The sequence below is a fragment of the Crassostrea angulata genome, chromosome 10, assembly GCF_025612915.1.
Source record: "Crassostrea angulata isolate pt1a10 chromosome 10, ASM2561291v2, whole genome shotgun sequence".
In the NCBI taxonomy this organism is placed as follows: Eukaryota; Metazoa; Mollusca; class Bivalvia; order Ostreida; family Ostreidae; genus Magallana; species Magallana angulata.
Window position 1 is genome coordinate 46,420,792 of NC_069120.1, and position 111,242 is coordinate 46,532,033.

The 111,242-nt window shown below is 34.5% G+C and overlaps 9 protein-coding genes across 10 annotated transcripts; 5 read left to right on the forward strand and 4 right to left on the reverse strand.

Moving 5' to 3' along the window:
- The first annotated feature begins 8,915 nt into the window (after positions 1-8,915).
- On the forward strand, positions 8,916-15,787 carry LOC128165400 (transmembrane prolyl 4-hydroxylase-like). The gene is made up of 10 exons (XM_052829908.1): positions 8,916-9,291; positions 10,487-10,571; positions 10,725-10,882; positions 11,184-11,245; positions 11,451-11,485; positions 11,687-11,852; positions 11,975-12,029; positions 14,027-14,139; positions 14,289-14,379; positions 15,186-15,787. The coding sequence occupies exons 1-10, from the start codon at positions 9,139-9,141 to the stop codon at positions 15,489-15,491; spliced, it is 1,224 nt and encodes a 407-aa protein (XP_052685868.1). The 5' UTR covers positions 8,916-9,138; the 3' UTR covers positions 15,492-15,787.
- Positions 15,788-16,371: 584 nt separating this feature from the next.
- Positions 16,372-27,375, reverse strand: LOC128167716 (prolyl 3-hydroxylase OGFOD1-like). Its single transcript, XM_052833592.1, has 16 exons — positions 27,151-27,375; positions 26,568-26,722; positions 26,168-26,217; positions 25,960-26,060; positions 25,571-25,690; positions 25,366-25,457; positions 25,139-25,267; positions 24,517-24,630; positions 24,139-24,221; positions 23,658-23,833; positions 23,105-23,230; positions 22,848-22,906; positions 22,269-22,402; positions 19,839-20,221; positions 17,387-17,559; positions 16,372-16,957 (listed from the first exon to the last, which is right to left on the reverse strand). The coding sequence occupies exons 1-16, from the start codon at positions 27,314-27,316 to the stop codon at positions 16,439-16,441; spliced, it is 2,580 nt and encodes an 859-aa protein (XP_052689552.1). The 5' UTR covers positions 27,317-27,375; the 3' UTR covers positions 16,372-16,438.
- A 1,931-nt stretch (positions 27,376-29,306) lies between these two features.
- On the forward strand, positions 29,307-45,850 carry LOC128166205 (neurogenic locus notch homolog protein 1-like). 2 transcript variants are annotated; one of them, XM_052831211.1, is made up of 18 exons: positions 29,307-29,577; positions 30,237-30,411; positions 30,618-30,734; positions 35,550-35,627; positions 38,845-38,949; positions 39,278-39,494; positions 39,726-39,910; positions 40,389-40,571; positions 40,739-40,800; positions 41,135-41,670; positions 41,975-42,135; positions 42,359-42,622; positions 43,025-43,162; positions 43,983-44,117; positions 44,204-44,350; positions 44,554-44,662; positions 44,752-44,858; positions 44,979-45,850. In XM_052831211.1, the coding sequence occupies exons 1-18, from the start codon at positions 29,323-29,325 to the stop codon at positions 45,422-45,424; spliced, it is 3,420 nt and encodes a 1,139-aa protein (XP_052687171.1). In that variant the 5' UTR covers positions 29,307-29,322; the 3' UTR covers positions 45,425-45,850. The 2 variants fall into 2 exon arrangements, with proteins under 2 accessions (XP_052687171.1, XP_052687170.1); XM_052831210.1 differs by lacking the exons at positions 29,307-29,577; positions 30,237-30,411; positions 30,618-30,734 and adding an exon at positions 32,907-33,181 and having other exon boundaries at positions 44,979-45,847.
- Position 45,851: 1 nt separating this feature from the next.
- LOC128166207 (uncharacterized) lies at positions 45,852-55,464 on the reverse strand. The gene is made up of 15 exons (XM_052831212.1): positions 55,308-55,464; positions 54,233-54,320; positions 54,049-54,143; positions 53,754-53,887; positions 53,169-53,267; positions 52,913-53,065; positions 52,560-52,718; positions 52,099-52,212; positions 48,525-48,653; positions 48,122-48,226; positions 47,750-47,908; positions 47,225-47,320; positions 46,591-47,128; positions 46,138-46,214; positions 45,852-46,012 (listed from the first exon to the last, which is right to left on the reverse strand). Exons 1-15 carry the CDS (start codon positions 55,375-55,377, stop codon positions 45,926-45,928), a joined length of 2,103 nt encoding a protein of 700 aa, XP_052687172.1. The 5' UTR covers positions 55,378-55,464; the 3' UTR covers positions 45,852-45,925.
- Positions 55,465-57,594: 2,130 nt separating this feature from the next.
- On the reverse strand, positions 57,595-62,116 carry LOC128167311 (calumenin-B-like). Its single transcript, XM_052832953.1, has 6 exons — positions 61,914-62,116; positions 60,926-61,108; positions 60,421-60,568; positions 60,138-60,297; positions 59,350-59,545; positions 57,595-58,734 (listed from the first exon to the last, which is right to left on the reverse strand). Exons 2-6 carry the CDS (start codon positions 61,101-61,103, stop codon positions 58,457-58,459), a joined length of 960 nt encoding a protein of 319 aa, XP_052688913.1. The 5' UTR covers positions 61,104-61,108; positions 61,914-62,116; the 3' UTR covers positions 57,595-58,456.
- LOC128167312 (latrophilin Cirl-like) lies at positions 62,062-65,193 on the forward strand. The gene is made up of 4 exons (XM_052832954.1): positions 62,062-62,145; positions 63,445-63,525; positions 63,628-63,930; positions 64,551-65,193. The coding sequence occupies exons 2-4, from the start codon at positions 63,453-63,455 to the stop codon at positions 64,940-64,942; spliced, it is 768 nt and encodes a 255-aa protein (XP_052688914.1). The 5' UTR covers positions 62,062-62,145; positions 63,445-63,452; the 3' UTR covers positions 64,943-65,193.
- Positions 65,194-71,712: 6,519 nt separating this feature from the next.
- Positions 71,713-74,573, reverse strand: LOC128167748 (uncharacterized). Its single transcript, XM_052833639.1, has 7 exons — positions 74,377-74,573; positions 74,216-74,300; positions 74,030-74,128; positions 73,749-73,907; positions 73,211-73,309; positions 72,508-72,773; positions 71,713-72,071 (listed from the first exon to the last, which is right to left on the reverse strand). The coding sequence occupies exons 1-7, from the start codon at positions 74,449-74,451 to the stop codon at positions 71,943-71,945; spliced, it is 912 nt and encodes a 303-aa protein (XP_052689599.1). The 5' UTR covers positions 74,452-74,573; the 3' UTR covers positions 71,713-71,942.
- Positions 74,574-84,106: 9,533 nt separating this feature from the next.
- Positions 84,107-85,604, forward strand: LOC128166003 (uncharacterized). The gene is made up of 2 exons (XM_052830923.1): positions 84,107-85,276; positions 85,590-85,604. Exons 1-2 carry the CDS (start codon positions 84,107-84,109, stop codon positions 85,602-85,604), a joined length of 1,185 nt encoding a protein of 394 aa, XP_052686883.1.
- On the forward strand, positions 85,596-87,817 carry LOC128167747 (uncharacterized). Its single transcript, XM_052833638.1, has 2 exons — positions 85,596-87,242; positions 87,727-87,817. Exon 1 carries the CDS (start codon positions 85,604-85,606, stop codon positions 86,648-86,650), a length of 1,047 nt encoding a protein of 348 aa, XP_052689598.1. The 5' UTR covers positions 85,596-85,603; the 3' UTR covers positions 86,651-87,242; positions 87,727-87,817.
- The last annotated feature ends 23,425 nt before the right edge of the window (positions 87,818-111,242 follow it).

Consider the following 111,242-nt stretch of genomic DNA (forward strand, 5'->3'; position numbering starts at 1 on the left):
AATTGATAGCATGTATAAGTAGCTAGTTGTGGGTTTTTTGTCACATAGGATAGGAAAGATGCAAGCGATTTTTTCAACAAGTACGTGTTCCTGAATACCGCGGGAGAAAGACAGTCGACATCACGTGTAAACATGTAATCCTACATATATGAAAAACTTAACTTATTCCATCAAAATACTTGATTATTTAATTCCTAAGTACAGCTGTAATTGAATATTAAGCCATCGTACCTTGCATAACAACATTTTGCCAATGCATACGTCTTTTCTTTATCAGCCACCTGTTGATCAGTGTTGATTAAATTCGTTGCGTGGTCAATGTATTTCCGGTGATCCGTTACATGCAGTTACACTCCTTTCTTAAAAGATCGATTGTGTCCGTTTCGATGAAGACGGCTTTTGGTATACACAGCTTAGAATCTATTAGAATAGAAGTCTAATCCTAATTCCGATGTCTTTGTTGATCATTTGTCCAATAAAATAAAAAAAACACCCTAAATGTGTGTACATCGGTGACTTATTTTGCCTATAAAATTCTCGATTAAAATTATCTTTGATTATTTTATGCGTATTAAATCTAATTAAAGTTTTTTTTGTATGGCATATAAAAAAAATTCAGATTGCCGGGCCCTTTCTTTAAAAAAAAAAACGATGAGTACAGAGAGATTAAAATCAGTATTTGTTTCCATTCAACCCCCCCCCCTTCCCTACCCTCTGAAAAAAATGGATTTACGGCCGGGTTCATTACAAATCTATCAACCTATCTTCCCTTCAAAATAGTAAACCCACATTCTCTCTCTCTCTCTCTCTCTCTCTCTCTCTCTCTCTCTCTCTCTCTCTCTCTCTCTCTCTCTCTCTCTCTGAAATATGATCTTAATTCTCAAGACATTTACGGATAGCTTATCACTTGGAACAATTCTCAAAAGACACGAATATCACTAGAAAAAATGAAATGTAAATGAATAGACGTTATGGCATTTATAAGGAATAATTAACTCATAAGAATATTTTTAAAGAAATCGATATTCTTTTTTCATTTAATTAATGAACATTAAAACACTGCTGCAATGTCATTCCCTTGTTCCAGCAGTCAAAATTTTTACTTGTGACAGTCCGATATATTAAAGAGCTTCTTAATAAGACTGTTATTCTTTAAAATCGGACTGTCTCAGGAATCAACAATGATATTCAATGGAGTGATTTAAGTACGATATATGCCTCAAACAATTATGTATCAAAAAATATCACAGTTCTTGGCCCTATAACGGGCCTCGAAACTGTTTTATATTATTTCATACAGAACTGCTTTCGGCATACTAGTATATCCATTACATATACACAGTCGCTAAAAGGTTTTATTTTTCACTTGAACAGTTCGTGAACGGTGAGCGCAAAGTGAGTGCACTCTAAACGAACGCAGTGAGTGCACAATGGGCCGAATTTGGATAGCGCTTATGAACGGTGAACTGTGAGCGAACGCATAGCGCAAACGCAAGCGCAAAGTGAACGTTGAACGATATATGTACTCTATGTGAACGCAAGATAAACGATTTATTCGGAGTGCCCCGGGAGGTATTGTTTCGTTGGTAATCAGGAAATAATAACAATAAACTACATTGTTTGTATTGTTATAAGCCTAAATATAATATTTCTGACTAAACAATAAGTGAACACAAAACGAATGCATTGAGCGCAAGGCGCAATCTTTGTGAACGCACGGTGGGCGTTTTGTGAACGATGAGCGGGAACGGAGCGGAGAGCGCAAGTGAACGCACGGTGAGCGCACATGAACGCACGTCGAGCCCACGGGAAAATGGGAAACAAAACATTTCAAAGGACTGAACCCTGGCATCTAACTGCTGTAAAGCACCAGGATTGGGTGAAAATATTGAAGCCTTGAAACAAGTAAAATAATCATGAAATTAATGTACACAGACTGTTACAGTAATGCATCAAAATTCGAGATTACATATATCTCTATTAAATTCAATTACCGTATCTCTGTCATATTTATATATTTAATTTTAATAATTTGTTATTACATTGGTAGAATTCAATGATTAATCCTCAGTTATACACTGCGCATCATCAGCATTACTTCAGGCAGTTTCAAATTGCTGCAGAAAAAAAACCTTTTAACACACCGACATATTTAAATGTACCGCTGTTATATTGACCTTCAGCACTGGTCCCTGTAATATTTTTTAAACTTTATTGTAAATAAGCTTTTCATGGTATTTTCATCAATAAATTTATTTTCATAAATTGATTATAATGTCTACATGATAATTTTATTTGTTTTTTGTTTATTTTATTAGATTCAAGTCATACGTAGTTTTATCATTTCGTGACGTTACTTAACAAAAATGACGTCTGTTCTACATTTTTCATCACAACAATGCCATATCATAAACTCCGTTTACAATAAAGTATGATAGATATCGAAAAAAGAAAAACAGTTATGAAAAGCTAAGATTCTACCCTATATTTTACCAAAATATGGTAATTTTTAATGATAGGGCAATTTTTGATGCTTTGTGGCTCTAGCTCTTTTGGTTCAGTTTCTATCCGATGTAATGAAGAATAATGACCCCCGTAGAATAACGACCGGGGGTCATTTTTCTACGTAGAAAAATGACCCCCGGTCATTATTCTACGCAGAAAAATGACCCCCCGGTCATTATTCTACGCAGAAAAATGACCCCATTGCCTGAAGAATAAGTGTCATTTACATAAAAATGAGCACATTCCACATGAAGAAAAGTGACCCCTGTAGAATAATGACCCCCTTGTAGATTAAAGTTTTTCAGTATATTTTTTTATTATTTGTGAAATAGTCTTTACACTATTGTAATTTTTACTGCTGAAGTTTACAGAAAGTAACAGAAATTATAATTCATATTCAAATAAACTTAAAGTGAAAGAAGGGTATATCTTAGAAAATAAAAATCCTTCCGTTATAACAAGATATTGACGTATTGCATCGGGGTATGGTTGTCATCTTAACAATGACATTTACATATATCTATGGTGTTCCGATAGGGCCACTTCGACCTTAGGGCGAAGATGCAAGGTTGCAAAGGCGATAGTGCGAAGGCGAAAGAGCAAAAGTGCGTAGATGCGACGACGAAGCGCGAAGATGTGATGCATAAAGTGCGAAGGTGCGAAGGCGAAGGAGCGATACTTCTAACACTCCTTCCCAACTTTGCACTCTGGCCTTCGCATCTTCGCACTTTCGCCTTCGCCTTTTTTGATTGCATTCAGCAAGTCTCGGTCGATTACATAGAATTTAATACGGGCACCGTACTCGCTAAGGTTTTCCGATTAATCCATGCTATTATTGGTACGCATGCGCTAGGCCATCGCGCTTACTATGAATGTTTATAAATATTTTAATGTGTACATGTAACATATATGTTTACCAGTGCTGGCTATGCCTAATCATTATCTACTCCACACAAAATTTAATGTCCGCCATAATGTGTACATATGCACTTCCAGAATCCTGTCACATACCAGCCGTCTCTTTACCGTGGACCAAACACAGTAACAATGTAATTTCATTATGCGACACTCCTTGCTCATGCATGGATCTAAAGGGGGATAGGGGTCCGCCCCCCCCCCCCCCCGGAAAATTCAATATTAATAATTTCACGCAGTAAAAGGGGAGAGGGAGTCCGGACCCCATCCCCCTGGATAATTTTATTTTATTAATTTTATAAAAATAAAATTTCCAAAATATGCCTCGGAACCCTTTAAACGATGGAGAGCTCCGCAATTATTAAACATAGGTAATAGGACATATAATAGGACATAGGACATATTACAAAGCTCACCGAGACGAGGCATCACCTTTATGAGGCATCGCCTTTATGAGACCACCTTTATCATATTATATGAAAACCATCCTTTATGATCTTGGATATTCATGGATTCTGTTATGAAACAATATCGTATATCATGATCATCTGTTAAAAATTGTATGTTAATCATATGTTCATATGTTAATCAATACAATAATATAAAATTAAAATTGCATCCTATCATAATTACAATATATATAATATAATACCATAAAATACCGTAAACTATTGTGAGATATGATATTGTAACGTATGATATGACATTGTATTGTGTTATACATTATTGTATTTGATCAAACAATACAATATCATAAAACATAATACAATATAGTATTATATGAAACAATATCAAACTGCAATAATACATCATAACATTGAAACATATGATATCATATTGTATAATTAAGCATTGAATCATTAGTGTTTGAAAGATGTGGTCTCATAACTGCAACGGTGTGTGCATACAACTTGTATAACGCGCGCTAGCGCGTTATGAAAATTTGTTTGCACTCATTGTTGCAGTTATGAGACCACATCTTTCAAAAAATAATGATTCAATGCTTATATTTACGTTTTTTAAACATGTATTTCCTTCCCGCAGATATGATTTTTTTTACAAAGGCTCTGTCTTATTCAACAAGTAATGCGAAATTAACAGAATGGCCACTGGAACAGCCACAATATGCTGACAAAAATAGTACGCAGCGTTTTAAATTCTAATAACACAATTTTATTTTTCTTTCTGTAATTAAATGAATTTACTCTTGGTATACTAAGAAATAAATCAATTGAATTCATTTAACTGTCAAAATATATTTACATCAATGATATATTCATCAGCTAAGTATAATATCAGGTCGTTATCCGGTTTGAAGTCGCGAGAAGAGTCAGTTCTTGTTCTTCGAGAAATACTGAAGAAATACTGAATGTATTCATACGCACCAGATTTGGTGATTAAGTCTTCTGTGTTGTGTGTAAATATCACTAATATTAACCAATGCAATTTAATAGAGGGAAAGAAAGTGAATGTAAACATTATAGTTTGATAATTGTATTGTATGATACTGTATCATATTTGATACATAATATGATATTGTATTGTATGATACACTATAATTTGATAAACATTGTATCATATCAAATGAAACAATATCATGGGATAAAGTAAAATATTAAATAATACAATCATACTGTACACATTGTATCATATGATACAATAATATATATTAAAATCTTATAAAATACAATTTCATGTGGTATGATAATATATCATATAAACCAATATCATATTATACAATATCGTATGATACGATATTTTATAATATTACAATATCATAGGGATCATGTTACATCATTTAAAAACAACTACATCTATCTATCAAGCAGGTTTGAGTGAGGTAGGAGATTTCTTTAGCATCCTTGATAATGGAGATCAGGCTCTGCAGCTGAAGCAACCTCTACGTTTCATTTATAATATAGTTAAATCAACTATGCAAGCTATCTATCTAGCTATAAAACATGTGACCTGTTCCAAAAAACTAAACCTCATCAAGAATCATAAACCTATGGCTCTGATTCAGCATTCAAGCCTGTCAGGTGCATCAGTATCATAAGAATATATCAATGCAAGATTGGTGAAGTTAGGACCAGTAATAAATAAGATATCGTCATCAGAGGGCACCTGTGTCAAAAACTGTAACCAGCTCTTAAAATCTTAACCTCCTCCAGCATCCGAAACCTGTGGCTCAGATTCAGCATTTAAGCCTGTCAGGTGTATCACTATAATAAGACGCACCAGTATATTATCATTAGAGGGCACCGCAACAAAAACCTTTAGCTCCTCCTGCATCCGAAACCTATAGCTCAGATTCAGCACTCAAGCCTGTCTGGTGTATCATTATCATAAGACACACCATCCATGCAAGTTTGGTGAAGTACGGACCAGCAGTAACTTAGATATTGTTATTTAAGGCACCTGCAACAAAAACTTTAACCTGCTCCAAAAACCTTAACTTCCTCCAGCATCTGAAAGTTAGGAAGTAAATTCAGTAGGTCCAGATGCATCCTCCATGTAACTTTGGTGAAGAGAGGACAAGTAATAGCTTAGATACAGGAGCTGCAACTAAAACTTTAACCAGCTCCGGACGCCGACGCCGGGGGTATAGCATATGCTCCCATTGACTTCGTCTCGGTGAGCTAAAAGGCGAAAGCGCGAAGATTCGAAGGCGAGAGTGCGAAGTTGCAAAGGCGAAGAAGCGGTAGTAGTATCACTTCTTCGCCTTCGCAACTTAGCACTTTCGTCTTCGCGCTTCGCCGTCGCATCTTCTATATGCTTCATATTGTTCATGAATATTATACTTGCATTGATGATTTCCGCAACACAAACTGCTGGGTATACAAGTGCATCACTCAGAATTAATGATGAAGCCAAAATTATGAAAAGTTTACTCCACTGTTAGGCATTATAACCAAGCTGAAGTTACAGCCATTACGCCAGTAGAGGTTAACGGCTAATAAGGAAAATCGTCAAAGTACTGAGAGTACTTGTACAGAAAATATATTTTACTTTATCCTCGGCATACTTTAGTAAGTTTAGTTAATATCAAGATGATTAATGCATCAATAGTTTGTATGAGCATTAGTAACGTTGGATACAATAAAGATCGTGTGATCAAAATCAAGCGGGATATAAACCCCTAACATGGGTCCTAACCTCTTATCAACGCTTTTAGAAACAATCTTTTCTTATTATAATCGATCAGTGTTTATTATCTATTAAGATTTATTATAATCAGGTACTCTTAACAGATTTGCTCTAAAAGAATAAAGTCTATCCATGATCACAAATACAACATTACAACAAATGATGTTCATGTATTACGTAGAAGAAAACAAAACTAACGCAGACTGCTTTAAAAAAAAAAACTTTCCCCAAGAAATGTAAATAAGAAGTATTCATATTTCTACGTTACCTGCCCCCATAGTCTTTTTCCATAAAGATACACACATGTATCATTCTTCTATTGACAATTCATTCACCAATGAAATGAATATTGCTTATATTATTACAACAATTATTCTTTCATAATTATTGTTCGTTAATTATCACACAATATCCTCATTGTGTATGAATTTTTCTTTATATGCGTCATTTCCCGCCGTTTGTCGACAAGAGAAGTAACGTAACTGTTAACAATCAATTTGTGACAATGTAAGAGTGTTTACGTGTGTTTGCTACGGATAGGAAAAACTAAATACAGCAATTTATTTACAAGATCGGTGTTTATAACTTCAAAATCAGTTGAACAGAGTGAAAAATAAAGTAACTTCAAAGTCATATCTTGGATACGGAGTAACCAATTTCTATTCATGTTTACGGGGGGGGGGGGGGTCATTTTTTTATGGGGGTCATTTTTCTTCATGTTTCACATGAAGAAAAATAACCCCTTGGTCTTTTTTCTTCAGAAAAATCCAATTATTCTTCAGCTAGGGGGGTCATTATTCTACGTAGAAAAATGACCCCCGGTCATTATTCTATGGGGGTCATTATACTTCATTACACCGGCTATATTTTGGTTAAAAATAACATGTAACATTCTTTTATTCATTTAGAAATGTAAATGTAAGTTGACTGTTCACAAAGTAAAATTATCAAAGAAGACATCGGACCCCCCCCCCTCAAACTCCGGGCAAACCACTTGCGTTGGAAGCAAATTGAAAGTGGGGGGGGGGGGGGGCTAGACTAATCCTCAGAAATATTGGGGGAAAAAAATCTTATCTACCAAAATTTTTTTCCCCGAATCATGAAATTCCTAATCCGTGGAGGGGGGGGGGGGGGTATACCTATGGCTCCAACTTCTCAATCTTTCAAGGTAAATTTAGGAACAATTATCTTTCCTGCGAAAAAAGTGTGTGGGGGGGGGGGGGGGTCTGAACCTTCTATCATGCTATGTCCATAATGGTTAGATCTAACTTTTCACAAAAAGAGGCTAAGCCCCCCCCCCCCCCCCCCCCAGCCCCCCAGTTCCGACGCCTATGCAAACATAATAATGATCACTCGTCGGACACCTTTGAAGTGTGATATTGGTGGGTACGTGAATGATGTTTTTAGCAGAGACATAAATAACATCTGAATGTTATTTATAAATAACATAATGTTATTTATGTCTTTGCTTTTAGGAACTATAAAGGCGAACGGCGAGAATGCGAATGAATTCTAATTAAGGCGAATGAACTTACATACGGTGGAAATAGCCGGGGTCGTATCTTAGACAACGGAAAGGAATACTTAGAAAAACTAAAAGCACTTAATAGATAAAAGGTCGTTGTTTGAAATGCGTGCACGAGTTAGTGACCTTTATTTTTTAATTAACCAGCAAGTCTGCGGTAATTTGCTAAGTATTCCCCCAATAATTACAATAAATGCACTGATTTTTTATGATCCTTCTTACATGTCATATGTACATTACTACATTATTCAGTACGTCTTTAAAATTGTTCATAATATAGTACAACATAAAATGGATAATTTTCAGAAATTATGCCTTTTTATACACGTATTAAGTCAAGATATTAGTTTATTTTTATTTAAATTGTTCATTGAAAATATTTATGTCAAATGTTTACCTATAGCCGTCACTATTTTCCATTAAATGATAATATTTACTGATTTGAAAATTTTAAACCATTAATTTTTACCTTTTTTCTGTACAATGTACGTAAATTAATCATAGCAAAATGTAAAGTTTACTCAAATATCTCCTTAAAAATTTGTATAGGATAGAAGCTTATTTTGATTTATTCTCGGGATAAGAGGATGTAGGTAGTCGGAAAAATAAGGATCGATCGAGAAGGTAAAAAAATATTGTCTTAATTTTTTCTACGGTACCACATAAAACTCTACATACATGTATTTCAAATGTCCGCTGAGAAAAAGAACAATGAATTATAAAATCGTTCTAATGATTGAGCCATCCCTTCTGCGGACCCAGAGATCGACCGCGTGTGCATGTGAAAGCATATTCCGATATGAAGTATGTATACATACTTGAAATCACATACATCAGCATTGTATGTCACAACGGCTTCGTTACATGCAACGATGTTTAGTACAGGAATTTATAAAATGTATTGTGTACAATAGTGAAATGCTTTATGCGATTATTTTTACCGACTTTTTAAATCGAATCGGCTTATATATAGTGAAGAATTGATTTTAGAGTGCCCTGTAGTGTTCGGTAGCTGTGCGGGATTTCTATCTCGTGCTATCGACAGCATGAGGACACGGGACAGGTGCTTGTTTACCTTACACATCGCTGCCGTGTTGATTTTCTCTGCGTACTCGTTAGACATCTGTGTCACAGATAATTCCGGCGTACGCTGCGGTGATGGGAATCACGTACGCCTCACCCGAATTCAGGGCAACGAGGTAGGTGCACTTTCAACGTATGTGCTTTAACATATGTTTACATCTTGAAGTGACATGAATAACTATACTGGACTTATTGGTAATTTGATAGAAAACTGTACAATGACAGATAAGTAGCTGTCGATTCCCAGCGTATACCGTAATACCGTAATGTATGCATATAGAGCTAGAGTGACATGATCATTGAAGTGCCTTAAACTGGACATCTACTACATGTATATAGGCTAATCCTCATAAGCTTTGATATATATTTAAACTACTCGTAGTTTTAAACGTGTAAAGAACAAGATTCTAGATTAGAAGTATATCGCAGACAAATTAAGTTTATTGGATAATTATGATTCAGAGCTCTTAATAATTTATAAATCAGGGTAGTTCATGTAAAAATTATAAAATATCGTGGGATGTTATGATCTGATTGATTAACTAAGCAACGAAATACTGCTACATATATCACAACTATTCGTGGATAATACTAGGGGGAGTTGTCCATGTAAATATGATGAACTTCTCGCCAGATTGGTTCCTCTTATCACCAAACAAGACACAAATTATCGAACGCTCTTTTATAATTTATAAACCAGGGTATTTCAAGTAAAAATTATAGAATATCGTGGGATGTAATTGACTAAATACTGCTCTCTCTCTCTCTCTCTCTCTCTCTCTCTCTCTCTCTCTCTCTCTCTCAACTATTCGTGGATAATACTAGGGAGAGTTGTCCATGTGAATATACCCTTAAGCTTATCAGAATCCACATGCAAGCAATTTCCTCTATTCATCCCTAGGACACAGAAAGCGTTGACACAAGACCTTAAACACTTGATTTTAAAATATTTATAAAGATTTGAAATACATTGGGCTGATTTGTTATTATTGAAGGACGGCATTCATATTGAGATGACACTGTGAACCCAGACCAATATCGATAAAAGATTGTTTTGAGTTTTACCTTCAAATCTCCATCTAGCTTTTAATATTCATGATAATTAAGAAAAATTTTATGGTTTCTTCGCCTGTTAGTAAAATTTTATTTTATATACAATCATGTTCATGTACCATACCATTATTTCAATATTGCTATATTTATATGTAATAACCTATGCCATAAGATGTATGTCTTGTGCAAATAAAGAATATATAGTGTAAATCACAAACACGCTTTGATATAATTGCAACTGCTTATATCTTTATCAAGGTGGGGCATGTTCAAAAAATTGATACCAACGACACCCAAGGAAGCGTTACATTGACAACGCTCAACACAAAGCCACTTGTGATTGGTTCGTTCATTGGAATCTTAAATACTAGTAATACTCTGAGAAAAGATTACTTCAAATTAACGCACCGACACTTATGTATAAAATGTGACAATATGCATTGAAACCACAATGTGTCAAATATAGATTATTTAAAACTGTATCTTGAAATTACAGAAGCAGAAAGCTTTCTATCCCCAGAGGAATGTGACTACTTCGTACAAATGGCGAAAGATGAGGGTCTGAAGGAGAGCGAGACTGTGCTCAATCAACCGGAGAACCAGCGCTTCGTGCTCAGAGACCATGACGGAAACAAGAAGCTGAGCGTGCGTGAGGTACTGACGTCATCAATCGCTTACCTTACATACACAGAGTCTAACTGATGCTAACGATCGCTAATACCTTACATAAACAAAGTCTGTCATGCTGATTGTTTCTAAAGTGCGAGCTATTTGATGAAACCGGAAAAAAGCCGAGATTATTGGAGCCCATCGGAACACCGTTTAGCATTTTAAAAGATATATCGGCATTACCCATCGGGAAACATTCGATCGACTGCTTTAGCTTTCTGAGCATCATTAAAATTTATCCCTTTTCGAAGAATATATATATATTCCTATGATTTCTTATTTTTAGATGAGACATACCATTCAGGGAAGCTTTGATGTTTTCTTGGAGGATGAAGATATATTAAAATTGCAAGTATAGATATCGACGCATTTGTAGAAAAAAATCAAAAGTATTTGGAGGAAAATTTTATTAGAACATTTAATTGTTGTAATCATTTAATTTAGTTACTAAAATGTTCAATGTAAAACGGTAACTATAAAATTCACGGTCGTTTATAAATGCATTATACTTTTTAAAACCAACATTTATTACTTTTTGTTTTCTAAAATATAGGTACAAAGAAACTGGGTGGGACAAAAACGGAGACGGTTAGTAAATTGAAAGTAATTTTGAAGAATAATATGACGAGTTATCAAAGATGTAATTGATGCATGCTTTATTTCAAATTCCTGAAAAATATTAAGTTCTGATAAAATATACCTCATATCACACTGCAATATTTGTAAAAGAGAGTTGAATAGTCTCGATGGGATGTAAAATTTGTAATATATACAGAATCTCTCTTACAGAGTTGATAACGAATGGTGAACTGAAGTCTTTTACCCCGATGATGTTACAAGCCGAGATACAGAAAATAGTGAAGGCCAACCCAGAGAAACATTCCCGGATGAGTAAACAGGTGTGGCTCTACCCAGACCGGTCCAAGGACAAGGTGTTTGCCGAGGTCCAAAAACGGTGAGCGACTGACACGTCTCGAGTGCTGTTCTGTGTATTTCTCTTGAATCCAACGTTTTATTTGTTTCCTAATATATATGTTGACCATATATTTCTTATGATGTTATTTTCAAAATTTTCAGTGTTGCAAAAGTAGTTGGACTTCCATTAGAGTTAATCAAACTCAGTGACTTTCAGGTAAGAAATACAGATAAACCTAAACGCTAAAATTGTGCTATTTCATTCTGTCAGTTTGATGGTTCATTTTTTATGGCTTACGGCCATCTAGTTGCCGGATAATCTTTACGGCAAAGAGTTCAGTTATCTGAACATGCGCGACAAAAAATAGTTCTATTCGAATGTTGCAAAGTTAACTGTTTGTTGTTCATAATAAATATCTTTAAGCAAGATTATACTTTCCATATGTTATTATCACTTATTTTATTGTAACCAATATTGACTTTATTTAAATAAACTCGAAATCTAACGCGAATGAATATTAACTGCAGTGTTTTCCTTAAGCCGTTTTTGCATAGAAGTATAGGCCCCCGCCATGCATCACACAGTGTCACCATGCTTTCCGCTATGCATACTTACATGTATTATAAGCAAACAATCTTTTCCCAGTTATTTCAGATCCTAACAGTGATAAGTAAATGTAAAGTTGTCGTTATTTCGTTCAATCTTCATAAAAACGTTTGCACCCGCAGAGAGCGTCGCTAACTTCGATCGACATCGATCTCGGCAAGGGGGAAAGTGTTTAACGGTTAAAGAACTGAACTTATGATTGAGGTATATTGAAACTGGGAGTATAAATCGGTAATAAATGCATAAATAGAGGGGCAATTACTACTTGTTTTAATATAATGTGCCTTCTTCGACACCTCCGCCATTATCGAATGTTGGGGATTTTCCAAGATCTAAAAATAGCACAATGTTCCCTCAATGGTGTTACCTTGGTTGTGCTATGATTGAAGTGTTTATTTGTCGTAAAAATATTGGAAACTTGAGACCAAATGTACTCAAATAAGAAAACAATATACAGTTAAGCTTGATTGCAAGTCATATACGGAAGCGATGTCACATTACTATAACATAGAGACATCGTATAGTGTATGCCTCTGAAAATGACTGTGTATACATGTCATGTGAAGAGAGACTGACTGCAAATTTTAGTTTTAGTGCAGTAATTAATTTTAATTAAATTTGGTGTCAAAACAAGTTTGCTGTAATTGCATAGTTCTGCCTGTTTCTCCCCCCCCCCTCCAAAGAGTTTATCTCTGTACAAAGGGAAAAAAAATAAAACAGAAGGTGTTAGAACTGCCTTGTGAATCTATATTTCTTATAAAAGCTTGTGAAGGTCAGCCTCTTAAAAAAGTAGAGAAAAATCTAGAAAAATATGAACAATTATACATTTATGAAATACAAATAAAATGGAATAATACTTGTTGGTGTAGACTTCATGAGAATTCATTAATTATAGTATATAACATGCAGTACATTTCATCATTTGGTTATATTATTTTTACGCGCAGTGATTTCGCGCTGGCTGTGGCGCTGTTACGTTGCACCGTGCACCAACTCTCGCGCAAGTTCATGGTGCGTAGGAATACAAGGTATACTGATATTTGAGAGCATGTTGGTTTTAAGTGTTTTTGTGTCCTATATAAAGTTGAATGAATTTACAGTTAATGTACTTCAGTCGTTGGATAAAAGAAAGAAACAAATTGTCTCAAAGTGGAGTTTGAGTCTGACATCATCATTATTATTCTAAGCAGTCTATGATTTTCCTAAAAGCAATGGTGGTTTCAACCAATTGATAAAAGAGGCATCTAGATTTCAATCCTGTCTGTTTCGGTCACTAAGGTTCGACCAATCAACAAATGGGGCATGTTGATATCGGTCCTGTTAGTTTCTATAGATCTATGAATTACATGTAGCTAGTTACTTTCTATAGAGCTATAAATAAACTAAAGTTTCCGTAAGAAATAGAGGGAATCATACTCGATCCACGTAAATATAGTCATATCAAACCCGTAAGCCATTATGGCCCTTCAGGCCTTTGATTTTGGTTTAATTTTTGTGATATATTAATATCAATCATGTATAACATGCCATTTTGCAAATTGATCAAGAATTCCGTTATTGGCCGTGCATGCGATGAAAAATACATAATTTTTGGCCTCACTTCATAGGTTGTGTCTTACGGCATAAAGGGTCATTATAATGCACACTGGGATTCAGCGCGTGTGGAACCAAAAGTACCTTGCTGCACTAGAGAGCGCACCAAGCAATGTCGGATATGTAGGTATGATAAATTACATGTATTTCATTTTGTGAATTGTGAACTAGTAATACAGAAATATTGAATCGATAAACGGCTTTTCCCCCCTCATTTTTATAGTTGTTTTATGTGAGTAGCGTACAAACCTTCAGCATCTTTTGTCTTTTTTTAAGGTACATGACCATTTTATTTTACCTGAATGACGTAGAGGAGGGAGGCGAGACAGCATTTCCGGTGGCAAATAACAGCACTCTGGATTACCAGGTCCACTAGTTAAAAAATACCAGTGATTTCTTAAGAATTTGTAAAGTCAGTGAAAATCAAAAGTAGATTATCCAGGTAACGAGTTTACAAAGAACAGTTACTGTAAATCTGTTCTAAAGTACATGCTATACTCTGTCCCGAGACAGTTTTGCTTCCATCACCTTTTGATTGATATTTCGATAATCATAAGTACCTTTGTGCTCAAACTATGTTTATCCACTAATATGAAAAATGTCCAGATTACCTGTTTTGAAACGCCCCCTCTACCGCATCGGGTTTCAATACACATCCAAAAATAGAAAGTCTATGGGGATTTTGCATTGCATCAGCCATTAATAAGCCCGGATGATAACGTTAAAAAATTGCGCGAGGTATACCGAGTACTTCCAAATGGAGAAAAGATGTAAACATTTGCCATTATAAATCTCCGTAAGAAATTTGTTTTCGTTCCTGTGAACTTTCATGAGTGAAAAATGATCATTGTTCAATGAAGTTATTTTGGATATATTCCCTTTTATCGATTTCAACTGTATTTCTTTCACAGGTATGAGTATTTTGAGTAAAAATCAACAAAAAGTGATGGAAGCAATAACTTGGGACAGACTACATGTATATAGTGTATAGTACCTATTCACTATCTGCACATATTTGGTACAGAATGTCGCATTGCTGGATTTTTCCATAATTACTCGTACATTGTATCCATAGACAAGTTTACATTGAATCACAAATCATCATGTTCTCTGCATCAATTCCAACGTCAACTGTACAGTGTTTTGACATCTATGTGTGATATTTTGTTGCAGACGATGATGGAGAAAGATTTGGTAGACCTCTACCGGAAGTGTGAGGAATCCCCGCTAAAGGTGTCCCCGGCAAAGGGGAAAGCCGTCATCTGGTACAATCATTTTGTAGACGACGCCAATGGTTGGCTAGGGCCGCTAGATGAGTTTACGTTCCACGGAGGTTGTCCCGTCAAAAACGGGGTCAAGTGGATAGCCAATTTCTGGGTCAAAACAACGGACCATAAAATTAAAGACTTGAAGAAAATGCAAAAGTTTTACAAAGCATCAACAGAAAAACAGCCAAAGATGTCGAAAGAGGAGCTATAAAAAGGACAGCACCTACTGTTATTTGCTCAAAATCTCATTCCTTTACTACATACGTTTGTATAAATGGTTTATTTCCTTAATTTATTTTTTCATAATGTTGTCATGCTGTAAATTATATATTTACCGGGTGGCAGTTGATACATACTTTAATTACTCCTTATGTTGTACATTTTGTATTTACTGCCACCAGGCAAATTTTTTCAAAATTTACAACATGACTATTTCGTGCATCATCAATTTGTATTTTTCATTAATGGGGAAAAGGTGAACGAAACATGCAATAAACAGGAATTTTTAATTAATTCAGCATTTTGAGTTATTTTTTCTGGGATAGTTACAAACTGAAGGACGTGAGAAAATGACTGATATGTTTAAGCACTTAGCAATTGGCGAAGTGCATTATTTTATTTGACTGGTTTGGCTTTGAACCACAGACGCCTGACGATAAGAATAGACCCCTTAAAAAAAAAGATTTCTTCACATATCATAATAACAATTATCGATTATTTTCATTGTACATGCAGTTAGGCAATGATTTTACTATAAAAAAGAAATATTTTAACGTCAAACATAAGTTAAACATCATGCCAGTAAAGTTAGTGACTCCTGCATTATTCATACAAAACTGGGCTAATTTTTTTTCAGAGAATTATTAGAACTGGTTCTGTAATATAATAGGCTGAGCAGTTTTTAAATGAAACAAACTAATTACCCTTTTTTATCAATTATGTAAATTTCTGAAGGATGCTAGGAAACCATCTCAAATTTGTTATTTACCACAACAATCGTATATATTGATTTGAGAAGAATAATTTTTATGTGTATGGCGTGCCGCCTCTTGTTTATTGAACAAATTTCGTAAGATGCATGACGATAAATGTATGGAACAACATGAAAATTTAATGATTAATTGTACAATAACGAAAACACACTAATGTATAATAATTTTAACGGAATTGATGCTGTGGTTGCGCAATTGTTGCAAAATGAGACGTTGCACCGGAAGTTGATCCCGGGTGATTAGATTGTTGCTGCCTATGTACCTGCTGCTGTTCTTTGTAGCGCATGACAAGTTCAAATGACTCCCTTTGGAACTTCCGCCAAAGCTCCTCGGGTAATTCCATCACCTCAGCAGTCAGCCAGTTGGCCCACGCTGTCCGCGGGCTGTTGCTACTACTCCTCCCCGGGTCAAGGACTTCGCTGGTCGGCGGCTGAAGGTGATGGTTTCTTGGCAATGTTTCCGTCGTCTGCTCTGTGGAATCGTCTGGAGTTTCTTGCTTTATAAAGGCGGTCCTGAGATCAGCCCTTACTGGTGTTCCGGACATGTTGACTAACTCCTGCTCGGAAGCGATGGACTCGGGCAGGCGCAGTGGACCGGGGTGAAGGTCGTACTGAGAAATATCCAGCTGGGCCACATCCTCATCCCAGGAGTCATCATCCACCCGCATCTCCGGCGCATGGTTGTGCTGTTAATTGAAAAAGAACACAGAACGAAAAATAAAGCAATTCCTGCCAATGCATTGTTGTACGCCATTTTTCGTATGTAGTATGTGTTGATGACATGCATGACGTTGCGGGCCAGCATACAGGTTATATTTTTGTCGATCATTGTAGCATATATGCAAAACGCGCATTAAATGCAATCAATGGTAAAACTATTTCAAGAGTGGAAACCCCTAACCTTTCAAATCTCAATGATAATTACTTATTAATATTGTATATACGTAAATAACTGATATTTTTTTTTTACATGTTTGACCAATTTACGAATATTATGAACGGATTTTCAATGGTATACGTAGATTGTTATCGGTTTTCCATCGGAGAACAAGCGGTGTTCCATCTTGATCTTTATTACAGCCACCCTTTCTATCTTATCTATATTACACCCTTACTTTTGCTAGGTTCCTGGAGTTCCTAGCGATGAGGTAGGGGGACAGGAAGCTGAAGGTCCTCATCACCCATCGCTGTCTGGCGGTCAGACTTTGGGGGGCGAGGCCACTCTTCTTCTTCTTCAGGCGGCCATAGATTGTTCGCTGGGACTTGAACCACAGCATGATGTCCTTACCTGGAGTTTTTAAAAAAGTTAATTAGAATTAAAATGAATTGCTACAGTATACCGATTACGTTAAAAACGTACACTATATAAACATATCTATAAAAAGTTCCTTTGAGAATAAATCGACGTAAATATTTTTTATCGAATCAAAAAATCTCTTGAGGATAGGAGCACAAGTACATATATATTTTACCGACACATAAGAGGACTAATCGGAAATTATTGAGACTTTAACTCTTATTTCCTTGGGAGAAAAGATAAACCCTTTAAATTTCGCCAAAACGTACATCAGGATATAGCTTATCATTGCCGCCAAAACGTACATCAGGATATAGCTTATCATTGTCGCCAAAACGTACATCAGGATATAGCTTATCATTGTCGCCAAAACGTACACCAGGATATAGCTTATCATTGTCGCCAAAACGTACACCAGGATATAGCTTATCATTGTCGCCAAAACGTACATCAGGATATAGCTTATCATTGTCGCCAAAACGTACATCAGGATATAGCTTATCATTGTCGCCAAAACGTACATCAGGATATAGCTTATCATTGTCGCCAAAACGTACATCAGGATATAGCTTATCATTGTCGCCAAAACGTACACCAGGATATAGCTTATCATTGTAAAAAGTTTCTTGCCCATGGCATGATTAGATTATTTCTTAACTTGATACAATGTATTCAAATACCTCGTATATCTGCAAAGTCGTCTATCAAGATAATTAGATCCCCTGTTTTATTTTATGATTATCGTGCTCAAATTGTTTATATTCAAATTAGTGATATTTAATGCATCTTTTAAAAGTTCATTATATATATCAAATGATACGAGTCCATCAACATAATCTACGTATAATATACCATAAAGTATTGTTTTCATAGTTTTAAGTTAACACTTTCAATAAACAAAAATACTGATGGGTTCAGAGTTCACCAGATTGTTACCAACGGCAAGTTCAGTCACCAATGTCCACAAATGGTTCCCAATGGTAGCAATTGGTTACCAATGTTGACCATTGGTGTACTTTCAATTTCAAATGAGGTCACCAAATCTACCGGCAGCCTAGAGCTTAGGCAAGTTTGGTAGGTGACGCCATTATGCTAATTCAACATGGCGGGTTATAAGATGCCTCTAGATACTGATGTAAATAAAGACTTTAGAATAAAATATATGCATATCTTATTGAATGAATACCACTGAGGGGCTTTTAAAACCAGCTTCTATACCCAGAAACATGTCATTATTATAGAGAATGTGTGCTAGAGAACCATTTTGATATTCTAGCTTGGACTTTCGGTAGGACGTTACTTTTTCTTGCATCAAATCAACTTAAAATGATGCTAATATCGAGCGAAATATGCAAAGATTGCGTAGAAATGGCTTTATATATAAGGCGGACAAATCTTGTTGATTTCAAAGATCCATGGCTGAGTGGTCAGCAAAGAAATAATTGATAGGCCTATGTCACATTGCTGTTTGACCCAACTACCCAAAGTCCAAGCTCCTGTTAAAATTGATTCTAATTAATATACTTTTTGCTGGCGTTAAATATTTATTATCAATTTTGCAATTAATCTTTACTTTCTTTGTATTAATGATAGCTATTGGTAACATTAGTCATTTTGTAGACCTTTTTATATAATTGGAAATAAGTATAATAAATCGCTCAATGAAGCTGTTTTAAAGGGAAACAGTCACACTACACAGAGGAAAGGTATTTTGTTTTGTTTTTAACTGTTTTATATGTTTAGATGATTAAAATTGGTAACCAAGTGTAACCAAAGGCTACCATTTGGTCGGATTTGACAAAAAATCGTTCATGGTACTACCTATACAAATTGCTACAAATGGCAGCATTTGGTGACCACTGGCTACCATAGTTCACCAATGGCAACCAAATGCTGCCAGCGGTAAATCTTAATTTCACCAACGGTACAACTCTGAACGCACCTATTAATACACCATTTTACAATTCGAGATGATGATGATGATGATGGCGTGGATCTAGACGGGCGGGGAGGAGGGGTCCCAATCCCCCAATGGAAAGTTCCAATACTATGTTCCAAGATATTTCATTCGAGGCACAATTACTTGATATTCAAATACCTCATGCTTCAAATAATTTATATTTTAAGAAAATCTTATGATTTTTTTAATTCATATTATTGAATACTAAACATCGTTTGCCAATATCGTGTATACTTTACACGTTACTTTTGCAGTAATAAAGGAAAACGTGCTGCATGAGTATATCTCGAGGCAAAGTGTTTATAGTCACCTTGTAGTCCGAAGTCCTGGGCCTTCTCCTCTAGAAGCCTCTCCCTCTTGTCCTTGTTCTTGAAGTCTCTGACAGACTGGTCAAAGAACAAGGGCTGGCTCTGGAACCACTCGGCGAGGGCATCTTCCTGCTCGTCCGTCAGGCTGTCGGGCACCTTACATCGCCTGGCCCTCAGTCCAAGCTCCTCGTCCTGGAGTGCGCTGTCTTCTTCCTCGTTCAGAATAGAGTCACTCATGGGCTGTACTACAGGATTATCGCTATCTTGTGGATTTGATGGGGTCGGCAGACGACCATTGCTCTCCTGTTTCTCCTCGTCTGGACACGATTTTAATGACTTGATACTCTCCTCGTCACTGAAATCACTTTCCCTCTCCTCTCGCTTCCTTTTTAACAGAAGATAAGTCAACATTCAAACATTTACAAAATCGCGAACTGATCGTCAAAGATTACCGACTGTGCTATTTTTACATTGTTTAGTCACGTGATCTACGACCGGTTGTCAGCCTATCGTGACTAAATAGCAAGTCGATAGTAACGAGGTTATTCCGCGGATGTCAGCTCTTCAGATTTAGTCACGTGGCTTTGTAATCATGCGACCTGTGTTATTGTAACGGCAGGCACGTGAAATCCGTGAGTGAATAGGATTCAGGACAGTTTGGACAACATAAGATTTTTATCGGTCGATGTTATCTGCTTATCGTAAGCTCTGTGTTTGGAATGTTTTTAAATCGGCTCGCATGAAGTCCTAAATCATCTTGAACATGTTGTCTATTTTTAAACAATCTCGCACAAAGGGCTTAGGCGGATCTAGTAAAATGAGTGATCGGATTATTCAATGAAAAAAAATCGATTCATTACATAAATCACTGTAGATAGAACTGTCATTGTTGTACTAATGCCACAAGGTTAACCAGGGATGGTAAATGTCATATTCCCCCTACGGTAATAAAACATATTAATTTAAACATGGATATGTCAGAAAGTTTGCAGCACAGATATAGAATTGAAAACAAAATCCTCATACAACAGTTCTTAATTAAAAATGTATATCAAATAGTGCAAACATAATCTGCTTTAATCAACATAAATTTCTTCAAAATCTGACATCAGGAAACATTGTTTTTCAATGACATGTACAATGAAAAGAAGAAAACTGATACTATTGGCTTTAGATGGTATGTTTTAAATTGGGAGTCTTGACAAATTCAATTAGTCTTTCCAATTTTTTTTTCATCATATTTTCTGTTAATGTAACCCAATGAGGCCATCATTGAAATATGGTTTGTCTGAAATTGCCGCCTTGGGGTTTTCAGACCCAGAAGGAAGTGTTTTTTTTCAGTCAAATTAAAAATGTGCTTACCCTAATTTTAAAATTTAAAAAAAAAAATGATTTTAAAAATCCCAATAAAAAGAGGATATGTTTATTTCTTTTCTTCGATGGAACCCAATTTTTTAAAAAAATTTACAAACGAACTAAAATTCAAAAGTTGTACCATGAAAACAAAAATAGAGTTCTTATTTTTTTTGCTTTATTTTTTCCTAAAAAAAATAACAGCGGTGGTATTTCATGAGACGGTAGGCAATTTCAGACAAAAAATAATTTTATTTTGGTCTGACTCGGATAATTGATCCCGAGGACTATTATTTTCTTTGAAGTTCTCAATATAAGAATCCGCAGGCTTCCATCATATAAATGACAAACGGGGAATTTGATATTACAAACAACTTTTAAAAATTGTCAAAATAAATGTACTAGAATCATGATAATTTTAATTTCATTTCCACAGGGTCACTTTGTCTAATTCTTTGGCAACTGAGTTTTAAACAGATTTTAAATATTACTTTGCAAATTATTTCATTTCTGCATAATAATAAATAAAAATTGGTTAATATAAATCAGTATAACCCGCAAACCATTTTACAGATTATCAGTTTTTCTTACATATGCTCGATCTAATCCAATATGGCTCAGATAATGTCCGATTGGGAGAAATGAATTCAGTGGCTGTTCAGTTTAAATTTCTCAGTGTTTTTTTTTTTTTTTTTAAATATAAATGTTACATTTGTGAGTTGAAACAATACTTATAAAATATTTATTTGGTTGTAAAATAAGGATAAACATTCATCTGCGTGTTCATGGACCTAGTTATATTTTTGGATTTTAAACCATTAATGCATTAATAAAATTTGTAACAATTTCTTTCCGTACTTCATTATTTTTTATATTTGCGTACAATATGAAGACTAAGGAAAAGGAAAGTTATTCACCATTCATTTAAGAGATCTTGTCTGATGGAGTTCCACCTCATGCACCATCAGCTCTCTGCACGGTGTTTAGGGGTGATGTACCTTAAAATTGTTATAGTAAATCATCCTGTCAAATAATCAGAGTAAGAACACAGAAACTGCCGTTTATTTTATTCATAGTACACACAGGAGATGTCCATAAAGCCCTTGTTGGGCGTGTCATTCACCCTGGCGTTGATGTGTTTCACAAACTTGAGTGTCTCTGTGTCCCTGTAGACCAGGGCCAGGCTGTTGGGGGTGGGGCACACTGACAGCAGCTGTAATCACACATCATGAAAAACAAGGTGTCAATTCTTAACAGTATTGAACAAAAAATAGCAAATTTCAAACATTTTGAATAAAACCATCAAACGACATAAGTGGAATTGAGATTTTAAGAAAGTTATTAAAGAATATGAATAATGGTACTCATCAATTAATCAATTTATGTACATGTATTATCAATTTAAACATTTTACAAGATAAATATATACCTAAAATCTATCTGAAAACAGGCTTATAATTCTTTTATTAATGCAGTTATAACAGTTTTGTAATGTATGTTCTGTACAGGTTTTAAATCCTTACTTTGATATCGTATATCAAAATAAATTTTTGTTCAACATGTTTGCTTGATTACAAGAGCACAAACTAGAAGTCGGGGGACATACACTAATTACAGAGATTCTTGTACTGCGGTCCTCAGACATCTGTAGGTCTTACCTCCTCATCCTCTCCTTTAGCTATGTATGATGTTATTCCTCCATATTCTGTCTGCCAATCTACAACACAAACACAAAGTGTAATCAAATAAATTGGCAGTACATATAATACAGAGAATATGGCAGTAGGTGTATCTTCAAGTTGGGTTAGCCCCCCTGACACTGACACAAGTCACACAAAAAATACAAACTAATGATTCTAACTAATCTACACCCTCAATTAGCAGATGGAGCCCATTCTGTGCAGTATGTGCCTACCTCCGCATCCAATGTAAAGCACAGCATCCAGAGCACAGTGCTTGGTCTCGGCGTCCGTGTCATGAACCAGCGTATAACTTCCATGCTGCCATTTCCTGACTTCGCAATGACATCGCGGGGAATCCCCTACAGATATCACAATCATTCATTACTGTATGTTCTTTGAGACACCTCAATATTGTGATGCTAATTTTTTTTTAAATAAAAAAAAAATGAACTATAACTACATTTTTTTGGTGACCAACTTATGTCTGTGTACGGTAAGTGCAAATATTAAAATGTAAGGAACTGATCTGCAATTTCAAAACCTCTTGGAACTAAATTTTACATTTTTATACTTTTGAACAATCATGAAAATGCATTTTATTGTGAAACATTGTACAATTTTAAAATAATTATAATTTATATTAATTATGATGTGCTCTCATACACATTGATATCTAGCCTTGTTCGATAGTTGATACCACCCTAAAAATATAACACTATTCACTGGATACTGAAATATCATGCAATAGCTATATCTACAATGATGGTTTTAACCTGAGCAGCCTACCCTTCTGATTTGTTTGTTCTTCCTCCTCCTCCTCCTCATCTGACACTTCTGCTAACTCATGGAGTTTCAAACCAGTTAAAGATGACAAGATCAAAAAGAAGGCATCTGATTGGAGGAATTTCAAACACTTTGTCACATGATCTGGCAGCTCATTCACATCAATACTCATGTAATTTCTATAAATACATGTATTCTCATTTTCATTTCAATTTTCACTTGGAAATCACATTTAATGTTTGCAGTGCTACCATAGTTCATGATTAAAGGCCTATCTAAGTAAACCTTGCTAAGCAGATCTGTCTATGGTAAATTTTCCAGCATGCATGAAATATCAGTATCAATTTAGTAAAATCTGTGTTTGTAAAGTCTACTATAAACCTGTTATTCACGTCAACTGTAGCACAGCTAATCAAGTTTCTCCTTAGAAGTTGATCTACATCAATGTTTGCGAGAAATGCCACTGTTTTATCTAAGTCCCTACCTTTTGTTGGGGGGACCCTTGTTAGACCATTTACTTCTATCGATTCCTGACAGGAGTGAGGCCAACTCCTCATACATGTTCTCCTGGAAATCAGATTACAGCAACAATACTCAAACATACATATAATGGAAATTTAACCCAATATGAAAAAATGCAGGCAATGTGAAGTATAACAATTAATATATCATCAAAAATCTACTCATAATGAGTCAAAATCTGTCAATTTGTGTATCAAAACTCTGTACATGTATTTAAAGCTAATATTATCTACAACAAAGTACTAGTAATCAATTTTCATGATTCAACAAATGCCCTACTTGATAGGATTTAAATAAAATGTTATGTTACATATAAACAATGAGTATATAATACATATACCTGTAGGAAATTACTGAGTTCTATCTGTGATTCCTCTACAAAGGTCTCTTTGATGGAGGCTTGGGTTGCAGAGTCCAGATATTGGGGGTTCAGCCAGGAATAGAAGTCATCTTCCTGTATCACACCAATCAATGAACATTATTCAGTTTGAACTTAAAACTGTATTGGAAAAACTTAGACTACATAATTATATGCAACATTTTATGAATAATTTTCAAAATGATATGTATTCAGTGAAAATCCTGATACCTGGTAATCTCATGGAAAACTTAACTGACTTTTTGTTACTTCTACAGATTACCCTGTATGTTGAACATGAGTCACATACTTGCTTCCAAGGATAATGATGAACTTGTTTAATGTACTGTTTACTTACTTCAATATTGATAATGATGGACTTGTGACATGTGTCATTTACTTTACTTTAATAAGTGACATGTACGTGACATAGAAAACGATGGATTTGTACCATATACTTGAACCATGTACTTAGTACTTCTATAGATACTGACAGACTTGTACCATAAGAACTGGTAAATACTTCTAACACTACTGATGTACCATATACTTACTTCTAAAGACACTGCTTTATTTGTACCATATATTTGAACCATTTACTTACTTCTATAGATACTGAAAGACTTGCAGTAGGAGGGGCCTCCACATACGGAGATGGTCTGTCTATCCTTGGTCCGTGGAACCACCCACTAATGGATAACCTAGTCTTATCCTCAGTCAGAACCTCCTCCACCTTATAAACAAAACAACACAAAATTACAGTAAAACACTGCCAGTTTGCGTTTGATACTTTAACAAACCAGTAGATGTAATAGTCGTTTTAATCTTCACCTGATGAAATGAAGCAGGTGTTACTTCAAAGAAAACAAAACTGTTCTGCACAGGAATGAGGTTTTTGATGATTTCTTTCGGTTCACCATTATCTGAAAAATGGACAGTTTTGTTTTTGTTTTGTCTACAAGCTATATCAGTGATATCATCATTAACATAGAGAAGCTCTCCACTATTTTAAAATAATCTAATATAGTTCCAATACCATCCAGAGAAAACAGCTGCAGGCGCCCTCCATCCCCTTCATTCCATGACTCAGGCACCAGGTAATATATAAAGGCCACCCGCCTGTCATCTAACTCATCATCATGGCAAGACAGCACATCTGAGGAGCACAAAATTTTTAAAGAATTTTATAGACATTGTGATAAAACCTCTCCCTAGCAGTTGCTTTGAGGAAGGGGTATAATGTAAGGTGTATCTTAATACCACAAAAAAAGGTAAGAGGATATAAGACAATGACATAACATAAACCTGCATAGGTCTAGTAAAATCACTGAAGGCGCATATATAAGTACATATACAGGAATACTCTTATGTGTGTTTGACAATACATGTAATTACAAATCCAATTTATTAGTTCATCATCCTCACCTGTGTATCTATACATGGCACAGGACATGTCTACCTGGGTGCTTAGTTTGATCCCAGTCATCTTTATAATCCACTCACGAACACTGGTGTAAATCACATCCCTGACAGATAAACAGGTTAACTATTATACCATATACAATGTAACAACAGAGTGCATATATCAATGAAGTTCACTGTCTCAGCAAATATTATCAGATTTTTTTTTTACCTAATTGCACTTAAATTGGGCAACTTTGTCACTTTCAAATCTTCAGTGCTCTAAAAAAAAAAGGATGTCTACACTCTCAGTTTTCATATTGTTACCAGTATGTTTGGATGATGATAAACTTTATAGTAAGCGCGAGTCTCTGGTGGTGTTAGACAAGGCACGGCAGTGGGATGGATAGACAGATGGATGAACAGATGGATGCAGACAAACAAAGATAGGGTGGAATAAAATGAGACATATGGTAATAAACCTCCTAGCTACATTCTGTCTCGGTTTGAAATCTTGAAATCTTTATCTACCGTATTTGAATTTGGTTTGAATATCAAAGATTCAAATACAACAAGTCTTTTCAACAATGCAGGTTGAAATTGATGAAGGATAATAGTACCATGATATTTACCTGATGAAACTTGTACAAGTCGTTATTCTTCTCTACAAAATTAAGATCTAATATTTCATCCTGTAAATTGGCAATGAAGTCTTCATTCTGTACAAGGTTCGACAGCATACAGTGAAAGAATGGCCTCCTGTATGCCTTGATGTCACCACACTCACCTGGAAGAGAGCAGATTAATTAAGTTCCATATGTAAGAACAAGGTGAAAGCTATAGACACCTGGCTAATCAGGCATACATGTATCTGTAAATATGCTCACTTTTTAGCCATGGAAATCATTGTCTATGAGAAACATATATTATGTAAACATTATATTTATTATTTGTCTGAAAAGGCAATTTCAGGAAACCGCAAAAAGCTTTTATATATTTTTTTTTAAAATTGACATCATATAGCTGTAGCTAGTCCACTTGTATATTACATGTACATGCATGTACTATATAAACCATTAAAGTCGGCATGCAGTTTTATATTTTTAATAGTCTTCACTTGTAAATACTATCCAAAACAATAAATCTGTATTAGACTGACAATCACTTATATCTGCATAACTGTTTTTTTTTTTAATTAGAAAATCTTGCACATACAACTGTCCTCATTTTCTAACTCTTCCTCTACAAAATGTGTGAGCTTCTTCAGTACTGCTTCGTCCTCAAATACACTGTTCACAGAAATTTCACACTGGCCTTTGATTCTAGTTTTCTTTGATGTCGTATTAGCATTAGATTTAGACGATTTCCTTTTTCCAGACATCTTTTGAGAAGCACACGTGTGTTTGTTTATTAAGATTTGCTTTCACTTTCACTTTCTATGAGACATGCACTCGTTCCGAAAAGTTTCGAGTAAAGAAATGTGTTTCACAGGTCGGGTACACTACCTTATATGGATAGCATTATTTAACACGTGCCAGTATTTTCGTCAAACAGATTCTCCAATCCAAGTGAATGAGTTGCAATGCATGACGGTCTACAACGTGTTTACGAATCAACAGACGCACGTGGTTTTTGTCTGTTTTATTCACAATATTTAATTGCTTGCCGGAATGTTTGTACATCTTGATTTTTACTTTAGAAGGTAAAAAAGGAAAGATTACGTACCATTAACTTTGTTCCATGCTCACATTGAAGAAATTCGAATTCTTGATATCAGAAAATTCGATCCCTTTTTTTTATATCAAAAAATCATTTTCTGATATAAGAAATTCGATTTTTTGATATCAGAAATTCAAACTGATCTTTTTTATATCAAAAATTATATTTTCTGATATCAGATATTCAAATAAAATGGTGAATTAATTTTACATATTTAATGAATACTGCCTTGACCCAAAGTTAAATTGCTGAACTGCAGAGCCCGATTTGCATTTTAATATTTGTTGTTTTTTATTTGAATCATTGAATGTATATTCAATGTAAATTTTTTTTAAGTGTTCTTGATAATTCTGGTCTTATGTATTGACGGCACTAACAGTACGCCAGTATAATTCCTTTATATTTTGCAACGCCATCATTTTTTAAGGAATTCCATTCAATATTCACAGTGAATCGCAAAGAAAGCAGTGCTAATCATTGTATATGTGGACAGACTTGCCAAAATGAAATCAGGTTTAAAGTTGGGCAAACATTTTTATTCTTAACAGTCATCTACAGGTTTGAAACACAATTTCTTACAAATTACAAAAGTTTCACCACAGGGAGCTTTCATTAAGTTGATAGTAATTTTATATAGGTCTTATTTTCTGATATAAGAAAATGCAAATTATTTTTTTGGATATCAAAAACTGATTTTAATATATCAAAAATTCAATTTTTTATATAAAAAAAATCAACTTTAATTATTGATATCAGACAATCATTTTTTGATATCAAGAATTCGAATTTGTGATACCAAAGAATCATTTTTTGATATCACAAAATAAATTTTTTGACATCAAGATTTTTTTTATATCAATAATTATTTTTTGATATCAATTATTCGAATTATTGATATCAAATATTTTAATTTTTATATCAGAAGATACCTCAGAAATATTAAAACGGCACCTCATAAGGGATTGTGTAGTATATTGAATTCCTTACTTTTACTTCCTACATGATTCTATAACGTTTCGGGGGGGGGGGGGGGCTATATGATATTTCAATTTTTTATATGTTAATCAAAGACAAATGTTTTTTTTTTCCGTTGAAAGGAAAGCAAGTTATTTAAAGTTTACCTCAGAGGAGGTCACTTTATGTGGGTCACATTGACATATAAAGATAAGTTATGTATAAAATCCATACAGAGACTATAGTTCACCTTACGTGTACTATACTGATACTGCTTAGATTTTTTCCTTGAAATTTTTCGGAGCTGATATCCCAAACACAATTCAACCGATATCGTCAATATTTCATACATTACTAAATATCAACTCGAAATCGGCATGTGCGGATCACCTGGACTATTCAATCTTACAAAATTTACTTAGTAAAATTACCAAAATATAGACTCTTCCCCCTTCTGGAAACAAAATTATCCCTCAGACTCACCCAGCCCTGCCCTTTGAAAATTTTTCTTGATCCGATTAACATCGATGTACATTTTTATTTCAATTAAACTTATATTTTCTAGTTTATCATCAAGATGTCGATATCGTTTTTTCGTTTATCTTCTGACGGGAAATGTTGACTATTGCTCTGTTATCTCCAGTATTAAACTAACTTTACATCAACCCCTTTCAATCATTTTTTTTCATAAATCGTATTGTCAGAGTATCCAGCATGCAATCGAGACATTTCTTGCTTTGTATAGCGACTAGTGTGCTTGGGATATGTACCCTAACAGCCAGTTCCTCCCCATTTGACAGAGATTCACCATCGTCTTTGACTGAATCTGACCACAAAGGATCCGCGCCTGCTTCTCCGTTTGTGTTCAGCGACCTGGTCATTTCTCCGTCGATGCTACAGGTCGACCAACTCGTGAATGTCAACGTGTCTTTCAAGATCACCAATACTGGAAACAGAGATGGGGACGCGGTGAGAGTTGTAAATAATTGTAAACTATTGCTGTCTGAATCGATCGATCGATCGATTGATTGAATAATGATCGATTTTTCGCATCAAACACTTCTTTCAAAATTTACATAAAAAAAATTAAATTGATATGGAGTTGGTCCCACTCTTTTGGTTTTGGGAGCATGTAAGATCGGATTGAAAGGGAGGAAATTAACAGTGATGTTATATGAAGTTAAATAGGTATGCTATGCTCTGCCCCCCCCCCCCCCCCCCCCCGAATTTTGAGAAGTTCCTTTGTTTTGCCTGTCAAGATTTTTTGGATGAGTCCCCCCCCCCCCCCCCCCCCCCCCCCCCGATGCTACGTGCCTGAGTATCCATGCTCATTTAATGTCTAGACGACTAGAGGGTACTGCGCATGAAGTGAACTATATGTCTGATATCTATCGAGCAAAACCTTCCTAGGGTATTTGGTCGCCTAACCGACAGGTTAGATCAGGATTTGGCTTCGTCGGTGGCTACATGAACACGGCCTTAAAAATAAGGGGAAACTACTTGCGATAGTATTAAGCTTACATCGAATGTATATAAGAAACGGAATGTTTACAAATCACACCCAAATCAAAAATTGAAGGAGAGATAAAATCTTATTGATGAAAACAGTTTAAATTTATTTGATAAAGATTGCAGAGATGTACACATCCTGGATGAACGCTACAGACTCTACGCCTATCAACAAACTGGACGGATTTGAGAGGTACTCAGTGAAGAAAGGGACTTCCGTTTCCGGCAGCATGACGATTTCTTCTAAACAGCTGCAGTTGAATGATGCTGTGAAGGGGTGGACGGTGGAACCAGGTTTGTACAAGACAACAAACGTAGCTAGCCAATTACGACTTTTGTTGTGGTTTTGTTTCTTTTTTCCAGTCGTACCGAATCCGATGGAAAGTCATCATATCTTTCTTATTTTTACTTTTATAAAAGGCATTTCTTTAAACCTGTTTTACACATGTATATATTTTAATGTTTATTTTGGATATTTCTGTGATTGACTCTCATTTCAGGGACTATTACCATATTTGTTGGTGGCCAGCAACCGAACCAACACAACCTGGGCGGATCCAACATTATAAACGGAACACTTTTGTTATATGACGGGCACAGGAACTCAGCAGGGACCAGTGATTGCTTAACCTTTCATCTTATTTTTTGCATAGTGACCTTTTACATATGTTCTTACATGGCAAAATAAATTTTGCAGCAAGCCGTTCCTTCCCACCTACATGTAATTCTGGATCAGAAAAGATTGTTCATTGTGATTAGATAATTCCACTAGTAAACCCATCCTGCGGTTTTGGAAATTAAAGCGTTTTTATCCATTAAAGCTATATTTTTTTGATTATCAATTACTGTAGTATATTTACATATATTTAAATTGAAAACTGCAAATAAATGAACTAAAAGAAATATAATAGAGGATATTTATTTCGTTTTCCTTTGACCAGAAAAATCAATTTTAAATAAGAATTAAGCAATAAGCAAGCCTGTATGAAATTTGAAATAAATAAATATCCTGATATTACTATTAGTTCACTCATTTACAGTTGATATATAAGTTGCATATTCATTACGAATACATTTGCTCGTTACTTGTGCCAAAATGTGACGGTGTTTAGTTGAGGAATGTGCCTCTTGGTCGTTTGTTCTCACTTCAATTCACGCTATAGAGGGTTTTAGCTCACCTGAACTATATGCCAGACATCTGAAGTCGACAAATATTCTCATTCTAATCTTTTTGATCATTCAAATTTTCACTGATCCTAATTCCAACAAGCATGGCACACAACATAACTGAGTGAATGGCTTTTTAGTTTATTCAAACGAACAACCATGATAGGACGCTTAACTAAAGTATGTACGCATTTAAAATTACTAAGATATGAAGCAGTCTTACCGAGAAAAGGGAAGAAAAGGTTACCTCTCATTGCTAAAAAAGAAGCAGCATAGAATGCAAAATGTTCATCTACTGCATAACCCATTTTGACGTTATATAGAGTCCGCCATATACATGTACATACCCAGTATATTATATTGTAACATCTTCGCTAGCCAAGGGTGTACGGTCGCGAAGGGACAGAAAACCATTGGCTAGCAAAGATGCTATATAAGGCTGATTAATTTTTAACTTATTCTGAAAAATGGAGGTTTTATAATTTGTGAGAATAATATCACACTTAAAAATATTTGGGATGGGTCAAATTTTACATGATTTTAAAGAATTTTGATTAAATGTAGGCTTTTATTATAAACAAAAAGACGAATTACAGATATCTATCGTGTAGGACCAGAGGAGGGGCGCAAACTAACTCCAGCATAATATAAATCATCCGGTGGGGATAAATCAACATGGACGCAAGGATATACTTAAAAATTTCAATTATTTCAAAAATGAGACATCCAGCCCATCCGGCATGCACCCTTTTGGTATAAATATACTTCAGATAGTCTGTTACTTAGACTAAAGTTGGACATTGTTGTTCAGATAAGCAATTTTGGCCATGGGCCTCTTGAAGTCCAGTAAATGTTATCAAACATTGACTTGTACACACGGGAGCATCTCAGTTACTTGAATATAATATATGTACGTATTTCTTTGTTTTATCTCTTTCTTATCACATATGTGATAATTATTCCCTAGAAACGATGCCTTTATCTTTTGACATTAATTGATAATTCGATGTATATATATATTCGATGGATATAATATATCGAGAAATTACCTAGCTGCCTATCGATCTATCGGTACGCTGCCATATTGAAGAACATGATATTCGATCTAAAACAGCATGTACACGGATTAAAAACCTCGTCATTCATTTTGTATGATGAGTTATAAAACTTAAGTAAGGATTAATTTTTTAAAAATGGTTGTGGATACCTTCTCCCTCGACCCTACCCCACCCTGTAAAAGATCCGTCCTTGAAAATATAAATTAGAAAACTAAAACGCTTATCGCAAGCGGTCAACGAAGTGGCGTAGATCAGAACATCATTCGGTAGCTCCAGTAGATAACCAAGAGCTATGAAACGTTCTATTATCACTCTCGAAGATATGAATGAAAGTCTGTTCAGAAATTTTAGAATTTTAGAATCCCTTGCCTATGAATCTGTCATGTTCGCGACAAGTTTGAAACTCTTCAGAACTGTCTGTTTAGCTGCTGAACGTGTTGTTGATTTGTAATCCATCACTGCGTTCTCATGGCTATCATCGTATCTTGACTTTAATTATGTGCAAGTCAGGCTCAAGATAACAACCTTCGGAAATATGATCGGAAGTGACCATGACTCGGTAGGAAGTCCCTTGAAAGGGAAGTGGCCTTCACAGCGGGGGACACACGGTAACAAAGGGGCTTTCTGGATCTGATCGGGGAAAACCCCCGCCCGTGGCGCAATTCTGCATCTTTTTTGTTTTACAGTGGGTTATTTTTACATTTTTTTTATAAGCGCGCGCAATTTTCTTTAATTTCTGAAGCCCCGGAAGATACATTGTCGGATGCCCAGTTTTTGCTTTCAAAGTAAGATGGACACGTGGTGTTTGCTCTTGCTGGGAATATTATGCTGTTTGAACGGTAAGGCTAAAACTAATTAAGCGTATGTAAATGATTATTAATGCAAGAATACCAGTTATCATTATTAATAAAAAAAACAGGTTTGGTGATTACAGCCATGTCATTTGTCATTCGTTACTAGTACTGTGTAAAAGCATAAAGAAATGCCGGTAGAAACGTAGACTAGCGTAAGAAATAAGTAAAATTGAATTGTTTTGTTACAACTTCGGAAACAATAATAAAGAAGTCAAAAGTAACGAGATAATGTTACGACATATCATACGCATTGTTAAATAGACATATGTTTTGTCTGTTTTCTGTCAGTTCAGTATGTATGTACATGTACATATATGTACATGTAGCATACATGTATGTATATATTCTGTCTTCCGGATACAATAAAAAATTGGCATGAATATAATGAATATAAAGATTGTCGCCGGAAAATGAGCAATATGTTTTCTTGTAGATAACGCAAAGTCATACCAAAATAAAAATTCTTTCAAATGGTGGCATTTTATTATTTTAACTTGCATAAAACCAAGTTTTATAGTTTTTTAAATGTTGCTACATGTATATGTATCTTCCCGGGTCATCTGCTCTATTTGCGGACCTGTTTGCGGAACAAAAACGTCTGGTGCAGTATTTTAGTAACAGATTAAGGGGGCACATTTGCTAAATTGAAATTAAAATGCTGGGTTTTCCTTATTTTCGGTGACTGTTCATATCTCTTTTGACTAACAATATGATGCATCATTGTATTGGCTGTTTGAAGGGTGTATCTATGTTGCTCCCTTTCCTCTTTTTGAATAGTCACATAATCTATAGGTGTCTGCTCTGTACACTTATAATAAGTTACTTATGAGTAATTATACTTTACGCACTCTAACTATTGTCGCGACCGGAAACGTGTATTTGTCTTAATTACTGTACCCCATCCTTGTTAGAAGTGGCGTGCATATGCTAATTTTAGGAAAATACTGTGTGAGTTCTTTTGTTTAATTTTTTTTACACAAACATTAATTTTGACATCATTTCTTGTAAGCTCTTCCACCAGTCTCTATGAAAAACAAGAGACCCATGGCCCACAATGCTCACATGAGTAACAAGTGTGATTGAAAATAATGCTTTTTTCTGAATGTCCTCCATGTACACATATGAAGAATATTTTCTTTAATTTTCTTTTGACCCCCATTCAACCAGGGGGTCACGGTCGAGCAGAATTAAATTTTAACTAAAACTAATTATGTGTTCGTCAGGATGCCTACATTGTAATAACAAATTGTAGCAGTTTTTTTTAAGAAATATTTTCCTCTTTATAGCTCTCTTTAGAGATTCGGGCACTTCTGGGCATTCATTATTTTTTTTGATAAGTCAGGATCTCTTTAAACTCAAACACTTTACTATTATCATCTTTCTTGAAAAAGTAACCACATTTATCACTGCTGCTCTGTGGTTTCTCAAAATATGTTCTGGAGACGTTGAAGTTTGTACCCCTTTCGTGACCCAATTATTACATGCTGTTATGGTTGGCTGTTTATTAAATAAAATGTATAAAATATCAGAACACGCGTTTACATATCGGAGAAGAGGTCACAAACTTTCCCCATTATACACTCCAATAGAGAATTTATATCCCTTCTGTGGCCCATTTTTGGTCTGATAGTATAAGAGAATTTTAAAATAGATTTTTATTTTAATAATGCTATAGAATTTTTAACAAATCAAAATCTACCACTACCACGAGAGTGAAGTAAAGTGAATGGTGGTTAAATGAATGTTTTGTTTAAAAAGTGAGGACGTTTGTAAAAAAAAACGTCAATCACGATGGGTTAATCAAAATAATGAAATGATATGGCAAAAAACCCATAATCTGCGTTACATCTTTCATTTAACAAAACATTGAATTGATCGTAAAGAGTAGGTAAATGTAACTATGTTATTGTAAATGTACATCATTACGTTAGTTAATTAAAAGAAATTTCCAAATCGTCTCTTATGGAAACTGAAGTCTGACATCATTATGAGTACTTCGATCGTGATTTTTCATAGGTTGCTGAAGGTTTAGACCGATCAATAAACAGTTAGAACTGGATTGTGTAGAGTTCAGTCCTGTCAGTTTCTATATACCGGTATCTATAAATTACAATCAATTTCCGTAACAAATGGAGGGAACCATTCTTAGTGGATGTAAAGATAAACGAATAAATACCGTATACATGTAAGATATTCTGAAAAGAAACTACGCATACATACAAATTCATTGCTTCAAATTAAATAATCTTTTTAGATTCGATTACTGACGCATACAATTCATAAAATGTAAATGGTTATATTTGTTTAATCGTCTATTTGATTGTCTAAGTGTTAATCCCTTTTCTTTTCACAGGTGTTCAGACATTGACCTGTCCCTCAGGATTCCAGTCCACTATTCTGGGAACGTGTGCAGACACAAACGAATGTCAAGGTAAACAGTCACTTTGATGTAGTCAATCTGAGACTATCATAGTCTACACTTATAGTCACTCAAACTCAGGTCAAACATAGTCATCTATTGTCACTCAAACTCAGGTAACACGTAGTCATCTATAGTCACCTATAGTCACTCAAACTCAGGTTAGACGTAGTCATCTATAGTCATTAAACTCAGGTTAGACTTAGTCATCTATAGTCACTCAAACTCAGGTTAGACGTAGTCATCTATAGTCACTCAAACTCAGGTTAGACGTAGTCATCTATAGTCACTCAAACTTAGGTTAGACTTAGTCATCTATAGTCACTCAAACTCAGGTAAGAGTTAGGCATCTATAGTCACTCAAACTCAGGTTAGACATAGTCATCTATAGTCAATCGAACTAAGGTTAGACATAGTCATCTTTAGTCATTCAAACTCAGGTTAGACGTAGGCATCCATAGTCACTCAAACTCAGGTTTGACATAGTCATCTATAGTCACTCAAACTCAGGTTAGACATAGTCATCTATAGTCATTTAAATTCAGGTTAGATGTAGTCATCTATAGTCACTCAAACTCAGGTTAGACTAAGGCATCTATAGTCACTCAAACTCAGGTTAGACATAGTCATCTATAGGCACTCAAACTCAGGTTAGACATAGTCATCTATAGTCACTCAAACTTATGTTAGACATAGTCATCTATAGTCACTCAAACTCAGGTTAGACATAGTCATCTATAGTCACTCAAACTTATGTAAGACATAGTCATCTATAGTCACTCAAACTTATGTTAGACTTAGTCATCTATAGTCACTCAAACTCAGGTTAGACTTAGTCATCTATAGTCACTCAAACTTATGTAAGACATAGTCATCTATAGTCATTCAAACTCAGGTTAGACGTAGGCATCTGTAGTCACTCAAACTCAGGTTAAACGTAGTCATCTACAGTCAATCAAACTAAGGTTAATAATCAATAACACAATATACGGTATTTGGTAAGTAGACTTAATTCAAAATAGCCATTTGCAACCAAAGAGTCTAAAAGGCAGTTTGAGCTATTGGTAATTTGTATGTATACCATTCTATGATTGAGTGGCATCAATGGTACTATGACAATTGTGTATGAATATTTGTAAGAGAATCCGGTAAGTTTCCCTTGGTTTGCGGTGGAGATGATTACTTAGTGATGTTACATCGTGATGATGTCACAATAAGTTTTGATAGAAAAAAATGAATGATATATGTACAGAAAACCATACCTTGAGACTAAATTATGAATAATTACAATGGTTTTATCAAGGATTATGATTTTATTAATGTGCCTTCCATAACCTAACTGACCTATGCTCGAAAAGAAATTAAAAGCTCAAAAGGACAAATCGCACGAGAAAATTCAACTTACATTTAACATATAATTTAATATGAAAGATGAATTTGATAATACTATAACTTTCATGACTATAGTTTTAACATTATAGAATGCGTTGATTTTAAAACGGTTCTATTCTATTTTTAATCCTCACTTAACAGTTACACGTAATCGGATATCAGTCGTTCGGCGTTCTTCAGTATTAAGTAATACTCAAAAGTATCATACTTGATGGAAAAACAATTTTAAATAGATCTATTACCGTATTGCGTCTTTAAAAGTAATGAAAGAGTGATTTAGATAATCCTGAAGTCAGGGGTGTATAATATTTGTGTTAATTAAGGAAGTTCAAAATTTTAGTTTTCCATGTAGTCTTTAAAACGGAAATCCTGATCTTTGCCTGTGGGACATGGTCATCAAAGATCCACAATTAGATTGGGATGTAATCCTTTGTAAGAATAAATTTAAAGTGTTTTCCTAAGGGTTTTTTGGGGTACCTTTTAAAGCTATACTGGCACTGTACCAGTTATCGGCTAAAATTTAACGTTTTCTTTTCGTAATTCCTCATTTCTTGATATTTTTGGATAAAACTTGACATACTTTTAAAAGTGAACTCCTTATTTATCAATCTGTTAGTTTATATCATTATTTAGAACCCAAAACATCTTTTTTTGTGCTTTTTAGCGCGCCCCGATTTTGCCGAGTTTTTACGATTTACTGTACCAGTTATCGGCTTCGTGATAATAACATAGTAAAGTCCGTGTTCATGTCGATTTTATACTCTGCTAAATATAGTTTGAATTATGCCCCTTGTGGGGTCAGACTAAAGTAGTCGGGGTCATGATACATTATAAACAAAACTCATAAAATTATTCGTTTATTATCAGACGGTAATACACCAAATCGTAGACTATTCAAAGTATAATTATGCAATCAGGCGTTGAATTGCGCTACGAATCTGTCGGAAATTTGTGAATTCCTTTTGTTTATACATGTTAAATGTATTGATTTTATATTTGAAATCATAGAAGACATATAATAACGTATCACAAAGGAGTAATATTCTATTTTTAACTTATTACGTCACTTCCCCCACTGCTGAAAGTGCAAAGATGTAAACTCAGCGGTAAACAATGATCGTTTAAGCTTATGTATAAAACATATTCAAGAAAGTTTTCAAGCAAATATACTTTTCTTTATTCGAAACAGACGACTGAATTAAAAAATCTTGGATTGATACGTGCTTTAAACCCGAACTCTCAGTTTAGCCGATAACTGGTCTTGGCCGATAACTGGTACAGTACCAGTACCAAATGTCGACATTGCAATTATTATTCTGCCAACACCAGGCACTTGAAAATACCCAATGCAGGATCCTCTTGTCTTAAACCAATACTGGTGTTTGCTGCCGTTGTTATGTCGGAAATATTTGAGGGGAATTTGAACTTAACTACTTGAGAGACAAAAAAAAGTTGTCCATAGATTAGAATCTTCTGTTATATGTTTTGTAGGTAAAATGAGAGGTTTCTGAAGCAAACATCATTTTTCTCCAGTACAAAATTTAGTATTTTAATATACATAATTTGCAATTCTTCCGTAGTTCAAAATCTCCCTTCTTATTAGATTCGACGGTTTATATTATCAAAACAGCACGTTTCTGAAACAACAAAAATCCTGAATAAATAACCTGCATTTATTGCTTTAAGAATATCAAAATCCTATACTTGTTTGATTGATGGTGAAATGAAAATAAAAACGTAAATCGCATTCTTTCAACTTTTGGTTGAATGCAAAGTTCTTATATCTCATTACGTCAATTAAAAATAATGACTTGGCGATTTGGTGTATTTTGATTAGGTTCTGCGCCATGTACCAAGGGCACCTGCATGAACACCAATGGTAACCACTACTGTGACGACAGTCAGTCCATCGACAAGAACAACCAAACCGTCTGTGGCTCCGGTAAGTACCCCACAAGCACAACCCACGGCCATCTTTTCACTTTATAACAATGGGGGCAAGGTTGTCTTTTCACAATATTATGATACAAGTTTCTCGACTTGATGTTCAAAAACAACCAGAACTGTATTGTTGTCATGTTGAAAACTTTGATTTTTCAAGTGGCTGATAAAAAAATACAAAATGCCATGACGAATTCTGTAATTATTGCCAGGCGGTAAATTCAAAATTTACAAGATTACAGAGAGTACAATAGAATTTGTATTCAACTTTAATAATATTAAAAGCCAAACATTAACATTTCATTGATTTTTTTTTTAATTCTTAAAAGTAACGTGCAACAATTTTGCCAACTGTGTAAACAACACCAACACGTGCATCTGCCAGCCAGGATATACGGGCCCAACATGCAGCGTTCAGCTTTCGTGCGATAAAATGTGTAGGAACAATGGCACTTGTGATTTCCAAGGGATAGAGGAAGTATGTATCTGCAGTGAAGGCTTCACCGGAAGTGAGTGTCAGTACAGCCTCAACATTTGCAATCAGTCGTAAGTTATGATTACTAATTAGATCTCCTACACCCTTATAGGTTATAATGACGTCACAAACAACAATGTTTGCCAGAAGCTTTTAAAACTGAAGCAGTTATATCCTGTGAATCAATTTATTATACATTATTTTCACGATATTTTTGATAATCAACTGAAAAAACTGTATTGTCACCAACTGCATCGCCGTTATTGAATTTTCTTTTAAAATAACCATTTTTGAACTTCCAGACAATCAGTTTGTTTGAACAATGGTACCTGCGCGTTTGGACAGTTTGACAGCTTTCCGAGTTGTAGCTGCTCGGGGTCCTATGAGGGACTGTTTTGTGAGGCCTCAAACTGCAGCACTCTCTGTTACCCCAGTAATAAAGATGCGTCTTGTGGAGGAAGCTGCCCTTGTAACAGTACTTACTATGGTAATTCAAATTATAATGTAAAATCATGGGGGAAAATCGATATGTAGAGGTTCATCTACTGTCAGGAAATAAGTAATTCAAAGAAAATTATATTTTACCTTCCTGTGAGGAATAGACACAAAAATGAAAGGGAAAAATTAGGACAAACATTTACGATTTTAAAATATTTTATAGAACTCAAGGTTTCAATTATCATCGATTAAGATACAATATTAATCTTCTCAAAAGAGCGCTAAGATGACAAAAAACAGTATGTTTCATGGTCCCAGTTTTAAAACTGGCTTGGCATTTTCATAAAACACGATCCATGTTTCTGTTAAATTGGTCAAATCACATAGAATGAAAATTAATAATACTATTGGGTGGGTGTTATTTGATAAAATAAAATAGTAATCTTGAGGACCCATACTAAGTTTAGATTTTACGTTGAAAATCTTGAAAAGTTCTGGATAAAAAGTTTTATAACTTTTTAAACCAGGGGACTCCTGCCAGTACACGACCTGCAGTTGTGAAAATGGCGGAGTGTCGGTTCCAGATGACGTGGCTTCCTGTCGCTGTGTTTGTCCGGAAGGAACTAGTGGCGCCAACTGTTCAGTGAGCACAGTCAACGAGTGCAGATCCTCTCCGTGTCAAAATGGCGGAACATGTATGGATGAAATAGGTAATAATAGATACCGCACAAGGAAATTAAGTCTTTGTATAGCGAGGAAAATAACAATCTAATTAAATTTGCATTTTGTATATCAGCTTTATTCATTCTTTTCAAGTAACATAAGTATTTTGATATTACAATTTTTTTTATCTTGATCTCCTTTGGTATTGCTGTAGGTTATTACACCTGTAAGTGTCCGCCTGAATATAGTGGTTATAACTGTGACAAAAGATGCGAGGTAAACTGATTTTTTTAATTGCTGCATTCTATAGACGAATACTGTAATGCATTTGCATATGTTAAGCTATTCTCGACGGTTTACTATACATTTCTCCATGCCAGGTTGAGGAATAATCCGTCTCCATTGTGTAACATACTACTTCTTATATCTATAAAATTATCTTTAATTAAAAAATTTAGATTCGGACTATATATCAAATCATAATAATTCATGTATGAATCATCCTAATCAACAAAAAATTATAATTGTACACTATTAAGCATTGGTCGATTCGATTTGAGTTTTAAGGCTTTCAAAACTTTAATCAAATATCATCTATTTTTATTGACAGTTGGATCGAAATTGTCTTTGGAAAGACTGCATGCAATGTAAGAACAAGTTTGGTGACGGAGTGTGTGACAGCGAGTGTAACATTGAGTTGTGTCTGTTTGATGGCTTCGACTGTTACAATGGCAGTGCCGGCGTCTGTAACGGGACCTACCCAAACGGAACGAAAGTCATGGACCTTCCCGATAAATGCATGGGCCTATACGACGACAACATCTGTGTGTCCAATGAAACAACTGCGGAGGTCCTTTGTCGGAACCAGGCGTGCGGAAGTGATGGACTGGATTGCCTTGACAACAAGAGAAGCTCTTCCAACATCATTGGAGTGTTGGTGGTGGATTTCATCCTGAAAAATAACGGGATTACCGACGAGGCTGTGCTAAACGACTCCACGCCGACACTGTTTGGCAAGTTGCTGCCCTATTCTCTCAGTTCTTACCAGGGATTTCCCGCCTTCTTTGTTCGGCGGCAGACGACCGATTCTTTCAGTCCTGGAACCGGTTCTATGATGGTCAACCCGTATCCTGACTTCTTTACATCGTAAGAATATCACTGAACCAAAATTAACAACATTTTCAATTACAGACGTTCACTTAAGAAATAACTCTTATTTATTTAAATTATTTTGCAATTAGCTAGTTGACAATTTAATTTCAAATCGATAAGATGTTCAGCAGAGCTGGCGCTCGTGGCGTCAAAATTTCCTATCATATGTTCGCGAGAGCCCGCTCTGCTAAATAGGCCTCGAGTGTTATAGAATGTGCTTCTCGTGTATAACACGTAATAACACAATGAAAACTTTATAATTTTTTTTTATAAAACTATATAAATTGAAAACTTTTAGGCTCAAATACCGAGTTTACTACAACGTGGCGAACCAGCCCAACTGTAGCAGTTCCTCGTCCTTTCCATGTTGGACCGACATCACCAGTGTGTCTCGATATGTCGCACTGACCGCCACTAGTCTCCTCTCGACCTATATAGACAGTTTCACAGAGCTTTTCAGTGAGTAATTATATTTAAAATGTTCATTCACCTCATTCTGCCTAAAAGAGCCGGAACTTTCTGATTGTAACTCCGCAGTTAGTCTAACAGCTATGATTAAAACATTTTCACACAGACGTGTTATGATTTGGTATTATGATAGTAGTTATCTTTATTTGTGGACTAAAATTATTGTGAAAAAAAAACTGCCATATAAAGATGAAAGCGTTATTTTTCTCTTCAGCTTGCACGGAGGGTTATTATGGAAGTAGATGCGCCATGAACTGTAGTTCCATGTGTCAAAGCAACAGTGCAGGTCGCACGTGTGAGATGGATACGGGAAAGTGCATATCTGGTTGTAGTAGCAATTCATATACGGGAGATAACTGCGATATAATGTGTGCCAGCAACTGTCTGGGGTCGTGTTCAAACACTGATGGAGTCTGCGCATTGACGTCAAATAACACGAGGTGTAAAGCGGGCTACCAGGGCTTCTATTGTAACGAAAGTAGGTATCAGCGAACCAAATAAAAAAAAACTGTTGAGTAATCAAATTTTTTTAATATTGAAATAACTGGGTAAACCACGAAAAAGGGGACGTATAAGAATTTAGATATCCCGAACTTTTAGTGATCGTTGAAGATTGTTTTAATCTAGAAGAGGCCATGGTATGTCACTGGTTGTCTTTTCAAAATCTAGCATGGTATTTTTATATATGAAATGTTATTAGTTATGGCATTGGCGCACATACAGGTCCGAGTCAATGTTGAACACTCTCTCTTCTCTCTCTCTCTAATTGTCTTTATGTGTTTCCCCCTGTTTGTCTTTATTAAATTAACGTTTAAAGGGTATGAGAAATAAAATCAATAGTTTCAAAATAATTCTTTAGAAACAAAACATTTATTTTCAGCATGCAGTTCGATTACGTACGGTATTGACTGCGCATTCAACTGCTCCACAAATTGTAAAACAGGAACATGCGACCCAATGACGGGGTACTGCACGTGTAAGCCAGGCTACAGTCAAACTGACCCTATGTGTAGAACTGGTGAGAAACAGAGTGTACATCATCATCTATTATAACACTGAGACACAACACAACTCTTTGCATTCAAAAATTAAAAAAATATATATTAACGATTCACGATCTAGAAAATTCAATGCAGTGAAATCCCTAATCCGTAGGGAGGGGTGGGTGGGTAGCGTAGTTTACCTATAACTTCAATCTTTATTATCACTTTTAATTTCCTTAAATACTCCCAAAACAGCGATACTTCAATTTTTTATGTAAATTCAAAACATGTTGTTTGCTGCAAGAAAAAGTGGGGAGGGGGGTGCTGGTCCCTCCGTGACGCTACGTGCCTGATAGTTATGTCTTACTTTCCGACGCCTTAGCAACATTGAGTATAAAAATCCTGGGAGTTTGCTTTAGAAAATGTTTATCATGTCTCTGACAATAAATAAGAATTCTATAATTGTCTTCATACGATCGACGTAAACTCTCTACATAGCCGAGTCCTGCTGATACACTCTACATATCCAAAAAAATAAAAATAAAGTAGGGAAACCGGGTGGGGGGGGGGGGGGGGGGAGCGTAAAATTGTTTTAAGTACTGACTTTAAAAAAAAAAGATAGTTTTGGGACCACATTCCCCTTAGAAATCTATGCTACATGCGTTTGTCTGTTAGAAATTAGACCAACGGTAGTAAGAACAGTCTAAACAGTTCTGGAAAACCAGTCCAAGCCAGCAGTTTGATGGCAAGTTTATCGATTTTCGCAAACCAAGTGGGTTCCCAAAATCTTTGGCTAGCGAAGATGAGTAATGATAACACTTCAGAAATCATAGATATGTTTCATTGTTATTACAGCCTGCTCCTCTGGGACTTATGGCGACAACTGTACGGGTGTATGCAATCCGTGCGGTACGGGGTCTCCGTGTAACACTGTAGACGGGAGTTGTTCCTCATGCCCAGCGGGCAAACAAGGGTCCTTGTGTAACCAAGGTAAAATCTCTCTCTCTCTCTCTCTCTCTCTCTCTGAGACAGAATTTCAGGAATATATATGATGCAAGTCACTTGTATTTCCCCAGACTGCTCCGATTATACCTATGGCACGGGATGCAACGAGAAATGTAGCACCAATTGTGCCTCGGTGTGTGACAAAACCAACGGAACGTGCACTCCTTGTAAAGCAGGCTACGAAGGGATGTACTGTACCGTCAAGTCCAAGTCCGACGGTTAGTCTATTAAGGAGTGTTGATAAGTATAATACATAAATCAAGCTTGTGTTTTCATCAAAGCAAACTATGTTTATGCATGCAAATTTCATCATTATCGCATTGCAAACAAAATATAAGTTTGCAGTCTGCTAAGTGTAATGATGTGAATATTTCTAAAGTATGCTACTGCAGCTGACCATATCTTATATTCTACACAACAGCCGCTACCCTCGCGGATCCAACCAGCGACATGCAGTCCACCATCATCGCTGCTATCATCATCATCGTCTGTCTACTGGCCCTCGCTGTCATCATCGCCGTCATCTTGTGGTATGTCTTTCAGTGAAGAGAAATCACCTTCCTTCAGTTCTACGGTGTATTTTAAGCATTATTTTGTAAAATGTTCCAAAAAATTGCAGGAGAAGAAATCAAGGATCGGAATATGAATTAAATGAAGTCGAGCCGTTGTCAACTAAGAAACTGAATGGCGAGAATGGAAACGCGTTTGAAATGCAAGAAAAGATTGGTAAAATTCATTGATTTTAAATTTGTAATTGATGGATTCTCTCTAATAATGCCCTTTTTATTGTGAAATCATCTGCTAGTGTCTCTTAAGATTGACTTTCTTTTTACTTTTACATGTCAGATACAACAGTTACACTAGAAAATGAGAAAAGGCCAGACGCAGAGGACACGCCCCTGTTGGAACAAACTGACAAAGTGTATACTGGTGATGCTGCTCAAACGAACCCAACAGAGAGCTCAAAAAGCGATAGGTCATCGTCATCGTCCAGTACCGAGAGCACAAAAAATAATGACGCAGGAGATAGTGATGCAATCAATAACGGGGGCATCCTTAAACTTGACTTCAAATACATTGATGTAGAGAGTAAAGAAAATTCTCAAGAAGATGTACGAGACACTGAAAAAGACGAGAGTACAACAGAAACTGGGGGTGAGGGCAACGTAACAGGTGATGTCAACACCGGAACAAGGATCGAGGGCGAGACAGCGGGAAAAACCATGGAAACGGGGAGAAGTAACTCTTACTTAGAAACGGACATAGACACAGCCCATAAAAACGGGGAATAGATTTTTAAATTATTTTTAAGTTTATAGAATCGAATGTGTATAAACATGTACAGAAATGGAGAATGATCTCACTCAGAGTTTTATATTTTTATACCTATTGATTTCAATGTATCTTCATGATCAATTTATCTCATAACATTGTCTAGTTTTTAACAAAGGCACTTGGATTCAAAACCTTCAAATTACCGATCTCCTGCAATGAAAACATTAAGAGAAATACATTTGTGTTTTTGTCATCAAGTGCCTATGTTACTCAATTGCCATATATGAATATGTCATAATACATTTGATTATTACTAGTCATTGTCAAATTTTGCTAACACAGCTGTAGTTGCTTTTCCTTTTTTGTATATAGTTTTTTTTTATTATTATTAAAACAGAAACCAGCATCTTATAATTTCTAAAATAAAATCAATGCTACAAAAAGTTGTCTAAATATTTGATATATTTAATGGATTCTTGAAATAATCGATCAACAATAACAAATTAGAGGTGACTTCATTATCTTCGCTTATTCTTCACATTTGTGGTGGTATAAAAGTGGGTTCCGATTTTCTTTGTGCGTGCATCTCTTTCTAATCTCCGTTTCTGAAATGGTAAAATAAAAACGAATATGCTAAACATCAACAATATTGCAGCCCAAATGAAGTATACACCAATAAACAGAGAAATACATTTTCTTGTTGAGGTTTTAAGATTTTGAAAAAAGTCACCTGTTTGCTTGAAAGTTTTGGTTGAGGAGAATCATTTTCTTCAGAATCATCATTCTGTTTCTGGGGTTTCTTATTCACTGTAAAAACAAAAATAATTTGTCAGCGTTGTTACTTTAAATTGATGAGATTATGTCTAACTGTATAGTTCAATGTGTAAGGCATCAGACTATTGACCTGCAGATCAAAAGTTGGAAATTTATTTACATTTATAATTGAAAATTATGCTATTTAAATACAGATAAATTACCTTTTTTCTTTTAAAATTTTAATTACATACCAGAAAAATATATTTTGATAGATTTTTTCTATCGATATTTCAAACTGGTAATCAAATTTTTGAATTGAACTCTTTTATGTATAGTAAGAAATCACAAGATTGTCCTTCATATCACATAAAATTAAAAAAAAAATTCAACCACATTTTCAAAAGATATCTAACACAGATATAAATACCTGTCTTCTTTTTCTTCTGTTGACCACTGTCTTCCACTACAGTAAATTTTCCACTGGTGGAGCGAGTAACTTGTGTCCTCTCCACGTCTGCCACTTTCCGCTTCCTTCCTTTCCTCTCCTTCACATCCTCAGTTCCTTCCTCACTCGGCTTCAGTCGCTCCGACACACTCTCAATGCCCTCTTGTCCTGTTGTCAAGGTTACCTCATCACCACAGCTCTCCATCTCCTTCACCCTCCCCTTCTTTACTTTCTTTGTCCTTGACCTGACCTTTTCCTCTCCCTCCTTTTCCTCCTCACCCTCACTGTCTTTGGCCTCGGCCTCTAGGTCAGAATCATCTTTACCTTCTAGTTCCTCCACTTTCTTGATATCTTCCTCCAAGAATTCAGGTTCCACATTGATTTTGGTAAGATTCTGTTGAACCTTGGGTAAGGTCTTTTTCTCTGAGTCTTCAGTGTTTTCTTCCTCTTCTGTTATTAATTTGGCTGCTTCATCTTTGTTTTCAGGCTTCTCATCTTCCTTTGACTTTGAACCTTCATTCTAAATAAATAAATTGATAATGATGGGAAAATGCATACTTCAAGTATCATACGCTGTCTTTAAGAAATGAAATAGACATTTCATCAACCTACTAACCTCACACCCGGGTGGTTTTACAAAGTATGGAATCTTCCCTCTCTGCCAATCATTTAGCACCATTTTAGCCACTGTCCCTAGATCTGGCTCACCACCCTACAATCATTTACACTATGTACCGGTACAATAAAACAACTACAGGTGCATTAAAGTCACTTGGCAGTCTGATGAAAATCAAACTTTCAAAAACTCCTTATTCTGATGGTAACTTTGTTTATTTTGATTGTTGCGACAATAAAAATAAAAGGAGCTTGTGAGGGTTTATTGTATCAGACAAGTGACACTTTAATATCAGTAAAAAAGTTCTCTCTGTTTCAATATTGTATATTATATACATAGATACAAACATATCTGGATACATATACATATCTTTGTAACTTATTTAAGTGGACAGCAGTATGTCTCAAAAGTTTTTATCCATGTAAAAATGATTTGATTCATGTACCAGGGTATAATTTAACAGCATTGCAATCTAAAGTTCTTACAAAAATTTAAGTAGCTTTACCATATATATTTTTTACATACCTTGAGAAGCTTTCCTGATTTTCTAGCAATCTGCTCTAAGAAGTTTTCAGCGTTGGGCCAGTCCTGCACTTTGTATGTGCTCTTTATGTAGTCGGGTTTCACTCTCTCTAGCAGGGCTGGTATGTAGTCCTCTGGACTTTTCACTTGCTCTACCCTTACCTGAAAATAAAATAAAATGAAATTATCTTAATACATCCATGAGTATAAACAACATTACGGTATAGAAAACTGTCCTCCAAGGCCTCTGAATTAAACAGATAAATGTACAATATGAAGTAACAACTGATGTATATTTTGTGAAGAACAGTTTCAGCCAGTGTAATTCACAATGCCCTAATTAAGCAGTTTTTAGATGATATATATAAGACCTACCACTCCTTTGAGGACGGACTCTGTGGGGGTAGCAGCAAGGGGGTACACCACACCTGGGCAGTCCACCAGGTAAATCCTCCTCATCAGGGTCACATACTGCCACACCTTTAGTTACAGAGGACAAAGCAGGTGAGCAGGATTAAGCTGTACATTTAACTTCTATCCTTCAAAACTCTCAGACATGACGTTTTTCACAAAACAAACAAATACTGGTAGATCAATGTAAAACCATAGAGTAAAAATTATTTCATATTTTCTCAAACTAATAGGGAATGATAGAAAATGTTTTAAATACCTGAGCTACAGATGTAAACTTATTCTTATCTGTCAATCAATTGTAAAATGGACAAATAAAATATTGATAGTAGCTGACCATTATTAGTTTGGTACATGCTAAACATACCTTTGTTTCCCCTGCAATTGGCGCTACTTTACAGACTTTTTTAGCTCGTAAGCTGTTGATGATGGAACTTTTTCCAACATTGGGATATCCAATAAACCCAACACTAATCTGCTTCTTATCTGTATGTAGCTGTAATCAAAGCATAAACACTTGTCATTATCATGAATTCAAGTTCCAACTGAAGATTTAACAAGAGGCCCATGGGCCACATCGCTCACCTGAGGAACAATAGGTATGATAAAATCAGCTCAATGGAGTCATAATACAAACTATCTGGACAATATACAATAATTCATGTAAATCCTGTATAAATAAAATCCATTTTCCCCTGGATATTCTTATGTTTATAATCATTAATCCCTTTCTAACAGGATGATTTTATAGTCATATCATGTGTTGAGTATTGCAGTTCTCAAAAAGATCCCTATCTATAGTTTATATATGGGATATTAACGTACAGTAAACTCTCAACCTTCTCATGAGGCCAAAGAATTGTCCTGGGGCCAAAGTCTTAACAATTATAAAGAATCATCTGGCTGATTAGTTTCTGAGAAGATTTTTAAAGATTTACCCTATAAATTCCTTTGTTAAACTTTGACCCCCCCCCCCCATTGTGGCCCCACCCTACCCCTGGGGATCATTATTTTCACAACTTTGAATCTACACTACCTGAGGATGCTTTCACACAAGTTCCAGCTTTCCTGGCTGATTAGTTTCTGAGAAGAAGATTTTTAAAGATGACTCTGTTTCTTCCTATGTAAAACATCGACCTCCCATTGTGGCCCAAACCTACCCCCAGGGGTCATGCTTTTCACAAATTTGAATCTACACTAACTGAAGATGCTTCCACACAAGTTTTAGCTTTCCTGGCTAATTAGTTTCTGAGAAGAAGATTTTTAAAGATTTACTGTATATAATCATATGTTTAACTTCTATCCCCCATTGTGGCCCAAACCTACCCCCAGGGGTCATGATTTTCACAACTTTGAATCTTCACTACCTGAGGATGCTTCCACACAAGTTCCAGCTTTGCCTTCGAATTAGTTACTGAGAAGAAGATTTTTAAAGATTTACTGTATATATTCCTATGTTAAACTTCGATCCCCCATTGTGGCCCAACCCTACCCCCGGGGGTCATGATTTTCACTACTTTGAATCTACACTACCTGAGGATGCTGTCACACAAGTGTCAGCTTTCCTGGCTGATTAGTTTCTGAGAAGAAGATTTTTAAAGATTAACTGTGTATATTCCTATGTAAAACGTCGATCTCCCATTGTGGCCCAAACCTACCCCCGGGGGTCATGATTTTCACAAATTTGAATCTTCACTACATAAGGATGCATCCACACAAGTGTCAGCTTTCCTGGCCAATTTGTTTCTGAGAAGAAGATTTTTAAAGATTTACTTTTTATATTCATATGTTAAACTTCGACCCTCCATTGTGGCCCGACCCTATCCCCAGGGGTCATGATTTTCACATCTTTGAATCTACACTACCTGAGGATGCTTCCACACAAGTTTCAGCTTTCCTGGCCGATTAGTTTCTGAGAAGAAGATTTCTAAAGATTTACTCTATATATTCATTTGTTAAACTTCGACCCCCCCATTGTGGCCCCATTCTCAGGTGAGCTAAAAAGGTTAAGTTTACAATTCAATAAGTTGGTTTCTGGAAGAACAGATTTTGAAAATTTTCGTAATAAATATTGACAATTTTTTTACTTTTTAAAGCGCTAAGCATAGCTCAGCCCTTTATTGTCTTTAGACTCCAACTTCCGGTGCATCGAATAACCGCCCCCTATAAGCAAAAGTATACATCATTTAAACTGGTTAGGGAACCAGTTTCAGGGGTTTATGCACATAACTGCACGGGCTATTGTGAATCTAATTTACGGGTTATTGTGAAATTAATGTACGGGGCTTACATACATCATTGCAGGGACTGTCATGCAGTGATGAGGAAATATAGTGCGTATACAGAAGCTGAAATGCTATATACATATATCTGTTATATACATACAGAAGCTGGGTTAGCGCTTTTCAGTACTATCAGTACTTTGATTTAATTTTTAGCTTTTAAGATCTGTGTACAAACATAAAATTGTTAGCAAATCTCTGTATCTTGCTTATAATTCGAACCAAACACTCAAAAATGGTTAGTAAATAGAAATTGTTAACAATTAAACACAAGAAACATGCACTACATGTATAACAAATAAAGAACACAATTTATTTTTTTCGAAATGAATCATATATATACATGTATATACCTACATATTTCCGTAAGCGATATCAAACTCTATTTAAACTGAATAAACTAGAGAAATGCCGAGCATCTCAACAAAAACCTATTGCATTAATCTACCATTACGCAAAAAATAATGCCGAATTACCGATAGAATGAATTGTATTTCAGTACTCCTACATCAGATTTTGCTTAATTTGCGCAGATAAACAGTTAACGTAACTGTTTGATTTACCGAAGTCTCTGTTTGATTTGATACGTAAAAATCATGAAATACAGACGACAGTTTCCAGGTTACAAAGCATAAATAATGAAAACGAAACGAAAATCAGAACAAGCTAACATCAACGTCATGTGTGAAAACTGTCAACGCATTGAAATATTTAGCCTCAATTTACTTCACAAAATCGGCACCAATATATTTTTCATGTTTCAAAAATTTCCCTTCATACGCGAACTGTTGCACAACAAGCAAATTCATCATAGTCAGATCGATCCTTTTTCGTATAATGTCATGGCTGCTTTAAACAAAGAACCTCGTTTTAGAAGTATGGAATACGAGTCTTGGTAAAATGGGTAAGCAAAACCGGGCCGTGGCAAAATAAAAGCCGGGGCAGATCGGCAATCGTCAATTCCAAATACGCATTATTTTGCAGCAATATTTACAGCAAATACAAATATACTGGTCCATCAAATATCCTGAAATTTTAATGAGATTGGCAGATTAATAACTGCTTATCTTTTGTTTTGCCCAGGCCAAGTCTTGTCTACCCATTTTACCGGATGCCGAATCCGAGGCTATTAAACTGATTGAAACACGCCTTTCCTTTATTATTATTTTCGTAATAACTCAGATTTGAAACAGAATTAGACCTTAATTTTTGCAATTTATATTTTCCTTCCCATAAGGATAATTTATGCTAAACTACGTTGAATTGGAATCAGTAGTTCTTGAGAAGAAGATTTTTAAAAATGCACCCCCCTTTTTCTACAGTTTCAAGGTTTTCTCCGCTTTGAATACAGATCGGACTTTTATTTCTGCAATTTATATTCGCCCTCCCATAAGGATGCTTTGTGCCAAATTTGGTTGAAATTGGATAAGCGGTTTTAGAGAAGAAGTTCAAAATGTAAAAAGTTTACAGACGGACAGACAGACGGACAGACGGACAGACGGACGGACGGACAGACGGACGACGGACAAAAAGTGATCAGAATAGCTCACTTGAGCTTTCAGCTCAGGTGAGCTAAAAACATCTAAGGATCCAGTAAAACTAATTGATAATCAAATGTTTATTTATGGCAAATAGATTTTTGATCTGTAGAAACCCTACCTGACTAAATTGCCTCAGTAAATTGATGAGAGCTCCCTTTCCAAATGGATTTGTGATGCTAGCATGGAAGGCCATTGTTGGATACTCAGGGGACAAAATGGCCACCCATTTTTGCTAAAAATAAATAATACATGGTTTTACATGTTCATGTATATATGTGTATCAATTGTCATGATTTCTAACATTCATATGAATTATAGGTTGCAAATGTACAAGGTATGCAAATTCAGAATAATAACAAAACAATCCATTACAAAGAGACCAGTCTTAACCATTTTCAGCATTCTTTTATATATTATAGACTTAGTCATTACACAATGGCACAATTACAGGTAGTGAAATCACAGATTGTTATCACAATGGTACAATATTCAAAGTATCAACTCGTCCATGATTCTCTGGACAATAATAAGCTCATAGATGACCTACTTATACCAAACAGAGGTTGGTGACTGACTCACCGTGACCCAGACAGGGATCAGGTCCACTTTATTCAGCACAAAGATCAGGTGTTTGTGAGGTTTCTCCTTCTTCATGTATCTCTCTATCTGGTAACAGCGGGTGCCTAAAGGATCCCTAGCGTCAAGGACCTGAATCACGACGTCCGAGGAATCAATCACCTGTTTCAATCAACAAAAGGTGTCATAGTAAACACATGTACCGTATACACAAACAAAAGACCTTGCCAGAAAGTAAACATACTTGTCCATATAAATAATCTCTCTAAATATCAATTGATTTAAATTTATCTACAAAACAATTACTAGTACATATGCATGTTTAAAGAAAACCCACAAGATGTATGACAACATACCTTATATAGTTCTCCCCAAACTCTTTTTGACTGACCGGCCTTGAATATGACCTCTGGCTGTTCGTCCTTGAACTCTGGTGCTTCAGTGACAAGGTCATGATCTTTTTCAGCTGAATATCCGTCACTTGCTGACATGGCATGATCAACAAGTGCCTGTCAGAAAGATTATCAATTTATCATTATCTGAAAGACTGACACTTCATTTCTAATTTTCTATTCATAAACTTAGATTTGCGTCTTTGCAATGCATACTAACCTGCATATCTGCAGTCTTTAATTTGGGTTTCTTTCTTTGGGCTTTTTTACCAAATGTTGTTCCAAATCCCTCAGTGTCAAGAAGATGTACTTTTGCATACTGAGAATATAAAAATAAACATTCATAAAAACCAAATAGTCAAAAACTAACAGCCTAAATATGAAAAAAAATATCCATTGAAATCCATGTAAAAGCTTAGGCTTAGCTTGGCTGCGTTTTACAAAAGAACCTTCAACAAAGTCGTAAATATTTTCAGTCTCATAGATTGACCTTTGACAAACAAAATTCATATAAAATCATTGATATACTCTCATTATCTATAAAAATATTTTGTGAATAATAATTATTCAGTAATTTGGTCACAAGTTCTTTTGTAAAATGCATCGCCATGCAGAAACCCATGGTTGATAATGCGTTATTCCTATCTGGGAATGACGCGTACTAAACCGTAGGTTACCAACGAAGGTAAAATGCAACCCTACAGGTGTTTCTAATTAATTATTGAATACTTTCCATGAGAACAGGCTTAGCCTTGTTGTTTAAATATGGTTTACTGTGATTATGAACTGCTTTATCCTATCATACCTTGGCTGTCTCATTCAGCAGAGTGATTGGAAGCTTTGTCTGTCTCATGATCACTTTGTAGGGATCTTTCTTGACTTTAGCCATCTCCTCTTGAAATGTTTGCAGAGCATTTTGGGTTATAACTCTAGTATTGCCTGAAATATTCATTAATGTAAATTGTATTTGTAGAAATTGGCATGCCAGCAATTCACAGATTATCAAAATATACAGGTACCGGTATATTTCTTTGATCTGCTTCTTGATAAGAGTACAAAGGATTTTTTCTATTAATTAAGATACATTTACTTTATCTTACCAAACCATCTCCTATTTGGTTCAACCCTGGCCATACTCCCTGGAGTCAATTTTGATTGAAATGGAGCTGCTTTAATTATCTTCCCATTCTTGTCCCTGAAAAAAATCCACCAAATCCATTATTCAAAATACAACACAAAATGCAACAAAGATGTTTTTCAAATTTATTGGTTAAATTTCATTACCTCTTTGCCTTAAAATTTCTGTACATCTGGAGTCGTTTAATTGTAGTTTTATCTCGCATGTTGTTTCCTCCAGCACCTTTGGGGCGATCTTTCAATAGAAAAAAATAGTAAAGAAAAATGGTAGCAAACTTTATTTGATAAATAAACATTTTTTTATATAACTTTAATAGACTCTTCAGGACATTAAATATCAAATATAAAACAACATTAAACAAATATGACTTATCACACTTTTAAAGTCACTAACAGTAAGTACTATGAGCTCTAACAGCAATGCATAGACGAAGAGAAAATTTGAACTATTGCTCCATTTGACATACTGAATTTTTGGTCGTCAGAACTGTACACACAATTCCCTGTAAATTGCGTATGGCTTAAAATGTCATGTTCTTGTAATAAAAGGTACATGTAATTAAAATGTATTTTACAAATGTCATGCATTATAAAGATAACTTAAACATTATGCTGATTCTAAAAGATGGTATGCAACTGGTGGTTTTATGGAACAATGTTACGATTGTCGAATGATGTCTGCTCTACTAACATGACGCAACAATGTATAGACTGAGTACACGACCTTTAGCATAATGAATAAATAAATAGGCAGATCAAACTGTGCATGTTTCTAATGAATCTGATAGGGATGATTGTGTTATTGGGTTTACTTCCCAAATGGCCACAGAGCAAAAGAGATACTCAGAGAGAGAGAGAGAGAGAGAGAGAGAGAGAGAGAGAGAGAGAGAGAGAGAGATTTAGTGGAACTCGGAATGCCCTTCATGTAAATAACTTTCATAATAGCCTTTATTAAGATACCCAAAAACATTCTCAGGTTCTCACCAAAAAAAAACCCCACAGCATCCAGTGATTACTTACTGAGAAGGGGGGGGGGGGTAAATGTCTAACAATAAATTCAAACCCGAATTGAGAGAGAAATTTCAAACAAATTTTACACAAGTTTATCATAGAATGTTGTGCTTTTCCTGCACTTTTGAAAGGTATAACTATTAACAGTTTATAACTCCCTATATAAAATCTAAAACTGGCATGAATTTGTGATAGTGTAATGAATAAATACCTGGATTCATACTGTGGGAACTTCTGTTGATATTGTCCTTCTGTTTATCTTTCTTTTTTGTTTTCGCCATGGTTTATTTGTGAGATTTGACAGCTTTCTTTACGTATCACAAGTGAAAACCACGTTGTTGATTTTTTCTTTAATAACAGGAAGTAGAAAATAACTTGTTCATGTTTGTCTCGTGGCCAATCTCATTGTATTAAGACCAGCATATCAAATCAATAGAAGATTAATAGAGGATTATCAAAATATTGTAAATGACTTCTTGATTCAAATGAATGTAAATGATACCCTATATATACATTGAACAAATAAAAAAAAATTAAGATCGAATATATTTCAACCGGTTTATTTAAAAATATATTCCCGGTAATATTCAAAAACAAAATATGTTGCCAAAGTGTCCGAAGCAAAAGCTGAAAGCATCTCTAAAGAAGAAAACTCATCGGACACATATTAAACCAACTAAAGTTGATGTTTTGGTAGGATATGATTAATAAATAATTAGTAGTGAAAGTGCATTTGCAAGTCAACAATGTGGGCATATAACAGTATAATGGGGAAGGGGTTTTAAATTGGTAAATAATTAATATATACTGTATTATACTACATTCTCTACCCCCTTATTCTGCTCAGCTTGTGTCAACCCCGTGTGGTTAAAACGTGTATATTTGGCACTTCTATACATGTATAAATGACCACCGTTCTACAAAAAGTCCTGTTTGAAGAACACCTGCAAAATGACAGAATTCTGAGTATGAATAACATACTGGTATTAATCAGTTAATCATTAGCGTAAGAATTTGCTGGACTCTGATCAGCTCAACATCGTTACTTGCTCCTTGCATATAAGAAATTGTAACTTTCATAGAATAATTCGGAGGGTTCTGTTAGTTGCATTTTTGCACACTATTAACATGATTAGAAAGAATAATCTTACTGTGACCAGGCTATGCTCAGGTCACAGTGTCATTGAATGGGGTCCTTAGAACATCTGTCATTTTAGCGATGTAACATTCTTTTTCACACACTATAAGATTAAAAGGTTTAAACACACTGTTAAGACCAATGCATTTGAGGCAAGTTAATTATTATTGTCCATATTCATTATTCTGTGCAGAAGGGCATCTGTGAATTGATGCATGTAAATTTTTGTAAACATTTAAAAAAAAATACATTTCTTATTTTGTACAGATATGGCTGGGATATATAACTATGATGCAAAAACTTGCCAAAGCAGCTCAGCTACAGGCCAGAGAGGAGAAGCAGAATTCTGTTAATAGCTACCACCTCAGAAAAGTGGCAGATGTAAGCCTTTTTAAAAATCTGCCTCATTTATCTCACAATGTAATATTGAATAGACTCCCTTTCAAAGTCCATATATTGTTGGGGCCATATTTTTATAAGCTTATTTTAATGATTTTGATCTATTTGTCATTCTGGTAGGCTGCAGTATGCATATTGTGTGAAATGTTACGATCATAGAACTACCGGTACCCATCATTTTACATAATTGAGAAATTAAGCACATAAAAGACATTAACAAGAATCCTGAGTCACAGACATATATCAGGATATTCTATTGATTTTATGTACTGAGAATGCCAATTATACATTTTGGATTTAGTTTAATTTCATGCAAGAAACCACAGCATTACATGGGAGGAGGAATTTTTAAGAATTTCAAAACAAAATATATACAGTAGTGGTGACATATGTGCAAGTCATTTGCATTTTCCCTGGTTGCTAGACCAAAACTAATTTGAGGAGGAGTTGATGTTATTGTTACATTTGTAACACATTGTACCTGAATTGGCTGAAACCAACTACATGTATTACAAGTATAAGCATGCATTGTAAAAAAATATTTACTGCACAACACACAAAGAGTTACATGGAAGTAAAGTCTTGCTAAAGCACCAATATTAGAAATTTAGAATCCATATTTCTCTCAAGAGCACAGGTAGATTTAAAAAATTTCTGATACATTTAGTATCAAATGCATGCACATGTTACGAGTTTTTCTGATGAGCTTTAATTTCATTTTATAGCAGGTCCTCAAGTCATGCAAGGCCTAACCACAATTTTGAAATGGAACAAAGAAGATTGGAGGTGTCCTAAGATACATGCAGTTTATGAATGACGCTAGAGATCTGCCTTGAGATATTGAATATATTGTGATCCTCAGTATCTTAACACTATGTTCAACTCTTATTTGTCAAAATGTCATCTATCTGAATGTTCTTCAGACTTTGTCCTTTGAGGTTGTAATGAAATCACAAGAACACATTGTAAAGACATTTAATACAATTGCACCGATTTGCTGTAGCAGCACAGTTTCATATCATTCTGTTATCTACAAACATGTCACAACAACTCTGAACAACATCAATCAATTTTCATTCATGAACACATTTATTTCACTTTCTTCCTTACACTGTATCTATCTAGACAATAATTCTAAACTATGAAACACTTTAATGGATTAGAATTAAGGCATGCAAATATAAAAAGAGAATATTTCTTCAAAAAGCTCACAAGTATTCTTGAGTATTTCAACATGGATGTTTTAAATAATGTTCTAGCACTGAAAACTTATTTCTTTCATGTAATTTGTGTCTGGCATTTTATCAGAATGAGGCTTCGACCCATTCACACCATCATACAACTTTCAGATATTTTTTCTGCTCTTCATTGTACATGTATTAAAAAAATCTTAACATTCACACATACTGGAATGATTTTAACAACAATAAACATCTGTTCAATGATCATGCATGTATTTGTTTTTAATCAAATTGATACAGGTAAACATTATGACTAGCCTGTTACACATATTAATTCATGTTCATATACATGTATTTAGTACATGTAGGTGTTTTTGATTTACTATTATTTCCTGTGGAAAAAATAAATGAGAATGAGAATAAAAAAAGCAAATAGAACCTTAATCTAAAGATATTGGAAGATTGTTAAAATGACATGATTACGGGTAATATGAACTAATCATAAGCTCATGACAAAAGTAAAATAAAGCTTCTACCGTTGTATAAGATTGATGTATAATTTACTAGTCTAGGTAATAACATTGTTAAAAAATATATAGTACTCTTAAGCACAAAAATTACTAAATATGTCAATATTAATCATCAGAGCTCATCTTTGGGAAGAAATTCTCCGTAATTAGTGGCCTGGCTCCCGACAAAGTCTTCGTGATTGTTGACGATCTCTTCGATGGACAGTTTGCCATCTTTGTCTGAATCTGATCGCTCGATTAAATGTTCCGCTTCTTCAACAGCAGCCTCGTTGTTATCGGGTAGCACCCAGTCCTTGATTTCTTTTTTGTCGAGTATGCCGTCCCTGTTTTTGTCGAAGTCCGTGAACCTTTCCTCCTCCAGTAATAGAAGCTGTTTGTCATTTTTATCCGCTGTAAGAGTAAGACCATGTAATAATTATAAATATTTACATTTACAAATTTGTTTCCTTTTATGAAGCTATATACCGGTATAAGCTAAAACATTCAGTTCTGTGGGAACTTTTTCATGACATAACAATGATAACCACACACGAATATCATTTGACGGTTGCTTTTTTGTAAAGGTTAAAACACCCTTATATTAATGATTCTAAATGATTTGCCTTTCTCAGACATAAATATAATAAACAGTTAAAAAGTTGACATGAACTTGGTACATGATTAAATCTTCTGAAAAGCCCTTTGGGCTTCACACGATTTGATCAGGTGACCAACCAAGTTCATATCCTGGTGAACTTTTTAACATGCTGTTTATTTCTTAATTGAATATTGATATCGCAAACTATAAATGAATGTACATATGTACTTGATTGTAAATCAAATGCTGCCTACAATATATTTTAAAGTTACTTTACACAAAGTTTAAATTACAGAATGACGAATATAGTTTTGGACATGAATTCAATGAGATTGGTCATTTTTACACTCATTTCTGTAATTATAGGTATAGAAGCGAGTGTGTGTTTTTGTTGAGCATTAAGGTACATATGTACATGTACTACATACTGTCTGCGAGGAACTCCTCCTTGGTGATGATTCCGTCCTTATTTTTGTCGTGGTCCTGGAGAGTTCGCTCCATTTCCACGTCATGCATGTGAGGAAAATCTGCTGGATACAAGTAAGCAACAAACTCGTCCTTCTTCAGGGCACCATCCTTATCCAAGTCTGCTGCATCAAACCTCTTCTTGTCCTCTTCTAGAACCTATGTCATTTACAGGACAATTCTTAAAATAAAACTCATGGAAAATGAAAAGCTATTTCTAATCAGAATAAGGACTAAGGAGACTATAGTATTTATTTTGAATTACTGGAATTTAAAATTGTGATTAATGATATTCAATTTACATGTAATTTAATACTGCAGTCAAAGCAGTTTCGAAAAAATTGCACATGGTAAAATAATAACCCAAGGAAAGATATTTAAGCAAATATATGTACTAGAAGGTACATGCTTTAGTAACAATTGATCATGTTTCCTCATCCAAAACAATTTACCAAGTCCATTCTAATTGAAAATAGAAAAATTTTGATCAATGAAAATTTTTAAATACACTGTACTTAAAAAATTAAGATACCGGGTACCAAGAAAATGATTTTTAAAAACCCTTCACCATCATAATAAATTTACCTTCAATTTCTGTGAAGTGAAGAATGTATTCAAATACATGTATTCAAACAATGCTTTTCTAGTGATTGTATGCATCTCAATAACAGTAGTTTTCAATACTTTAATGTAAAAAAATTATCTTATTCCATTGCCAACATTCTGTTGCTTCTTATCTCCCTTCACTGACCTTTGTGAACTCGCTCACTGCATCCTCCTCAGTGTAATCCTTGAAATCGTTGATGTTGAAACCATGGTTACGAGACAGGTATTCTTTCCAGGTAACTTTGTTGTCGGCATTCTCGTCACTCTCCTCAAACTGTTCTAAGGAGTCCTCCATATCAAGCTTTCTACAACACAATTTAACATTGTTTGGTATAAATACATGGTATTTACTTCAATGAACTTGTTAAAAACACCATGTATATCTATTGAAGACTTTCTAGGTAGTTAGAAATGTTTTGATATCATACCGGAAAGAGTTCATGATCCACTGGACTAGTTCATCCCGAGATACGAATCCATCTTTATTGGCATCCATTTCACCAGCTAGGACGCCTAATCTACGCTTGGCTTCCTCTGGTTCCAGTTCATCGAATTCCTTCTCCAGCTGTCTGTCTCCTGTAAGGGTATGACAGTTGTATGAGAAATACTTGAAGTAGGCCTATGGACTATACAGTGCATTACTGTAAACCAGCTCTAACCATTGTCAGTGTTTGAGATGTAGTTGTGAGTTTGTGAATAACTGTTAATGTGAACAAGGTTATTACCTGCATGGTTCAAGTTTTTCATCAAACTTTCATCTTTTAAGAAACACATACATATTTAGTTACCATTATCGTGAATGTTAACCATTGCTACATGTAACTATATTAGTACTGCTTATTAAGCATCAATGACTTGTGAATTGAAATGAACGGTGTTTACAGTGTGTTGAGGTAAACTACACACTAGTGATGCTACTATTTGTTGACATACCCAGAATGGCCTCGTGGTCATAGTGCGGGTCGTGAGCGCCGTCATGGTAGTGTTCTTTGTGGATCGGGTTGTGCTCCTTGCCGTGACCACCGCCATGTGTGGGGTCCTCCTGTACACACCACACACTCTGTAGACTCAAAAGAACCGCGACTCCAATCAAAACCAAGGTAGGTTTCATGACTTCTGTTAAAACAAAAATCAAATACAAGTAATCAAACCAATGAATCAGTGAATTCATGAAATGTAAATGTATTCAAGTGTTGACTCATAAGATAAAATAACAATTCATTCCTTGGTTATCGTACTTTCATTTTGAAAAATAATTTAACCAACGAAGCATTAAGTTTATTGAGTTTCAAGTACATGCATCATAAATTACCCGCATTGTAACTAAATATATTTCTTTACTTTGCCAGGAGTTGCTGTGTTCTCTTTTATACACAATGACTGTTGACAATACACCTGCTGTTACCTTGCACAGGCCACAGGTACATGCATGTACAATGTACCTATTAACTATGATCAAAAGGGTTTTACTTAAATATTGATTTGAAGGACTGATGTCAGTGATGTGTAATGTAATAATTGCCATGTTTGGATTGTGAACTGTGCGAGAATAAAATATATTGAATTTTACACTACAAAGGAAATTAAATTTTTAGCCATTAATGTATTTTATCATAGCTAAGGTCTGCTTAATAAACTTGGCGAATTGTGTAGAATTAATGATTAATATTCAATGTCCTTTTGCTTTAATATTCTGTCACAGTAACTGCATTTTTTAAAAATAAATTAAATCAAGGGAACATTTCGGTTTAAAAAGGGGGCGTGTCACAACCTCTGAGAGGGGAAATTGAAAGTACATGTAGATATTATGAACATTCATTGAAAAAGACGAGCCACTGTAACAAAAAATAAGAAAACCTTTAAAAAACATAACAAGAAGTTTATTCCAATTAATAAATTTGAAGTAAAACTAAATACGTACATATTTTGCAGGAGAGAATGGTGTAGTTCGACGTTCCTCTGCACCAACCAGTTTTTCGAACAACGGAAAGAGTGGTAACAAAGTAGCTTAGTTTGAATTCCTAACGTCCAGTGGATTGTTCAAACTATAAAGACTTCAGCGGATTTCAATTACACGTGGCCAAGGCTGATTTGAGAGACTGGGTACAAAGATCATGTTTTTTGTTGTGCTCAGCTGTGACCAGAATCGACAGGTGAAGTTTCTGTCGTACCACGGCGTATTCGCTCCTCATTGATTTCTTTTAATCTCTCTTATTTCACAACATGCTCACTGATCCAAACGAGCAATGTTATTTTAACATACTTTGTGATATGTATATACATATTTCAACACAAGAGACTCGAGCGAACTGGGGCCTTCTTCAAACCGTGACAGCACCTATCGTATACTGTAAACAAGAGCAATTCACGTAATTAGGCCGCTTATCGACTGTAAACTATTTTATAGAATTTAATTAATAATGTTCAAATAACACATTTGAATTATAAATGTCCATCAATTACTATTCAAGAAATCAAAAATTATCTAGCAAATTTATGAATATAATTACCAGTGGCGTCGGAAGCCAATTTAAAAGGGGGAGGGCTAGACTCATCAGAAATCTCGAGAAGCAAAAATAAATAAATAAATTTATGGTCATGTTCCTCGGAGGCTTCAGCCAATCTGCCAGTTAATAAACAACAAGCACTCCCCGTAAAAGAATGAACCATTGCCCCATTAGCAAAACAATGACAAAGATGCTTGTTCCTGTCATAATTTAAGTCTATTCGAACACTGCTACATGTTGGAGTTATCACACGCACCCATACGTCAATATGACATAAGCGATAAAACGTCCTCAAATACTGAATCATTATTATTTTGAATTAAACTTTGCAAATCCTTAAATTTCGTTTCCATGATATTGTCATGTCGTAAATTTTAAATTTACTGGGTTGTCATGTTGTACATTTTGGATATAGATGAAAAGGAGATGGTCAATTCTAAAGCAATGCATTAAATAAAGACACTGTCTTTGTGAGTTTTGTTATCGTCAACAATGTCTTGGCACCAAGAAACTTTATTTATTGATAATCTTACTGGTCATAATGGTTGTATTCTCAAAAAGTTTGTGTGTGTATGTGTGGGTTTTTTGGAAGGGGGGGGGGGGTGGTGGGGGAAGAGTTGGAAATGCAGTCTTGTTCATAATTCAAAATGCATATATTGAATTTCAAAACTATTTCTGAAAGCTGTTGACTGAAAAAGAATATGATTACGTGTTTATGATCCACAATAAAGTCATTACCGGTAATACGATACAGTACTGACTACTGGGGAAAAGTATATATACACATGCACATATACTTCTAGTGAAGCAAAGCACCCACGTTTACGTTGTTGTAAACAAAACACAACTCTCTCTCTCTCTCTCTCCTCTCTCTCTCTCTCTCTCTCTCTCTCTCCTTACTTTTAGAGGTTTTCAAATTTTTATCTATATATTCTGTTCTTGCAGATATCGAGATGTTCTTCCATCATTGCTTGGGGATATTCATTTTCATCACAGCATCGTCTCTTCCATGGATCAATGCATCTGGTAAGTTGACATTTTCTAAGCAAAATATCGTTACTGATAATTAATAGCCTTGCCAGCAAGTCATCATGCTAATACTAAAATGCATTTTGATCGACTTTTTAGACCAAACATTCGCTCTTTGTGACGGCCAAAGGGGTTTCATACGCTGTGAGAATGGAACCAAAATCAGAATAGTGTCGGCCAACTACGGACGGACAGATGACCAGGTGTGTCCAGGTGGTGACACTAGTACCCGCACATGTCTCTCAAAGTCATCAGAAATCAAGGTCAGATGGAACTGTAATGGTTACTCGTCCTGTCATCTTCGGGCGTCAAATCAACTCTTTGGAAACCCGTGTACCAACTTTTCGAAATATTTAGAGGTCAAATACTCCTGTATTAACATTTTAGAAAAAAATATGAGAGGTATTATGATATATATTTCATAGTTTACAAAATGCCAAAATTTACCCTCAATATATTGTTGATTTACATAGATTCTATCAAATTACGAGGTCTTTAGCATTAAAATTGAAAAATTCTTTAAAACTTACGACTGTTATAATAAGATATGAATTTGAAATTACAAAATAGCAAAATAAGTGATATATACGAGAATTAGAAACATGCACATAAACTGTATTAAACGAATCTACCAGTTTCATTGATATACAAATGAACTAATGAGAATAATTGCTTGCTAATATCAACGGATAATGAATCATCGCCCCATAATAAAAGATGAGTATTAATTATATGAAAAGGGTCTAGCTGTAGCAAGAAAAAGGTATTTCTAGCGATAGTGTAATATTTGCATTTGAAGAAAAAATGGTAAGCATCTTCGGGTGATCCACACCGACAATGTCTTTCTATGATATTTATTTTGTGCAAATCATAACTGATTATGCAGTGGTGTCAATTCGTTAAAGTCTATTTAGAATATAAAATTCAATTAATCTAAAGTTCTTTTTATGAATTTTGTCGAATGTTGCAAGTATTAAAATCTTTGTATAATTAAAACAAAGTCACTTATTCTTATTTTTCAGAGAAGCCAATTATTGCTTTCAATGCGTACCTCACGAAAACACTGACTATGCACATCAGTACCCCCGTCAATATTGTGTATGATGGTTTGATCCTTAACTATGGAAACGCGTACAATCCCCATCACGGGATCTTCACAGCGCCATCTGCTGGGCTATACATTTTTACCTGGACGAGTTTTGTTGATTCTGGAAAATCATTTAACACAGAACTTCTTGTAAATGGACAAGGAAAAGGCGTAGCAAATTGTCATAATAGTTATAATAAAGGGTATGAAAACTGCGCGAACGCTGTACCTGTAGTTCTAAAAAAAGGAGATAAAGTCAACATTCGAACTACCTACGCCAATTCTTTGATCAGGGACTGGTCAAGTTTCAAAGGATGGAAAGTATAAGAAAGTACTCCAACAATTTCAAATCCTATCAATTTTACTCATTTGATGTTAATGAATCATCAAAAAACTTACCAACTTATTCGACACAATTGTTTATTATCTAGTTTGAAATAAATGAACATTCTTGAAGACCATTAAGTTGTCATCATCTTTGGCAAGCTTTGCAAGCTAGAATTAACCAACAAAAGTAGCAACCACTTTCAAAACTCGACTAACATTCTAAACAATTAGGAAAATATTACTGAACCATTATACATTAAAGATATGATATTCTTTTCTTATTCTAATTTTATTCTAATTTATTCTGTTTAATCTAACGTCAATTTGGCGAGTGGGTACATGTATTTGTTTATCAATGTTTTTACGCCCCCCTTTTACAGTTTCAATAAAACGGATTGTTGTGCTAGCACTTTCTAATTGGTATTATCAATGGTCTTATACTAAATATTTTTAAATATTAAAGCTATGTGAAATGATTGGGGTTTAGATCTCTGTGATGAAGTTGAATTCAGTTTATTTCAGTTTTGTATTTGTTTGTGTAAATAGTTGTAATATTGAACTAAGTTGTGTTCCATATTTCCAATCGAGAGTGTTCGGTATTAAGGCTATTTTTAGTACACACATGTAATCAGTTTGGTGAGTTAGAGCCGTGGCTGCTTGTGAAGTGTGCGGCCAAGTTGTTGAATTCGTCCTCCAGTTTGTTAATTTTGGCGAATTCCAGAAGTTAGTCTGGTAGACTGGTAGCCAGAAGTACTGTAAATCTGTTTTGGTATTTGATTTTCTCCAGCCGTGCAGGGAGAGTTATATCGTTAAACCAGTTGTGTCAATGGTGAAATGTCAGTTGAAGGCTTACCGTAGCAGGGGCAGGACTGGGACTGAGAACCATTAACGGAACAGAGCGTGACGCATGTGGGACGCACGGGAGCTCGTGTTTGATGAACGTTTATGGTCAGGAGGCCCTGGGTGGATAGTCTTAATTCCAGTGAGAGACCTTTGTGTCCGGGACTGGAGACGGGACATTTTGTTTACGTGTTTCGTGTGCTATGGAGACCCAGTGGTGACCATTTTGGGGTGGCTGTTGCAATTATTCGAAGCCAAACTTTCAATTCTATTTAATTATTAAATGATATATCAGATAACCTAGTGATAAAAGTTGATTGTTCAATTACAGATAACATTTCAGTTTACTTTTCCTGTGAAATTACATATAACAGTATTGGTAATTTTGATTTGTTGGTTTAATCCTTTACATAGTGTAAAAGCTATAATATTTAGCCAGTGTTTGAAGCATTTATTTGTTTCATATAGATACTGACAATTGAATGTGTTAAAATTTAATTCACTGTTGTTTCGTTGTCAGTGTTAATTGATTTACAATTTAAAGTTATATTTTCTTTCTTATTGAGAGTGAGGGTGTGTGTTTGTCAATGTAAGTATCTTCATATTTTTTTTATTTTAATTTTTTTGTTGATAAATAAAATCATTTTGTTTTGTTATTTTTACTGTTTGTCGTTTTCACTATCACCCCCACAAAATCCAAAAAAACTTCATTACAATCTCCCTACCGCGACATATATAGGGCATGTAAAAGTATTGTTTCATCGACAAATGCCTAGCTTTGGACGCGATATTTCTTGGGCTTTCAATCAGTTTTATTTTAGATAAAAGGTTCCTTGTTATAAAAATGATGGCAAAATAAAAAAAACCTTATCAATATGATTGTCATGCAGTTCTTTCAATTAATAATCTGTTGTTCTGTATTAATTTTGCTTACAAATAATTATAGAGAAATACTGTATATTTAGGTCAAACTTTTAACATAAGTTTAATATGCATATAGCTATGTGCAATTCTTTGGAGTATGCCAACAAGCACCACTTCTAGCACAAATCTTCAATAAATGGGAAAACACCAATAATAGCTATATGACTTTTTAAAGACTGTTGAGTACCAAGGGATAATCAGTCACTGTATGGATGCAAATAATATTCTCCCCTGAAGAGTTTCACAGCCACAGGACCCTCCTTGCTTCCCCTTCGCATTCCTCTGATTACAGCCTACTTTTTTCGAATGTGTATGAAATCCAAAATACTAGCAAAACATGAAAACTGCGAATTTTTTACATTCATATTAATTAAACCCATTCTTAGATCAGATATCTACGGAAACATATGGAAACGTTTAGCCGCCTTGCAATGTTGCACTGATATATAATGCGTTTTAACTATGCCACCAAAATCAAATGTCGCAGAATTTATTGCAACATATTGTGTATGGCGAATTCACCTAGGCGACTTATCTAAGTCAGAGAGGATTTTTGAACGACTAGAATAATTAGTTTACTTAAAGAATGCTATGATATGGAGAAGAGATGGTAATCTTCCCAGATGCTTTGGGGGTTTAAGCAATGTGTGTGTGTGTGTGTGTGTGTGTTTGTGTGTGTGTGTAAAGCACTAAATAAAATCAGCAACACTAGGCATCTTAAAGGTGTCGAACCTAATATATAGACAGGCACGTAGCATGGCGGGGGGGGGGGGGGGGGTAATCAATCGACAAGAGCGTTCGGCCACACGGCCTACACTATCTCAAACACTAAAAACAAAACTGTAAAAAATGTAGTTGCAATTTCTTTTATAATTCCTATAGTTTGCATTGTTAGTTGTAGTGCTGGATTTTGTTTCCCTTGTTGTTTTTCTATCAAATTAATATTTTATTTTTGTGTCCTGAATAAGGGGCTGGCTGTCCCGAAAATATGACAATTTCAGTTGTTCGTGTCGTTAGCCATATACATACACACACACACATATATATATATATATATATATATATATATATATATATATATATATATATATATATATATATATATGAATTTTGACAAAATTCCTTATCGCATATAAATTTCCTATTTTATTTTTTCTACAAAGGTATATGGTTCAGTCGAACAAAATTAATTTACATGTGAAAAGAAACTGTTTGAAATGTTTGAAAGTTTTCCCAATGACATTTTGTGATTCAAAATGACCGATCATTAAATTATTGCCCATATCTACCAACTTACAACAAAGTTACATATTTTTTCTATGCCTCGTAAAAATGGTAAGTAAAATTTTAATTATGCTCGTCATTTCTTTTTCAGAGTGATGACAATAAAATCAAGCTGTACTGCTGTGATATATTCAAATGTAATAGGTACATGTATACTACAGTTTTCATATACATATGAACAAATATTAACAAAATTTGACATTTCAGGGAAAAAAATTAAAAGAACAAACAATGTATGGTTAAATAAGTTTGTAATCATTTAAACAAAGCAAGATTAAAACAGCACACAATCATTCAAAGAAGTACAACTTATGATCAAACTATAAAGAGAAATTCAAAGAAGGGCTAAAAGAATTTACCGATTAAGAAAACTTAGCATAAAAGAATGAATAATAAAATATTATTTTGTGTCCGTGTTGCGACAATAAAAATCCTTCGTTGTCCGATCTTATAATTATATATTGACCACGTTGATGGTCTTCCTTACATTAAGTTCATTTGACGGTCAGTTCGAAGCAATATGGGACAGAGGATCCATCGTTGCCATCGACAAAAGCGACAGACACAGGTATCAAATCAAAACATAATTTGTGTCAACATCTTTACTTGCAACACGCTTTCAATTGAAAAAAAATTGCAATTTTGTGAATAAGTATAATTATGGCAATATTCCAATTCATTCATTCATTTAGAAAGAATATTGTTAACAAGTCAAATTGAATCCTCGGGGTTACATGATGCACAAAGCTGCATGATAAAAGAAAAATATCGACAATCCATATTCATTGTGATATATTAAATACTAGTATATACACTTCTCTGCATAATTTTCTAAGTTATGCTGAACTGATGAAGAGTCTCATGACAAAAGACTGTCGATATTTACTTGAAACGCACGAATATGACGAAACCAAAATTGAAGGTATCCAAGTAAAAAGGTGCTCGTTTAAATCTCTATTATCTCTTAATTTTAGCATTTCCAATAAAGTTAAAACCACCGAAAATCTAATGATTTTTCAGGCCCGCCTTTCTTTGTATCAGAGCAGAATAACAAAGAACTGTTTGGTTAGTGTGTGTATGTTCCGTTAGAGTGATGCTGCTTTGTCTGTAAAGATAAACAAAGAATACTAATAGATAAACGTTAAGGTTAATATTTCATATGAACAGTGGTATATAAGGATATGTCAATAAATCGAGGATCAGTCTTTCCACAATAAAACTATTGTGTTTTTCAGTTTTAACTTTTTATGCCTATATTTTGATTATATGAACTTTATTACAAATAGTGTAAGGACTTTAGGTTAGAATGAAAACTGCTACAATTGTATTTTATTTTTTGAAAATGCGTTGTTTCAGATCCAGCCGGATAGCGAGCGTATGATAAAATTGCAATTATTAAAACAAAAATAATTATTGGCTTTTCTATAACACAAATGAGGTATCATTTATCAATAAAACACTTTTACAATATATCACTGCGTTTAAGATTTTAAAGAAAAACATCAAGAAATAAACATATGGCATTTTTTTTAAACATGGAAATACACAAATATATTCAAAAGAGTGAACAAATATTCTACTGTACCTTTTTCTTGTACATTAAACTGAATGTGTAGATGAATGGGTTCAACGCAGAGTTTATTGGCAGAACGACAACAACAATCCAAGCGTAAACGTCTGATGAAATATTGACACCTCCCATTGCCAACAGTCCTTACAAACAAAATATTTGAAAAATAACATAGTTAAAAGAGAAACAACATCATAGCAAATGAATTTATAATGTATTCAAAAGCAATTTTCCTTGTTACAATAAAAATGAAATTAAAACAAAAATTTAAAAAAAAGTATACCTATAAGTACAATTGGTATCCAGCAAAATGCGTCTGACAACACTACGTAGGACAATGACTTGAAGACAGCAATCTCTCTCTTTGTTGTATCATTTGTTACATTACCTCCAATGCGTTTGACTTCAGCAAAAATAAGTATTTGCCCAAGAACAACAGCAATGAAAACTAAAAAGTTGAACACTATAAAAACAGATGTAGAATATTCCCAACCGGAGAACATATCTGTCGTCAAAGGCAACGATATGCAAACTGTAGACCTGCTATAGAAATCCGAATAGTAAAACAAAGGAGCTGTGGCAATACTAACAGCAAATAGCCATACAGTGATTGCTGCACATATGCCACATTTCTTGTTTTTAAGCTTTGCACTTGAAAATGGATATTTAAATGCTATGAATCTTTCTGCCGTTATCAAGAAAATGAAAAGAACGGAGGCTTCGCTAGAAATTGTGGCCAATAATCCAGCAGCGGTACATGTATTACTGAATCGCCACTTACTGTCATTCAATCCATATTCATTCTGGTATTCTAAGTCCGCTACTGCAATTATGAACAAATATATTCCCATTAATAAATCCGAAATGCTTAGATTCAGAATTAATAAGGTTTGTGACGTCGCGCTTCCCTTGAAGTAATTTTTCAATCGGTAATAAATAACGTAAATATTACCACCAAAAGAAAATAATGCCATATACCAGATTATCTGTGCCAATGCCCCAACACTTATCAGTTGGTCACATGTCGATATGCGATCACGAGGGGAGATGCATTTCTCAACGTCAACTGTCGAAGGTCTAACACAGCAGATGATATACGAGTCTGTCCGTAACCATTCCAGATTACACAAGCCTTTAAACATGGATTTAGAGACAACTAACTCATTTCCATGAATGTGTAAATACTTCAGCTCACCCAGTCTTTCGAAAGCATTCCGCTCAAGCGACTTCATTCCGTTCTCAGATAAGTCAAGAATTTGGAGTTGTTTTAAAGCAGTGAAAAGAGACGCATTTAGGTGTACCATTTTGTTTCCAGTAAGATTCAGTTCTCTTAAGGAACCCATTGCCATGGCCAGTCTGTGTATTGTTCGTATATTGTTGAAAGCTAAATTTAATTTATGTAAAGATTGAAGTGGGTAAAAAGTAAAACGGTCAAGTTGTTCTATTACATTGTGCTCCATGTTTAGCGCTATTAGTTTATTTAAACCCTGAAACATGTCTGAAGAGATCTTTTGTATTGAATTGTAACTCAAATCAAGGAATGTAATCATTTTCATGGATTTTGAGAAATAGTTGTTTGTATTTGAGATGTTGTTATCTCTCAGGTCTAGTTTAATCAAAGATTCCAAGAAATAAAGAGATTCCGGCTGAACTCTTTGTATCTTGTTACCCGTTAGGTCCAAAATTGCAAGGTTGGTTTCATTGGAATCAGTCGGATGTTTTTGGTCATGAAACTGAATATTGTTTAATTCATTATTTTTCAGATTCAAAAAGCGGAGACTTGGAATTTGTTTTAGAAAACCAAGATCTAAATAATATATCCTATTGTTAGATATATTAAGATACAATAAATTTGGAAGGGTTTGGAAGGTATTGCCTGCTATATAAGATATGAAATTAAACGAGATGTCTAATTTTTGCAAATGCATGGATCCAAATTGATGTGAAATATCTTCTAGAGAGACATTTTTGTCAAGAGATGCAGATAAATTCAGGTTGACAAGATATCTGAACGCTTTCAAACGTTGAATGTCTACGTTATGAAAACTTAGATCGAGCGATCTTGCCTCCTCAGGAACGTCTATAATTGAACTGCATTTGAAGATCAAATAATGACAGTGGCAATGAGCTGGACAGACAATTGAGGCTACTTTGGTATAACGTTTGTGTGTGCAAAACGTTTCATCTTCATCCTCAGGACAATTGCTGATATTGTTGCAAAGGTTTTGACTCGCAATACAACTACCATCGATGCACTGGAACTGGGATAGATCACATGGGACTTTATCTGAGAAAAATAGTGTAAACTATTTATGAAATAGTTCTTTTCGTTTAAAAATTTGATATGATTTTCATGACGTATAGATCATAATAATATACGTCTCAAGAAATTTCAATCGTGAAAAAAAAATGTATTTTTAAAAAACCTTTGCAAATTCCGATTTCTCGACGTATGTTGTGAATTTTCAGAATGCTATCTGATTTAGATGTGTAGTTTGCTTTTATCATTACCTGTAAAGGAATATTTATGTATAATTATTTTTTTTGTTAACTTCTGAGTAAGAAATACGATTAAAAATAGAACGAATGACCAGCATTGTCACTGGAATTAGAATATAGCATCGATTTTTCATCTTTTGCAAATTCGAATAATTTTTTGCAAAATCGAAAGGTTTCAAATAAAAAAAATTACAGTGTTGTTGTAGTTTGAAATAAATTATGAACATTTAGATCCTTCATAACTTCTGTAAGCACATGTTTAAGGTCTACATTTTGAACAATTTTGACAGGCATGTCGCAATACCTGTTTAGCATTTAATTTCCATTTACAATCTACATTTATGGGGTTTTTCCCATTTTGAATTTTAAGATGAAATACTCTTTTGCAAGTCGAAACTCGTTTACAGCTGCTCACTGATACCATAAAGTAAAAAAAGGTTAATCCTACCATAAACGCGGTATCTATAGGTGTTTGGAAACTGGTGGACATGACATCGTCTGATTGTATATTCAGATGTTGAAATACTCTCCTCTCTCTGAAATACATCGTTCCGTTGGTAATAAACGCTTCAAGGTGACTATTTCTGCCAGAGTAAAACAGAGTAAGGCAACTGTATTCCGTTGATGGTGGCTGGGGTGTACTATATAGAATCGATTCGTCTCCTAAACTTCTACTCACGTCAATTGCATAATCAGGAAAGACATATGCATCTCCTAAATAGTAAAATCTAAGGAATTAATCTATACTTTATTTCATTTTAAAAAATATAATAAAAGTGTCAAGTACTAATAAGAAAATAAAAATGTGTTTATAAGTTGTCAAATTTGAAGAGAAGAAAAAAACCCTTGCAAGACCGAGGATGTTTAACTTTGTTAAGATAGATTTCATTCAATATAATTGGTGAAATGCAATACTGTCTAAGGAAGAAAAAAGGCGGGAAATGGAAATTGTAAACCTGACCATATATATACCATTACTTAGTATTCAATAGGAAAAAAACCCATATCTTTGATGTGAATTTAGGAATTACTTTCAATTGTGTAGGTTTCTGGCAACTCAGCAAGTTTATCTTAAACTGAATATTCAAAATTATGTACTTTGGGTTTATATTAAAGATACAAAGTTATTTATGAAAAAGAGGTTAAATTACCCGTGTTTTCGTTAACGTTGCGTTTCCACTTTAAGCCGTTCTTCCATTGTTTCCACCCACACGTATCGTCAACAAATGTGCACGTCAAATCCCCACGTTCTGTAAGCATTGATAAACTGATATGCTTTGTACAGAGTAAAAATAATCCAATGAATATATTTGACATAAACAATTGATAGAACAAAATCTATATTTTATTGATCGTTTACGTTTACAAAAAAGTTCAAATTTGAAGATAAAGTTTTTTTCTCTTCGAACGGATGATGGGGCACGAGCTAGAAGATTTAATTTGAAGAAAAAGTTTGAAATTGTTATACAGCAAAATTTCCCTGCAATTTATGAAAATAGAAATATACCCTCATTTATTTTCATAAGGTACAGAAAGTTTTTCTTTCGGGGGACGGGTGCTTGTTTTGCCAATTTTTGGCAATTTATAACAAAATACCAAAATTGAAGTGCGAAATAAATTAATCTCTGCACATCGATAAGTTACACGACGGCAAGTATAACTCAATAGATCATATTTAAAGTATCATACCACATTCATCAAGATTACAAGGCTTCCATTTATTCTCAACAACACATCCTATAGAATTTTGTTCTTTGTTGAAACTACATTTTCCATTTGTGCAGGGATCAAAAGAAATTGTTTCATTTCGAAATCCGGCGTAGTAGTTATCAAAAAAACATTCCATGGCTGCAATGAAGTATATATACAACCATAGATAATCATAAAAATCATACTGCTCTTCTAACTGATTAACGTAATTTACTTATTTTTTTCCAACTCAGTATAAAATATTAGAGTTTCAAACCTACCACAATTCTTTTCGTCAGAAAAATCAGGACAGTCTGTGATCACATCACAAAATCCGGATATTTTAATGCACAAACCGTCATTGAAACATGGAAAACAATCTAGAACCACAAAATAGTATTATCGAGTACCTAACATATGTTTTCAAATTCATTAAGATATAACATTTTACAATTACACAACTCTACCGTGACAGTATCCTTCTCGAACACGAATGTATTTCACTTCTGCAATTTTGGGAAAGGCTGGTAAGTAGACGGGAGAAATAGAAACCTAAATTTAAAGGAAAAAGAAATTTATTCTGTATATTGTAAATCTTCAACCAAAGTTGTCCAAATTTATGAAATACCTGATATTCTTTTGCTTCCGGACGGATATTCACGTTCACGAATTTCCATTCACTGCTATTTGGAAGAAGAGTCATCGTCTGAGACGCTGTTTTCAATTCTAACTTTAGATTCGTGGTACGATATTCAAGCTGTAAACAACTTCCAGTAGACACAGATCGCAGAGAAGGGAGCTTTAAATAAGGTTTTTGTGACAAGGTATTTGGTGAAAGAGGCTCAATCCTTAAGATGTAGTTATTCTTTGTACCTTTAATTAACAAGAGATACTTTGGCTTTATTGATAGTCTGAACAGCATTGTCCAACTTTGATCTCAGTAGCTAACTTTACGGTTTTTTGTGTCTTTGAAATACAAAAACCTCATGTCTAAATGCACAAGCTAATTTCCTTCAAATTAAACAAAGTATTGTTTAATATCATTAAGAACATAACTCAGTATATTTCTGTATGAATACACGAATTTAAATCCCTTTTGAAACACTTTCAAAAATACATTAAACAGCAGGCGATTTTTGTCACGTGAATTAAAATTAAAAGAATGTAAAATTATGTTAACCTGTTTTGTTGTTATGTATCCACTTGATTTCCGAACTATTAGTCAATTGAATTTTAAATGCCTCCTCTACTCCATTCCACTCATAAGATGCTAAAATAAAGTGTAAAATGTAGTAAATGTGGGAATATGTCAGTTTTACAAATCAGTTGCATTTGTCGTTAAAATTGTTTTCAAATTTATCATCTCTTATAAATGTATACTCTTATTCTACATTATTGCCAATAACAAAGTCAGTAACAAAATTTGTTGGGATCCTTGCCTTGGGCGCAGAATGGAACATCGCAGGGTTCCCTATTGCCTCGGTCTAAACATAGTATGCTGAATAAATCAGATCCAATTAGGTCGTAAGTGTCAATGACACACCAGAGACTAGGATGACCATCCAGATTTCTACAGTAGTTTTCCTTTAACATACTCTTATTATACAAGAAAGTATCGCAATCTTTAAAAATACGAACAGCTGACCATCGCATACAGGTGCGCCCTGAAGAGGACACACTTTTCGTACCTTCGTATTCAAGTCCTCTTTCGTCTTCCCTGCATTCCTTTGCTAAAGTATGAATAGACAAAATTGATACAATTTAAGTGAAACATTTTTATTGGCAAAGGAAAGAGCAAAAATCTTAAAAATAAAAACAAATGCCTACTTGAATTTTAATGAGAATAAAAAAGTTTTAAATGATATTAAACGCATGACCAGCAATTTCTGTAAAACGAATGTGCATAAAAGCAAAGTTAAGTACAGCAAACAACACTATATATATATATATATATATATATATATATATATATATATATATATATATATATATATATATATATATATATATATATATATATACATTTTCCAGTGTCTTTGCCTGTGATAACACTACATATCGATTTTGTACTATATAACTCATAATACAAATGACGCAAAAACGAGGCGCCGGCGGAGTTTGCTTATCAATATTAAAATATATAATCGTACGATGGCTTAAAATTATTTAAATATAAGTAATAAGGAATCATTCTTTGAATATTATGAGATGATAATTTCGGTCGGGGTGTGATCAAATCTATCATGAAGCCCTTCGGGCTTTATTGGATTTGATCACACCCCGACCGAAATTATCACCTCATAATACTCAAAGAATGATTCCTTATTCCTTATATATATATATATATATATATATATATATATATATATATATATATATATATATATATATATATATATATATATATATATATAAAATTTCCCAATACAACAAAAAATAAATCGGCACAGTTTTAAATAATTTTAACATAATTAATATCAAGAATTAAATCACAAATTGATTGTACATAACTGCCTGAAGAGCCAGGAATGGCGAAAACGTTTGAGGTTAATAGGATCAATTTGTGATTTTATTCTGGATATTTATTATCTTTAAATTTTATATATATATATATATATATATATATATATATATATATATATATATATATATATATATATATATATATATATATATATATAGTTGTTAGAGCGAAGGCCGCTCACTGCTGGGAGAGTAGGTTCCATAGGTCGTGAGTTCAAGCCTCGGCCGGTGCTACATATACATATATTTACATTTTCCAGTGTCTTTGCCTGTGATAACACTTCGCATCGATTTTGTCCTATATAACCCATAATACAAATGACGCTAAAATGGGGCGCCAGCGGGGTTTGTTTATTTTCATTTAAGTATTTAATCGTACGATGGCTAAACATAATATAAATATAAGTAATAAGGAATCATTCTTTGAATATTATGAGGTGATAATTTCGGTCGGGGCGTGATCAAATCTATCATAAAGCCCTTCGGGCTTTATTGGATTTGATCACGCACGACCAAAATTATCACCTCATAATACCCAAAGAATGATTCCTTATTCCTTATTAAGTTAATTCATAGCTCCATAGAAACAGCCAGACTGAAATCTACACGCCCCTTTATCGATTGATCGAAATTTACAGCGACTGAAACTGACAAGAAAGTGACAGGACTGAAATTGACACATCCTGTTTATCGATTGGTCGAGACCCACAACTACCTAAGAAAAATCAGGACTGCACGAAATAATCATAATGATGTCAGACTCTCAGTCTCACAGAAGACGATTTGGCTGTTTACTTATGTACATTAACAGTAATTTAGTGAATTAACTTACATTTTACGATCAATTAATTAATAAGTTAAAAGAAAAATGTTAATATAAACAATAAAATGCTTTCTTTATTGATTCATTGCAGAGAAATTACATAACCCGGGTTATGTATCTTTTCTGAATGTCGCTTCCTTCATATCCCGAATGAATCACCAAAAAAAGCATTTTATTGTTTTAATAAACATGGTGCCTTTCTCTTTTTTGGACTTTTCGAACATGTATTGCACTTTATTTGCTTACAAAATATTTTACCGTTTTTTTTATATTATTAAACATTTAGAACATGTTACCTCATAATTGGTAATAACTGACTTTACATTTTTAAAAAATAGTTAATTAGAACATATATACTTCTTCAGAAAATAGCCTATAATTGTTATTTATTTTTTGTAATTATTATATGAACAGTATCATTATACAAACTACTATAAATGTACGTTTTAATGCTTTAATAGTGAATGCAAGTGTAATTGAAAATTGAGGCCCGTTGAACTCACTCGCACTGATACAATATCATGAACATAATTTGTGATTCTGTGTTAAAAGTCAAGATGTGTGTTCAATACATTATTCTTAACTACTATAATGATGACACGTTGGAGTTTGGACAGACATTACTTTTAATAACTGCAATTCAAACTGATTTGAAAACACACTTTATACATCTCTATCACGGGATACTACAGGTAACTTTTTGGATTGTGTTTTCCGTTTTAAGCAATGAATTGAAGTGGTTTATACTAATGCTTTTAATAGATGTTACATTTAAAAAGTCATGCTTTATTATCTTGCGCATGTCATTCGCTTACCCTGCTGATGGTTTATGAGTTTTACATTAACCAAGTATAAATTGCAGGCAACCAATTTTTGTAGTACCGTGAACGTAGTGGATCAGGATGAAATAGTGTTATCATCAGATTCTTGTAGTATATTGTACATGAATGGACTATACATCTTATAGTTTTTTATATTCCGTTATTATTGTTAATAAGTAGGAATTTAGCATATAAGTAATTTTAAACAGTGCTTAAAATAGAACTTTTTTCAAAAGAAATTAAATTACTTTTTTGTGTACACGTCAAGGTTTTTGCGTATACATAGGGATATTTAGCAACTTCATAGTAAATTCATAGGGCTTAATGTTTTTTAGCCGGGCTCTGCTGAAAGCAGAGTCCTGGCTGTAGGCAGGCAAATTGCCAATGTTACTTTAAATAACACAACTTCAAAAGTAAACAAAAAACCAAACAGCGTCAAAGTAAAAGCTTCCGCTATACCTTTTAGTTACACAAAGAGCCACGTTTTGTCTTTTTTTAATTTCGATGTCTATCTTTTTTAGTCTTCTTATTAATAGCGAACGCAGCTCGCCGGCGCGCAGCGCCGGCGCGATGCGAGCTCTACCGACAAGGCGTGTGTGAATAGAAAATTCGAACTATTTGCACATTCATTCAACGGATTTTTTGGGCGTCAGTAAATCGGACCAGTAATGCCTTGTTTTAATCGTCCCAGTAGTTCCCTGTAATTATGGTTTCCCATTTCACACTCTATCGAGAACAAGATATGAGACTATGTACATGCATTGTATATAAACTGCTGACACAACGCAAATTCCATTACATAAGACTAACGGAGTTATCGTCCTTTCGTGTGACGTCACAATGGATTTCTTACACATTGATCCGACAGAATTTTTCGGCGTTAGTAAATTTCGACCCACAGTGCAATTCCTCAATGTCGGTCGATCTCACTAGACTGGATACCATCTCGCGAGAATTTGAGAAACAGAAAAATAATGTAATTTCAAGAATATCATGCTTTTTAGTAAACAAAACAGTATATTTCGCGTATTTTTTTCCAGAGTGTTTTCAAAAAGACAGACGACACTTGACGACGTGAACTTTGACGTCACAATAGGGGGAAATTACAATAAGTAGTTATTGTAATTCTGCTGAAATATAAATATCAATTAAAATCTTCTCAAAATCTTGCAGAGCTAACGAATGGGGACATTTCTTCAAAGATAGGAAACAGCTGTAACTTGCTCTCATTTGGATGAATGCTCAAATTTATTTTATTCACTATATTTACGGTAACTTCCAGGAATGTTTTTTTTAAAGGGGGCGTGGCAACATCATTCAAAAAATCTTCGCAAGCAAAAAGAAAAACGAAATTCTGAAAATCAGGAAAATTCTAATCCGGGTGAAGAATTGGGAGTGCGTAGTATGCTTTTAGCTCTTTAGCTGCTCAATAGTGTCTTTATTTTCACTTCCGTTTATTACATGCTCCCGGAAGATCCATTTTCCTTATATGATCCACAGGCACTTGTTTCTGAGAAAAAAAATTACGCCATAGTATAACAATAACACAAGGTGTTATTATTATACTATAGGGTAAAAAAAAAATCTCAGAAACAAGTGCCTGTGATATGATCAGCAAATCTTTTTTTATACGTAAATTTGATTTTTTTTTTTAACGGGGGAGTTGGGACTCTGTGATAAGTCAATTTTTTATATGTAAGTTTAAGAAAATTGTCTGCTGCAAGAAAAGAGGCAATAAATTGTAATGTACATTATGTTAAAATCTTTATTATTCAACAACATTTTATCTGAGATAAATTCTATATATAAATAGATAACAAAATCTTATAAATTATGAATAATAAAAATTCACTGGAAAATTAGGCATGTTTATTTTATTCTGCATTCAAATTCATTTTTTACTTTACGTCGCTACTTTTATTTTTATTGTTTTATCATAATTCATTATTTTATCACATGCTGCACTCACCCCAACGGTCGCATCGTTATACATATTAACGTGTTTTAAAAACAAGACTATGCATTTTGAACACATACAATGCGCATGAATTTCCATGAACTACTTTGCTGCGCGTTGAAGAAATGGGGTGTAGTGGAACCAAGAGTTATCTCTCTTGATCTTGTATTGTGCAGTCTGAGAGTTATTCCTCTTTATGTGGAACTCTTCTATGCTCAGTTTTTCACGCTGTATACGTGCGGTCCCGCCGCAGTGCTACACATTGTCTATACCAACATATTCCATGTTTCATCCTTGTCCCCTCAAATTGTAAGTATCATATGCATTTAGATATATGAAATATTCATTAAAGCGCTAAGCATAGCTGCAGCGCTTTTTTGTCGCCAGATTTCTGATCCTACTTCCACTTTCGATTTCGCATTTCCGAAATACCGCCACCTACTGGCGGATGCTAGAGAAGTCGTACCCTGGAGAAGTCGTACTCGGGAGAACTCATAACTATGCAGTAGGGAAAACTTATCCTCAAGTTAGCCTGCATGCAGATACATTTGTTCTATCAGTATAAAATTGGGAATAAATTCTTTTAATGAATATTATTATTATATATCGGATATGGGTGCTCCAAAAGATATCACATTTATGATGATGATTTATTTCCAATTAAAATTTTTTTTGGGAAAAAATGGGTGTTATATGCATTTGGTTGTGTATTAGGTGTTAAGCAATAATTGGAATAACTTAGCAAAAACACATATGCATCCATCAAGGCGTGAGAGTTTGTTACGTCGAAGTTACACGTGTGTTTGAAAAGCACAAGACCAGTCACGAACTTTTCATCTATCCTCCTCCAAAAAAAAAACTAGCATAAAAAAATTCAAATGATCTTGCATAATAAAAAAAACTTGGATAGTCAGACACCTTACACATGCTTTTTTACATAAAAGATTATCCCTTGTCGCAGGTGGAAACGGCCCAAATTCGGAGGAAAAATAGGAAATTATTTTCCTTCAGCCCTGTTTTGACGTTTTGACGTGACCTACGGTGAAATACTGTTGTGACATTTGAATCGGCGTCCATGACAACATCCTTTAATTAAACTTGTTGAAACACACTACTTTTTACGTATGATAAGATATGAGCTAGAGACTAAGTTAAATTAAATGATATACCCTAAAATATACCGCAGAAGAGACTGTCTATGATTTAACAATCTCTTCCCGGCTTATCGCTTTCCAGTACTTTCAGTACTTTGATTTTATTTGTTGTTTTTGCCATGACATGTTTATAAAGCAAACATAAGCACCCTCGTAATGACTGTTACTGTAGTAGGTTGTAGGCGCCATATTTTCTTGTGTTTACATATCTTGAGATTAAACATATAAGGATAACTTCATTATTTATATGATTTACTGGTCATTAATAAGTACACAGCACACCTATAAAGTGTGAATTCTATGTTTATATTTTTCAATTAAATTATTTTCCCTTTATTACCTACATTCCATAATTTCCCTCGGGCTACTGTTTCAATACTGGGTGCACATTTTGGAATTCGTCTATTTTGATTTTTGTCAATTTGTTTCTTATGAAAACTATGATATATATACATATATGATATAAATGTATTATTGTATGAATTGTTAAAATGTCAGTTTGCATATTATCCCATGTATTTATAAATTGTTTATAATTTGTTTCAGCAATTTACCACATCAGATCTTCATCAGATCTACATTCAATAAAGATTACCAATAATTATTGAATATGGTTATACTTGCTGTTTTTCAAACAGTACAGTAAATTGAATTTACACACCAAGGAAACATGGCTACTGGAGGGCTCCCCTTACCACGGAACGGTGACTCCCAGAACGAGACTGAAGAAACCAACACCTCTACCAAGGATAAACGTGATGTTATCTTGAGTGAAAAAGGACTCTTAGCATTTGAAGATGAAAGTTCCAAATATAAGAAACATATATTCGAAACATGGGGGAAAGTCGAGAAATGCATTCTACGTGTGCAAAAATGTGACAGAAACATTGAACAATATCAAATCTTACAGAGTGATATAGAGAACACATTCAGTGAGTTTCACAACAGTATTAAACAGTACCTTGTCTTTCTACAACGACACTCCAGAAGTGAACAAGGTAAAAGTGAGATGAAACGATGTACCGAGGACTTTGAGAAAGGAAAGTCAGTGGTTTACAAGGCCTTAGACAACATTAAAGCTGCAAAATTAGACCTCTTAGAAACAGCCTCAGAAATATCAACAACCAGCACTAAGAGGAAAAGAAGAAAAGAGAGGAAGTTGGAAGTAATGAAAAAAGAAGCAGAGCTAAGAAAACAGAAACTTCGCCTTGAGGAAGATGAATCAATACGTATAGCTGAAATGAACAGAAAAAAATGTGAGTTAGACATTGACTTAGATTTACTGAAACAAGAACAGAGTGCTAGTGATGAGTGAAATCAGAAATGATCCGGCATTTGTATTCACCAACAGCCGACAACCAGCTCTCAAGAGACCGGTATACTCCAAAAAGTCTGAGGTGTCAACAGACAACAACAACAACGCCCGCTGTCCATATCATAAGGCAGATCATAGCATTCATGATTGTAGAGCCTTCCGTGCAAAACCGTTCTTTGAACGCAAGAACTTCTTGCAAAGTAAAAACATTTGTACTAGATGTTGCACCTCAACTAGTCATACAGCAAAAGACTGTCAAGTCAAAATCCAATGCACTGCTTGTGGGAGTGTTTATCATACGACTGCTTTGCATATAAACAAAGGTCCATCATCAAGCCCAAGCATGCATGGCGGGGAGAAAATGTATAACTCAGCTCTACAAACCATGAAGTCAGAAACAGACAACATATCGCCTGTACCTATGAAAGCTTCAACAAACACTAGTGTCAAGTGTACTACATTCTGTGGCGACCATTATCAAGGCAGATCATGCAGCAAAATTTTCCTTGTGGATGTTTTTCACACAGACTGTCCTAACAACATGTATCGTGTTTACGCAATCGTGGATGACCAATGCAACCAGTCTCTTGCATCTCCAGAACTATTTGATGCCTTGAACATTATGTCCTCACCCATTCATTACACTTTGACAACATGTATGGGAAAGACAGCCCAAAATGGTCGGCAAGCACATAGTATGAAGATACGATCATTGGACACAGCTGTGACAATGGACCTTCCTCTTCTGATGGAATGTGATGACATCCCTAACGAAACCTCTGAAATTCCTACACCAGAAGTTGCTAATAGCTACCCTCACCTTCTCAGAATTGCATCTAGTATACCTGAGTTTGATGTGAATTCAAAAATACAGTTCCTTATTGGTAGAGACTTGATTGAGGCCCATCACATTGAAGAGCAGATCACTGGACCTCGAGGGGAACCATTCGCTCAAAGACTTAGTCTTGGTTGGGCTATAATTGGTGAAGTTTGTCTCGGTAAACTTCATAGAAGAACCTCAGTGAATGTCAACAAAGTGTCTATTCTCAATGATGGTAGAGTTACGTGCAGTCAACCGTGTCAGAACAACATTGATGTGAAAGAGCAAACACTTGTGTCTAGCTATATAATTGGTGAGCGTGACTTTCAATTTCATGGTGAAGATGTCTTCATGAAGACCCCTGAAGATGATTGTACTGGTTTATCGGTAGAAGACAGACTATTCCTAAAGTTGATGGATAGATCATTCATTAAAGACAAGGACGGCATGTGGAGTGCACCTCTTCCTTTTCGAGAGAACCAACCTGATCTTCCTAACAACAGATCTCAGGCATTACATCGAGCTCAGATACTACACAACAGTTTACAGAAAGATACAGAAAAGAAGAGACAGTTTGTGAAATTCATGGAGAAAGTTCTAAACAGTGGAGCAGCAGAAATTGCGCCACCTCCAACAAGCACAGGTTGCTGGTACCTACCTTTGTTTGGCGTTCGTAACCCAAAGAAACCAGATCAAATAAGAGGCGTTTTCGACTCGTCAGCCAAGTATGGTGGAGTTTCCCTCAATTCAGTACTCATGTCTGGTCCAGACATGATCAACAGTCTTCTTGGGATCTTACTTCGCTTTAGGAAGGATGAGGTGGCGATGGCAGCAGATATAGAGCAGATGTTTTACTAATTTCGTGTTGATGAAGACCACCGCAATTACCTACGCTTCTTTTGGTATAAAGAAAACAACCCAAATGACATCATGATAGAGTACAGAATGACTTCACATGTATTCGGCAACAGTCCATCGCCTGCTATTGCATCTTATGGACTCCTTAAGACTGTCGAACACGCTGATCAAGATGTGAAAAACTTTGTACAGCATAACTTCTACGTTGATGACGGGTTAATCTCTTTACCAAATGAATCAGATGCTATCAGCCTGATGAAGCGTACTCAGTCAACCATGAAACTGGAAGGTCAGATTCGTCTTCACAAAATCACGTCCAATAAACAAGCTGTGATGGACGCCTTTGATGTCAGTGATCATGGAGAACAGCTGAAAGAAATAGATAGTGATGACATGATACACAGATCTCTTGGACTTTGTTGGAGACTGAAGGACGATACTTTTGTGTTTACAGTACCTACTGAAGAGAACCCTTTTACTCGTCGCGGTCTGCTCTCAACTGTAAACAGCCTATTCGACCCATTAGGTTTCATATCACCAATTATCATCAGCGGTAAAATACTTCTCCGAGAATGCACACCTGAAGGAGTTGACTGGGATGAACCATTACCTGTCAATAATCTTCAAAAGTGGAAGGAGTGGCAATCGTCTCTTCACTGTCTCAGTGATATCGCCATTCCCCGTATGATGTCTCACACTTCTGTTAGTTCAGCCCAGACAGCAGAAGTTCACATATTCTCAGATGCTTCAGAAAAGGCAATAGCAGCATCAGCATATATAAAAACTGTAAGTGATGGACAAACAAGCGTTCGATTCATCATGGGAAGAAGCAAGTTAGCACCTCTTAATGGCCACACCATTCCTCGCCTAGAATTGTGTGGAGCTGTCTTAGCAACGGAACTCGCAGAGATCATATCTGTACAACTTGGCATCCCATTGCAAACCATGAGATTTTACACAGATAGCAGAGTTGTGTTAGGCTACATTGGTAATAGGACTCGAAGATTTTACACCTATGTAAGCAACCGAGTTGATCGTATTCTACGAATATCTAATGCCAATCAATGGAACTTCATTTCCAGTGAAAAGAATCCTGCAGATTCTTGTACAAGACGCAACACTAATGTGATCAACATTATGCGGTTACCATGGATTACTGGTCCACAATGGTTGTGTGATGTGACGGAAATGAAACCTACACAGTTTCCACTTGTTGAACCTGATAGTGACAGAGAAGTCCGTCCAATCGATAGACCAGTAATATGTTCACAAACTGATGTTGCCATTACAACAACAGGATCTGATCTCATTACCAAGAAATTTGATCGATTTGATCGTTGGAGTTGTCTCATTACGGGCATTGCTTGTCTCAAGCGAGTTTGCCGCAGGTTTAGAGCTTGTCGTGACCAGAAACCTATGCAACTTACCCGTTATGATGAAACTCGTGAAGCCGAGACCTTTGTCCTAAAACAGATTCAACAAGAATTCTTCTCAAAAGAGATAAACAGTTTAAAGTCTGGAAAACCTTTGAAGAAAGACACAAGTATATCCACACTTGCACCATTCTTAGATGAAAATGGACTAATGTGTGTTGGTGGAAGATTGAACAAAGCTGCTGGAATTTTACCATCAAAAGAAATCAATCCAATTATTCTTCCCAAGAACAGTCATATCTCTGTTCTTTTGATTCGTCATTTTCACGAGCAAGTCAAACATCAGGGGAGATTATTCACTGAAGGTGCACTTCGTACGGCAGGTTATTGGATCCTGGGAGGCAAGCGCATGATTTCATCTTTCATTCACACTTGCGTGACTTGTCGAAAACTTCGCCGTGGCCTCGAAACACAGATGATGGCAGACTTACCAGAGGACAGGATTACACCAGGCCCAGCTTTCACATCTGTTGGAATTGATGTCTTCGGACCATGGGAAGTCTGTACCCGCAGAACTAGAGGAGGAGTTGCAAACAGCAAGAGATGGGGACTGATGTTTACCTGTTTAACATCAAGAGCGGCTCACATAGAGGTTATTGAAGAGATGTCGAGTTCATGTTTTATAAATGCACTGCGTAGATTTCTATCACTCCGTGGCCCAGTGAAGATAATAAGATCTGACCGAGGCACCAATTTCATTGGAGCTGCTGAGGAAATGAGAGTGAACACGATAAAAGTAGAAGAGGGACCAGTTCAACAGTTCCTGGACAAATCCTACATCACCTGGATTTTCAATGTCCCACATTCCTCCCATATGGGTGGTGTCTGGGAGCGAGTCATAGGAATGACAAGGAAAATCCTCGATTCAATGCTTTTGGAATCTAGTGGTAAACCTCTAACACATGAGACATTAGCAACATTTTTATGTGAAGTTTGTGCCATCATAAACTCTAGACCAATAGCACCGATACCTTCGGATCCAAATGACCCAATGATTCTTACACCAACTATGATTCTCACCGGAAAAGTTGATTTCCTACCAGTCGTGTCTGATTCACTCAGTCTACAAGACGTTTACAGAGCGCAATGGAAACGTGTCCAAATCCTTGCAGATATTTTCTGGAATCAGTGGCTTAAGCAGTATCTATCTATCCTACAAAGTAGACGTAAGTGGAAAAGCGAAACCAGAAACGTTTAAGAAGATGATGTGGTACTGTTGAAAGATCCCGCTGAGCACCGGAACAACTGGCCAACAGGTATTATTGACCGCGTATTTCCAAGTGACGATGGAATCGTGAGAAAAGTTGTTGTGCGAACTATTCGAGCAGGAAAACCAACATTTTACATTCGACCAATTCATGATCTCGTGTTGCTGATAGAAAGTGAACAGTGACTAGATGTGAACTGTAACTTATGGACTGTGAATAATGGACTGTAACTTATGGACTGTGAATAATGGACTGTTAACAATGAATTTGTAAACATTGACTTGTATTATGATTCATGTATCAAGTGATCACGAGATGTATTGTTTATCAACTAGTTTATCACAATTTGAAATGTTTTGTGCATGCATATGAGTAGTGGCATCTCAAAGATGCCAGGCGGGGAGTGTAGTGGAACCAAGAGTTATCTCTCTTGATCTTGTATTGTGCAGTCTGAGAGTTATTCCTCTTTATGTGGAACTCTTCTATGCTCAGTTTTTCACGCTGTATACGTGCGGTCCCGCCGCAGTGCTACACATTGTCTATACCAACATATTCCATGTTTCATCCTTGTCCCCTCAAATTGTAAGTATCATATGCATTTAGATATATGAAATATTCATTTTATTTGTTGTTTTTGCCATGACATGTTTATAAAGCAAACATAAGCACCCTCGTTTTGACTGTTACTGTAGTAGGTTGTAGGCGCCATATTTTCTCGTGTTTACATATCTTGAGATTAAACATATAAGGATAACTTCATTATTTATATGATTTACTGGTCATTAATAAGTACACAGCACACCTATAAAGTGTGAATTCTATGTTTATATTTTTCAATTAAATTATTTTCCCTTTTTTACCTACATTCCATAATTTCCCTCGGGCTACTGTTTCAATACTGGGTGCACATTTTGGAATTCGTCTATTTTGATATTTGTCAATTTGTTTCTTATGAAAACTATGATATATATACATATATGATATAAATGTATTATTGTGTGAATTGTTAAAATGTCAGTTTGCATATTATCCCATGTATTTATAAATTGTTTATAATTTGTTTCAGCAATTTACCACATCAGATCTACATCAGATCTACATTCAATAAAGATTACCAATAATTATTGAATATGGTTATACTTGCTGTTTTTCAAACAGTACATGGGGATTGAATATACAACGCTTGTTGCAAAATTCAAGACAGCAACTGTTGAATATTTTCCTTCTAGACAGACATATTTTTGGGAGTTGATTTTTAATCAACTCTCCTATGCAGTCACTCGGACAAACCAAAAGTGAAACAGTGTTTGGACCTCAGCACAAATCATTGCTCCTGACAAGACTTAGTTCTTGAAAATAATTGATGAATTCAATGTAATGTATGCTAAAGCATTGTTTTTCAAGGAAACTTATTTACAAATACCTTAAAAATAGTCAGATTTTCAGAAATGGTACGAACAATTTAAATATTTTTTGTAGTCGTATGTATTCCTACGCCAGAGTTCAACATAGTCTCGTTCAACTCGACGCTCGGCTGTCTCCGTAAACCCTTGTCGGAGATTTACGGTGTCAGCCGAGCGTTTGGTTGAACGAGACAAGAGTTCAATATTGCTTGGATCCATACAATTATATAGAAATATTTCTACCACTGATACATAGTTTGATTGAATTAATTTTATCTTTAAATATTATTTAACATGATTCATGTGGAGGTTTCTCGACATTCTAGTCGAAAAAGTTCAAAAATTCATATTATAAAAATATGCGTAATTCTAATTAGAAACTACGTATACCTGTACTTGTCATGCAAAATAACATATCATTGATTTTAAAATAAATAAACATCGACAAAATCAACTCCCGTCAGTTCTTCAGTACTTTGATTGTTTATAGCCGCTTACTAAATTTGGTAGCTCTCTGACGCTTTGCCGACATTAAAAACATGAGAGAGAGAAAGAGAGAGAGAGAGAGAGATTTTCAGTCTTTACTATACACAATATGCATAAAGACACACCAAAATAGCCCGGCTTTCAGTACTTTGATTTAAAGATTGTTGTAGCATTTTATGCTTTACAAGTTATTTAAAAACTATGAATTAAAAAAAATTAAAAAAAGTTTGATAAAGCCTTCCCATGCTGCCGTTTGGTGAACAATATACTGAATACATTTTAAAGAACCAGCTAGACAGGTACTAAAAAACAAAAACTAAGAGGAACATAAACATAAGCATAAGCAATAATTTGCTCTGATGCTGTTCCAGGAACCCCTTCTATACGAAGCAGCCTCAAAAATAAGAAACTAATCGGCAAGAAAAAGCAAAAGCTTATCCTGGAGGGTCAATACAAGTTATTTATATATTGAAGTAATGTTATAAATAAAAATAAAATATTTTACATGTGTGCAGATTTACATACTTGTATGCGATGCTGTATGGGATGGGGTATGTATGCGATGCTGTATGGGACATATATGTTGTTTATATTTAATCATGTGTATTCGTAAAAAAAAACCCAACAACAACAAAACACCGGTCTAGCCAAGAACTTAAGTTAAAGGTTTGCAATTATTTACGTAGATTAATTACAAATCTATTTTGGTAATTTGTCTTCATTATATTGCATGTAAGTAAAATACATGCATGTTGTTATATTACATGCATATTACAAATGTTTATTTTCGTTAATTCTAGTACAGATTTGCTTTTATTTTGAAGGTTCTGTGCAAAAATCTACAGCTATAGATTTTTCAAAGCTATATTCCAAAAATTTAAACATAATCGTTCTGTGCTGATTTTATAAATAGATTGCTCCTAGTTTTACAAATTATGACAATGTGCGCAAAGAACGTATAACCTGAGCAGTAAACTCTCTTGAATATGTATTAAACCATTGACTTACGTAATGCACTCGTCTTGCACACCAGGTAAATCACCATTATAAAGAACCACGTTTTCCACATGGTGTGTTAGTGTTTATAAACACTGTATAAACTTGCCAGTACTCCAACTGATTTGCTTTTACTGAGACATTGATCACATATCACGATCCAAAAAGTATCCAAACAACATTATCAATGTCCATTTAAAACCAACTAATTACTCCATTAACAAAATCAACAAATCACGTTTTTTGTGTTTTGTGATATTTTGTGTGCTCATCTTTCTTTCGGTTTTTTTAAAGATGTGTTGAAAGTTAGTGATAGTGAAGTAAGAAACAAAGCTATAAAAGCTTGCATTGTTATGTTTTCATAACAGGATTTCCTACGCTTGAGCCAGACACTACAGTATTTACTTCACTCACTATAAACATAAACAACGACATACATGTACAATATATGACAGCCACCCCTGCGTGTGCGCTGGACGCCGTATTTATTTTATTTTACTTTCAACACAATTTTTAAACACTTTCAATAGACTACAATCACGTCGTACAACATATTTCAACCAGACATTTTTGTAACACCTTAGTCATATAGTTTTTTTAAGCATAAACGAAAAATATGCGAAGCGCATGAGGGCCGGTGTAATGAAGAATATTGACCCGGGTTGAAAATTGACCCAGGGGTCATTTTTCAACGTTGAATATTGACAAGGGGGTCATTTTTCTGATAATGAAATATATATCACAAATACTGACTGTAATCGTTACTTTTCATGCAATTCGACATATCTTAATTCGACAGGCACTTCAGTTTGTATATGGTTTTAGTATCTCTCTCTCTCTCTCTCTCTCTCTCTCTCTCTCTCTCTCTCTCTCTCTCTACTGTTTTAGTAGGTATATAGTATATAAATGTTTTAAAGACCAAAATATATAACGTCAGGTACCTGTGCTTTATTTTAAACAGTCAGAATATTTCCCCGACAAAATAAATTGATATTTGTCATATTTTTATCCGAGAAATCATCAACAATTTTTTTTTTTTACAACTTAAAAATAATTTTTCATAAACTTGCCAGATAAACTTTTTTAGGAGCAACATCCAATTTTCTGCATATGCATAGTCATAGATCTTTAAAAGATGCAATTTATCTCCATAATTTGAATTTTTAATTCCATTATTTACATGTAAATTGAAATTAGAGACACAGGCAACTGATTTTATATTTTCTCATAATTAAAAACATACCATCTACAGTAAAAATGTAAACAATTTTAAAAAAAACCGGCTTGCATCATATTCATGGTATATAGGAAAAGGCATGCAAAAAATTGAATATGTTAAGATTACTCAAGCATGCAACTGATAGAGTAACGCAGAAATAACCTTATTTTAATTCTGAATTGCTAGCTTACTTGCTACAGATTCCATGAAGCATAATTGTTTATGCTTAGAAACATTAGCAATTTGTTTCAATCATGTTCATCATATTTAGTTACACCCGGAGTTATCATAATAGCACAAAAAACCCCACTAGAATATAGGATTTCAATATATACATAGTTACAACAGCATTGTTCATGAATATATGATACAAAGTTACTACAGCATTGTTTATGACAAAGTACATATTAGCTTATCATCATATTGTATGCTGCTATTTGCTGGGTGGGTGTTAATACAAAATTCAGATAATCACAGTTTTAACAAACTGAGTGGGTGCAATTATTCATATATTTATTTAATTATTGTATTTACTCCCACCGACAAAATTTCCAATGAACAGAACCAAAGTTTAAATTTACTCGGTGAGTGAAATTTTCTTTAATTATTTATATCTGAACATATATCCAGCAAATCAAAAAAAAAATGAGAGAGTTCTCCTGAATTGAATTTGTTTATCGTGTAACCATGTATACAAACATTCTTATTAAAAACATTTTTTTTTTAATTTAAGAAAACGGAATTAAATGCGAAAAGTTTATTATAAATAAAAAATTATTACATATTTAAAGGGATAATATGTAAATTCGATCAAAAATGATTTAAAAGTGTCATTTTTAATCCGCCTGTTGAAACATGTGAACATGTAAATCTAAAGAATAATTTTATAAACACTGATATTTTTGGAAAAAATAAATCCAATCTATAATTATCAATTCGTTAATTTGAGCTTCTGTAATGTTGAATTTTGAATAGGTTTCTTGATCAAATTCCACGATGCTTGTCAAATTTCAACGGATCAGATCTATTTATTCAACACATTTGGTCTCAATATGCAACGTTGAAAAATGACCCTCGGGTCAATTTTCAACCCGAGACAAAATTCTTCGTTACACCGGCCAGGAAAAAAAAAGAGATAACAAATATTTTATCTTAAAAACTCTAGAAAACCTGTGTCCGTAGCCAAGTGCCGCTGAATGACGGACCTCATAACTTACAACCATAATAAATGACACATCAATATGTGATTATATAAATACATGTATCTTTATTGCTTTATACCTTCAATAACACTGTTTTAACTTTTGATATCACATGCTTGAAACGGCGGCTAGAAATGACCAACCCTCAAAAACCAGTTCTTTGCTACCATTAAATTATTTCCTATTTGTCAATTTCTGACCAATACAATGCATAAGACTGAAAAACATGTGGCCAATAATACAACATTTTCCCGCTATTGCTATCGAAACGCGGGAAAATATAAGTATTTACTTCACTTACTATAAACATAAACAACAACATACATGTACAATTTATGACAGCCAGCCGTCCGTGTGCTAGATAATTCAAAGTATGGGAAAACGACTGTAATTACAAATCAAGAGACTTTGAAACATGTAAACGTTTTTCAACTGAATCCACAATATACCCATCCTTTGCACTTTCACTTTTCCATCTACCGTGCCTTTTCAGGCACCTTTCGTCCACTTTTGAATTTCCAGCCACAGTTGCCCCCCCCCTTCCCTCTAAGAATGAAGCCCTTTATTAACATTCCCCACAACAAATTTAACAAGAAGCATATGGGCCACATCGCTAACCTGAACAACAGTGGCCATTTAATTGTAAATAACCTACATATGAAATATCAGCTTTTTATGCATCCCTTCAAGAGTTAAAAAGCAGAAACTGAGAATTACTCATTTTTTCTAAGTTCATGAGGCATAAATCAGTGGACCGGTACATAATTAGAACTGAACCTGTATATTCATAAGACAAATTAGTGTACCAAAAGAACTGAATGTGTGCAACGGTTGTTGAGATAATGATTGAAAATTGAATGATGGCGGAATGACATGTCGGAAGGACGGAATGTCGGAATGACTGAACGGGGTTACACTATATACCTAAGCCATTGTATGGCGGTGCATAAAAATCGTTAATTTCATCAATATTATGAAGGAAATGTTAATATCAACATTAAACAATTTATTTTTGATGTCATTACCGTTCTATGATAATTTATCCTCAGTCTTAACTGAGAGTTTCTGACATGACAACATCAAGGATAAATCATTTAATGCTATGGAAAACAATGAAAATGGAAAAATTGAACAAAATCGTGACCATGCCCCTTCAAAAACATATCCCGGACAACTTATTGTGTGGGATAAAATAACGCACTCATTACAACTCATACATACTAGTATCTAAATATCCTGACTTAAATGTGCTGAATCATAGGGAATACACTATATATATGGGTCTAACTGTCATTTGCATACATTTTCTCATAAGAAGTGGACAGGCCATCATCTTCATTCACTTCTCTTCGCAAACCCTCATTGATTCTGGAAAATATGTAAATGTTTTTAATCTGGAAAATGTGTAAACGTCGAAACGCTTTGACCCATGTTTTGACTCCATTCAGTTTCCCTAAATTTTCGTATCACTTTGTGAAACACTTATGCTCCCTCCCTTGGGTATACATTACAAGGTGCACAAGCCTTTATCATGGGCAGCATACATACATGAACTTAAAATCAAAAGGGATCATCTGCTGGCACTATCCGAGATGCATCAACCTATCAAGTATGACGTGTCTAAGTGAAGATATTGTGGACTTGTATTTTAATTCAAGAGCATTCAAGAAATAGTCTTCTGCATCACAAGTTTTATAAGAAAATAAGACCCATTACTATCAACTTAATGAATGCTCCCTGTGATGCAACTTTTGTAATTTGTAAGAAATTGTGTTTCAAATCTGTTGAAGCCTGTTAAGAATTATGATATATTCCTAATTTTAAACCTGATTTCATTTTGGCAAGTTTGTCCACATATTCAATGATTAGCACTATATTAACTCTGAATAAATATTGATTTGATTAAATTCTAAACAAAAATGATGGCGTTGCATAATATTAAGGAATTATGCAGGCGTATAGTTAGCGGTTTTAGTACTTATGACCAAAATTATCAAGAATAAATTTTTACATTAAATAAATATGCAGTTTTTAAAAAAAAAAACAAATATTAAGATGCAAATCCGGCTCTGTAGTTCAGCAATTTAATTTTGGGTCAAGAGAGCTTTCATTAAATGTGTGAAATTTATTCGCCATTTTATTTGAATTTCTGATATCAGAAAATATATTTTTTGATATCCAAAAATCAGTTTGCAAAAAAAGGTCTCTGACATCGACATCATTTATATATATACAAAGAACGTGGTTAACCAATTTGTTTGATTTGATCGGTTTACCTTATACGTAAAATACGCAACAATTATTACAATTATCAATGACAAAATAAAAAGCTTCAAGTAGAAAAACCAAAAGAATTTCAATATCGCAGTGTAAAAACAATGATATTACATAAGAATATTTTATGAAATACTGGTAGATCATTGTTTCGAATTCAGTTCCACAGTAGACTATGCCTTTTGTTTTTTGTTCAAATTGGCCAAGTGGTTTTGGAGAGTTTGAAAATGTGAAAAGTTTACAGACGGACGGACGACGGACAACGAGTGATCAGAAAAGCTCTCTTGATCCTTCGGCTCAGGTGAGCTAATAAAAGGTAATATATTATTTCGGGTAGCAGAATTACTAACTTTCTTGTTTCTATGTATCAATTTACAAATGCCCTTTGACCTAAAAATTGATTTGAATATGAAAAAATGTTTCTCTCCACATCTTTCAGAAGATCCACATACCTTTGGTACATATTAACTGGACAAGCCGCTGTGTTCCCTTTTGAAAATTTTCGTTTCCATGACGATATTGCTCTGTCTTGCTTTTCCTTATAAACATAACAAGCTGATCTTCGTTCACTAACCTATCATTGAAACATAGAGAACTTAGTTTGTCGAATCGTAAAAATCCTGAAAAACTGAACAAAATCATCGAGAGGTTTCTAACAATTAACAAATTCGTTGAATCTGAGAATTTTTCACATAAATCTATTAACACATCCTCTGTTATTGGATCCTTTCTGTTAACAGATTTTGACGCTTTTCTCCTCGCTGCTTCCTTTATAAATGACACATGAGAAGTTTTAGTCGGGTCTGGTAAACCAACACTGTCGTGCGTCCATTTAATCCATTGCATACACAGCCGAATTTACAGGATGTTGCGTTGCACCATTTTCTAAAGATGTGTGAGATATAATGCAAAATGAATCGGATTCGCCGGCAGAGCATTGTGTCCTTGTGACTTTATAAAATTTCTCCATCTTTTGAAAGAGTTGAAATATGTCCAATTGGTGTTGTTACTTTTAGTTGATAAAATAAGAACACTCATGTAGAGGCGGCAAATGTCGTTCAGATAACTGCTAGGTTCAACTCCACTGTCCAGTGATACATTCCGTACTCTCTCCTACGAAAGCAGAGAAGGATCATTCGAGATTCGAGATTCGAAATACGAGATTCGAGATTCGAAATTCGAAATTCAATATCTAAATTAACCAATCAAATCATGGATCTGAAACCTGTATCCTAGCAACATCAAACTGTTCTGATAGAGATCATTCGTACATGCTCTTTCCTACAAATAAATGTCTTAATAGCTCTTATATTGTGGTTATAAAATGGTTAAATTAACATTGATAAATTGACCCCACACAGGATAAACAATTAAATTAGTGATAACACACTGGGCTTTGCAAATCGATGTGATTTTCTTTGTCCTGTAAGATCTGTTTAATCTAATAATAAAAACTGAGTGTGGTTTTAGCTATGAAACGAAATTCAATGAAATAATCGACATGTCAAATTATAGGTTATCATAAAGTTTTAAACCATAGAAGATATAATGATTTACAACCTCAACGACAACAATCCAGATAGGAATAGTGTATTGTAGGGTATCAGTGCCATTGTCGATGAGAGAGAGAGAAAGAGAGAGAGAGACACACAGACAGACACAGACAGACGGACAGACAGACAGACAGAGAGTTTTGTAGTGTCAAATTCAGTTTTGATTTAGAATTTGAAATTAATTTGATTTGTTACAAGCATATTTAGACAATAATTAAGCCTCTAAAAGGAGAAAAGAGAGGAGGTAGCTAGGGTAGGGCAGACCAACTAGCAAGCTTTAATTTTACATCGACTCTCTCTCTCTCTCTCCCTCTCCCTCCCCCCCCTCTCTCTCTCTCTCTCTCTCTCTCTCTCTCATCACCTAGCATTTCCTTTTCCGTGAGGGGGTTTAAGATATTTGTAATATCTTACATTAACTAGCGAAAATGATAAAAAAAACATGAAATTTTCTTTAAATTGTGTGCGGATGTTGTACTCCAATAATCTGTTTTCAGTATATACATTTGAAGAGGGGGGGGGGGCTATATAGTCCTAATTAGTTTGCCAGTTATTCTGTCCCCACTTTGTTTTCTCTTCGTTTTCCAGGTTTTTTTTTATTTGGCTCGGCAAATTAATATAAAACTTTCTGTGTAGCTCCATAACGATGCACTGTAGATAAATTATGAGTAGTTTTACTTTTGATAAACAGGTACATATCCGTACTTGATTTTTAATTTGACTCTTATAATCGGATTTAATATTCCAATAAATATAGGGTAGGAAAGAGTAGACGGGACTTTTTTGCGCATATCCTACTGTACCATTCATTCAACACAGGTATTAGCACTCATCGAGTTCGACTTGCTTTCCTTTTTTTTTCATCCACTGGATTTAAAGCTATTAATTTTTGAAAATATTTTGAATTTATGGCCTGATTGTATATAAACTAGAGCTGCGCTGGTGCATCTATTTACCTAAATGGACCAAAATATAACCAAATGAATCTAAAAATTTTGACAAAATTAGATTTAAACGTACGGCTCTTTTTCAATTCTAATCGGGTATGTCCATTAGAAAAATCTTGAACCACACACATTTTAGCAAATAAAACGACAATTTTTTCATTTTTTTATGGGGAGGGAGGTGGTACCGGTAAAGGACATGTATTGCTTGTGGCAGTTGTGCTATACTCTCATTTGTTATAATAGGTAATACTACATGTATATTGATATAAAATGAAAGTTTCCAATTAAACTGTTCATAGCTTCTATCATGCATTTTGACCCGTGCGATAGTTTAAAACAATTTTCAAAGCATTTAATGTAATTCAACCGATCATTTTTGAAATTTAATTTTCTGGATCCCCGCCTGATACGTCCGCCTTCTTGTATATTAGAATTACATGTACGTTGACCATATGTACACATTAACTTAATCGGCTATGTTATGGGACGATAACATTGTTTATCAATGATAATGATAAGGATATGTAACAAATAACAGCCTATTTGTGGGTTTTTGCACTGATTATTTGAGATAATTTGCCGCCATCTTTTATGCATTCCACACACCACTCACAGTTTCTTTATTTGGTGTTCTGTGTGTATGGCGACAAATTGGTAAATTTGCATCACTCACCCCTTGTAGCTTCATCCTGACTACATTTTATCAGGCCAAGTGTAATGTAGTAGTATATTAAATACACACATCTTTGTTTGCAGTGCTTATTTACATCTTTAGATCTTTACTTACAAAAAAAGTAAACTTTTGTATGACTTATATGTACAAATTGGCACCCTATCATCCCTACCTTTAATTGTAGAGAGTAGGTATCCTTCTATATTGAAAACAATTACAAAAGTAAGACTCATAATAAGTTGTTTACTGAGGAAAAGGAAAAAAAATTGTATTTATTAATAATTCCGTATGATGTGATAATATCTCAATGGTTTGTTTATAATCATAGTACTAGTGTATCACTGTATGCATACATTAAAACGATAAGTAATGCTTATATTTATTAGTGAAACAGGACAGATTATTTATATTTAGATTATTTAGATACATGTACTAATCTTCATGCGGGGATCTAGAAAGGAGGGGGTCAGGGGATCTGGACCCCCTCCTCGGGAAAATTGGAGCTTATTAAATTTACATAGTAAAATCTTTTAAAATTGGCCTAGGACCCCCTACAGAAAAAATTAGCTACGCTTATGATGTTCTCTACCATAACCGCATTTTTACACAAAAGGGGTGAATAAACCCGGGTTTTAAACTATTACTGGTGATGAAATACCCCAGGGTTCAAACGCATCAGGTGGAAATGCACCAGGGCATACAAAATCACTTAGATCCGCGAAGCACACTGCATTATTACTAGTCTACTTAGATATTATGTGTAAAAGTAAATACAAATAATCATTTAGTTAGGTAGGGAGAAGTGAACATAGCATTTATTTGTAGGAAAGAGCATGTACGAATGATCTTTATTTAGAACAGTTTGATGTTTCAGATCCATGATTTGATTGGTTAATTTAGATATTGAATCTCGAATTTCGAATCTCGAATCTCGTATTTCAAATCTCGTATTTTGAATTTCGAATCTCGAATGATCCTTCTCGGCTTTCGTACTCTCCTGTAATCCAATCCTACAAAATCATAATTCAATTTTTAGTTTACTAGTATCATATCAAACAAAAGTCCTATTTTCCCAAATATTCTATCATTTCCCTTTCCTCTGCATACATCATCTACATTTTTAATCTTAGCAACACTTCTCACATACCATTTAAAACTACCCTACATTTATTGTTATAGCTAGAAGCAAATCTGTCACAAGAATGCTTGCCCCATGCTTTGTCAAAATACATGTATCAATATACTACCTGTTAAATTGACCAGTCGTCACAAATGCTCATTCTTCTCAGAGTGTCTGCTTTTATATTTTGCGATCTAGGCAACCATATGCAATTCAAATGAATATGTTTTTCGTCACACAGACTACGCACTGACATGGTAATGTCTTGCAAAGCCATTTTCCTACTACCCACCTTCAATATGTGTGGCACATTTCGATTTATCTAAATTTACCTAAACTGAGTTGTTATTCACGAAATCTACAGAGTTATTCAATATTCTCCTTACCGTTTCCAGCTCCTCCAAGTGGAACTCTGAATGCTTTCCCACTCATTCCAAATACCATACTATTCAAATTCCTGCTGTTCATCCTTTGAACATTAAGTCAAATGACCTCCATAACCTGAATCAGAAGCATCACAGAACAATGCGATTTGTCTAATCTCTGTATCAGTTATCTGACTCAAATGAGTACCTTTTTCATTCATGCTTTCTAAATTGTTTATCATATCACTAAACACAATCTGTATTGAAATAATCTGTACAACTACTGATACAATGGAAAGAACTTCAAACCACTTGAATACCTGATGCATAGCATTCCAAAATGTTTTGAATATTTCCCTGAAGTTTCTGAATTCTAGGATTTGACACCGATGTTTGTTAATTTCTGTGTCCCATACTAACCCTAACCAAACTATCTCCTGACTAGGTTTCCACTGACATTTTTCATCAGCCAAAATAAAACCTAAAGCAATCAAGTCTGCCTGTATTTCTGAACTAAGATTTTCAGCACTCATGTGGGGTTGAGAACATCCTGTACCATCATCTATCTGCATGACAACTTTGTGACATTTTGATGTCCGAACTTTGACCACTTCGCGCAAAACTTTTGTAAAAATGTATCAAACAGTACTAAGACCTAAAGGTAGAACATTGAAAACATAGTATTTTTCTTTCCACTTAAAACCCTAATATTTTCTTTCCTCTTCATTTATCATAATGTGATGGTGAGCGCTTTTAAAATCAAATGAAAACCAATAATCCTCCATCTGAAAAATATCTCGCGATGTACTCGCGTCTTATTACTTGTGTTTATGCTTAAACTAATGTGGATAAACATGTCTTGCATCGTAAACCAACCTTTGTTTTGATTTGTTATCTGCTACTGTTATTGGATTAACCACTTTAAGTTTTCCTATAACCTTCTGCACATAACCCTTCCTCACCATTTTTTCTATCTCTGACGACACAAACTTTACATTGTCTATAGCAGATTTATTGTTTTTAATCTTGGAGTAGTAAATAATGGCAAATATAGCAAAAATCAATATCACCCAATACATACCTGCTTGCTTCAATCGAACGCCATTGACCCAGATTACTTCTCAGTCTCCCTACCGGCGATTTACCTGTCTTCATCTCCGTTTCGCTCGACTGATTACTTTTTGAACATGCAAATGCAAATCTACTTATCTTTTCATTTATCTTCTCTGTGCAACCTTTTCTCCAGTGTCCTTAATTGTGACATCTGTAGCACTGTCCAGATCTCCATACACCCGTTGGACCATAAGATGTTTTTGCCTCGTTGGAAGTTGTGGACGGATAGGGCCTTAAGTTTTCTCGTATATCTCTCCGTCTCTGTTTCCATTCGTCCTTTACTTTTCTCTCGGCTGTTGTTTGTGCTTTGGAAATTCCCTTTTTGTCCACTGAGTCTGAAGGGATTCGATTTTTTTTTACATATTCGTCTACTGCTCTACAGCTCGTGGCTGAAGAATCTGCTAATTTTATGAGTTTTCGTCTGTTATTAAGTCATTACCTTCAGATGTCTTCTGTCTCTCTTCCTGGATTCGGTTCTCTTCCATTTCTTTATTCGCCTCCTTAATTTTTGCCATCACGTTTGCGTTATCTTTGTACAGCTCTTCATTCCCGCGTTTTTGAAAATTTAAATTCCTTTGCAAAGACTTGCTCTATTTTAGCTTCTTGTCTCTTCACAATAACTTTCTGGTTTTTGTTAATATTTTTCTGCACTGTAGCAGGCTTGGGGCGAATTTCATTGTAAAGTAATGCATCCTCTTTAACATATCTACAGCTTCATGCTTAGTATCAGGTTCAAATTTAATGACTATACAAGAGTCATTCTATATTTGCTCAATATATAATCATCTTGTGGTATTATGAACAACAAATTACATAAGTAAAATGATATTTATAGACATTTGGCATGATAAAATGTCAGATACGAAATAGAGACACAGAATTACATGCATAACAAAAAACAAATGGAATAATGTTGCTGTTATTAAAAGCTAAATAGAGATATTTCCCAAGATTACACAAATCTTTATAATTTTGGACGCTTAATTGTAATAATTCATAAACAGATGTTTTTTTTCAGTAATATTTCTTAATAGATTTTAATCGTATTTCTTTCTACTGAGGACACTTTAATTAAGACAAAAGATTGCTGTTGCACTTCATGATCGAAGTTTCAAAGGGTTCATCTTTTAACTGCATCTTGTTAGTTTGAAAATCGTCCCAGCTATACTAAATAAATGTTTTACAGGAGAGAGAGAGAGAGAGAGAGAGAGAGAGAGAGAGAGAGAGAGAGAGAGAGAGAATAAGTAAGTAAAATTATTTTCAAATGAGTTATGATATTGGAAGTGATATTGATTTTCATCATGGATGGACAGTGCATTCATTTTGCTTTTAAAGGTGCATGTCTGTCTCCTATTCTATTGGGACATAGCGAAGGGAAGGGTATTGGGGTGTTTAGCACTTCTTATAACAATAGATTGTTTTGATACTTAGATTATCCTGGGGGCATAGTGTGTTGTTGACACATTTCTTATTGAAGTGCAAACTAATTGGAGTAAATTGTTTAAATTGTTTAAATGATTAAAAACTCTTTATAACAACACTCTTAAAAACTTGTTGTTCTTTGGACTGAAGGAACCAAGTGATACTACAAACGAAGACTGCATTTCCAAGATAGTACAGTTCTGTGAAAATGAGCTTGGTATTTGCAATGTTGATGAAAGAATTGACAGAGCACATAGACTTGGTAAACGGAACCAAGGGTCAAGTAAAGTTCGGCCCATTGTTGTCAAATTTAATAACTATCAAACAAGGGAATCCATTCGCCGAAAAGGATATACGCTCAAAACCACCCCGTTTGGTATTGGTGAACAATATCCCAGAGACGTGTTGGAAAAAAGAAAGAAACTTATCCCAATAATGGAAGCAGCAAGAAAAGATGGGAAGCCAGCAAAGCTTGTTTACCTGGACAGCAGTGCGAAAAACGCGGACAAGATGCCTCAAGTGGAAGTTTATGCGCAGCACCCCCTAAGTGGAACAGTGGAAAAATTCATGAGGGTCGTTTAGCACTTGAGCGAAACCTGAGCAAAATAACCAGCCACATCTTCTCCTGTCCCTACGATACGGCAGAAAATCTTAACTTATGTGTTAAACTCTTTACTAATGATTTACAGAAAGTTTTGACTCCACATCTAGAATTTAAAGTCCGACATCCAACCAGACCACCCGAGCGCAGATGTAACACTCCAGCATCAGATACCCATAGGATCTATACGGAAGATAAACCCTGGTTCACAAACACATGTAAACAAAAATACCAAGATTATATTTGTGCACTCGCCCAATTCAATAAGAACAAATCTGATTATAATAGAGTTAACCTCCATGCTGTTAAACATATCTACAAAAAGTACTAGACCCGCGCAAAGCGTCAATATTTATAACAGGAGGGAGACATGCTTTGTGCTCTAAGAAAATCAAACCCAAAACTGTTTTACAAAACGTTTCCTAAACACAAATCATCGAGACCCGCTGTGACGGCTAACAACTTTCTTGAGTACTTCAAAACCCTAGAGGGAACTACTTTACCAGAAGACCCGTACCCGGAACTGGATGAAGAATCAATATTTGAAGAGCTGGACAAAGAAATCGTATTCGAGGAAATTCGAAACGCAGTCAAAAACACGAAAAACGAAAAGTCTTGTGGCCCTGACTTGATGATAAATGAAACTTTTAAATATTACATAGATCTGCTGTTGCCATCTCTACATTATTTATTCAACAACATTTTAAACAATGGTTTTTTCCCATCTCTGTGGTCCAGAGCTTTCATCGTACCGATCCATAAAAAGGGCGACATCTCCGATCCGAACAATTATCGCGGTATCAGCCTGATCAGCAACCTTGGAAAAATTTTCTCGTCTATTCTGAACTCTAGATTATTAAAATGGTCTTGTGAAAATAATGTTATATCTGATGCTCAATTTGGCTTTAAACCCATGTCAGGGACAACAGATGCTATTTTTAGTCAATACTCAATTATTAATTCTACCCTAAGCCAGAGAAAAAGGTTATATTGTTGTTTTATTGACTATCAGAAAGCGTTCGACTCTGTAGATAGGTATTATTTGTGGTACAAACTTTCAAAACTTGGAATACGTGGTAAACTGCTGTCAGTAATTAAATCTATGTATGCTAATGTCAGAGCATCAGTACTTGTTAATGGTTTTATTACAGAAGACTTTGAAAAAAATGTAGGTTTGATGCAAGGTGAAGTTCTTTCACCTATTTTGTTTTCTCTTTATGTCAATGATTTTGAAAATGAATTTTTCTGTAGTGACACTATCCCAAAGGAAATTCAAGATTTAAACCTGTTTGTACTACTATATGCAGATGACATGTTTATTTTCTCAGAATCTGTAGATGGTTTACAAAAAATGTTAGATATTTTATATGAATACACTAGTAAGTGGCATCTTACTGTAAATGTGGCAAAAACTAAAATTGTTGTTTTCAGAAATGGGGGAAAACTACACACAAATGAACAATGGACATACAACGGACAGTTACTAGATATTGTCGATAGCTTTACTTACCTTGGTGTCATATTTAAGTACAATTGTAAATTCTTAGAAACTGAAAAAAAGTTGGCTGAACAAGGACAAAAGTGTCTTTATACCATGCTTTCTAGAACAAAATATTTGTATTTGAATAACGAAACAATGTTGGCATTGTTAGAAACATACGTTAAAAGCATTTTATGTTATGGTTGTGAAGTCTGGGGATCACAAAAGGCAATTGATATTGTCAAAGTTTTTATGAAGTTTTGTAAGCGTTTATTAGGAGTGAAAGCAAATTGTAATAATGCTATGGTTTACATTGAATTGGGATGTCTCCCATTAAGGTGTGTGAGAATTATTAGAATGATAAAGTACTGGTTTAAACTACTTGGAACCACAAACTGTATATTAAAATCCTGTTATGTAAATCTTACCATAGACTGTAAAGCCAAAAGGTCATGCTCCAATTGGGCAGCATTTATTAGATCAGAATTGTATAGTATTTGTCTTGGTGAATTATGGGAACTCCAAGAATACCTTGTGTTCCAAAAACATTTTCCAATTATAAAGAAAAGAATAATAGATGTTCATTGTCAGGAATTGTATGCTGTTATCAATAACTCTCCAAAATGTTATATTTTTTCACATTTGATAAATAATTTTTGCATGCAGTCTTATTTACTCAAACCTATACCTAAGAAATTTAGAAGATGCACGCTCTGCAGAGACTCTGAAGCCTACTGGCTTCGCATTTTGCGTGCCTCGCATATGTTTATAAATGTTATTATGTTTAATGCTGATGAGCTTATTGCTCAAAGTTGAAATAAATAATAAATAATAATAATAAAAATGATATGAAATTGTGCTGTTATATTAAGTAATATTAACAATTCAAAAATGAATTTTTAAAAATCTTTTTTAATAAAACAATTAAATCATTTTTATCTCAAGAATTATCTCTTTCTTCTTTAAAATCAAATTTAATCAAATCAACTATTCATTTATTCATCACATTTTTTAAAGTGAACATGCATAAATAAGCATAGTAATGCAAAGTAATGCAAAGTAATGCCATGTAATGCCAGCATTACACTAGATTTTGGAAAGTAATGAATTACATTACCATTACTTGTAATGCTAATTTTGTGGCATTACACATTACTAGCATTACTTTGAAAACATGTAATGCATTGCAATGCATTATTATACCATAACAGTTAGCATTACCCAAAGCCTGCACTGTAGACAAACGACTGTCCAAAATACTTGAGAACTGGTACAATGTTTTGTTGTTAGCTTCTTTATTTGTCAGGTTTATTTGCCTTTGAGTGTCGTCCGCGTCCAGGTCACTCGCTTGAAATGGCGGCTGGACGTGACCAACCCTCAAAAACCAGTTCTTTGCAACCATTGAAAACATTTTCTGTTGGCCAATTTCTGACCAATACAATGCATAAAACATATAATCACGTGGTCAATAATACAACATTTTCCCGCTATTGCTATCGAAACATATAAATATATGTTTTTGCAACCCGGGGCCGTTTTTTCTTTTATAAACAGGACCTGATAAAGGACCGATAATTTGTATTTCTACATAACAAAAGTCTTTTGATTTAGCACGAATAGTGTTCATTGTAAAAAAAAAAAGACTTGTGCAAATTAATATTGGTCCTCCATATTCTTGGATTATGACCGAATTCTAGCACATCAATAAAGTCTTTCTCATGAAACTTAAAAGAACATGAATGATTAATCATGTAAATACAAAATAAACATTTTTAAGTTGAAAGCGGTCATGAATTCACATAATCTAAGTATTTAGTCGCTTTTTTATTTTGATTGATCCTTATCTACGAGTCTCTTGTCCCATACATTAAGTGTCCAGCCCCTTTTTCTTGAATCAGACGAAAAGATGAAAAGAATACTAAGATTTTCTGTTTTTTCACTAAATAAAAATTGTTGCACATATATTAGATACAAGAGAATATTTTTGGGGCAAGTCCTGTGAAACACTCAGAAAATTGTGTTGAGATTTCCTTATATATACATATATGTTGACAGATCCTTAAATTTAAAAAAAAATAAGTTTATTGCACTTGTAATGTAAAATGTTAACTTCATAATTATACATGTACTCCCAATACTGTTTATTACTCATGTATCTCTATATAATAGTATTACCCTTTTCCTTGGTCTAATACATGTAAGTACATATTTATCTTTCCTCATTCAAAAACTTTACAAATTTTTTTAATCTCAGAATTAAATAGCTAATGAAATTTGTTAATACACACACTATCATTGCAATAAGCAAAGAAATTAACAAATGCACATACCTAAGCAGAGACACACTGTGAATGTTAAATTAATTTCTTTACACCGAAGTTACATCTTCTCTCTGAGTCTTTCTCTTCGACAATGAAAGTGAGCTAGGCAAGAATTACCCAGCATGCTATCCGTACAATGACATAACAAAATAATTAACGAAAACCAAAATGTATTTCCTTTAATAGAGATAATACATGTATGTTACTATTAATATAAATCTGACTTAGCTTAGTTGTATGAGTCGCATGCTTACACACCAAAGGCATTTGGTTCAATCCCCCAAAACCACAGACAGTTTCCTTTTTATGCAAACATTCGATAAATATCAAAGTAAAATAATTATTTAAATTCCACCCTCTTCCGCCTGTATATCCTTAATGGGAACATTAATTGGTGCTTCGATTGGTGGAATCAATTAGAATCATCAATGCGAACATTTTCTCTTTTATTTTTTTTTCTTCTATAGTTTCTGAGAATAGCTCTCCACAGAATTGGTCGTAGAAAAATGTTCAAAATCAGCGATAAATCGGCACCAAAAGTGACGTCATAAACAATAACATATAAAATTAAGATCACGTCAAATAATCTGTGTGAAAATGATCAAGATCGTCCCAATAGATTCCGAGAAACCGCATGCCCAAAATTATCACCTAATAATACTAAAAAATGGTTTCTTATTCCTTAAATATGTCGGTGAAGATTCAGTTAGGTCTCAAGATGTCTTTAAAGGGACTTGGACACGATTTGAGATCAATAACTTCATTTTTTTTTTTTTTTATGTATAAAATGGTTAACTGGTGCATTTTAAATAATTCACCAAAATATTGAATGTTAAAGTCAAGTTACAAGCGAGATACAGAGGTAAGAATTGGTTGTTATGTAAACAAAGCTCGAGTCTTATAGTTGTTTACAAAATATATTATGTAGAGATTTAATTACCATTTCTTAGACAAAATGACATGTAAAAAACAATCTAAACTAACTCAATCTGTTCATCAATACTAGTATCAACAAAAGAAATATATGTTTGATTGAAACTTACACCAATACAACACATTTGTAAATCAAAGTACTGAGAGGACTGAAAGACGGGGTCTTAAAAGTTTTAATTTGTAATCAGTGGCGGATCCAGCGCCGGCGCGCCGGGCGCGCCCCCCCCCCCCCCCCCGTTTGATTTTTTTTTTTTTTTTTTTTTTGTGGATGATTTTTTTCTGATCATATAAAGTCATGCTTTACTTTAATATTAAATTCAATTTGTAAAATGAAAAATACAAAGATTTATAATTTGTAGGCATATTCATGTAGAAGTGTTATTTCATTCGATATAGTTTAGTAATAAACAAAAAAATAGGAACGGCTCAACTTGTGTACGAGTGGACTTCTTGTGTAAGACTCGGTTTATGTAGAACATAATATTCACAGAATAATTACTCTTCTATTACTTATTCCTGTGTCGAGTGCTACTGTTGAACGAGGAAACTCAGCAATAAAACGTATTAAATCATCCCAGAGAAGTACTATGGGACAGGACCGGTTAAACGCCCTTACTCTTCTCCAAATTCACAGAGATATTCCCCTAGACTACAAGAAAATTGTCGACATCTTCATTAACAAAAACCCAAGAAGAATGGTGTCTAACAATCCATTTAAATAAAACAGCTATAATTGTGTACGATATTTTGAAGTATTTCTTGTTTTTATTTATTCTAATTATTTACGACCGACAAACTCATTGGTGCAAATTTTCTCCTGGACAATTATGACAAATAACAATATTATTGAGTAAAATTGCAAAAGCCTACAAAATGGACAAAATTTAGTTAAAAGTCTTATCCCAGATACAATGAAATAAATACTTCTTATTTGAAAGAGCTCAATTGAAACTTTCTGCAGCTTTTGTTACTTCAAAATTAAATGTCTCATAACATTTTGGTAACATTTCTAGTGACTAAAATGACGGGAAAATAAGTAAAAATTGGCCCTCCAGACAACATGATTTTGCCTTTCAAAATATCTAGATTTTAGGAGCTTCCGGGGGCTTCGCCCCCTGCACCCCCACCAGGCCTCAAGGCGGCCCCCAGACCGCCTGCCTTTAACTGCGCCCCCCCCCCCCCCCGTTTTCAAATTCCTGGATCCGCCACTGGTAATCGTCCTTGATTTTATCGAATTTCTTGTTGGGAATATACTGCTTTAACTGGCGCCTGGCTTTGAAGCAAACCATGCGTTCGTCTACACAAACATCTTGATATAGACTTGAAAGAACATAATATTCAAATGAGGAAACATTTCCAAAAAAGAACTTAAGGCTTCACTAGCGTTGAGAGAGCGCATTAAATCAAAGTACTGAGAGTACTGAAAGACGGTGTCTTGCAAGTTTTTAATTTGTAATTGTCCTGGATTTCCTCGAATTTGCTTCCAAAAATTATGAATTTTGATTAGTTGTTTCAATCTACGTTAAATTGGCTTACTGCAATTATCTGATATCTTGTCTAAATTTTACTCAATCTCAGCCTTCATAATTGTAGAAAATTGACACAACGGTATTTTATGTAAAATAAGACCCCAAGGAAACATTTTTAAAATTACTACATGTACTAACCGGGAAAATCAAAACTACTATATCAAGGTAGATAATTTAAATCATTGGATTTATTCAACTTTGTGATCCAAGAGAAAATCCACAAGTCGGACGGTATCCGTTATACAAGGTTTATGAAAACCCCGAAAACTCTCAAACTGCTGAATCAATAAACAAAGTTAATATTTGTATACCGATAACATACACAGGCCCCTGACGTTAGAAATATTTCTTTTTACAATAAGATTCCAAGTACTCTAACAATAAAAAGGTTTGTTAAAGTCGCCATTTTGATTTTTTAGACCGACTTATCTGACACGATTTTCTCTCAGCGATTCATGCAAAATTAATAGGTAAAAATAAATCCGTTCGCCACTTACTGCTTTTTTGTGTAAACTCGTGCATCACCGACACGAAGTACGATACAACCGTTCCGTTCATTAAAAATCATACTCCGAAAATCAGAGACATAAATAACAGAGATTGGCAACTCCAGCATTAGCGTGTAAATGTTACGGGACCAACCTTAGTTTGAGAACTATAAGTGCAGCAACAATCTTGTATAAGTCATTAAATTTGACCTGATAGTGAACACGTACCTGTATCTTTGTTTAAGCATGTTTTTATTTAGCATTTAAATTACTTTTTTAAAAACTTATCGACTTTTCACAAAGTAATGATAATGGCAATGCATTACTTTACTCATGTAATTGTAATGTAATGCATTACTTCAAGAAAAATAAGTAATGGTAATTTAATGCCCTAATTTATGAAGAAATGATAATGCGATGCATTACTTTACAATGTAATTCACTCCAAGCCTGATTCCAACTAAGCCGGACAACATGAACATTAACATTTAACTTGGTTTTTCAATCGATAAGATTGTATATATTATTTGATGTATTGGTCACCCAAAATGTATAATCTATATAGATTTTGCTTACAATGCATTGTTAAAATTTTTAATTCAGTTTAATTAATTAATGAGCTAATGAACGAGAAAGCAAATTCATACTTGTTATTATTTTCTATGTATAAAATTCCTTTAGAGACGAACAGCAGTCATACCGCAGGTAGACTGGAAGCTATTTAAACACCTATTTAATATGTAAGACATCTGTGTATAATCCGTGCTAATTTTAACTTCGGCCTGCGCATGAAGTTCGGTAGTATTCAGGTGAAAGATTGTAAAAATAAGATTCACATCTTTTCAAAAATGGTACATTGCATTTAGGAACATCATATTCGATTCAACCATCAACCTCTTCTATTGATTAATGAGCTCGAACACTAACTGAATCATCAACGGTTTGTGCATTCAGTTACGTACCTCATTCCACATTTGAACCCGAGCAGGAATATTTTGATCAATAAAACTATTTGTTTAATTTCTAAATAGAATTTAGTTTATATACAGAGGACTTAAAAAGATTAAATGCGTGTTTTTATGATATATATTTACTGATGTGCATGAAAACTTTCTGCACTATTTTCTTACGCGTAGACTCAATTCATGTGTTCTACGCGTGCCTTCCGGTTTGAGACTTCAGCTGACATTAATTTAAAAGACGGGGTCACGTGACCCCGTCTAAAAATGACAATATTCGAGCTTTGTTTACAAAACAAAGAATTATGGACTTTGTATCTTGCTTATAACTTGATATTTGACTTTCAAATTTTGACATAGCATTAAAACGTCTATATTTAGATTACTTTTGTATTCTCACACACAGCTTGGACTGTTTTACTGCTTTCGGCTATTATATCTTCTATATATTACCTGTCATTTTAATACTTCGTTTCTTTGATCTGATTTGGTTTATTTATGTAAGAAGGAGTTTTAACTGTTTCCTGTCTTCTATCAACTTTTATGAATCTTTCATCATCCTTTTTTTTCTTTACCTTTTCCATTCAACACAAATATGTTGTCTGCTGTTTCGAATTTAGCTTTTTCTCATACTTTCTCAGAATTCTTTTATATTTCCAATTCCACGCGTACTAAGAGTCTATTTTTAGTTTTTCTGTTGGAATGTTGTTGCATCGTATTTCTTTCTGCTTGTATCTGCATTATGTTGTATTTTCTTTCATTATATTCTGATATAAAATCGGTAGATTTTTTTCAACAGAAGCATAGGGCATTAGCGTCCTTTATAAGAATTGAAAGATCTTTGTAACAAATAAAAAAATCCAAACTTTTTGTCATTCAGAGAATAAAAAAAGACCTGAAGCCAAAGGTTTTAGTGTCATCGAAGTAATTTTATGGACTTAAATGCCACACGTTTGTTGGAATTAATTGAATTACGGATCTTTTCCCGTATTGCATTCACTAGAGACTTAATCCCAAGGAATCCATGTGCAGGAAGATATGAATCGGGCAAAACGTTTCATATACACTTCGTGGATTAGTTAATCAATTTCTGTTGCGATGTTTTCCTAATTGCTTTAGATATGTGTGATAAATAGTAATGCAAAAGGTTTCTTGAATTTTGAAAGTTTCATCTTACCTCAGTCTCAAGGGAAACTTTGATCATGCTAAAGATTAATAAAAAAAAATATTATTTGCTTGTATGGAAAAATGTTCTCTCGGTTATTTGAATTTTCCATCTGAGATCCAAACAGGATGCATTGTATCTATCGCTATCAGCTCTTTATTCGTAGATTGTAGCGTAACCCAAGCTTTTTGTTTATGGAATTTTTTCTTGACTATGATTATGAAATTAAATTCCTTTATATGTAAATTGAAGTTTTAGAATTCTTGCAAAGAAAACAAGAATCAATTATGAAGTTAATGATATTGAGATTGTGTGTTTAGAGCCTGACTGGTAGTT

Coding starts and splice junctions, on each gene's coding strand:
- LOC128167747 (XM_052833638.1), top strand. CDS start 85,604: ATGTGTGTTGGTGGAAGATTGAACAAAGCTGCTGGAATTTTACCATCA.
- LOC128166003 (XM_052830923.1), top strand. CDS start 84,107: ATGACTTCACATGTATTCGGCAACAGTCCATCGCCTGCTATTGCATCT.
- LOC128166207 (XM_052831212.1), bottom strand. CDS start 55,377: ATGGCGAAAACAAAAAAGAAAGATAAACAGAAGGACAATATCAACAGA. Junction 47,321..47,749: donor AATCAGGAAAGCTTCTCAAG/GTATGTAAAAAA, acceptor AAATGATTGTAG/GGTGGTGAGCCAGATCTAGG. Junction 46,013..46,137: donor CAAAACTTTCAAGCAAACAG/GTGACTTTTTTC, acceptor TTACCATTTCAG/AAACGGAGATTAGAAAGAGA.
- LOC128167311 (XM_052832953.1), bottom strand. CDS start 61,103: ATGAAACCTACCTTGGTTTTGATTGGAGTCGCGGTTCTTTTGAGTCTA. Junction 60,569..60,925: donor TGACCACGAGGCCATTCTGG/GTATGTCAACAA, acceptor ATACCCTTACAG/GAGACAGACAGCTGGAGAAG. Junction 58,735..59,349: donor GGAGGAGTTCCTCGCAGACA/GTATGTAGTACA, acceptor TTACTCTTACAG/CGGATAAAAATGACAAACAG.
- LOC128167748 (XM_052833639.1), bottom strand. CDS start 74,451: ATGACTCTTCTTCCAAATAGCAGTGAATGGAAATTCGTGAACGTGAAT. Junction 74,301..74,376: donor CGGAAGCAAAAGAATATCAG/GTATTTCATAAA, acceptor CTTTAAATTTAG/GTTTCTATTTCTCCCGTCTA. Junction 73,310..73,748: donor TTGTAATCTTGATGAATGTG/GTATGATACTTT, acceptor CAATGCTTACAG/AACGTGGGGATTTGACGTGC.
- LOC128165400 (XM_052829908.1), top strand. CDS start 9,139: ATGAGGACACGGGACAGGTGCTTGTTTACCTTACACATCGCTGCCGTG. Junction 9,292..10,486: donor CCCGAATTCAGGGCAACGAG/GTAGGTGCACTT, acceptor ATCTTTATCAAG/GTGGGGCATGTTCAAAAAAT. Junction 10,572..10,724: donor CACAAAGCCACTTGTGATTG/GTTCGTTCATTG, acceptor TTGAAATTACAG/AAGCAGAAAGCTTTCTATCC.
- LOC128167716 (XM_052833592.1), bottom strand. CDS start 27,316: ATGTCTGGAAAAAGGAAATCGTCTAAATCTAATGCTAATACGACATCA. Junction 26,061..26,167: donor CCCAATTTAAGTGCAATTAG/GTAAAAAAAAAA, acceptor TTTATCTGTCAG/GGATGTGATTTACACCAGTG. Junction 20,222..22,268: donor TTTATGGACATCTCCTGTGT/GTACTATGAATA, acceptor TCTGTTAAAAAG/GAAGCGAGAGGAGAGGGAAA.
- LOC128166205 (XM_052831211.1), top strand. CDS start 29,323: ATGCAATCGAGACATTTCTTGCTTTGTATAGCGACTAGTGTGCTTGGG. Junction 35,628..38,844: donor AGACACAAACGAATGTCAAG/GTAAACAGTCAC, acceptor TATTTTGATTAG/GTTCTGCGCCATGTACCAAG. Junction 43,163..43,982: donor TGACCCTATGTGTAGAACTG/GTGAGAAACAGA, acceptor TTGTTATTACAG/CCTGCTCCTCTGGGACTTAT.
- LOC128167312 (XM_052832954.1), top strand. CDS start 63,453: ATGTTCTTCCATCATTGCTTGGGGATATTCATTTTCATCACAGCATCG. Junction 63,526..63,627: donor TCCATGGATCAATGCATCTG/GTAAGTTGACAT, acceptor TCGACTTTTTAG/ACCAAACATTCGCTCTTTGT. Junction 63,931..64,550: donor TTTAGAAAAAAATATGAGAG/GTATTATGATAT, acceptor CTTATTTTTCAG/AGAAGCCAATTATTGCTTTC.